Source organism: Manis javanica, chromosome 13 (genome assembly GCF_040802235.1).
Source record: "Manis javanica isolate MJ-LG chromosome 13, MJ_LKY, whole genome shotgun sequence".
NCBI lineage: Eukaryota > Metazoa > Chordata > Mammalia > Pholidota > Manidae > Manis > Manis javanica.
Window position 1 is genome coordinate 36,284,361 of NC_133168.1, and position 144,179 is coordinate 36,428,539.

General features: G+C 39.1%; 1 protein-coding gene and 1 long non-coding RNA gene across 5 annotated transcripts; one reads left to right on the forward strand and one right to left on the reverse strand.

Moving 5' to 3' along the window:
- Positions 1 to 25,068: 25,068 nt before the first annotated feature.
- Positions 25,069 to 66,370, reverse strand: LOC118972311 (uncharacterized). Its single transcript, XR_005061213.2, has 2 exons — positions 66,149 to 66,370; positions 25,069 to 27,050 (listed from the first exon to the last, which is right to left on the reverse strand). It is a non-coding gene; the product is annotated as an uncharacterized lncRNA (long non-coding RNA).
- Positions 66,371 to 67,970: 1,600 nt separating this feature from the next.
- On the forward strand, positions 67,971 to 115,176 carry LOC108394644 (amine sulfotransferase-like). 4 transcript variants are annotated; one of them, XM_073219436.1, is made up of 9 exons: positions 67,971 to 68,201; positions 74,214 to 74,426; positions 90,217 to 90,369; positions 102,773 to 102,856; positions 106,082 to 106,290; positions 109,427 to 109,553; positions 110,430 to 110,524; positions 112,291 to 112,477; positions 114,251 to 115,176. In XM_073219436.1, exons 3-9 carry the CDS (start codon positions 90,228 to 90,230, stop codon positions 114,370 to 114,372), a joined length of 966 nt encoding a protein of 321 aa, XP_073075537.1. In that variant the 5' UTR covers positions 67,971 to 68,201; positions 74,214 to 74,426; positions 90,217 to 90,227; the 3' UTR covers positions 114,373 to 115,176. The 4 variants fall into 4 exon arrangements, with proteins under 4 accessions (XP_073075537.1, XP_073075538.1, XP_073075536.1 ...); XM_073219437.1 differs by lacking the exon at positions 74,214 to 74,426 and having other exon boundaries at positions 67,971 to 68,230; XM_073219435.1 differs by lacking the exon at positions 74,214 to 74,426 and having other exon boundaries at positions 67,974 to 68,201.
- The last annotated feature ends 29,003 nt before the right edge of the window (positions 115,177 to 144,179 follow it).

The following is a 144,179-nucleotide window of genomic DNA, read 5'->3' on the forward strand; positions in this document are numbered from 1 at the left end:
TGAGGAATCTGCAAGAAGTCCAAAGACTGTTAGCTGCTGTTGAAAAACCTAAAGCGGTAGCAGTTATACATGTACCGGGCCACCAATCAAAGAAGACACCTGAGGCCATCGGCAACAGCCATGCAGATGCAGAAGCTAAAAGGGCAGCCCTCTCGGACTCTCTTGTGCTTGCAGCCCTCGAAATACCCATACCTGAACTGCCCGCACTGCCGCCCAAACCTGAGTATTCCCCTCAAGATCTTGAGTAGATTAGGAAACAAGTCCCGGGGGAAGTGTTTGGAGAGGGACATTGGGGTAGGGACCAGGAGGGTAGATTGATCTTGCCAGAAGCATTAGGACAGTACCTGCTTGCTAATCTGCATAAGTCCACCCATCTAGGTGGAAAAAAAACTGCTCAGCCTTTTCCAGTCTGCACAGTTGGTGTTTCCCCACCAGAATGAGGTGACTCGCCAGATCATGAAAGAATGCAGTAGCTGTGCAATGCTAAGACCAGCCCCAAGAAGGCTGCACCCAGCAGGTACCCGGGAAAGGGGGAGGGCTCCAGGGAGGAATTGGGAAATAGACTTCACCGAAATAAAACCAGGGAAGTATGGATACAGGTATTTGCTAGTTATGGTAGATACTTTCTCTGGGTGGGTGGAGGCCTTTCCAACCAAGCATGAGACTAGCCAGGTAGTAGCAAAAAGATTAATTGAAGAAATCATCCCCAGATATGGGGTCCCTGAAGCAGTAGGTTCCGATAACGGCCCGGCTTTCATTAGCAAAGTCCTGCAAGGACTAGCCCTAGCTTTGGGAGTAGATTGGAAGTTACATTGTGCTTATAACCCACAAAGCTCTGGGCAGGTAGAGAGAATGAATCGGACCTTGAAAGAGACCCTTTCTAAATTGGTATTGGAGACTGGTGGGGACTGGGTGACTCTCCTTCCCTTAGCCATCTTCCGCGCTCGGAACTCCCCCTATGTACATGGTTTAACTCCATTTGAGATAATGTATGGGGCCCCTCCACCTATAACTCGACGAATGCAACTTCCCGATGCAGAGGACCCGGCCCCTGACTATCTGAATGTGTTGCAAGTTCTTGCTAAAGTGCAGCAAGAAATCTGGCCCCTGATCAGAGCATATTATGAGGGCGGGAAAATTCCGAGCCCGGAACATGGCATAGTCCCAGGGGATATAGTATGGGTCAAAAGACATCAAGTGAAGACTCTCGAGCCCAGGTAGAAAGGACCTTATGTTGTATTGTTTACCACCCCCACTGCTCTCAAGGTTGATGGTATCGCTCCCTGAGTACACCACACCCACGTTCGGAAGGTCCTGCCTCATAAAGACCCAGGGGCCTGTAAGGAAAAGTGGAAGGTGCAGCAGCATCCTGCCAATCCCTTAAAACTACACCTAAGCCGAAGATGAAAGGAGCCACATCTCGTCGAGGCAATGGGACCGGCTCCTAGAAGTTGTCCATCCAGGAAGCCTATCGGCCAGAGGACCTTTTGGTACCTCATCAGTTCCGGGTGAGAGACCCTGTTTACGTGAGACGACACAGAATGGGGACCCCCGCCAGGCCCGGATTGGTGGGTAACTCAGACTAATAACCCCTTCAAGCTTCGCTTGTATAAAAAGAACCATGCTATTGGTGATTCTGATGCTCCTGCTACCTCCAACCCACCAGAACCCTAACCCCCATGTCCCCTATCAGCTCACCTGGGAAATAGAGAACTGGGAAACTCATGAAATATACAACCGCACTTCCCACATGACTCCCTTAGGCACGTGGTTCCCTAACCTGTACTTTAACCTAGATAGAGTAGCGGACTTAGAAAAGAGAGGCGGAAAAGGCAAGAGTCAGCATTCAGGCCTCCCTCTTCCCTGCGCCCTTCAGTTCTGTCCTGTTGGAATGAGAGGAGGAGACTGGCGAGAAAAGCAGCGCAGAGTCTCTGTGAGTCGAAATGGGTTTTATGCGTGCCCAGGGTTTCGAACAGGGCCAGCGAAGCAGCAGTGTGGAGGGGCTGAAGCCCGATACTGTGCACGCTGGAGTTGTGTTACCACCAATGACGGGGAGTGGAAGTGGCAAGTAACTCCCCAGCTCATCACTCTCTCATTTGTTAAACCGTGCACCCGAACTAGGTACAGCCCAGACTGTAATCTGCTCAAGCTCCAGTTCACAGAACAAGGAAAAAAAAAACACCCAATGGCAGACAGAGTTAACCTGGGGCCTATATCTTTATCAGACCCCTCCCTTTGGAACCCTTATCCGAGTCAAATTAAAAGTTGAGCCAATAGTCAAGAAAGCCTTAGGTCCCAACCCGGTCATAAATCCTCAGAAACCTTCAATCCAAGACAAGGGCCTGAGTAAAAAGGATGAAAAAATGCTGACCAGAACGTTTGCTCCAGAGCCCACGAGAGGACCGAGTCCATCGACCTCTGGGTTATGGGCCCAGCACACCCCCTCCGGGTTAGATAATCCCATGTGGGAAATGGTGCAGGCAGTTGTAGAGACTCTTAACCACACCACTTCCTCCCTCACCGATCCCTGTTGGCTATGCCACCCAGGTTCACCCCCCTTCTATGAGGCAATCGGGATAAATGGCTCCTACACTATCAACAACTCCCATCCCACTTACTGGGACAGGAGACCGTGGGGACTTACAATCGCTCAAGTCTCAGTCGTTGGTACGTGTGTAGGCACAGTCCCGACGACCCAGAGCCAGTTATGCTCCTCCTATAACAACACTACGTGGGAGCAAGGAAAGTGGATTATACCCTCCTCGGGCTGGTGGCTCTGCTCAAAGACAGGCCTCACTCTGGCCCTATCCACCTCTGTGTTCAATGCTAACAGTGAGTTTTGTGTGCTGATGGCCCTTCTACCTCTCCTAATGTATCATTCTCATGAATCTCTCCTTTCTTATTGGGAAGAAAAGCTGAGCCCCCACCGGAGCAAGAGGGAGGTTGTTACCGCCCTGACCATTGGAACCCTCTTCACCCTAGGGATGGCAGGGGCAAGCACAGGGGTTGCAGCCCTTGTAACTCGAGAAAAGGGGCTCACAGCCCTGAAGCTAGCAATCGACAGAGACCTAGAACAACTCCGACAGACAATATCAGACCTAGAGCAATCCCTCACCTCCTTGTCCGAGGTGGTCCTACAGAACTGAAGAGGCCTGGACCTCTTGTTCTTAAAGGAAGGTGGGTTATGCACCGCCTTAAGAGAAGAGTGCTGTTTCTATGTAGACAAAACAGGTGCAGTCAGAGATTCCTTGGTCAAACTGAAAAAAGATTTAGAGAAGAGGCGTAAAGAATATGAAAGTAGCGAAGGCTGGTTTGAGTCTTGGTTCAAATACAAGCCTTGGTTTGCTACCCTTCTCTCAGCCGTTGCGGGGCCGCTCGTCATCCTGCTGTTGCTGTTTACGATTGGCCCGTGCATAATTAACAAGCTTGTTAAGTTTGTGCAAGAAAGAATTGACACTGTCCAACTCTTAGTCCTTCGTCAAAGGTATCAGGACCCAGATGCCGCTGTGGAAGATTCCACAGTCTAATCAAGAAAAGGGGAGAAATGTAAAGGAGTGCAGAGAGCATTAAGAGTCAGGAAAAAGAACTAATAAAACTTAGCTAAACCTTAACAGCAGACCATTCCGGAATAGTAAGAGATTCAATGTCTAAACTTAGAGAGAGACCAGATCAAAGGAAGAGAGAGCGAGAGGCCAGCCAAGGGCTATTTGAATCCTAGTTTACTAAATCCCCATGGTTTACAACCCTGATATCCACCCTGGCAGGGCCCTTGCTTATTTTTATACTGCTTCTCACTTTAGGTCCCTGTATCTTAAACCGGCTAATAGCCTTTGTTAGGGAAAGAGTGAGTGCTGTTCAGGTGCTAATGCTGAGACCGCAGTATCATTCACTCACACAGCAGGAAGAAACAAACATTCCATGATTGGAATGGTCAAAGTAAAGTGGGGAAATGTAGAATCTAAGCATTAGTAAGATTAGTAAATTAGCATAAGCATAGCCATCTTAGAAACCTAGAAACCATTTTCTGAGAGTGTGACTCAGAAGAAAAAAAAAAAAAAGACAAAAAAACAAACCCTGGGCCTGGGTAAGGCCTTGAAAAACAAGTTAATCATGAGCACCGGGTGGTGGGCAGCTGTGACCCTTGGTCAGCTAACCTTGGTCAGTAAATCTTACATACCAAGCTTATCATGCAGAACCTCCCTAACCATTGAGGAGTAGTCTTACCCTGCCCTTGCTTAACCCCAGGATATATGTCTTGCAAGAATAATGTATAGTTATAGAAAATTGCTATGAGTTAAGTGCTCTGAAATTGCTATATAAACCCTTGGCTCTGAGTGCTCGGGGTCCTTGTTGAGACCCGCTGCATCGGGCTGACTTGGACCTCAGCTAGCTAGCTGAATAAAGACTTTGCTTGAATTTACATTTCTATGCCTGTGTAGTTTGTTCTCTGGGGAAGCCTCGGAAGCCTGGACCCTAACAATAATATATTATATACTTTTTTCCTTTCTATGTTCCTACCAACATTTGTTTGTTCTACTACCTCTCGTATATGTTTGCTTTCATTAGTGACATTTTCACCTTCATATTTCTCTTGCTTCTATTTAGGGTCTATTACATTTCCTCTTAATGAGGACCCATCAGAACTTGTTGTAAGGTTAAGTTAGTGCTAGCGAAGTCTTTTAAAATATGTTAATTTTTGAAGCTCTTTGTCTTCTATTCCATTCTGAACAAAAACCTTTCTGAATAGAGTGTCCATGGTTTTAGATTTTACTCTTTCAGCAATGCTGAATATATCAGGCCACTGCATTTTGACCTACAAAGTTGCTGCTAAAAAATAAACAGATAGACTTTTGGGGATTCATTTACAGATAACTGATTGGTCTTACTGCTTTTAACATTCTCTTTTTGTCTTTGACCTTGACATTTAATTACAATATGTCTGGATGTTGACCTCCTTGCCTTTATTTTTTTTGGAACTTGGACATCATTTTCCTTCCCTAGGTTAGGTAAGTTTTCAACTATTACTTCTTCAAATAAGTTTCCTACTCCCTTCTCTCTCTCTTCTCTTTCCAGGACTCCTATAAGGTGAGTGTTTGCAAGATTGATATTGTCCCAAAGCTCCTGTAACCCATCTTCATTTCTTTTCATTCTTTTCCTTCTGCTGTTCAACATGAATGCTTTCCATTATTCTGTGTTCCATGTCATGGATCGATTCTCCTGCATCCTCTAACTTGCTGATAATTTCTCCTAGTGTATTTTTCTTATCATGTATTTTATTCTTTATCTATGACTGGTCTATTTCATATTTTCTCCCTCTTTGTAGATGTTCTCACTGAATTCCTCCACTCTTCTCTCAAGTCTCATAAGCATCTCTATAATCATTAAATATGAACTATTTAGTGGACTGCTTAAATTTTTCATTTAGTTCTTTTTGTCATGTTCTTTTGTTTCAAGCATATTCCTCTGTTTCCTCATTCTGTTTGACTTTCTTTACTTGATTCTGTGAATTAGTACATATAACTACTTCTCCCAGTCTTGAAGGATTACCTTGTTAGGAAAGGTGCCAGGGTTTGATTGTGTGGGCCTGGTGATTTTGGCTGGCTGGAGGCATAGGGTGAATGAGCTGTGGGTGTCTAGGTGACACGGTTCTCAGGGCCTGGTTGGAGGTGGACACAATCAGAGGGGCCCAATCAGAGAAGTTCCTGAGTACCTACAGGGACTGGAATCTGTGGCACAGTCCCTGGTCTAAGCACAGACCCTAGAAATCCCCACCTCATGGCCAATGGCTCAGCACCCACATGGCTGCAGTGGCCTAGCATGCTCTCTAGAGTAGACAGGGTCTGGCTCCACACCTGAAGTGCACTCCCAGGGCCAGGACAAGGCCAGTAGGAAAGCCATGCCTCCAAAGACCTTCAACAAATCCAGGCCCATGGCATAGGAGCTGCTCAGGCCCATGGCAACCAGTGACTGGTTGTCCCATATCCATGGAAGTCCCATATCCGCAGTGACTGGTTTGGCTCCTGTGGTGCTGCAGTGGCCATGCTGCACTCTCCACAGTTACAATGCAGCTGTTTTGGTGACCTCAGTGCTATGGCCACCTAGATGCACTTTCAGACTAATGGGATCAGTTGTGCATGCATGCTGGGAAGCCACCTAGATCAAATCTGAAATTGGTATGTGTGCTCAAACCCTGCTCCCCATAACCCTCTTCATGTTGGGCAGAGGTACAAAACATGGCACTCACCCGACCTCTAATCTAGAGATGGTTACAGCTGTATCCCTTGTAAATGCTTAATTTTAAGAAACAGGTTTTTTCATTTACAGTTTGGATACACTTTAGAGTGTCACTTTTTTTCGATGTGGCATTGCAAGGAATCTGCTTCCAGGTCCCTCAGCGATATTCCTCCTCTGTGGGTCATTGCACTGGTGGTGGGATCCCTTGGTTACTGTGTCTCCATCACTTTTGCCATTTTTTGTGATCTTTCTATTTTTTGCTGTGCAGAAGGTGTTCACTCAGTCTTCAATATTTCCTCAAGATGAATTGCACTGTGTGAAGTTTTAGATCACTTTGAAAGTGGAACCAGGTGAGTTCAAACCTCCCTATGCCAATGATTTCCTAAAAATCTGAAATAGAGACTTGTTTTTACAGTTGTCAATGACAAGAAAATTAGACTCTGGACCTAGATTTAATACTGGCCACTCTACTAGGTCCTGCACAACTCCTACTAAGTCAAATCACATTAGCATTTATTTTCTTAGTAACAAAAATTTCCGCAGCAAAGGAATTTGAAATTTTCCTTGCATCAGATTTTCATTTAGAGATAGAAAAGATGTGACCAAGGACTCTAAGTGGGAATAGGTCTTAGAAATAGAGTCTGGCTTTGCCTAATGCAGAGCTTATCCAACAGGGGTTAGGGTAAATGTATTAGGAAGGGCTTCAGTTATGTTTCAAATTACAAAGTGTTTCCAGTACAAAGTCAGCAGATGCAATTATCTTATCAATGGAAATTATCAGTCATAAATTATCTTAGTACAATGGAAGAAATGTCTGTAGTACAGGAAGCAGTGAGAGTAGAAGCAGTAGTTAAAGTCAATAATCCAACTGAATATACAGGGAGTTTGAATGGGCTTGACAATATTTATCCTTTGTGGCCATTCTATTGAAAAGACAAACTGACTGGCTAGAGGGCAGAAGCCATGAGAAAGATGACACAAACTGTATCTGAAGAAACAACCTCAGCACCTCCCTTTGCAATAAAATGGTATGAAGATCTTACTGACATATGCACAACTGAGTGAGATGATGGCAGATACATGGTTATTGGTAACTTAATGGGTATTACTTCAGTGTCAAGCAAGTTACAGAATTTTGGGAACACCTAATCCTTCAAAGTAGATCTATTTACTACTTGCATACATATGACTCTTCTCTTACCTTCTCAGTTCTTCACATTACACCTATACCCAAATATGTTGTATAAGAGCCAACACAGTGACTTAAATGTCCTATTAGTAGTGACCTGAAGTGGAAGTAGCTCCTTTCGTTAGGCTGGTGAACTATGGACATAAGCGAGTCATGAGTGGTTCAGCAAACCAAAACATCTTTACTTTCTGGAGTTTTCCAAAGAAGAAACTTTGAATCATTCCCAGAAACCATAAGTGGATTTAACTTCAGTGGTATACCATCCATTATTTGTAATAAGCAGAAGAGGCCTTTGCACTCATCTGTTGGAAAATGTGTAAATCAGCATCAGCCTAATCCTTTTCTTGACTTAATTACTGATCTGGGGATTATTGCTAATTTTTGTTAATCATTGTCTTTCTGAAATATATAGTCACATCTGTATATTTCTCCATTTGCAGCAACACTCTTATCATCATTGCATTCATATTTAATGCTAGCTCTTCAGTTAACTTCTGAGCTGAGTAGTTTCATTCTTCTAGAGGGTGGGAAACCTTTCCCTTCTTCCTTTCTACATCTGTTAGCTGGTGTAATGATTACATGTACAGAAAAACAAGAGAAAAAAAATTTCATTGCCAACATACAGGAGCATTTCAAGGACATGATGCCGCAATGAGAGTCAGGCAGTTGAGACTTATGTACTGTCCTGAGGAGAGAGGAGTAGGGAGGAAGGCTTCAGTAGGGAGGAAGATGATCACGCTGTGATGAGAAGAGCAAATGGTTGGTGAACACATGTCTGCCCTTCCTTGCAGAAAAGTCTTACTGATATAAAACATATCTTTGTTAATAGCTCTTTTCCAGGTATAGGTCCCCTATTTTAAAAAGTAAGTGAAGAGCTAAAAGAAACTTTTTCTGAGTCTGCTGAATCTTAATTGCCTTCAGCTCCAAAAAATTCACATGCCAGCCTGGCACATTCTGGGGTGAATTGTTCTGCTCCTGCTCATTCCCACCTGGGAAACTTCCCAGTTTCCCAGAAGATGCCCAGTCCAGAAGTTGGGTTGGTACATTGTTCTATAACAGTGAACTAGACTCTTAATCATGACATTAGGTCACTTATGTTAAACTCATTAAAGGAGGCTATGATGCCGTTCAGCTGCCATAATCTGCCAATAGTATGGAGATAATCAGGTATATTTTGGGAGACCTATCTATGTATGTTAAAGAAAAATGATGGTTAATGTGTAGAGCAGTCCCAGTTTCTGAGTTATGAAGTCACCCAGGTGAGAATATTTCTAGATATTGTGCTTGAAGTATCTTCAGAATAGATGAGGGTAGGACGTGATAATCTGACTAGTTTTGCTGGTTTGCAACTTGAGTATCTCTGTCGATCTTTCTGAGTGGCTCTACAGGAACAGGCATAAGGATTGTACAATTATAAGTAGTTACGGTAATTTTACTCAAGTTTATGTCAAATTACTGAGGTGACTCATCCCTTTCACACTGTAGAGGACATTTCTGTTTTCATTGAGCTGGTCTGCGATCAAGCTGAAACCTGAGCCCAACATGTAAATGGCTCACATCTCTAGTTGTAATATGTGTGAGGGAAGTTCTTGTGCTCTGCATCAGTGAAATATATCACTGACTCGGTGCCTTTACATTTTTGGCAGAGCATGTAGAGAAAGAAGGCAGCCCCTAATCACATTCCCCAGATTTCAAGGTCCTTCTTCCAGAAGCCCCACCTTCTTCCAGGATCTCTCAAGGAAGGTGATTCTCATGGCAGGAAGCCCTTCTCAGAATTATAGTTCTGGACCCTTATAAGCATTGTCCTTGGAATCCTAATGGCCAGTTTGAACTCTGGCTCTGGTTCTGTCCTGCTAACCTCTCTTCCTTAGAGGCCGTCATCCTGGGGCTGTGGCCTTTTCTTACCTGCAGCCCCAGGGAAGAAGAACGAGCTTGACTCTGACTGACCACTGCTCTGGCAGTGAGAGGTCACACAGTCCCTGCACTTAATGCTCTTGGATTGGAGATGCAGAGGCCTCCCAAGGGATGCTGACCTTACCCTGTGGTTGACAGAGTCCCCAGGATTTCAAAGGGCATTAGCTCTGACAAATTTCAGTGTGAGGAAAGACAAATCCCCTTCTTCTCTTGTTGAGTTATGCATGAGGAGGCTGTTTGAGTGGTGCACTGAAGGAATCCATCACATACTCCATGCCTGAGTGTACTATGTTGAGGCCCATGCAGAAGAAACGAGGGTCTGGATTAGAACTCCCAAAAGGCATAAAGTAAGAGTGCACTGGTAAAGTCCCACTAAATCCAGAGCTCTGAAGTGACCCTTGATTAGTGGGAAAGCAAGAGGGAAGGTATAGAGCAAGCTGGTAAGGAGTGTCTAATTCTGGTAGGCCTGGCAGAGTGGGGTGATTAACCACTGTCCCCCGAGCTCTAAGTGTGAAGGGATGCCCTCACAGAGAGCAAGGCTGACCAGGTACTGGACACGTGTCTTTCTCTCTCTTCCACATGGGAGCATCCTCTTCAATTTTAAAGCCAGATACACCTCTGGCATGAATTCAGAAGAACTGGAGGCAATTTGATCCCCAGATAAAGAAATGCCTTATCTTCTGCAGACAAGATAGGCCTCAATGCAATCTTTCAAGCAGAGAAAAATGGCCCCAAAATGAGATCCTTAGTTACAACATCATTAGATATTAATAACTAGAAAATATTTGTATTAGTTTCTCTGTCGGTGAATGTGTTCTTATATGAATAGTATTGTTAACTGTAGTCATTATGTCTCTATCTATATGTTTGTATGTCTAAATGTGAAAATGAAAGATATTTTTCTACCTGATAAAAGCTAATAGATTAAAAGACAAGTGTTTGTAAAAATTAGGCATTCCAAAGCTTCCAAAAATTTTGATAGAAGATATTAAGCATTAATGCTAAAATTTAAGTTTAACTGAAACAGACATGTTCTTATGGTTATCAGCTGCCTAGGTTTACCTAACGTCATTCAAGTTTATATTACTTGTAAAATCTTTCAAAAAAATGCCTAAAAAGAAGTTTGACTTTGTCTAATGTTTAGTGACAGTTTTGTGAGTAATCTAGCATAGTTGTTAAGAATGAGTGAACTAAGTAAGTAAGCTTCTTAATAATAATTGTGTGTTACAGTATGTATACCTGCAAACAGCTTGAGAATCTTTTTGGTAACCTGAAACCTTAAACTTTTTCTAAGTTAAGTAATGTATCAAGTGAACAAATTAAGCCACTGAGAAATAAGATAAAATAATGAAACAGTTACTGAATCCAGTTTGGGCTCCCTCGTTGTGAAAAGGCTAAAAAGAGACTTAGGTTTATTAGTAGATGTATTTTGTGCATATTAAGGGAATGTGCTATAAAGCACATTTCTAGAAATTATGAAATGTGTGTCAATCTAAAGTATGCTAGTGTAAAAGTTTATAATAGCTTACTAACATTTCTAATAGTTTTATGTTCTAATTAAAGCTGCTTAAAATAATAAGGAAAACATGTCTGCATGCTAAAAAGATTTATGTTTTGATAAGAGAAGGTATAAGGAATGGAAATACATTTTATAGAGCGTAAAAGAAAGTAACTTTGTTCTAAAGTACAACTAGATTTTTAAAGAGGGACAACTCTAAATGTGAAAAGAAAGTTGTAGAAAGTTTGTGGAGGAATTTGATATAGTCATGCTATGTGAGATCAAAGCAAATGAGTCTTGATACCAAGTACACAGAAAAATCAGAATTTGTTTTCTGTTTGTTAAAAGGACAGTTTTCTTGAACTATAGTCTGCTCTGAATATTGAAAGATTTTGAAGATTTTTCTAATTGTTTTGTCAAAGTGATTCTCATGCTTACAGTCTCAATGAGTTTGAGTACTTAAGAAATTAAGATCTTAACATTGAAAGAACTAAAAGCTAATTTTGCTAACAACTATGTAACCTTCTATATTTGCTATTAAAATCTTTACTGTCACTTTAGTTATATAGATAAATGTTATTCACAGTGACCTATGATCCTATTTAGGAAATGCCTTAAAAACTTTCTTTTGACAACTTCCCAAAATCAAATTCAAAAAGGTACTTTTACCTCCAGTTGACTCTTGAGATTTTCCAAAAGGCCCCCAGAAGATGACAGAAAAATTTTCTCCTCACCGGGTTCAAATATTTGGCTAATTCAGTTTATTTATCTAATACATGGTAAGCACTGTCAAATGAATGATGGTAAAATTTAAATCAGTAAATGTAATATGTTATAGAAATACCCAACATCCTTATGTCAACTATCTTATAGTAAGCTCTCATCAGATCTTTAAACATTGCCATTTCTAAGTCTTGTCATTTATAGTTACTCTTTTACCACTGAACTAGTAAAAAAGTCTAGATTCAAGCAGAGCAAGAATTAGTCACATAACATTAAGTAAACTGAAGATTATTTTAATTTTTATGACTTTTTGTTTCAAATATTGCTAATAAAAGGTGTTTTAAACTTTTTCTCTTATGCTGACTTACAACAGTGTTTGATGATACATTTTACAGCAGTAATTGATGATACATATTAAAGCAGAATTGAAACATTTATCTTTCTCTCTGTATGGTCCCCCCAAGAATTTAAAAACTCTGAGTATTTCAATATATTTTTTTATTTTCTTGTCATTAGTCTACAATTACATGAAGAACATTATGTTTACTAGGCTCTCCCCTACCCCAAGTACCCCCCACAAACCCCATTACAGTCACTGTCCATCAGCATAGTAAGATGTAGAATCACTACTTGTCTTCTCTGTGTTGCAAAGCCCTCTCCTTTCCACCTACCCCCACATTATACATGCTAATCATAATAACCCCTTTCTTCTTCTGCAACCTTATCCCTCCCTACCCTCCCATTCTCCCCAGTGTCTTTCCCTTTGGTAACTGTTAGTCCAATCTTGGGTTCTGTGATTCTGCTGCTGTTTTGTTCCTTCAGTTTTTCTTTTGTTCTTATACTCCACAGATGAGTGAAATCATTTGGTATTTGTTTTTCTCTGCTTGGCTTATTTCACTGAGCATAATACCCTTTAGCTCCATCCATGTTGTTGCAAATGGTAGGATTTGTTTTTTTCTTATGGCTGAATAATATTCCATTGTGTATATGTACCACAACTTCTTTATACATTCATCTACTGATGGACACTTAGGTTGCTTCCATTTCTTGGCTATTGTAAATAGTGCTGCAATAAACTTAGTGGTGCATCTGTCTTTTTCAAACTGGAGTGCTGCATCCTTAGGGCAAATTCCTAGAAGTGGAATTCCTGGATCAAATGGTAAGTCTATTTTGAGCATTTTGAGGAACCTCCATATTGCTTTCCACAATGGTTGAACTAAGTTACATTCCCACCAGCAGTGTAGGAGGGTTCCCCTTTCTCCACAACCTCGCCAACATTTGTTGTTGTTTGTCTTTTGGATGGTTGCCATCCTTACTGGTGTGAGGTGATATCTCATTGTGGTTTTAATTTGCATTTCTCTGATAACTAGCAATGTGAAGCATCTTTTCATGTGTTTGTTGGCCATCTGAATTTCTTCTTTGAAGAACTGTCTCTTCAGCTCCTCTGCCCATTTTTTAATTGGATTATTTGCTTTTTGTTTGTTGAGGTGTGCGAGGTCTTTATATGTTTTGGATGTCAACCCTTTATCGGATCTGTCATTTACGAATATATTCTCCCATACTGTAGAGTACCTTTTTGTTCTATTGATGGTGTCCTTTGTTGTACAGAGCTTTTCAGCTTGATATAGTCCCACTTGTTCATTTTTGTTTTTGTTTTCCTTGCCCGGGGAGATATGTTCATGAAAAGTCACTCATGTTTATGTCCAAAAGAATTTTGCCTATGTTTTTTTCTAAGAGTTTTATGGTTTCATGACTTACATTCAGGTCTTTGATCCATTTTGAATTTACTTTTGTGTATGGGGTTAGACAGTGATCTAGTTTCATTCTCTTCCATGTAGCTGTCCAGTTCTGCCAGCAAAATCTGTTGAAGAGACTGTCATTTCCCCATTGTATATCCATGGCTCCTTTATCAAATATTAATTGATCATATATGTTTGGGTTAATGTCTGGAGTCTCTAATATGTTCCACTGGTCTGTGGTTTTGTTCTTGTGCCAGTACAAATTGTCTTGATTACTATGGCTTTGTAGTAGAGCTTGAAGTTGGGGAGTGAGATCCCCACCACTTTATTCTTCTTTCTCAGGATTTTTTTTAGCTATTCGGGGTCGTTGGTGTTTCCATATGAATTTTTGAACTATTTGTTCCAGTTCGTTGAAGAATGTTGTTGATAATTTGATAGGGATTGCATCAAATCTGTATATTGCTTTGAGCAGGATGGCCTTTTGACAATATTAATTCTTCCTAGCCAAGAGCATGGGATGAGTTTCCATTGGTTAGTGTCCTCTTTAATTTCTCTTAAGAGTATCATATAGTTTTCAGGGTATAGGTCTTTCACATTTTTGTTTAGGTTTATTCCTAGGTATTTTATTCTTTTTGATGCAATTGTGAATGGAATTGTTTTCCTGATTTCTCTTTCTATTGGCTCATTGTTAGTGTATAGGAAAGCCACAGATTTCTGTGTGTTAATTTTGTATCCTGCAAGTTAACTGTATTGCGATATCAGTTCTAGTAGTTTTGGAGTGGAGTCTTTTGGATTTTTTATGTACAGTATCATGTCATCTGCGAATAGTGACAGTTTAACTTCTTCTTTACCAATATGTATTCCTTGTATTTCTTTGTTTTGTCTAATTTCTGTGGCTAGGAGCACCAGTACTATGTTAAATAAGAGTGGGGATAGTGGGCATCTCTGTCTTGTTCCCGATCTCGGAGGAAAAGCTTTCAGCTTCTCGCTGTTCACTGTGATGTCGGCTGTGGGTTTATCATACACGGCCTTTATTATGTTGAGGTACTTGCCCTCTATATCCATTTTGCTGAGAGTTTTTATCATGAATGGATGTTGAATTTTGTCGAATGATTTTTCAGCATCTATGGAGTTGATCATGTGGTTTTTGTCTTTCTTTTTGTTGATGTGGTGGATGATGTTGATGGATTTTCAAATGTTGTACCATCCTTGCATCCCTGGGATGAATCCTACTTGGTCGTGGTGTATGATCCTTTTGATATATTTTTGAATTCAGTTTGCTAATATTTTATTCATTATTTTTTCATCTATGTTCATCAGGGATATTGGTCTGTGGTTTTCTTTTTTGGTGGGGTCTTTGCCTGGTTTTGGTATTAGGGTGATTTTGGCCTCATAGAATGAGTTTGGGAGTATTCCCTCCTCTTCTATTTTTTGGAAAACTTTAAGGAGAATGGGTATTATATCTTCTCTGTATGTCTCATAAAATTCTGAAGTAAATCCATTGGGTCCGGGTGTTTTTCTCTTGGGTAGTTTTTTGATTACCACTTCAATTTCTTTGCTGGTAATTGGTTCGTTAGATTTTGTGTTTCTTCCTTGGTCTGTTTTGGAAAGTTGTATTTTTCTAGGAAGTTGTGAATTTCTTCTAGGTTTTCCAGTCTCTTAGCATATAGGTTTTCATAGTATTCGCTAATAATTCTTTGTATTTCTGTGGGGTCCGTCGTGATGTTTCCTTTCCCATTTCTGATTCTGTTGATGTGTGTTGATTCTCTTTTTCTCTTAATAAGTCTGGCTAGAGGCTTATCTATTTTGTTTATTTTCTCAAAGAACCAGCTCTTGGTTTCATTGATTTTTTTCTATTGTTTTATTCTTCTCAATTTTGTTTATTTCTTCTCTGATCTTTATTATGTCCCTCCTTCTGCTGACTTTAGGCCTCATTTGTTCTTCTTTTTCCAATTTTGATAACTGTGACATTAGCCTACTGATTTGGGTTTGTTCTTCCTTCTTTAAATATGCCTGGATTGCTATGTACTTTCCTATTAAGACTTCTTTCACTGTGTTCCACAGAAGTTGGGGCTTTGTGTTATTGTTGTCATTTATTTCCATATATTGCTGGATCTCCATTTTAATTTGGTCATTGATCCATTGACTATTTAGAAGCGTGTTGTTAAGCCTCCATGTGTTAGTGTGACTTTTTGCTTTCTTTGTTCAATTTATTTCTAGTTTTATAACTTTGTCTTCTCAGAAGTTAGTTGGTAGGATTTCAATATTTTTGAAATTACTGAGGCTCTTTTTGTGGCCTATTATGTGGTCTATTCTGGAGAAAATTCCATGTGCACTTGAGAAGAATGTGTGTCCTGTTGCTTTTGGGTGTATAGTTCTATAGATGTCTATTAGGTCCATCTGTTCTAGTGCATTGTTCAGCGCCTCTGTGTCCTTACTTATTTTCTTTCTGGTGAATCTGTCCTTTGGAGTGTGTGGCATGTTGAAGTCTCCTAAAATGAATGCTTTGCAGTCTATTTCCTCCTTTAGTTCTGTTAGTATTTGTTTCATGTACGCTGGTGTTCTGTGTTGGGTGCATAGATATTTATAATGGTTATATCCTCTTGGACTGAGTTCTTTATCATTATGTAATGCCCTTTTTCTCTCATTACTTTCTTTGATTTGAACTCTATTTTGTCTGATTCTAGTACTGCAACTCCTGCTTTTTTCTCCCTATTGTTTGCATGAAATATCTTTTTCCATCCCTTGACTTTTAGTCTGTGCATGCCTTTGGGTTTGAGGTGAGTCTTTTGTAAGCAGCATGTAGATGGGTCTTTTTTTTATCCATTCAGTGACTCTACGTCTTTTGATTGATACATTCAGTCCATTTACATTTAGGGTGATTATCAATAGGTATGTACTTATTGCCATTTCAGGCTTTAGATTTATGGTTACCAAAGTTTCCATACTACTTTCCTTACTATCTAAGAGTCTAACTTAACTCACTTAGTATGCTGTTACAAAAACAATCTAAAGGTTCTTTTCTATTTCTCCTCCTTTTTCTTCCTCCTTCATTCTTTATTTATTAGGTATCAAATTCTGTACTTTTTGTCTATCCCTTGATTGACTTTGGGGATAGTCAATTTAATTTTGCATTTGTCCCACAATCAGCTCCACCCTCCCTACCATGATTTTACCACCACTGGTGACAGCTATCCATCCCTAGGAACACTTCCATCTATAGCAGTCCCTCCAAAATAGACTGCAGAGATGGTCTGTGGGAGGTAAACTCTCTTAGCTTTTGCTTATCTGGAAATTGTTTAATCCCTCCTTCAAATTTAAATGTTAATCTCGCTGTAAAGTAATCTTGGTTCCAGGCCCTTTTGCTTCATGGCATTTAATACATCATGCCACTCCTTTCTGGCCTGTAAGGTTTCTGCTGAGAAGTCTGATGTTAGGCTGATGGGCTTTCCTTTGTATGTGATCTTATTTCTGCCTCTGGCTGCTTTAACAGTCTGTCCTTATCCTTGATCTTTCCCGTTTTAATTACTATGTGTCTTGCTGTTGTCTTCCTTGGGTCCCTTGTGTTGGGGGATCTGTGTATCTCCATGGCCTGACAGACTATGTCCTTCCCCAGATTGGGGAAGTTTACAGCAACTACCTCCTCAAAGACACTTTCTATCCCTTTCTCTGTCTCTTCTTCTTCTGGTATCCCTATAATGCGAATATTGTTCCGCTTGGATTGGTCACACAGTTCTCTCAATATTCTTTCATTTTTAGAGATCCTTTTTTCTCTCTGTGCCTTTGCTTCTTTGTATTTCTCTTCTCTAGTTTCTATTTCATTTATTGTCTCCTCCACCATATCCAACCTTCTTTTAATTCCCTCCATCGTGTTCTTTAATGATTGGATCTCTGACTTGAATTCATTCCTGAGTTCTTGGATGTCTTTCCATATCTCCATTAGGACGTTGATGATTTTTATTTTGAAGTTTCTTTCAGGAAGAGTCATGAGGTCCATATCATTTAAATCTTTCTCAGGAGTTGTATTAACAATTTTACTCTGGACAAGGTTCCTTTGGCATTTTCATGTCTGAATATGGCACCCTCTAGTGTCCAGAAGCTTTATTCTGGAGCTGCTGAGCCCCTGAAGCAATGTCAGGGGTTGCAGGGGAGCGGTACTGGTGCCTGGGTGTAGGAAAGAGGTGTTCCCCACCTCCTGGCTGCTGTGCCTGTCTCCACTTCCTGAGCCAGTGGGCCAGTCAGACAGATATAAGTTTTTGTCCCAGAACAGCCAGATATGGTTCCCTGCTTTCCAAAAGCAGCTGGAGTCCCAGTCTCAAGAGAAAATCTGCCTATAGTAACTTTCCAACCCAGTAGTCATGTGAGTCTCATGAAAGCACCATGAAATGTAGGTTTGTGCTCCTAGAGAAGATCTCCAGAGCTAGGTATTCAGCAGTCCCATGCCTTCCACTCCCTCCCTGCTCCATTTTCTTTCTCCTGCCAGTGAGCTGGGGTAGGGTAGGGGCTCGGGTCCTGCAGAGCCACAGCTCTGGTACGTTAATCCATTCGCTGAAGTCTGCTCTTTTCTCCAGGCATGTGCAGTCTCATGCCCTCCTCTTTCCTGTTACTCTCTCAGGATTAGTTGCACCAATTAAATTTTCTAATTGTATCCAGTTTTAGGAGGAGCCTCTGTCTCTCCTCTCATGCCACCATCTTTAATGTATTTCTATATTTTTATGGCAGTATTTTTATTTGCATAGGTGCAGTAAGAATCTGTTCTCCTTGTGACAGTAGCAATTAAAATCACTTTGACTGAAATGTCATATTTGAAAGAAATATGCAGGAACTGAGATTGACATTATGGAGCCAACAAAGCCCCTTGGAAGAAGTGGCCCGGTACCTTGCTTACAGGGTTCCCAGCAGCTTTACCAGGTAAAGAAGGTCACTTCCTGGCAGATGCAGAAACCTCAGAATATCTGGGGAATCTCAAGAAGAGAGGAATTCACCCAAATCTACAGGTACTGCAGGCAAAACCTGATGGCAAGTCTGGTTTTGCTTTCCTGGTCTCGAGAGGCCTTTAAAAGATCAATTTGCAATTCGTTATGAAAAGTTACAGCAAAGCACATTTAAAATATCCTATGTGATTGTGGAAAAAAATTGCAATATTTCCAGAATCTCTCCTTGGAGTAGTGCATATGCATATCAATAGGTGTTTCCAGAGGGTGGACCACAGAGGTTTGTTGGAGCTCTCTTCTCCTGCAGCCTGGGAGAGAGAGAGAGAAAGACAGACAGACAGACAGACAGACAGGATGACTGCCTGTGAGAAATAAACAGGTTTCTTAATCTTTATTTCTTCCTTTGACTGATTTTGGTTTCAAAGGTATTTTGCTCCAGGATTTTTCCCCTGGAGCTACAGTGATTAGCTGCTCTTCTTGTTGCATTTATGTAAATAATCAAGTCCAGTTTTCTAATACTAAACTAAACTTCTTTTCCTAATACAGTTATCTCTAGTAAAAATGAGGGTGACTTTAGAGACAAAAGTATTGTTTCAATAATGTAGCCTTAGCTATATTAAATTCTAAAACTAGTCATGGGGACATAGTCTAGATCTAGAATTCTAGTTTGTTCAAGTATCTGTCTACGATTCTTCAAATGTATCCAATTTTCTCCCAACTCAATTGAGTATTCCTATTCCTAATCGTCATATTTAGCCATGCATTCTTAATCTCTTTGTCAAGTTTGTTCCTTCCAGGATAGAAAATCCAACTCCAGATGTTGCTACTTAACCTAATAACACAATTTGTTCTAACTCATCCAGATGCCATAAAACTGCAAATAGTGATGGAAATAAAACCCAGGATAGATGTGCCTATCTTCGAAGGGCCTCTTGACTGACCAGGGATGGAGACCTAATTGCACTCTCTAGTGTGCCCTTTCCAGCATGAAGGAGCTAGAGTGGTCATTGCCCCTTTTCCCTAGCAGCAGCTACGGTCTCCATCTGTAGAGGGGTAAATGATACTAGGTCCACAGGTTTAGACAGAGTAGGGTGAGGGTCTCTAGAAAATGCAAAGCAAGATAAATACACTCAGGGCAAGGTAACAATATGCAAAGAAACCCCCTACCAAAACTACATGTTAAACATTAAGAAAATTCACTCACATTAATTTTCTGGAGTCATTTTTCAGTGACATCAGTTAAAGCTCAAGAAGCCAGGAGTGACTGGGCCTGGAATGTTTGAATATGATGTAGGAAAGTATTTCAGCATAGCCCATGTTTTCATTGTGCTTATCATGTCACTGTAAGACTCATGTTAGCACGCTAAAGAGCCCAGACCTATATGCTGTTGTTCCTACTTCAGACCTCATCAAGTGATTTGCAACCTGGGCAATTAGTTTATCAAGCAAGCCCAGCCATAAACAACATAGCAAAAGCAAGAAGGATTCCATCTTAAAGATAAGATTGACTTTAAAACCCGGGAAGTTAAGAAATATGGTTCTTAACAAACTCTTTAGCAAGCAAATAAGAACTTAGCCCCGCTTGAGGGCAGGGCAGGCAGCCTTGATTGATATGCAGCCAGGCCAAGAAGTTGTTCTTCTGGGAAGTAATCAGCAGTAAATTTCTTATGTTAACTGCAGAATTACTGGCAAGACTGATGAGGAAAAAGACTTCATGTTGCGTAAAGGATGAACATTCTAGGACCACTTAACAAGCCCACATCCCTAGGCCTTTATTACATTCCTAAAACCTCTTAACCACCTAAAAATCCCCTGGACAATGCACATGTATGGACTTTCTTGTTCCCTTCTGGCTTCCATCAGGAGCTCTTGCATCTCAATTTATCTCTAAATAAAAGCATATCCTTGCTTTTCCAACAACAAAATTCTTTTTGTTACTTCGGCTGACTCTGAGAAACCCCACAGCATGCAGTGTAAATGTAAATGAGACCTGACATTCCTGTGTGCTTTCCTTGGAAGTCCTCCTAAATTAAACCCAGCTCAGCACTTTATGGATCAACAGCAGGGACTCTTATTTTTATGACCATCTTTCAAATCCATTTGGAGGCACACATAACTCAAAGTGGAGAGAGGCCTGTTGTGACTGGCAGCCAGCATTACAGGGGGTGCATGCATAGGTTCAGGTTAGTCTCTTATAGATCTCTGAGGGATGTGGAATGAACAGTTGGAATGGGTGGCCCAAAAGTTCCCCCTGAAACATCAGTCTACCTTTATGTCCATCAAGGGATTTAGAGAGAGACCTTGGAAAGGTGTGTCAGTTACCATATTATATGTTTCTTAGGAGAAAGGGAGGATGAGTTATATGTACAAATTTGTTTTTCCCTTTTCCTATGGTCTGAATGTTTGTGTCCCCCCGAAATTCATGTGTTGTAATCCTATCCATTCAAGTTGATGACATTGGGAAGCAGGATCTCTGGGAGATGGTTAGGTCATGAGGATAGAATGTCCATGAGTTGGCTTAGTTCTCTCAAAACAGAAGCTCTAGGGGACACTTATCTCTGTCAACCATGTGAGCACACATCAAGAAGGCCACAACTATGAACGGGGAAGAGAGCCCTGAATCTGCTGGAGCCATGCTCTTGGACTTCTAGTCTCAGAGCTGTGACAGAGAGATTTTTGTTATTTCTGAGGTCTGTAGTCTGTGCACTGTGATTGTACTATGATGTTTCTTTTGTAATTGCACTGTGATCAGACAAAACAAATATGTGTGTGTATAGGCCTCCCTCTCTATATATAAATAATTAAGCAAATAAATATATACCTATAAATACAAATGTCTATACACACTAAAGTCAGTACAGGACCTCTGCCCATTTTCTGCCTGGATGGTTGTATACTGTTGTTAGTGATTTCTTTATTTTGGATATTAACTCCTTATCAGATATATGAGTTACAAATATTTTCTTCCTATTACTAGACTGCCTTTACATTTTGTTGATGGGTTACTTTGCTGAACAGACCTTTTTTAACTTAAGGTATGTACTTTTAAAATTTTTGCTATTTTACATTTGCTTTCGGTCATATCGAAAAAATATTGCAATCCAAGCATCAAGGAGCTTACTTCCTATGCTTTCATCTGAGAAGTTTGTTTGGTTTCAGATCTTACATTCACACCTTTAATCCATTTTGTTTGTATTTCCCCGATTTGTGTAAGATAATTGTGCATTTTCATCTTTTTGCTTGTGGACATCCTTATTTCCATCATTATTCTTTCTCCTGTGTATATGCTCAGCTTTTTTCATAAATTAATTGATCATATATGCATGGGTTTATATCTAGGTTCTCCATTCTGTTCCAATTATCTATGTGTCTATTTTTCTGCCAATACTGTACTGTTTGGTTAGTATAACTTTATAACATAAGTTGAAATCAAGACATGTGATAACACACCCAGCTTCATTCTTTCTTAAGATTGCTTTGTTTATTCCATGAATTTTGTTGTTCCTAGTTATTTTGGATGGTGTTTTCTACTTCTGTGAAATACTCATTTGGAATTCTGATAAGAAAAGCACTGAATTTTATATTGCTTTAGGGTGTGTGATCACATTAACAATATTAATTCTTCCAGTATATGACATGGAATATCTCCAATTTATTTGTGTTACCTTCAATTTCTTTTGTCAATATTTTAACATTTTCTATACCAGTTTTTCATGATGTTGGTTAAACTTATTCCTCTCTGTTTTCTTCTTTCTGATACTTCCATGAGTGTGATTGTGTCTTTAATTTCTCTTTATTATACTTTGTTGTTAGTGCCTAGAAATGCAATTTTATTTGGTATATTTATTTTAAATCCTGCAACTATACTGATTTCATTGATTTAGTTCTAAAAGTTTAAATCATGTTTTAGGGCTTTGCTGCCTTATATAATAGCATATAACCTGAAAATAGAGATAGTTTAACTTGTTCCTCTCCACTTAGGATGACATTATTCCTTTTTTTAGCTAATTGCTCTATCTAGGATGTCCCAAAAGACAGATAAGAGTGAACACGCTTGTACTGTTCCTGATGTTAGAGGATAAGCATTCAGTTTACCACTGAGTATGATGTCGGCCATAGGTTTGTCATCTTTGGACTTCATTTTGTTGAGTTACACTTCTTCTATGCATGCTATACTTGGAGTTTTTCATGAATGGATGTTGAACTGCGTCAAATGCTATTTTCTTCATCTATTGAGCTTATAATATTTTAGATGATTCTTTGTTAATGTGGTGCATCACATTGATTGATTTGTGGATGTTGATCCCTTCTTGCAACACTCAAATGAATCCATTTCGACCATGAAGTATGGTGCTATCAATGTATTATTGAATTCAGTTTGCTAATTTCTCATTCGTAGCTTTTTCACAAATGTTCAACAAAAATAATGGCCTGTAATTTTCTTTTCTTGTGTGTGATTTTATTTTCATGTAATGCTGGCTTTGTAAAATGAATTTGGCAGTATTCCTCATCTTCTAATATTTGAAATAGTTTCAGAATGGCCGGCATTACTTCCTTAAGCATTTGTTAAATATTTTAAATATTTTAACAGAGAAACAATGGTTTTTTTGCTCTTAATGAAATATAAAGGTCATATTCCTATGTCAGGTTCTTTGTACTGAATGGTTCTTTTACTGTAATGCACTTCCCAACATATTTGCATAAAGTACATTTTTCCCACCTATCTCTCCTTATTTAAATATTGCATTCTTGGTGAAGCAATTCTGGATGGTAGTATTTAAATACTCAGCATCACTCAAAAAATTAGAATTCTATTTGCTGCTTTACTTTGTCTCCACAATATATTTATCACCTGGTAACATACCTCATATTTGCACATTTATGTCTTTTTATTCTTTGCAAGGCCACACTTAGGAAACCAGTATAGTATGTACACAAGAACAAATAGGTCACAGGGACAGAAAAGTCTGGAGTCACAAGTTCAGATTTATGAGAGACTCCATACAAATTTAAGCATGGCTCAACTATTAATGGAGAAAGGATGCATTCTTGATTCTTGGGAGAGCTGCCTCACTATATATTAGAAATACAACAGGATACCTATCACCATACACTAGAGAGAATTCTAGTTCTATTTAAGACACTAATATCAAGCATAAGCTACAAAGGAATTTCTGTTAGGAAAATCTAGAAGAAAAGTCACTGTGACCTTGCATGGGGAAGAGCTTCTCAGCCAAATGTCCAAAGCAGCAATCACAGGTGAAACATCTGATAAATTCAGTTACATCAAATTAGTTTTTGTAGATACTGCATAACAAAAAATCCCCTGACCAAAATTAATAGATTACAGAATGAGAGAAAATATTTGCTATATCTAAAATTTTCAGTGGGTAAATATCTAGAATATTTGACAATAAATCAGAAGTAGAAGGCAGCAGTGTGAGTGTAAAAAGAACCAAAGTAATGAACTTGAAAGTTTTAGAAGATAACCACTTCCCACCAAAATAAACAAAGGAATGTAAAGTTGGTAAAGAATGAATTGCTACTTTATGTCTATTAGATTGACAGTTTTAGGAATGGGAGTGATGCTGAATGCAGGCAAGGAGCGGGAAATAATGCTTATAGTTTGAAAATACAAGTCCAGAGCATACTCATTACATAGCAATACATCACAGGAAAAGACACAGGCCCTAGAAGCCCCAGGAACTGTCACCTATGGTGAGGGAAGGTGTATAATGGAAGCGGGAAGGAGAATAAGAGAAATAAACAGATAAGGCAGTGCTTGAGATTGGATGAGGTGTGGTGATACTACAGCATGAACTGCAGAAAATGTAATATAATTTAACATCTCAATACCAAAAATGGCAAAAATCAGAAAGTAGAAAGAGAACAACAAGCTGGGAAAAGGAACAGAAGCAGAGGAAGAAGGAGGAGGAGGAGGAGGAGAAGACATGCTGTCTATTTTGCCTGGGGGACAGTTTGTTGCAGTCCTCATTTTCTTGAATCTTTGGAGACCTGTAGCCCCATCAGGACATTATAATTATCCCCTCTGTCATCAGGAAGCTGTGAGACCTCTCAGGAGCAGTATCTGTTATCAGGGAAAGGAATATTTATATGAGAAACCTTTCAGAGCCCCAGAACATTGAGTTTTAGCGCCAGCTATATTAGGATGTAGGCACATGTGGTCATAGTCTTCACTCGGAAGCCTTTGGGAAGGAAGGTTAGCCCGGGAACTGATGAGGGGCCCGTATGTTTACTCACTCCAGAACTCACATTACTATCCTGAAAGGTGGGGTAAGTCTGTTTGGTTTGTTGAAATACCAGAAGCAGCCCTTCTTAGCGGGTGTGTTTTAAATCTCACTAGTCCCATATATGTAGCTTGTGAAGAAATGTAAGGAAAAAAAAAAACACAGGCAATCACACCCAACTATTTCTTCAGAAATGTCCACTTTAATTGGAATTACCTGAAAGAGTCATCCTAAGAGTTTCACGGATCCCACTGAAAACCAGGGTCCAACTTCAGGCAGCATCTTTCCCTTTCTGTGTATGTGAGTGTCACGTGTTCTCCTTTAGTTATTTGTAGTAAACACCATTTCCTTAAGTAGAGATCATGGCAAAGTGCGAAAACAGCGGGAAGGTGGGAAAGATTAAAAGTTACTTCTTTGGAGGGATTCTTTTTATCTGTGCTTAATTAGCTAATGATCAGGAAGTGGAAGTGAGGATGAAATATAGAGGTAGGCATGTAAAGATACCATATGAAAGAGAGAAAGCACAGAGAATGATTAAAGGAATGCATTTGTTGACAAACGCCCTGGCAGTTTTGAATGGACCATCATCTTAAAAGTGAAACAAAAGCAGTCTTTATTGTCTTTTACCTTTACTGAACCTTACATATCTTAAAGAATCCACGCAGACAACATTATCATTATCCCTAGTTGAATAACAATATACATGACTTAAACACTGATGCTATAGTTTGGAACATTTTGAGAACTTCTTCATGTTGAAAATAAAATTATTTCTTTTACAGGAACCTTCTGGACTCAGCAGTTGGTATGCCTGATTTATTCTGAAGAGCATTGCCACACAACTACAAATGTGAACACAGGTGATCCAGTCTCCTTCCTTGAAAACAACTTTTGAGAAATTCAATTTGACAGAAGACCATCTCTTCTCTTCTGTAGCCACATTCCACACTTCTTGGCTCCAAAGGGCTGAAGAAGGAAAAAGCCGAAGTAGGAAGCCGACTATGCCTGTTGAAAGACTGCTCTTTTCATTATTTCATTTCCTCATTACATTGATTCTATATGCATCCAGTTAGATAATGTGGTATTTTGCACACTGTAATATTCGATAACATTTGCATTCTTATTTATAATATTCAATTTTATATTCACCTGCCTTTTTTTGATTATGTATATGCCACAGATCATTTAAAAGCTAAAGCATATATATCCATTCATATATTTACATTTAAGTGTATATTATATAAAATGTATCATAATTATGTAATAGGTGTCTCTAATTTTAAATTCACTCTATCACTAAGTATATGCATAAACTTCTATCAATTCCTTCTTCCTTTCCCTCCTCACACCTTCCGTGCTTCCTTGGATACTTCCAACCTATTTCCCATTCTCCCTTAAAGCTCAACTTCATGAAAATCAAACAATCTTCAGAACAAGTCAGTCTTCTCTACAGAGTGATTCTCTCTCCCTCTTGACCATCCTTCCTGGTTCAGTCATCTTCATCCATTAAAATTTCAGCTTTTGGTTCCTTTCCTTACTCTCAACCTCAGCTTCTATCACCCATGGTGATGTTGATTTCAAGGTTCATCTGAACGATATTCAGACAGGCCCAGACCAGGAGAGGCCAGCAAACTAACAAATAATTATTGCACTCATTGCTCCCTGGTGTAATAAATATATATGTTTATTATCTATATTTCTGACCTGATTGTAAATCCCTTGAGAGAGGTAGAGGTTTGTGTTCAGGGCTGTGTTCACAGTGGTGAGAACAGTGGCCCACAGGTAGGGGACTTGAATGAAGAACTCACCAATAATTGCACTAATTATATCGTGACTTAGAGCACCTCCTTCAGACTACTGCTTCCTAGTTTACCTGTTCCTTTCTAGATTTCACACCCAGATTGGGTCAGCATCATTCAGGATAAACCCCCTACAGTCTCCTGCAGAAGTGGGTCTAAAATGGTGTATTTTAGCCCTATACTCCCTTCTTTCTAAAGCCACTAGCTCCATTTGTGTATGTTATGATCAGCTGGCAAGCCCTAACTCTTACAACACAATTGGAATGCATTCCTACCCTGCTCAGAGATCTGAGTGACTAGGATAAAACATAAATACCTCAGAGTTTATCTGGTCTTTAAATTTATGGCTAAAGTTATAAAATTCTACTACATTAAATAATTTGCTTTCTTGGATTGCATAATGAATACATGATACTGTCCTTCCTCTTTGGAACCCTCAACAACATTCTGTCCGGTGACTCCACCAGCCCCAGGTAATGACCTAAAAGTCAGAAAGTTACCCTCACTGGTGTCCCCTCAGTGACCTCCCTCCTTAAAAGAAAAATTGCAGTGTGTAGACTGTGTCCGCCCCTATTAGAGATCAACCCCTCCACTCATGGTCAGGGTCAGTTTTGATCGACCCCAGTGTGCCTCAAGTGTTGGTGATTTTGACTCCACAAGGCATTTGGAGCCATCTAGAGTTACTTTTGGCTTGGGCTGTGGTGGTGCTGCTGGTTTGGAGGCAGATGAGACCGGGATGCTGTTAGATATACTCCAGTGCCCAGAGCAGCCCCTGCAACAGAGAACGAATTGGTTTAAAATGTCACTAGTGCTCTTTGAAAACTTTGTTCTCTCCTCAGAGATTCGACTTGAGCAATAATTTCCTTTCTTCAATTCATCATCAATTTCTTCTTGTTTCCTGATCATTGTCATCGGCACTTAATCAAGTTGCCATGATGACATTGAGGTAATGAGTTAACCTAACTTGTTGATTAGGCCTTTTTGTTTCGTCAGAAAAATCAATCCCTGCATTATTTAGTGTTTTCTCTAATGGTTCAATGGGCATGTGAGACACTCTTTCCTTCCTCCTTCTGGCTTCTCCTTATATGTCTAACCTCTAAGTGCCGATCCTGGAAGTATCTGCCCTAGCCTTTTCCTCCTTTCATTCTGCACTTATTACCTTGGTCATATTATATAATTCCACAGCTTTAAATAAAATGTATATGATAACTTTCCACTTTAATTCTCGATGATGGGAACTGCTCAGCTTTCCTACACTGAGAAGTTGCATGATAGTCTACCCAAAGAGGCAGGACCTTTTACTCTGTGATACCACTGTCAGTTTGATGAAAGCAAACAGATATATGACAAGAAGTAACACCCAAACCACAGTTAGAGACATGAAGCATCATAGCAAGGAACTGAAAGTGACTGCTTTCCTTCACATATCGTCCTTTTTAGAAGTGCCCTTCATTTCCTTACAGAACTATCAGTCATCATTGATACTTGTTTGATATTATGAACCACTTTGTTGTTACCAGACAAGTGCCATGGCCGCAGGACACTCTTTCCTGGGCAGTGTGGATCACATAGGGATGAGAAGAGAATAGAAATATCAAGAATCCAAAATACTCATCTCCTGTTATGAAAAGTTGTCTCCAGGCACTGCAAAGGGAGGGGGCAGGGGGATATAAGCTTCTCTACCTAAACTGGATGTCCCCTAAGAGGAGGAACAACAGATATACATGTCAACTCTCAATAGAGATGCAAGTCCTGGTGTTAACTGAATAACTCTGAATGTTCTGTACACACAAAGAGTAGGGCCCTTTAACATGGGCTGGGGCAGATATTAGTGATACTTTGTATTCCTGTAAGACTAGTTTGCCTATTATTGTTAAGGAATTATTTATTTTAGTTGATTATCATAAACAATATTTTAAGTGAACCCTGTATTCCTTCCATGTAAAAAATACTTGACAGGAAACCTGTGTGAGCCAAGCCGTTGTGCTTCCTCTATCAGTGGGGACAATGTTAAGTGTACACTGCAGGATTACAGCAGCACCCTTTGAGTTCATTTGTGTATTGAAAGGTGTTAGTAGGGTATTTCAGTTTTCATAGAATTTTATAATTTTGCAAGCATTTTCACCTGCATTAGCGTCTTATTGCAGGGTAAAAGAATGATGTTGCTCTCACCTGGGAAGTTAAGAAGAGTTGTTTTGAGATGTGTCTGAAGAAAGATTGATAGCGTATGCCATGCAGGGATGGTGTGGCATTGAGGGAAAGAGAAATTTGAACACAAAGGTGATAGCTGAGCACACACAGCACATGGTTGGGGGGTTGTGGATGCTAACATTAGTGGGTCACATTGAACTGAAATGCCTTCAGGGGAAATTGTGATGGTATGAAATAATAATACCCTCCTTTTCCTGCAGTATATTTCTGTATACAGGAACTTGAAAGATTTTATGTGCTCATTTTTTCATTTTTCAAATGAGATGAATACACTGGAACCATGGGTCTCTTTTTAGAAGGAAATGTTAACTGAGTTTATAAACCTAGCAGTAAGTTCAGACCTGTGGGAAGTTTTTCATCTCAGTGAACTTCGAAGAGGGAAAGAAACTCATGAAATGGAGTAGAATGGGTTCTGTGGGCTCTTTATCAAGCTATGGATGGTGTTACCTTGGATGGCAACGTCCTGCTATTCATACAAATTCTACTCACTGCCACCGAAACACAGCATATTGTCACAATAACAAACTTACACTACAGGGAAATATTTACATTCAACCATGAAAGAAGTATAAACAGATCAGGAACTCAGAGGTCTCTGTTCCAGCTCAGCTGAGAAGGGGGCTCAGTGTAGATCACAGGAGGTTGGGGCTTTGGCAGAACATAGTGCATGCAGAAACTTCCAGAGGCTTCTAAGGGACAAAGTGCTGTTTTGCATTGTGTTCTGGGGAGTCAGTATGGCTGGCTGAGCAGGAGCAAGTCTGCTGAGATAGAGATGATGGTCTGGCACAGGAGAAGTATGCTTAGGATCTGCAGCTCTGTGCAGAACTTAGGTAACTACTCAGGGAGCCTACGTTGTCCACTAACTGGAGCAGCTCTGTGCATCTTTGGGGTCAGTGGGAGGAGTTGGTCAGAGAGGATTTGTTCCTATGACTCTTGGTTTATTTTTTCCTTCCTAATTCAACTTTAAAATGATTTCCTTTTAATATAAAATATATTTTTCTCCTAAATAACCAATGGAGCAATGACCAAATAAAAAAAGAGATCAAGCAATACATGGATACAAATGACAATAATAATTCATCACCACAAAATCTGTGGGACGCAGTAAAGGCCGAGCTAAGAGAGAAGTATATTGCAATACAGGCCTCCCTCAGGAAAGAAGAGCAATCCCGTATGAACAGTATAAACTCACAGTTAAAGAAACTAGAAAAAGAAGAACAAATGAGGCCCAAAGTAAGCAGAAGGAGGGACATAATAAAGATTAGACCATAAATAAATAAAATTGGGAAGAATAAAACAATGGAAAGAATAAATGAAAGAAGGAGCTGGTTCTTCAAGAAAATCAACAAAATAGATAAACCCCTAGCCAGACTTATCAAGAAAAAAGGAGAGTCTACACTCATAAACAGAATCAGAAATGAGAAAGGAAAAATCTCTGTGGACATCACAGAAATACAAAGAATTATGATAGAATACTATGAAAAATTACATGGTAAGAAACTGGATAACCTGGAAGAAATGGACCACTTTCTAGAAAAATACAACCTTCCAAGACTGACCCAGAAAGAAACAGAAAATCTATACAGACCAATTACCAGCAATGAAATTTAACTGGTAATAAAAGAACTACCTAAGAAGAAAACTGTGAACCAGATTGTTTCTATGATGTATTTTATCAAACATTTACTTAATAGCTAATAGCCATCCTTCTTAAAGTTTTCCAAAAAATAAAAGAGGAGGGAATATTTCCAAACTCATTCTATGAGGCCAGCATAACTCCAATACTAAAACTAGTAAAAGACAACACAAAGAATGAAAATTACAGACCAAAGTCCCTGATGAATGTACATGCAAAAATACTCAACAAAATATTAGCAAACTGAATTCAAAAATATGTAAAGAAAATTCATCCCCCATGATCAAGTAGGATTTATTCGAGGGATGCAAGGATGGTACAATATTAGTAAATCCATCAACATCATCCACCACACCACCAAAAAGAAGAATAAAATACACATGATCATTTTCTTAGGTGCCGAAAAAGCTTTCAACGAAATGCAACATCCATTCATGATAAAAATTATCAACAAATGGGTTTACAGGGAAAGAACCTCAACATAATAAAGGCCATATATGACATACCCATAGCTAACATCATACCTAACAGTGAGATGCTGAAAGCTTTTCCTTTAAGATGGGGAAGAAGACAAGGATACCCACTGTCTCCATTTCTATTCAACAAAGTCTGGAGCTCCTTGCCATGGCCATGAGATAACACAAACTAATAAAAAGAATCTAGATTGGCAAAGAAGTTAAGCTGTCACTGTTTGCAGATGACATGATATTTTACATAAAAAAAACTAAAGAATCCACTCCAAAACTATTAGATCTAATATCTGAATTCAGCAAAGTTGCAAGATACAAAATTAATACACAGAAATCTGTTGCATTGCTATACACCAATGATGAAAAATCAGAAAGAGAAATCAGGAAAACAATTACATTTGCAATCGCATAAAAAAGAATAAAATATCTAGGAATAAACCTAAGGAAGATGTGAGAGACCTTCACTCTGAAAATGACAGGACATTCATGAGAGAAATAAAAGAAGATACAAATAAATGGAAACACATCCCATACTCATGGACAGAGAAAATTAATATTGTCAGAATGGCCATCCTGCCTAAAGCAATCTACAGATTCAATGCAATTCCTATCAAAATACCAAAAGCATTCTACAATGAACTACTACAAATAGTTCTAAAATTCATATGGAACCACAAAAGACCCTGAATAGCCAAAGCAATCCTGAGAAGGAAGAATAAAGCTGGGGGATTACGCTCCCTGACTTCCAGCTCTACAACAAAGCCACAGTTATCAAAAAAGTTTGGTACTGGCACAAGAACAAACCCATAGGCCAATGGAAGAGACTATAGAGCCCAGATGCATACCCAAGCATATATGGTCAATTAATATGTGACAAAGGACCCATGGACACACAGTGGAGAAATGAGAGGCCCTTCAACAGCTGGTGTTGGCAAAACTGGACAGCTACACTCGAGTGAGTAAAACTGTATTATTGTCTAACTCCATACACAATCCATCTTAAACTTGAAATGGATCAAAGACCTGAATGTACATCATGAAACCATAAAACTCTTAGAAGACAACATAGGAAAAAATCTCCTGAATATAAAAATGAGTAACTTTTACTGAATACATCTTCCCAGGCTAGGGAAACAAAAGCAAAATGAACACTTCGGACTACATCAAGGTAAAAAGCTTCTGTAGAACAAAGGACACCATCAGCAGAACAAAAGGGCATCCTACAGTATGGGAGAATATATTTGTAAATGACATATTCAACAAGGGGTCAACATCCAAAATATATAAAGAACTCACACACCTGAACAACCAAAAAGCAAATAACCCAAATGAAAATTGGTAGAAGATATGATCAGATAATTCTCCAAAGAAGAAATTCAGATGGCCAACAGGCACATGAAAAGATGCTCCACATCACTAATTATCAGGCAAATACCACAATGAGATATCATCTTACACCAGTTAGGATGGCCAGCATGCAAAAGACTAAGAATACTGGAGAGGTTGCAGAGAAAGGAATCCCTCCTACAGTGCTGGTGGGAATGTAAGCTAGTTCAACCATTGTGAAAGCAATATGGAGGTTCCTCAAAAAACTAAAAATAGAAATACCATTTGACCCAGGAATTTCACTCTTAGGAATTTACCCAAAGAATACAAGTTATGAGATTCAAAAACATGTACACAACCCTATGTTTATTGCAGCACTATTTACAATAGCCAAGATACGGAAGCAACCTAAGTGTCCATCAGTACATGAATGGATAAAGAAGAGGTGGTACATATACACAATGGAATACTATTCAGCCATAAGAAAGAAAGAAATCCTACAGCAACATGGATGGAGCTGGAGGATTTTATGCTCAGTGAATAAACTAGGCGGAGAAGGACAAGTACCAAATGATTTTTCTCACTTGTGAAGTATAACAACAAAGCAAAACTGAAGGAACAAGTTATCAGCAGACTCACAGACTCCAAGAAGGAATTAGATGTTACCAAAGGGGAGGGGTGGGGAAGGGCAGGTGGATAGGGAGGGAGAAGGGGATTGAGGGGTATTAAGATTGGCACACATGGTGTGTGGGGAATCATGGTGAAGACAGTGTACCACAGAGAAAGCAAATAGTGACACTGTAGCATCTTTTTAAAATAATTTTTGAGGTATTATTGATATACACTCTTATGACAGTTTCACGTGAAAAAATAATGTGGTTACTACATTTAGCCCTATTATCAAGTCCCCCCCCATACCCCAGTGCAGTCACTGTCCATCAGTGTAGTAAGATGCCACAGATTCACTCTTTGCCTTCCCTGTGCTACACTGTTTATCCCATGATCCCCCACACCATGTGTACTAAACATAATACCCTTCAATTGCCTCCTTCTCCCTCCCTCCCCACCCTCCCTCCCACACCCCTCCCCTTTGATAATCACTAGTCCCTTCTTAGAGTCTCTGAATGTGCTGCTATTTTGTTCCTTCAATTTTGGTTCACTGTTATACTCCACAAATGAGGGAAATCATTTGGCACTTGTCTTTCTCCACCTGGCTTATTTCGCTGAGCATAAAATCCTCCAGCCCCATCCATGTTGTTGCAAATGGGAGGATTTGTTTCTTTCTTATGGCTGAATAGAAACATTGTGTTTCTTTCTTATGGCTGAATATACATTGTGTATATGTACCACCTCTTCTTTATGCATTAATCTTCTGATGGACACTTAAGTTGCTTCCATATCTTGGCTATTGTAAATAGTACTGTGATCAATATAGGGGTGTATATATCTCTTGAATCTGAGAACTTGCATTCTTTGTGTAAATTCCAAGGAGTGGGATTCCCAGGTCAAATGATATTTCTATTTATAGTTTTTGAGGAACCTCCATATTGCTTTCCACAATGATTGCACTAGCTTATACTCCCACCAGCAGTGTAGGAGGGTTCCCCTTTCTCCACATCCATGCCAACATTTATTGTCCTTAGTCTTTTCAATGCTGGATATATTTACTTGTGTAAGGTGATACCTCATTGTGGTATAAATTTGCATTTGCCTGATGATTAGTGATATGGAGCATTTTTTCATAAGCCTGTTGGCCATCTTAAATTTTTCATTGCAGTACTGTCTCTCCATGTACTCTGCCCATTTTTTTTTTTTGCTGTTATTAATTTTTTATTCTCTGGCAAAATCATTTGCATGAGAATGAAGCACCCCCTACCTCTTATTTTTTTTTTTTGAGAGGGCATCTCTCATATTTATTGATCAAATGGTTGTTAACGACAATAAAATTCAGTATAGGGGGTCAACGCTCAATGTACAATCATTAATCCATCTCAAGCCTAATTCTCGTCAGTCTCCAATCTTCTGAAGCATAACGAACAAGTTCTTACATGGTGAACGAATTCTTACATAGTGAATAAATTCTTACATGGTGAACAGTACAAGGGCATTCATCACAGAAACTTTCGATTTTGATCGTGCATTATGACCTATAAACAATCAGGTCAAATATGAATATTAGTTTGATTTTTGTACTTGATTTATATGTTGATCCCACATTTCTCCTATTATTATTATTATTTTTATTTTTAATAAAATGCTGAAGTGGTAGGTAGATGCAAGATAAAGGTAGAAAACATAGTTTAGTGCTGTAAGAAGGCAAATGTAGATGATCAGATGATCAGGTGTGTGCCTATGGACTAAGTATTAATCCAGGCTAGACAAGGGCAGCAAGACATCCACGGATGCAGAAGATTTCTCTCAAAGCAGGGGGGGTGAGGTTCTGAGCCTCACCTCTGTTGATCCCCAAATTCTCACCTGATAGCCCCCCTGCGACTGTGCCTGTCTTAGGTTGTTCCTCCCTTGAGGAATCTTACCCGTCTCTGGCTAACCAGTCATCTTCCGGGGCCATACAGGGAAATGTAAAGTTGGTAAGTGAGAGAGAAGCCATATTGTTTGCAAAGGTTAGCTTTTTACTTCTTTGCAGATTTATGCCCTGTGGCTTCTATGCCCAGCACTTGTCTCGAGGTATCTTTACCACCTGGAGGAATTATGATACTCGGTAAATTCGATATGAGGCACGAATTCTATTTAAGGGTTGTAATTAGGAAGGAAGAAGAAAAGCTATAGATGTAGCATATGAAGGAAACATGGGAGGATTGATTATTTCTTTGACATATCTTCTTGTAGAGTACCTTAAGTATGTATAGGTTTTAAACTACTAACTAATTTGCACACACATATTAACATAATAGGAATACGGTGACATAAACAAAGCAAATCTATAATTACCATCCATCTCCAGTGAAGCCAAGAAAACCATTTAGGCATCCTAGGCATTTGAGAAAATTTGTCTATGATATGATGGATATTGTCCAACTGTACTTGAACAGTCTGAGAGAAATCAGACAAATTAAAGCAGCCCATTTCTGGGATATGTTCACATCCCATATGTTCTTTTAACCATAGATAGTCTATAGTCATAAGATTTTGGAGTGCTACACCTTGCACCCCCCCAACTCCTGGTTGAGTTCCAACAGTACAGATCCGGTCAAATTCGTTGTCTCACTGTATGCACATGCCAGCCTAGACATCTCCCTCCTCATTCCTATGGCAAGTCCAGGAGATGGTGGGCTGGATGCAGCCACAACCGCAGCATCGTCCAAATCCCTGTGGAGGCTTTTTGATGATCATCCCCCAGCACAAGTCCTCCAGAGAGTGCTGATGCCGGAAGCTCCTTCTCATATCATATCTTAGTTCATTTTCTGGGTATCCAAGCTAGGCCTTGATCTTCTGCATAGAAACAAACAGACCCTTTGCCCACACTTTGACATGCCCTCTATACCACTGTGCAGAACTCATTGGAGGTCAGCACACAGTAACTGCTTTTTTTTTTTTTTACTAAGAGAAAGGAATATTATCAGAAAAGAGTAACTCCATAGCTGATCATCTGACACCCTTTAAGTGATCAACATTAAGGATATTTAAAGCATGCGTTGATCTTTGATTTACCAATAGTTTTATCCTATCAAGGAGTAATCCCCCTTTTCTTTCTTTCTTTCTTTCTTTTTTTTTTTTTAAATTTTTAATCTATACTTACATGAAGAATACTATGTTTACTATGCTCTCCCCTATATCAGGTCCCCCCTAACAACCACATTACGGTTACTGTCCATCAGCTTAGCAAAATGTTGTAGAGTCACTACTTGTCCTCTCTGTGTTGTGACTCTGCCCATTTTTTAATCATGTTATTTGCTGTTTGGGTGTTGAGGCATGTGAGTTTTTTTATGTATTTTGAATGTTGACCCCTTGTAAGATACATCATTTACAAATATATTCTCCCAAACTGTAGGATACCTTTTTGTTCTGTTGATGATGTGTCCTTTGCCATACAGAAAATTTTTAGTTTGATGTAGTTCCATGAGTTCATTTTTGCTTTTGTTTCCCTTGCTCAAACAGATACATTCATGAAAAATTTGCTCATGCTTATATTCAGGAAATTTTTGCCTATGTTGTCTTTTAAGTGTTTTATGGTTTCATGATGTACATTCAGGTCTTTGATCCATTTCAAGTTTACTTTTGTGTATGTGGTTGCACAATAATCCAGTTTCACTCTCTTGCATGTAGCTGTCCAGTTTTGTCAACACCAGCTGTTAAAGGGGCTGTCATTTCCCCATAGTATGTCCATGGCTCCATTATCATTTTTTTATCAACCCTACATGGTTGGGTTTATTTCAGGACTCTCTACTCTGTTTCATTGGTCTATATTTCTGTTCTTGTGCCAGTATCAAATTGTCTTGATTACTGTGGGTTTGTAGTAGAGCTTGAATTTGGGGAGCGTAATGCCCCCTCCTTTATTCTTCCTTCTCAGAATTGATTTGATTATGTGAGGTCTTTTGTGGTTCCTTATGAATTTTAGAATGATTTTTCTCTAGTTCATTGAATAATGCTGTTGGCATTTTGATAGGAATTGCATTGAATCTGTAGATTGCTTTAGGCAGGATGGTCATTTTGACAGCATTAATTCTCTCTATCCGTGAGCACAGGATGTGCTTCCATTTATTGGTATCTTCTTTAATTTCTCTCATGAGTGTCTTGTAGTTTTCAGAGTATAGCTCATTCACCTCTTTGGTTAGGTTTATTACTAGGTATTTTATTCTTTTTGATACAACTGTGAATGGAATTGTTTTCCTGATTTCTCTTTCTGTTAGTACATTGGTAGTGTATAGGAATGCCACAGATTTCTGCATATTAATTTGTATCCTGCAACTTTGCTGAATTCAGATATTAGATCTAGTAGTTTAGGGGTGCATTCTTTAGGGTTTCTTTCATACAATATCATGTCATCTGCATTCTTTAGGGTTTCTTTCATACAATATCATGTCATCTGCAAACAGGGACAGTTTAACTTCTTCCTTGCCAATCTGGATGCCTTTTATTTTTTTGTGCTGTGTGATTGCCGTGGCAAGGACCTCCAGTACTATGTTGAATAGAAGTGGGGAAAGTGGGCATCCTTGCCTTGATCCCAATCTTAAAGGAAAAGCTTTTAGCTTCTCACTGTTAAGTATGATATTGGCTGTGGGTTTGTCATATATGACCTTTATTATGTTGAGGTACTTGCCTCTATACCCATTTTTCTGATAGTTTTTATCATGAATAAATGTTGAACTTTGTCAAATGGTTTTTCAAAAGGGGAACCCTCCTACACTGCTGGTGGGAATTAAAATTGGTTCAACCATTGTGGAAAGCAGTATGGAGGTTCCTCAGAATGCTCAAAATAGAAATACCATTTGACCCAGGAATTCCACTTCTAAGAATTTACCCTAAGAATGCAGCACTCCAGTTTGTAAAAGACAGAAGCACCCCTATGTTTACCACTGCACTATTTACAATAGCCAAGATATGGAAGCAACTTAAATGTCCATCTGTAAATGAATGGATAAAGAAGATGTGGTGCATATACACAATGGGATATTACTCAGCTATAAGAAAAAAATAGATCCTACCATTTGCAACAACATGGACGGAGCTAGAGGGTATTATGCTCAGTGAAATAAGCCAGGCGGAGAAAGACAAGTACCAAATGATTTCACTCATATGTGGAGTATAAGAACAAAAGAAAACTGAAGGAACAAAACAGCAGCAGAAGCACAGAACCCAAGAAAGGACTAACAGTTACCAAAGGGAAAGGGACTGGGGAGGACAGGTGGGAAGGGAGGGATAAGGGCAGGTAAAAAGAAAGGGGGCATTATGATTAACATGTATAGTGTGTGGGGGAGCACGGGGATGGCTGTGCAACACAGAGAAAACAAGTAGTGATTTTACAGCATCTTACTATGTTAATGGACAGTGACTGTGAATGGGTATGTGGGGGGGACTTGGTGAAGGGGGGAGCCCAGTAAACATAATGTTCTTCATGTAATTGTAGATTAATGATACCAAAATAAAATTTTAAAAAAATGCTTTTTCAGCATCTATGGAGATGATCATGTGGTTTTTGTCCTTTTTGTTGATGTGGTGGATGATGTTGATAGATTTTCGAATGTTGTACCATCCTTGCATCACTGGAATAAATCCCACTTGATCATGATGGATGATATTTTTTATGTATTTTTAAATTCAGTTTGCTAATATTTTGTTGAGTATTTTTGCATCTATGTCCACCAGGGATATTGGTCTGTAATTTTATTTTTTTCTGGTATTTTTGCTTGGTTTTGGTGTTAGAGTGATGCTGGCATTATAGAATGAGTTTGGAAGTATTTCCTCTTCATCTACGCTATAGAAAACTTTAAGGAGATTGGGCATTAGGTCTTTACCAAATGTTTGATAAAATTCAGCAGTGAAGTCATCTGTTCCAGGGGGTTTTTCTTCGGTAGTTTCTTGATTACCAGTTTGATTTCATTGTTGGTAATTGGTCTGTTCAGATTTTCTCTTTCTTCCTTTGTCAGCCTTTGAAGGTTGTATTTTTCTAGAAAGTTGTCCACTTCTTCTAGGTTATCCAGTTTGTTAGCATACAATTTTTCATAGTATTCTCCAATAATTCTTTGTATTTCTGTGGTGTTCGTACTGATTTTTCCTTTCTCATTTCTGTATCTGTTTATGTGTGTAGACTCTCTTTTTTTCTTGAAAAGTCTGGCTAGGGATTTATCTGTTTTATTTATTTTCTCAAAGTACCAGCTCTTGTTTTCATTGATTCTTTCCATTGTTTTATTCTTCTCTATTTTATTTATTTCTACTGTAATGTTTATTATGTCCCTCCTTCAACTGACTTTGGGCCTCATTTGGTCTTCTTTTTCTAGTTTCATTAATTGTGAGTTTAGACTGCTTATATGGGATTGTTCTTTGTTCCTGAGGTAGGCCTGTACTGCAATATACTTTCCTTTTAGCATGGCCTTGGCTGTATCCCACAGATTTCGTGGTGTAGAATTGTTGTTGTCATTTTTCTCCATATATTGATTGATCTCTGTTTTTATTTGGTCATTGATCCATTGGTTTTATTAGGAGCATGTTGTGAAGCCTCCATGTGTCTGTGAAATTTTTCACTTTCTTTTCATAATTCATTCCTAGTTTCATACCTTTGTGGTCTGAGAAACTGGTTAGTACAATTTCAATCCTTTTGAATTTTCAGAGGCTCTTTTAGTTGCCTAGTATGTGATCTATTCTTGAAAATGTTCCATGTGCACTTGAGAAGAATGTGTATTCTGCTGCGTTTGGGTGTAGAGGTCTCTAGATGTCTTCTAGGTCCATCTGTTCTAATGAGTTGTTCAGTGCCTCTGTGTCCTTACTTATTTTCTGTCTGGTTGATCTGTCCTTCAGAGTGAATGGAGTGTTGAAGTCCCCTAGAATGAATGCATTGCATTCTATTTCCCCTTTTAGTCAGTATTATTTATTTCACATATGTAGGTGCTCCTGTTTTGGGAGCATAGATATATATATAATGGTTATATCTTCTTGTTGGATTGACCCCTTTATCATTATGTAATGTCCTTCTTTGTCTCTTATTTCTCTCTGTTTTGAAGTCTATTTTGTCTGATACAAGTACTGCAACTCCTGCTTTTTTCTATTAGTTGCATGAAATATCTTTTTCCACCCCTTTACTTTTAATCTGTGTATGTCTTTGGGTTTGAAGTGAGTCTCCTGTAGGCAGCATATAGATGGCCTTGTTTTTTTACCCATTCAGTGATGCTATGTCTTTTGATTGGTGCATTCAGTCCATTTACATTTAGGGTGATTATCAATAGGTATGTACGTATTGCCATCACAGACTTTAGATTAGTGGTTACCAAGATTCAACTTTAACTTCCTTACTATCTAAGAGTCTAACTTAACCCACTTAATATGTTATTACAAACACAATCTAAAATTCTGTTCTTTTTCTCCTCCGTTCTCTTCCTCCTCCACTCTTTATATATTAGGTATCATGTTCTGTACTATTTGTCTATCCCTTGATTGAGTCTGGGCATAGTTAATTCAATTTTGCATTTGTTTGGTAATTAGCTGTTCTACTTTCTTTACTATGATTTTATTACCTCTGATGACAGCTATATAACCTTAGGAACACTTTCACCTATAGCAGTCCCTCCACAATAAACTCTAGAGATGGTTTGTGGGTGGTAAATTCTCTCTCATCTTTCACTTATCTGAAAATTGTTTAATCCCTCCTTCAAATTTAAATGATAATCTTTCCATATAAAGTAATCTTGTTCCAGGCCCTCTGCTTCATTGCATTAAAAACATCATGCCACTCCCTTCTGGCATGTAAGGTTCCTGCTGAGAAGCCTGATGTTAGTCTGATGGGCTCTCCTTTCTATGTGATATTATTTCTCTCTCTGCCTGTTTTTAATAATCTGTCTTTATCCTTGATCTTTGCCATTTTATATGCCTTGGTGTTATCCTCCTTGGTTCCCTTGTGTTGGGAGATCTGTGCACCTCTATGGCCTGAGAGACTGTCTCCTTCCCCATATTGGCGAAGTTTTCAGCACCTACCTCCTCAAAGACACTTCACTTTCTATCCCTTTTTCTCTCTGTTCTTCTGTTATCCCTATAATGCGAATGTAGTTCCGTTTGGATTGGTCACACAGTTCTCTCAATATTCTTTCATTCTTAGAGATCCCTTTTTTCTCTCTGTGCCTCAGCTTCTTTGTATTCCTCTTCTATGGTTTCTATTTCATTTATTGTCTCCTCCACCATATCCAACCTGCTTTTAATACCCTCCATTGTGTTCTTCAATGATTGGATCTCTGACCTGAATTACTTCCTGAGTTCTTGGCTATCTTTCTCTTTCTGTACCTCCATCAGCCTGTTAATGATTTTTATTTTGAACTCCCTTTCAGGAACAGTCACGAGATCCATGTCATTTAAATATTTCTCAGGAGTGTATTAATAATTTTACTCTGGACCAGGTTCCTTTGGCATTTCAGATTTCTATATGGCACCCTCAAGTGCCCAGAAGCTCTACTCTCTGGAGGTGCTCAGCCCCTGAAGCAATGTCAGGGGATGCAGGGGAGTGCTATTGGTCCTTGGGGGTAGGAAAGAGTCCTGCTTCCCAGCTGCTATGCCTACTTCCACAACCTGAACCAGTGGGCTGAGTACACAGGTATAAGCTTTTGTCCCAGAGCAGCTGGATATGGATCCCTGCTTTCTGCAAGCAGGCTGAATCCCAGTCTCCCCAGGAACTCCACCTGTCCCAGATTTCCAACTCCGTAATCATGAGAGTATGATGAAAGCACCATGAAATATAAGTTTGTGCTTCCAGAGAAGATCTCTGGAGATAGATATTCAGCAGTCCCAGGTATCCACTCCCTCCCTGCTCAATTTCTCTTCCTCCCACCTGTGAGCTGGGGTGGGGGAGGGGCTTTGGTCCCACTGGGCCACTGCTTGGGTATGTTACCCTGTTTCATGAGGTCTGCTTTTTTCTCCAGGTGTATGCAGTCTGGTGCAGTCCACCTTTCTCAGGGTTAGTTGTATTAATTATATTTTCATATTATATGCAGTTTTAGGAGGAAGCCTCTGTCTCACCTCTCACGCCACCATTTTAATCCTCCTATGTGGCATCTTACTACACAGATGGGCAGTGACTGCAATAGGGTATGTGGGGGGACTTGATAGTATTGGTGAATGTAGTAGTCAGATTGTTTTTCATGTTTTACCTCTGTAGGAATGTGTATCAATAATACTTTAATAAAAAAAGGAAACAGCAATAAGTAAATAAATGAAATAAAATAAAATATATTTGAGAGAATAAAATAATCTTTAATACATATAATAGTTTTCTGGTGGCAGCAGGATGATTCTCCTATTAATCATGTGACAGGGAACAATCTGGACTCTAACAATAGAGTCCCTTTTCCTTCTTTTGTTACTAAGCATTCCTGCACCTCATAAAAAAGCTATAGCTTATTTCACAACCTGTTCAATATATTTGCCTAAATTATTCTCTATCTTCCCACAGTATATGGAAGTCTTTGGTTTGACCATATCAAAGGTTGGTATCAGCACAAAAGTCACTTCAACATCCAGTTCATAGTATTAAAGAAGATGATAAATGTGACAAGAAATTTTACTTCTTATGGTTTAACCCAAGTGGTAATCCAGCCTGGCCTAATGAATTCATGATTCATGTCTAGAATTTTCAAATGACAATATGGAATTAGAGATCCGAGAGGCAGTGTTATAGGAGACTTTTTGCTGTGTCATCTCCTTAGTCTTATCATGAGGTTTTTACTTACAGTTATGGACTTAAATTTCCTTTCAAAAAATAATATGTGTTTGAGGGATTGGTGGTTTTATGAGGACCTGCATATGCTTGATTATTTTGAATCAAAATTTTTCTCTCTCCGTCGTGCTTTATTCATTCTATTTTCTGCAGTATTCATCTTTTTATCATTCTGGATTTAGTTTATCAGACTGAGATGCATTTTTGTTGAAATTTAGACTTGTGTGCCTTATGTTGAATAAACCTGTTACAATAATTTAAAATAAAATGTCTGTGCTCTATAGAATGAATGTGGCTTCCAATAATAGTCATTTATAACTGGTTTGAAGCATAAGGACTTCTGTTTTTTTGTGGATTAATTCCAGAGGCAGGCTATCCTTAGGCTGGGTATGGCAGCTAAAGTATGTCATGAATATTTCAAAAATTTTCTTTTCTCTCTTATGATCTTTGGTGTAATATTGTTGCTCACTCTCATGATTGCAAGGTGGTGCCATGGCTCCAAACACATGTCCTTCTGGGAATAAACATCTAGAGTGAAACTAGAAGAATAGGGACTAAAGGATTTTTTTCCTTGCTCTGTTCCCAGCTTTACCCTAGGAGGAAAGTCAATCTCAGAAAATTCTATTTGACTTTTTCTGTCTGCTTCAATGTCAAAAGTGCATCATGCCACCACTCAAGGCAAAATCTTGTAAGGGAGAATGGGAGTGCCATGAGGACCTCACCTCAAGCAGGACCATTCCTGGAATGGAGCTGGTGCTACAGCCAGGACACCACCAGGGATCTTCTAGCAAGTAAGAAGAGGAAGAGCAGGTATGCAGGCAACAACTAATGGCTGCCACCAGCTGAATACTCATCACAAGCTATGGTTTAAGTCTGCCCCTCAGTGATGATAGAAGCCTAGACTCTCCTGTGGAGTCTATATTAGCTACCAGGAAAATTTCAAGTATCTGGCTGGCTTTTCAACCCTCCTTACAATAGGGCTTCCTCCAGTGTCTCTAGCCAGTTTTGATCTTCTCATCGCAGGCCTGTTCCCAGCTACCTGCAGGGAAATGAACATCTAGCACATCTCTGACCTGACATCTCACAGGTCCCATGCAACTTCAATATTACATATACTATTCCTTTAGTCTAGGTTATACATCTTCTGCTTTGTCTTCATGAAAAGGCTATTTCCATTTAAGACCTTGAACAAATTTCTCTTTTTCCTTGAAACTTTCTCTGAAATCTGTTTCGCACTTACTCTGTCTTCATCTGTCAGACTGTGTCTGATATGTTGTAGCTATTCTCACAAAATTTGCCTTTCGAACACAGATTAAGTGAAATGTGAGCACTTCAGAAATAAATAAAAGTGAGGAGTAAAACTCAAGATGGAGGAAGATTAATTTACCAAGAAGGAATAATGAAATCCCTCTCATTGTGTAATGCTTAATTAATAACAGGCTAAGCCGCAAATTTTTTGTTCCATGATGTTATTTAGTTCTGTCATTTGTATACATTTTCTGTCTAATATTTGCATAATGTATCAGTCTCTGATTTACTTCAGCATCTCAGAAGTACTATCTCAAAACTCTGCCAATTTTGGGGGAAGGAGCTGAGGGAGGAGGACATGAACGTTGTGAGGCAAGCTGCATTTGAGAATATGAAGTCTGACCCACTTGCTAATTTTGAAAATGCACTAAAAACATGAGCACTCTAAAAGAACTCATGGGTGTTTTCTTCACAAAGGTGAGGTTCAGGAATGTCTGGTTTGATCTGAAGTGCAAACAGACCAACATGCTCTGTACTTCTTGACAGAGTTTCCCAAAATGGAGCTCTCCTGTCCCCTTTCCTTCTACTGATATTTGATATTCCATGATTTCACCTCCATACTCTTCCTGTGAATACATTATTTGTTCCCTGAAGTTATCAGAGTAATAATCTACAATCCCAAGGTGTTTACATGGCCACTAGACATCTACCAATGCCTAGCATAGTGCCTTCCACAAACTGGGGGTGCATTGAGTGTTAGACCCTTTCCCTACATGAACATGGCTACAGTTCTGATGTTTAGTTAATGATGAATCTTTAAGCCATCACTGGCTGCTTTTGTATTTCCACAGATTTTTCTGAGTATCAGCATTCATCAGAGTGAATATCAACACACGTTTGTTATCAGGAGTGATTATTACATGTCTTATATCAATCTAGAATCTTGTATTATCCAAATTTATGGGAATATCTTTATTGTCTGTCCTATTGTTGAGAGAGATTTTAGATTGAATGGAATCATTATACAACTGATACATTTGAACCTACTAAATCATTTTCATTTCATGCAGTCATTCCAAATTATGCTTTATGAACTTTTAACTGAGGATGACTTTGTTTTCTTGACTTTTGGTATCCCTTCATCTCTTAGGTGTATCTTTCTCCTTCCCTTAAAAAGTTGAAGTGGTGGTAACAGGGACCCGACCTGAAGAGTGGGTGTGCCCTTTCCCTGTAGCCCAGCACAGACTGTTGTGTTCTAGATGCTAAGGTTATTGTCATCTGTCATTATTGCTGTACTTGCATTTGGACTTTCTTTGAGAAAAGAAAACTATCTGTGCACCCATGTCATTAATGAAACTAAAGAAGAGTGACTAAACTGGTAAATAAGGAAAATCAGAGCAAGGAAAAATTGTTTTGTTGTAGTGATGTATATACCCACATATTTACTATGCAGATTCACATGCACTTCTGTCACTGTAGTTACCTCCTCGAATGTCATTTGCATTGATATGACCAATCCTGCAGGAAGATTTCTTTGAGCTTTAGGTTGTTTGATATTTTTGTTTTCTTTTAATTCAATGTATTTTAAAATGAGTGTTTCTTCTCTTTCCTCTCCTTCTGCAATTTGTCGTCACAATTCAGTTTGTCTGTAAATTGAGCTTGAGGCTGCATCATATCTACATTGAGTAAACGTAGAGTAATTTCAGCCTTGCCTTTATAAAGTTTTTCCTTTTAGCAATATTTTCACATCTCTCATAAAATCTATGTCCTCATCAGAAAATACGGGATTTTTATAAGACTTCTGTAAAATACAATAAGCAGTGCTGGTGTGGAATTAAAGAGGGATTAAATTGCAGTGATTTCCTTTTTCATCCAAGTGGCTGAAAGCTTAGAAAGTGGAGTAATTGTACCAAGGTATAGAATAATTAAAATGATAGTTTGTTTACCAGATTTGTAGAAAGTGAGAGAGTGAAGACAGGGCCAAGTATCACATCATGGAATATTCCAATGCCAGGATAATTTCTACATTGTGGAAGTAGAAAGTAAATAATATAACCAATTTTCCCCTTCTCATAAGATAGGTCATCTGAAGATATTGTGGTATTTAGAGGCATCAACAAATTGTTACATGCCAGAAGGGGCAGAGCCAAGATGGCAGTGTGAGTAGGACAGTGGGAATCCCCTCCCAAAAAGATATATATTTTTGAAAATACAACAAATACAACTATCCCTACAAGAGAGACCCGAAGACACAGGACAACAGCCAGAATACATCCACACTTGCAAGAACCCAGCACCTGGTGAAAGGGGTAAGATACAAGACACAGAACAGGGGGACACGAGATCCCTCAACACGGCTTCCAGAGGGAGGAGAAGAGTCGGAGCAGAGAGGGAGAGGGAGCCCAGGATTGGTAAACACCCAGCCTCAGCCGTCCGCACAAGAGCACAGACACACAATGCATGCATGGGGTGCTGGAAACTAGGGAAGCAGGACAGTAAGACCTGTGAGCGGGTCCCACAGTCGGCGCTCCTGGGACAAAGAAAAGTGAGTGCTTTTTGAAAGTCTTAAAGGGACAGGGACCCCACAGCTGAATGGAAGCATTCCGGGTCACAGTCCAGCAGCTGCAAATTCCAGGGAACTCTGGGTGCACTAACCCCCTGGGCAACAGCTCTGAGACCCCTCATGGAGGTAAACAGCCAAAGAGACCCCCGCACATTACCCCTCTGGTGCCCTGCCATAGCAGAGCAGTGGTCTGAGGCTGACTACGCCCACAGCAAGGGAGCTTCCTCCATATCTGTCGGGCAAGATACAGAGACCCAGTCTACACCCAATTGCCCAACGAAAGCCACAAGGGGTCGCAGTTGTCCCATTAAAGAAAGGCCAGGAGCAATTTGAAAAAGTCTAGGCTCTTCCAGCTGACAGATGTGTCAATAGCATACCACTGCACCTATCAACATGAAAAAGCAAAAAAATTTGATCCAGACAAGACTAACCCAGACAGCTTTGACATCTGCTACATCTTCCCCTGAGAAGGAACCTGAGAATATAGATTTAACCAGTCTTCCTGAAAAAGAATTCAAAACAAAAGTCATAACCATACTGATGGACTAACAGAGAAATATGTAAGAACTAAGGAGGGAGAATACAGAAATAAAACAATCTCTGGAAGGACATCAAGCAGAATGGATGAGATGCAAGAGACCATTAATGGACTAGAAAAAAGAGAACAGGAATGCAGAAAAGCTGTTGCAGATAGAGATAAAAGGATCTCCAGGAATGAAAGAATTTTAAGAGAATGGTGTGACCAATCCAAAAGGAACAATATCTGCATTATAGGGGTACCATAAGAAGAAGAGAGAGAAAAAGGGATAGAAAATGTCCTTGAAGAAATAATTGCTGTAAAGTTCCCCAAACTAGGGGAGAAAATGGCCTCTCAGATCACAGAGGTACACAGAACTCCAATGACAAGGGATCCAAGGAGGGCAACACCAAGACACATAATAATTAAAATGGCAAAGATCAAAGACAAGGACAAAGTATTAAAGGCTGCAAGAGAGAAAAAAAAAGGTTACCTACAAATGAAAACCCATCAGGCTATCATCAGACTTCTCAACAGAAATCCTACAGGCCAGAAGAGAATGGCATGATATACTTAATGCAATGAAACAGAAGGGCCTTGAACCAAGAATACTCTATCCAGTATGATTATCATTTTAATATGAAGGAGGGATTAAACAATTCCCAAAAAAAGCAAAAGTTGAGGGAATTTGCCTCCCACAAACCACCTCTACAGGGCATCTTACAGGGAATGCTGGAGATGGGAGCACTACTAAAAAGAGCACAGAAGAAAACACCCAACATATGAAAAAGGGAGGAGGACGAAAAAGAAGGGAGAGAAATAATCAACAGACCATGTTTATAATAGCTCAACAAGCGAGTTAAGTTAGACAGTAAGATACAAAAGAACCTAACCTTGAACCCTTGGTAACCACAAACTTAAAGCCTACAATGGCAATAAGTACATACCATTCAATGATCAACCTAAATGTAAATGGACTGAATGCACTAATCAAAAAGCACAGAGTAACAGAATGGATAAAAAAGCAAGACCCATCCATATGCTGCTTACAAGATACTCACCTCAAACCCAAAGACACACACAGACTTAAGGTCAAGGGGTGGGAAAAGATACTTCATGCAGACAACAAAGAGAAAAAAAGCAGGTTGCAATACGAGTATGAGACAAAACAGACTTCAGAAGGCGGAGCCAAGATGGCGGCGTGAGTAGAGCAGTGGAAATCTCCTCCCAAAAACACATAGAGCTATGAAAATATAACAAAGAAAAATCTTCCTAAAATAGAGACCACAGGACACAGGACAACATCCAGACCACATCCACACCTGCAAGAATCCAGTGCCTTGTGAAGGGGGTAAGATACAAGCCCCAGCCCGGCGGGACCCGAGCGCCCCTCCCCCCGGCTCCTGGCGGGTGGAGAGAAACCGGAGCGGTTTTTTTTCTTCTTTTTTTTGGCGAGCGCTTTTTGGAAGCCTTAGAGGGACGGGCCCCCGTTGCTGGGGAGGCAGGGTGGCGGGACCGGTGAGGAGGTGCCTGGGAACGGCGCCGGAGGACAAAGAATATCCCGCGTTTCTCCCTGCGGGACCGGTGGGCGGGTGCCTGAGACCAGTGCCTGAGGACGGAGGAGGTCGCGCGTTTTTCCCCTTTTTTTTTTTTTTTTTTCTCTTTTTGGCGAGCGCTTTTTGGAAGCCTTGAAGGGACGGGGACCCCAGTGCTAGGGAGGCACAGTGGCGGGACTGGTGAGCGGGTGGCTGGGACCGGCGCCTGAGGACAAAGAATATCCCCCGTTTTTCCCTGCGGGACCGGTGGGCGGGTGCCTGAGACCGGCACTTGAGGACAGAGGAAATCGCGCGTTTTTCCCCCTTTTTTTTTTTCTCTTTTCTGCGAGTGCTTTTTGGAAGCCTAAAAGGGACAGGGACCCCGGTGCTAGGGAGGCAGGGCGGCGGGACTAGTGAGCGGGTGCCTGGGACCGGCACCTGAGGACAAAGAATATCCCGCATTTTTCCCTGTGGGACCAGTGGGTGGGTGCCTGAGACCAGCACCTGAGGACGGAAGAAATCGCGCGTTTTTCCCCTTTTTTTTCTCTCTTTCTGCCGAGTGCTTTTTGGAAGCCTTGAAGGGACAGGGACCCCAGTGCTAGGGAGGCAGGGCGGCGGGACTGGTGAGCGGGTGCGTGGGACCAGTGCCTGAGGACAAAGAATATTCAGCGTTCCTTCCCTGCGGGACCGGTGGGTGGGTGCTTTTTGGAAGCCTTGAAAGGACAGGGACCCTGGTGCTAGGGAGACAGGGCAGCAGGACCAGTGAGCGGGTGCCTGGGACCGGCACCTGAGGAGAAAAAAAAAAAAAAAATCGCTTGTTTTTTCCTTTTTTTTCCTTTTTTTTTTCTCTTTCTTTCTGTTCCCTCTCTCATTGTTGCTGCTGTTGTTTTGGTTTGGAGAGTGCTTTTTGGAAATCTTAAAGGGGCAGGACAGGTCACTTAGACCAGAAGCAGGGAATCTGGGGATCTCTGGGCACTCTAACCCCCTGGGCAGCAGGGAGCACAGAGGCCCCTTACGGAGATAAATAGTCTCCTGGCTGCTTCCCCTCCAACGGGGCTCCACCATTTTGGAGGAACAGCCCCAGCCAGGCCAAGCCCACAGCAACAGCGGAGATAAACCCCAAAGCAACTGGGCAGGAAGCAGAAGCCCTGTCTGTGCACAGCTGCCCAGCACAAGCCACTAGAGGTCGCTATTCTCCCAGGAAAAGGCTACAAACCAACAAGAAGGGAAGCTCTTCCAGCGGTCACTTGTACCAGCTCTGCAAACTATCTCTATCACCATGAAAAGGCAAAACTACAGGCAGACAAAGATCACAGAGACAACACCTGAGAAGGAGACAGACCTAACTAGTCCTCCTGAAAAAGAATTCAAAATAAAAATCATGAACATGCTGACAGAGATGCAGAAAAAAATGCAAGAGCAATGGGATGAGATGCAGAGAAAAATGCAAGAGCAGTGGGATGAGATGCAGAGAAAAATGCAAGAGCAGTGGGATGAAGTCCGGAAGGAGATCACAGATGTCAGGAAAGAGATCACAGAAGTGAAACAATCCCTGGAAGGATTTATAAGCAGAATGGATAAGATGCAAGAGGCCATTGAAGGAATAGAAGCCAGAGAACAGGAACGTATAGAAGCTGACATAGAGAGAGATAAAAGGATCTCCAGGAATGAAACAACACTAAGAGAAATATGTGACCAATACAAAAGGAAAAACATTCGTATTATAGGGATACCAGAAGAGGAAGAAAGAGGAAAAGGGATAGAAAGTGTCTTTGAAGAAATAATTGCTGAAAACTTCCCCAAACTGGGGGAGGAAATAATCGAACAGACCATGGAATTATACAGAACCCCCAACAGAAAGGATCCAAGGAGGACAACACCAAGACACATAATAATTAAAATGGCAAGGATCAAGGACAAGGAAAGAGTTTTAAAGGCAGCTAGAGAGAAAAAGGTCACCTATAAAGGAAAACCAATCAGGCTAACATCAGACTTCTCAACAGAAACCCTACAGGCCAGAAGAGAATGGCATGATATACTTAATGCAATGAAACAGAAGGGCCTTGAACCAAGGATACTGTATCCAGCACGACTATCATTTAAATATGATGGTGGGATCAAACAATTCCCAGACAAGCAAAAGCTGAGGGAATTTGCTTCCCACAAACCACCTCTACAGGGCATCCTACAGGGACTGCTCTAGATGGGAGCACCCCTAAAAAGAGCACAGAACAAAACACACAACATATGAAGAATGGAGGAGGAGGAATAAGAAGAGAGAGAAGAAAAGACTCTCCAGACAGTGTATATAACAGCTCAATAAGCGAGCTAAGTTAGGCAGTAAGATACTAAAGAAGCTAACCTTGAACCTTTGGTAACCACGAATCTAAAGCCTGCAATGGCAATAAGTACATATCTTTCAATAGTCACCCTAAATGTAAATGGACTTAATGCACCAATCAAAAGACATAGAGTAATAGAATGGATAAAAAAGCAAGACCCATCTATATGCTGCTTACAAGAAACTCACCTTAAACCCAAAGATAAGCATAGACTAAAAGTCAAGGGATGGAAAAACATATTTCAGGCAAACAACAGTGAGAAGAAAGCAGGGGTTGCAGTACTAATATCAGACAAAATAGACTTCAAAACAAAGAAAGTAACAAGAGATAAAGAAGGCCACTACATAATGATAAAGGGCTTAGTCCAACAAGAGGATATAACCATTCTAAATATATATGCACCCAATACAGGAGCACCAGCATATGTGAAGCAAATACTAACAGAACTAAAGAGGGAAATAGACTGCAATGCATTCATTGTAGGAGACTTCAACACACCACTCACCCCAAAGGATAGATCCACCGGGCAGAAAATAAGTAAAGACACACAGGCACTGAACAACACACTAGAACAGATGGACCTAATAGACATCTATAGAACTTTACATCCAAAAGCAACAGGATATACATTCTTCTCAAGTGCACATGGAACATTCTCCAGAATAGACCACATACTAGCTCACAAAAAGAGCCTCAGTAAATTCCACAATATTGAAATTCTACCAACCAATTTTTCAGACCACAAAGGTATGAAAGTAGAAATAAATTCTACAAAGAAAACAAAAAGGCTCACAAACACATGGAGGCTTAACAACATGCTACTAAATAATCAATGGATCAATGAACAAATCAAAATAGAGATCAAGGAATATATAGAAACAAATGACAACAACAACACTAAGCCCCAACTTCTGTGGGATGCAGCGAAAGCAGTCTTAAGAGGAAAGTATATAGCAATCCAGGCACACTTGAAGAAGGAAGAACAATCCCAAATGAATAGTCTAACATCACAATTATTAAAACTGGAAAAAGAAGAACAAATGAGGCCTAAAGTCAGCAGAAGGAGGGACATAATAAAGATCAGAGAAGAAATAAACAAAATTGAGAAGAATAAAACAATAGCAAAAATCAACGAAACCAAGAGCTGGTTCTTTGAGAAAATAAACAAAATAGATAAGCCTCTAGCCCAACTTATTAAGAGAAAAAGAGAGTCAACACAAATCAACATAATCAGAAATGAGAATGGAAAAATCACGACAGACTCCACAGAAATACAAAGAATTATTAAAGACTACTATGAAAACCTATATGCCAACAAGCTGGAAAACCTAGAAGAAATGGACAACTTCCTAGAAAAATACAACCTCCCAAGACTGACCAAGGAAGAAACACAAAAGTTAAACAAACCAATTACAAGCAAAGAAATTGAAACAGTAATCAAAAAACTACCCAAGAACAAAACCCCGGGGCCGGACGGATTTACCTCGGAATTTTATCAGACACACAGAGAAGACATAATACCCATTCTCCTTAAAGTGTTCCACAAAATGGAAGAAGAGGGAATACTCCCAAACTCATTCTATGAAGCCAACATCACCCTAATACCAAAACCAGGAAAAGACCCCACCAAAAAAGAAAATTACAGACCAATATCCCTGATGAATGTAGATGCAAAAATACTCAATAAAATATTAGCAAACAGAATTCAACAGTATATCAAAAGGATCATACACCATGACCAAGTGGGGTTCATCCCAGGGATGCAAGGATGGTACAACATTCGAAGGTCCATCAACATCATCCACCACATCAACAAAAAGAAAGACAAAAACCACATGATCATCTCCATAGATGCTGAAAAAGCATTTGACAAAATTCAACATCCATTCATGATAAAAACTCTCAGCAAGATGGGAATAGAGGGCAAGTACCTCAACATAATAAAGGCCATATATGATAAACCCACAGCCAGCATTATACTGAACAGCGAGAAGCTGAAAGCATTTCCACTGAGATCGGGAACCAGACAGGGATGCCCACTCTCCCCACTGTTATTTAACATAGTACTGGAGGTCCTAGCCACGGCAATCAGACAAAACAAAGAAATACAAGGAATCCAGATTGGTAAAGAAGAAGTTAAACTGTCACTATTTGCAGATGATATGATACTGTACATAAAAAACCCTAAAGACTCCACTCCAAAACTACTAGAACTGATATCGGAATACAGCAAAGTTGCAGGATACAAAATCAACACACAGAAATCTGTAGCTTTCCTATACACTAACAACGAATCAATGGAAAGAGAAATCAGGAAAACAATTCCATTCACCATTGCATCAAAAAGAATAAAATACCTAGGAATAAACCTAACCAAAGAAGTGAAAGACTTATACTCTGAAAACTACAAGTCACTCTTAAGAGAAATTAAAGGGGACACTAATAAATGGAAACTCATCCCATGCTCATGGCTAGGAAGAATTAATATCGTCAAAATGGCCATCCTGCCGAAAGCAATATACAAATTTGATGCAATCCCTCTCAAATTACCAGCAACATTCTTCAATGAATTAGAACAAATAATTCAAAAATTCATATGGAAACACCAAAGACCCCGAATAGCCAAAGCAATCCTGAGAAAGAGGAATAAAGTAGGGGGGATCTCACTCCCCAACTTCAAGCTCTACTACAAAGCCATAGTAATCAGGACAATTTGGTACTGGCACAAGGGCAGAGCCGCAGACCAGTGGAACAGATTAGAGACCCCAGAAATTAACCCAAGCATATATGGTCAATTAATATTTGATAGAGGAGCCATGGACGTGCAATGGCGAAATGACAGTCTCTTCAACAGAAGGTGCTGGCAAGACTGGACGGCTGCATGTAGGAGAATGAAACTGGACCATTGTCTAACCCCGTATACAAAGGTAAACTCAAAATGGATCAAAGACCTGAATGTAAGTCACGAAACCATTAAACTCTTGGAAAAAAACATAGGCAAAAACCTCTTAGACATAAACATGAGTGATCTCTTCTTGAACATATCTCCCCGGGCAAGGAAAGCAACAGCAAAAATGAGCAAGTGGGACTACATTAAGCTGAAAAGCTTCTGTACAGCGAAAGACACCATCAATAGAACAAAAAGGAACCCTACAGTGTGGGAGAATATATTTGAAAATGACAGATCTGATGAAGGCTTGACGTCCAGAATATATAAAGAGCTCACATGCCTCAACAAACAAAAAACAAATAACCCAATTAAAAAATGGGCAGAGGAACTGAACAGACAGTTCTCCAAAAAAGAAATACAGATGGCCAAGAGACACATGAAAAGATGCTCCACATCGCTAATTATCAGAGAAATGCAAATTAAAACTACAATGAGGTATCACCTCACACCAGTAAGGATAGCTGCCATCCAAAAGACAAACAACAACAAATGTTGGCGAGGCTGTGGAGAAAGGGGAACCCTCCTACACTGCTGGTGGGAATGTAAATTAGTTCAACCATTGTGGAAAGCAGTATGGAGGTGCATCAAAATGCTCAAAACAGACCTACCATTTGACCCAGGAATTCCACTCCTAGGAATTTACCCTAAGAACGCAGCAATCAAGTTTGAGAAAGACAGATGCACGCCTATGTTTATCGCAGCACTATTTACAATAGCCAAGAATTGGAAGCAACCTAAATGTCCATTGGTAGATGAATGGATAAAGAAGATGTGGTACATATACACAATGGAATACTACTCAGCCATAAGAAGTGGAAAAATCCAACCATTTGCAGCAACATGGATGGAGCTGGAGAGTATTATGCTCAGTGAAATAAGCCAAGCGGAGAAAGAGAAATACCAAATGATTTCACTCATCTGAGGAGTATAGGAACAAAGGAAAAACTGAAGGAACAAAACAGCAGCAGAATTACAGAACCCAAAAATGGACTAACAGGTACCAAAGGGAAAGGAACTGGGGAGGATGGGTGGCCAGGGAGGGATAAGGGGGGGGAGGAAGAAGGGGGGTATTAAGATTAGCATGCATGGGGGGAGGGAGAAAGGGGAGGGTGGGCTGCACAACACAGAGAGGACAAGTAGTGACTCTACCACATTTTGCTAAGCTGTTGGACAGTAACCGTAATGTGGTTGTTAGGGGGGGACCTAATATAGCGGAGAGCATAGTAAACATAGTATTCTTCAGGTAAGTGTAGATTAAAAATTAAAAAAAAAAAAAGAAAGAAAGAAAGAAAAGGGGGATTACTCCTTAACAGGATAAAACTATTGGTAAATCAAAGATCAACGCATGCTTTAAATATCCTTAATGTTGATCACTTAAAGGGTGTCAGATGATCAGCTATGGAGGTACTCTTTTCTGATAATATTCCTTTCTCTTAATTAAAAAAAAAAAAAAAAAAAAAAAAAGCAGTCCCTGTGTGCTGACCTCCAATGAGTTCTGCACAGTGGTATAGAGGGCATGTCAAAGTGTGGGCAAAGGGTCTGTTTGTTTCTATGCAGAAGATCAAGGCCTAGCTTGGATACCCAGAAAATGAACTAAGATATGATATGAGGAGGAGCTTCCGGCATCAGCACTCTCTGGAGGACTTGTGCCGGGGGATGATCATCAAAAAGCCTCCACAGGGATCCGGACGATGCTGCGGTTGTGGCTGCATCCAGCCCACCGTCTCCTGGACTTGCCATAAGAAGGAGGAGGGAGATGTCTAGGCTGGCATGTGCATACAGTGAGACAACGAATTTGACTGGATCTGTACTGTTGGAACTCAACCAGGAGTTGGGAGGGGTGCAAGTTGTAGCACCCCAAAATCTCATGACTATAGACTATCTATGGTTAAAAGAACATATGGGATGTGAACAGATCCCAGAAATGGGCTGCTTTAATTTGTCTGATGGTTCAAGTACAGTTGGAAAATATCCATCATATCATAGATAAATTTTCACAAATGCCTAGGGTGCCTAAATGGTTTTCTTGGCTTCACTGGAGATGGCTGGTAATTATAGATTTGCTTTGTTTATGTCACCGTATTCCTATTATGTTAATATGTGTGTGCAAATTAGTTAGTAGTTTAAAACCTATACATACTTAAGGTACTATACAAGAAGATATGTCAAAGAAATAATCAATCCTCCCAAGTTTCCTTCATATGCTACATCTATAGCTTTTCTTCTTCCTTCCTAATTACAAACCTTAAATAGAATTCGTGCCTCATATCGAATTTACCGAGTATCATAATTCCTCCAGGTGGTAAAGATACCTCGAGACAAGTGCTGGGCATAGAAGCCACAGGGCATAAATCTGCAAAGAAGTAAAAAGCTAACCTTTGCAAACAATATGGCTTCTCTCTCACTTACCAACTTTACATTTCCCTGTATGGCCCCGGAAGATGACTGGTTAGCCAGAGACGGGTAAGATTCCTCAAGGGAGGAACAACCTAAGACAGGCACAGTCGCAGGGGGGCTATCAGGTGAGAATTTGGGGATCGGCAGAGGTGAGGCTCAGAACCTCACCCCCCCTGCTTTGAGAGAAATCTTCTGCATCCGTGGATGTCTTGCTGCCCTTGTCTGGCCTGGATTGATACTTAGTCCATAGGCACACACCTGATCATCTGATCATCTACATTTGCCTTCTTACAGCACTAAACTATGTTTTCTACCTTTGTCTTGCATCTGCCTACCACTTCAGCATTTTATTAAAAATAAAAATAATAATAATAATAGGAGAAATGTGGGATCAACATATAAATCAAGTACAAAAATCAAATGAATATTCATATTTGACCTGATGGTTTATAGGTCATATTGCATGATCAAAACCGAAAGTTTCTGTGATGAATGCCCTTGTACTGTTCACCATGTAAGAATTTATTCACTCTGTAAGAATTTGTTCACCATGTAAGAACTTGTTCGTTATGCTTCAGAAGATTGGAGACTGACGAGAATTGGGCTTGGGATGGATTAATGATTGTACATTGAGCATTGACCCCCCTATACTGAATTTTATTGTTGTTAACAACCATTTGATCAATAAATATGAGAGATGCCCTCTCAAAAAAAAAAAAAAAAAAAAAAAAGAGCCAAAAAAAAAAAAAAACAGACTTCAAAATAAAGAAGGTAACAAGAGATAAAGAAGGGCATTATATAATGATAAAGGGCTCAGTCCAACAAGAGGATATAATCATTATAAATATATATTCACTCAATAAGGGAGCACCAACATATGTGAAACAAATAGTAACAGAATTAAAGGAAAAAATAGAATGCAATGCATTCATTTTGGTAGACTTCAAAACACCACTCACTCCAAAGGACAGATCCACCAGACAGAAAATAAGTAAGGACACAGAGGCACTGAACAACACACTAGAACAGATGGACCTAATAGACATCTACAGAACTCTACATCCAAAAGCAGCAGGATACACATTCTTCTCAAGTTCACATGGAACATTCTCCAGAATATACCACATAATAGGCCACAAAAAGAGCCTCAGTAAATTCTAAAAGATTGAAACCCTACCAACCAACTTTTCAGACCACAAAGGCATAAAACTAGAAATAAATTGTACAAAGAAAGCAAAAAGGCTCACAAACACATGAAGACTTATCAACACACTCCTAAATAATCAATGAATCAATGACCAAATTAAAATGTAGATCCAGCAATATATGGAAACCAATGACAACAACACAAATCCCCAACTACTGTGGGATACAACAAAAGCAGTCTCAAGAGGAAAGTATGTAGCAATCCAGGCCTATTTAAAGAAGCAAGAACGATCCCAAATGAATGGTCTAACATCATAATTATCGAAATTGGAAAAAGAAGAACAAACAAGGCCTAAGGTCAGCAGAAAGAGGGACGTAATAAAGATCAGAGAAGAAATAAATAAAATTGAGAAGAATAAACAATAGCAAAAATCAAAGAAACCAAGAGCTGGTTCATTGAGAAAATAAACAAAATAGATAAGCCTCTAGCCAGAACTATGAAGAGGAAAAGAGAGTCAACACACACCAACAGAATCAGAAACGAGACAGGAAAAATCACGACGGACCCAACAGAAATACAAAGAATTATTAGAGAGTACTATGAAAACCTATATGCTAACAAGCTGGGAAATCTAGGAGAAATGGACAACTTCCTAGAAAAATACAAACTTCCAAGACTGACCCAGAAAGAAACAGAAAATCTAAACAGACCAATTACCAGCAACAAAACTGAAGCGGTAATGAAAAAACTACCCAAGAAGAAAACCCCCGGGCCAGATGGATTTACCTGGGAATTTTATCAGACGTACAGAGAAGACATAATACCTATTCTCCTTAAACTTTTCCAAAAAATAGAAGAGGAGGGAATACTCCCAAACTCATTCTATGAAGCCAACATCACCCTAATACCAAAACCAGGTAAAGACCTCACCAAAAAAGAAAACTACAGACCAATATCCCTGATGAACGTAGATGCAAAAATACTCAAGAAAATATTAGCAAACCGAATTCAAAAATACATCAAAAGGATCATACACCATGACCAAGTGGGATTCATCCCAGGGATGCAAGGATGGTACAACATTCGAAAATCCATCAACAACATCCACCAAATAAAAAAAAAATAAGACAAAAACCACATGATCATCTCCATAGATGCTGAAAAAGCAATCGATAAAACTCAACATCCATTCATGATAAAAACTCAACAAAATGAGTATATAGGGAAAGTACCTCAACATAATAAAGGCCATATATGATAAAACCACAGCCGACATCACACTGAACAGCGAGAGGATGAAAGCTTTTCCTCTGTGATCAGGAACAAGACAGGGATGCCCACTATCCCCACTGTTATTCAACATAGTACTGGAGGTCTTAGCCATGGCAATTAGACAAAACAAAGAAATACAAGGAATCCAGATTGGTGAAGAAGTTAAACTGTCACTATTTGCAGATGACATGATATTGTACATAAAAAAAACCTAAAGACTCCACTCCGAAACTACTAGAGTTAATATTGGAATTCAGCAAAGTTGCAGGATGCAAAATTAACACACAGAAATCTGTGGCTTTCCTATACACTAACAATAAACTAATAGAAAGGGAAATCAGGAAGACAATTTCATTCACAATAGTTTCAAAAAGAATAAAATACCTAGGAATAAAACTAACCAAGGAAGTGAAGGACCTATAAAATGAAAATTATAAGACACTCTTAAGAGAAATTAAAGAGGTCACTAACAAATGGAAACTCATCCCATGCTCCTGGCTAGGAAGAATTAATATCGTGAAAATGGCCATCATTCCCAAAACAATATACAGATATGATGCAATCCCTATTAAACTACCAACAGCATTCTTCAATGAACTGGAACAAGTAGTTCAAAAATTCATATGGTAACACCAAAAACCCCAAATAGCTAAAGCAATCCTGAGAAGGGAGAACAAGGTAGGGGGGATCTCACTCCCCAACTTCAAGCTCTATTACAAAGCCACAGTAATCAAGACAATTTGGTAATGGCACAAGAACAGAGCCACAGACCAATGGAACAGAATAGAGACTCCAAACATGAACCCAAACATATCTGGTCAACTAATATTCGATAAAGGGGACATGGACATACAATGGGGAAATGACAGTCTCTTCAACAGATGGTGCTGGTAAAACTGGACAGCTACATGTAAGAGAATGAAACTGGATCACTGTCTAACCCCATACACAAAAGTAAATTTGAAATGGATCAAAGACTTGAATGTATGTCATGAAACCATAAAACTCTTAGAAAAAAGCAAAGGCAAAAATCTCTTAGACATAAACATGAGTGACATCTTCTTGAGCATATCTCCCCGAGCAAGGGATACAAAAGCAAAAATGAACAAATGAGACTATATCAAGCTGAAAAGCTTCTGTACAGCAAAGGACACCATCAATAGAACAAAAAGGTATCCGACCATATGGGAAAATATATTCATTACTGACAGATCCGATAAAGGGTTGACATCCAAAATATATAAAGAACACACACACATCAACAAACAAAAAGCAAATAATCCAATTAAAAAATGGGCAGAGGAGCTGAATAGACAGTTCTCTAAAGAAGAAATTCAGATGGCCAACAGACACATGAAAATTGCTCCACATCGCTTGTCATCAGAGAAATGCAAATAAAAAACACAATGATATATCATCTCACACCAGTAAGGGTGGCTACCATCCAAAAGACAAACAACAACAAATGTTGGTGAGGTCGTGGAGAAAGGGGAACCCTCCTACACTGCTGGTGGGAATGTAAATTAGTTCAACTGTTGTGGAAAGCAGTATGGAGGTTCCTCAGAATGCTCAAAATAGAAATACCATTTAACCCAGGAATTCCATTTCTAGGAATTTACCCTAAGAATGCAGCACTCCAGTGTGAAAAAGACAAATGCAACGCTATGTTTATCACTGCACTATTTACAATAGCCAAGATATGGAAGCAACCTAAATGTCCATCAGTAGATGAATGGATAAAGAAGATGTGGTACATATACACAATGGAATATTACTCAGCTATAAGAAAAAAACAGATCCTACCATTCGCAACAACATGGATGGAGCTAGAGGGTATTATGCTCAGTGAAATAAGCCAGGTGGAGAAAGACAAGTACCAAATGATTTCACTCAGATGTGTATTATAAGAACAAAAGAAAACTGAAGGAACAAAACAGCAGCAGAAGCACCAAACCCAAGAATGAACTAACAGTTACCAAAGGGAAAGGGACTGTGGAGGACGGGTTGGAAGGGAGGGATAAGGCAGGAAAAAAGAAAGGGGGCACTACGATTAACATGTATAGTGTGGGGTGGGGGCACGGGGAGGGCTGTGCAACACAGAGAAGACAAGTAGTGATTTACAGCTTCTTACTATGTTGATGGACAGTGACTGTGAACTGGTATGTTGGGGAGACTTGGTGAAGGGGGGAGCCTAGTAAACATAATATCCTTCATGTAATTGTAGATTAATGATACCAAAATAAAATTAATAAAAAAATTGTTACATGCCAACAGAAGACACATGCAAGAAGAAATGCATACGTTTCTAGAAACACACAACTTAAGGATAGGAATCAGAGGAAGACATCTGAACTTGCTAAAAGGAAGTAAAAGTTTGAGTCAGTAATTGAAAACATCCCAGAGAAAACTCAGGATCAAAGTACATCACAGTCCTGGGAGAATGCCTTCTGCGCACTGAAAGAGAAAAAGAATACATACGTGTGGAGACAGAGTACTGGTGGGATCGCCACCCCCAGGATGGCCATGGGGTGGGAAAGATGTTGCTGAGGTACCAGAGTACAGATTCTCATGCCCTGAGATACAGAAATAAAAGCCACCAGTTGGAGTATTTCACCCAGAGTGCCAAAAGGCAGAGTTAGCAGTTGGAATGCTTTGAGACTGAAGGTGCTAGTAAGCTCAGCTCTTGGAATTGTCTGCACACACTGCTAGCACTGAAAGAGCAGGGTAAGTGTTGTTGTCTGTATTTCCCTTGAACACCACTAGCACAAACAGGATCAGGGAGTGTATGTTGTTAATAAGTCCCCTGTCCTGCATGATTTACTGCACATTGATTAAGAGGGAGCTCTATCATTTGAGTTATACTTGCACATTGCTAGTGCAGATAGAAAAAATGTGGGCACCATTATTAAGTTCCCCATGCACATTGATAGTGCAGATTGGGGCAGGGGCTGGGTGAGCACAGAGCTCCAGTTATAAGGGAGGCAGCATCCTAGCACTCTGCCAGCCACAAATATGTCTCTCAAATAAACATCAATTCTACCAAGGTAGTACTAGTGTGACACATGCAGATTCACCCTGCTCATTCCTTACCTTCTAGGCTGTCCCATTTACATAGCCCCAGCACAGTGTCATGTGGAAGATACTGGACTGCACCCATCAACCCTCAGCCACCCCATTACTGTGACTTTATCTGGGAACCAAGCTGGAATACCTGAGGACGGTACCCTTCTGAAGCCAATTCCCCACAAGAGTGAGCCCAATGATATGCCCATCATGGAGCTCCCCAGACTCTAACTCTTTGACACCAGCTATCCCACCAACATGACTATGGATAGCAAACACAAAAGAGACCCTCATCCCATGTCCTCAGAGTCCTGGTATTGAGACATGCCTGTCTCATGGTTCCCTGGCCTCCAAGCAACCAAAGCCACTAGGCATGTATAGTCTACCAGGGGACCTTCCTACACCAGGTCAATCCTTCAATACAGGGAGTGGGAACCCTTTTGAGTTATCCATAGAATCAAGCACTGAATAAAATGGAAATGAGGTTACAGAGGACTGTGCTCAAATGATAGAACTAAATAATCATCAGAAAAAATCCTAAATGAATCAGTTAATGTAATCTACCTGATGAAGAGCTCAAAGCAATCTTGATAAGGGTGACCAACAGACATGAGATAGGAATGCGTGAGCTCAGGGAGATATTCAACAAAGAGACTGAAATCCTTAAAAGAAACAATCAAAGATGAAGAATACAATAAATGTAATAAAATATATACTAGAGAGGATCAGTGACAGACTAGGGGATGCAGAAGAACAGATCAGCAACTGGGATGACAGAGTAATGAAAAGCACTCAAGCAGAACAGCAGATGGACAAAAGAATAAGAAGAAAGCAGAATAGGTTAAGGAAGCTCTAGACGACATCAAATATCCTAATATTCGCAGTATAGGTATCCTAAATGAGAAGAGATAGACAGTGGTGGAAGACATTTCTCAGGAAATAATAGCTGAAATACTCTATAAGCCAGGCAAAGAAAGGTCACGAGGGTCCAGAATGTACAGAGAGCCTCCTGTAAGATGCTCCAAGGGGGCCACCCCACAGCACATCATAATTAACATATCAAAGATCACAGACAGAAAATTAAAAGCAGCAAGAGAAAACCAATGAGTTACCTACAGGGGAAACACCATAAACTTAGTGGCTGATTTTTCAGCAGAAACCCTACTGGTCGGGTGGGAGTGGCATAATATATTCAAAGTGCTGGAAGAGAAAGGACTATATATAAAGAATACTCTACCCAGCAGAGTTACCATCCAGATGAAGGAGAGAAAGAGTCTCTCAGAGAAACACCAGTTAAGCATTCATGACCACGAAGCCAGCCTTACAAGAAATGTGAAAGGAACATCTTTATGGGGAAAATATAAGGCCATAAGGAGAGGGGAAAAAGTTATGAAAACAAGAAATTTCACTGGTCATAAGAAACAGAAAGCAAAAGTAGATCATCACTTAAAAGCTAGTATGCAGGTTAAAAGACAAAAGTAGCAAAATCAACTACTTCTAAAAAGTGGTTCAGAGAAACCTTATATAAAAGATATTTTAAAAAATCATACACATGAAGGGGGGAGCCTAGTAAACATAATGTCCTTCAAGTGATTGTAGATTAATGATACCAAAATAAAATTAAAAAAAAATCATACCCATTTAATGTGGAGGTGGGGGAGTTAAAAATAGAGTGCTGTTATCAGGTTTTCAGTCTTAAACTACTGTCAACATAACGTAGACTGCTATATGTGTAAGACCTTATATTTAAACCCCTGGTAACCCAAAACCAAAATCCTATGTGATACACAAAAAGTAAAGAGAAAGGATTAAATACACAAACTAATCAAGTCAGCAGACACAAGGGAAGAGAGCAAAGGAAGACAAGTCCAGAGAAAAATGACAAAACCAACCAGAAAATGTTTAACAAAATTCCAATAATATTCTTCCTACCGATAATTATTTTAAATGTAAATGGACTCAATGCTCCAATCCAAAGACTAGGGCTACTGGGTGGGTAAAAAATAAAGACTCATCTATGCAGTGCCTAGAAGAGAGTCACTTCACACATAAAGATACAGACTGAGGGATGGAAAGAGGTGCTCCATGTGCACAGAAAGAAAAGAGGGCTGGGGAAGTGGTAGCTCTATCGGAAAACATAGGTGTTAAAATAAACGGTGTAAAAAGAGACTAAGACTTTAGATTATGATTAAGGGGAAAAAATGAGAAGATATGACAGAGGAGCACCTACATACACAGAACAAATATTCGCAGACATGAAGGGAGAAACTCACAGTAATATAACAATAATAAACTGAGTTTCATGCTATACTTACACCAATCGATAGATTATCCAGAGAATTAATGAGGAAACAAACAGTGGCATTGAATGATACATTACACCAAATGGATCAAATAGATATATACAGAATGCTACATACAGAAAAGCAAAATATTCATTCTTTTCCAGCACACAGGAAATGTCCTTTAGGAAAGATCACACATTAGGTTATGAAACAAGTTTTAATATATTTAGGAAGATTCAAGTGTAACCAACCATCTTTAGATGAAATAATATGAAACCAGAAATTAATTACAAGAACAAAAATGGAAAACACATGAACAATTGGAGGCTAAACAGCATCCTCTAGGACAAACAATGAGTCCCTAAAGAAATTACAGAGGAAAATAAAAAATAATTGGAGTATCATGAATAGAGAAACAACGTCATTCAAAATCTTTGGGAGCAACAAAAGCAGTTCTGAAGGGAAGTTTGTAAATTTACAAGCCTATGTCAAGTAACAGAAAAACCTCAGATTAAAAACATAGCTTTACACATAAGAGAATTTGAGAAAGAAGGACAAAGAAAACCATCCTGATTACAACTGCATTAAAAAAAAGTAGCTAGGAATAAATACAACCAAGGAGGCAAAAGTCCTGCCCTTTGAGAACTGTAAAAGTTTAATGAAAGAAACTGAAGACAGCATAAATAAATGGAAAGCTATTCCATGCTTATGTATAGGAAGAATTATTACTGTTAAAATGGACACATTGCCTGAAGTAATACAGTTCCAAAGCTAGCCATCCCTATAAAAATGACAGTGGCATTTTTCAAAGAACTAGAGCAAATAACCTTAAACTTTGCATGCAACCACACACACACAAACACACACACGCAAAACCTGACGTGTCTAAGTAACCTTTAAGAAGACAAAGCTGTGTCATCACTCTCCTTGATTTCAAACTGTGCTACAAAGCTACAGTAATCCAAACATTAACATAATGGCACAGCAAGATAAACAGACCAATAGAGCAAAATAGAGAGCAAACAGACCCATGCCTATAAGTTCAATTAATCTATGACAAAGGAGGCAAGAATATACAGTCAGGAAAAGACAGCCTCCTCAAAAAGTGGAGTTTGGAAAATTAGACAGCTACATGAAAAAAATGACACTGCATCACTGCCTTATACCATACAAAGAATAAACTCAAAATGGGTTAAATACCTAAATTTGAGACCTGAAACCTAGAAGAAAACTTAGGTAATAAACTCTTGAACATCAGAATTAGTAATGTTATCCTGGATAGAACTCCACAAACAAGGGAAGCAAAAGCAAAAAGAAATAAGGGAACCTACAGCAAACTATAAAGCTTTTCCACAGTAAAGGAAGGCATCGACAAAACAAAAAGGCAACCTACCATGTGGGAGAGTACCTCTGCAAAGGATATATCTCATCAGAGGCTAATATACAAAACATATAAGTAACTCATACAAACCAATATAGAAAAGATAACAAATTGATTAAAAAATGGGCAGAGCTCCAGAATAGAAATTTTTTAAAGAAGACCAGCAGACGTTCAACAGACACACGAAAAGATGGTCAGTATCGCCAATTACCAAGAAAATGAAAATCAAAACCTCAATGATAAGCACAGAGATATACACCATGTGCAAGTATGATTTATCCCTGGAATGGAAGGATGGTTCAACATATGCAAATTAATAAACATCATATTTCACATCAAATGAATGGAAAATAATTTTCACATGATCATCTTAATAGATGCAGTAAAACACAACATCAAATCATTTCATGATGAAAACCCTTAACAGATTGGGTATAGAAGAAACATATCTCGACTTAATAAAAGCTAAATATGACAAACTGTCAGTTAACATCAAATCAAAGGGGAAAGGCTGACTTTTTTCTGGAACATCCATAGCAAAACAAGAATGCCCAGTCTCCCACTCTTATTTGGTATAGGGTCAGATGTCTCTATAAAGCAGTTAGGGATTTCAAAATAATAAGAGACATACAAGTCAGAAAAGAAGAATCAGAGTTGTTATTTGCAAATGATATGACTTTATATACAGTGAATCGCAGAGAGCCTAGTAAAAATTGTGGGACCTAATCAACAATCTCAGTATGGTTAGGGGATAAAGAATAATATGGAGAAATTAGTTGCATTTACTAACACTACTTGATGAAGCATCAAAAGAAGAAATAAAGAAAACTTTTCTCAACAATAGCATTAAAAGCTTTAAAATAATTAGGAATAAATTTGGCTAAGAAAGTGAAGGACTTTTACAATGAAAATGACAAGACTTTGCTGAAAGTAACCAAGGTCACAAACAAATCAAAAGATAGCCCATGATCCTGAGTCAAGAAAATTAATATTGTTAAAATATTCATACTATACCCAAAGGCACCTTCAGTTTCAACATAATTCCCATCAAAATATCAAAGGCATTCTCTATAGAAATAGAAAACACAATCCTAAAATTTCTGTTTCAGTATTTTGTAATAGGTCCAAGTAAGGATCTATTCATGTGTAACCTACTTGCTTGCAGAGCTCCATGGATATGTAGATGGATCTTCATCAAATCTGGGAAATTTTTGGCCATCGGGTTTCCAAATTCTTTCCTATCTTGTTTTCTCCTGTCCCTCTTATGCACACGTCGGTAAGTTTAATGTTTCCCTGTATCTCCAAGGCTCTGTACATTTCCCATAATTGGTTTGTCCTTATGCTGCCACGTGGGATAATCTCTATGGACACAGACTCATGTTCCCTGAGTTTTCTTCTCCCAGATCAAAATGGCTGCAGAGGCGTTTTAGTGACTCATCAAATAGAACATATTTTCCATAACTACTTTGTTTGCTAAGTCCAGCAGCGGGTCCTCTAAGATAGTTTCTGTTAATTGGTCTTTTGCTTGATTCTGTGCCACAAATTCTAGTTTCTTGGCCTTTCTCATGTATTTTTGAAAACTGGACATGTTTAGGTAAGGTTATAGTAGCTCAGGAATCTGATCTCTGCCTGCATGTGGTTATTTTGTCTATTTTTTAATTTTTTTTAAAGCTTGTTTTGGTAATATGAAATCTTCTTCCTGAGGAATATGCAGACTTGTTCAAGAGTCCCCTAAAGTTTCATTTAAAAATGTTGTTTTCCATATTGACATCTGGGCAAGAATACATTAGTCATTGGTTAATAATAAGTCAGAGGTTTTACTCAAAACCTTCAGGGACTAAGATTTCCATCTCTGCACTCTTACACAACATTTGGCAAATATTTAAAAATTTCAATAACTGTAAGTCTAGTTTATTTTCTGCAAGTTATTCATTTACTAAGTAAGTCAAAAGTTTTTTTCCAAGCTATTAACAACCATTACTTTTTTTAATGGAATTAGTTTTTAACTCTTAAATTACCAAGAGAAATATGGAGTATGAATAATTAAAAGGGTGAGTTTGTGTCACATGAAAGACTTATTTTCTTAGTTAAAATTCCTCAAATAAAAGGGATTGAAGCCTTCCTTTGTTTTGATTGTTTATTTAATGAGATATGGTGATAGGAAAAATGTATCCATGAATTCGAAAGGGACTAAGAGTTGTTTCAAGTAGGAATTGCAAGCTGGCTTTGCCTGGAGCTGTGCTCCTGAATAGAAGGAGGGGAAGTGTGCCAAGAATGACTTGAGTTGTTTCTAAATAAGATAGTGTGTCCAGTGTAAAGTCAGCAGATGCAGAAGAGTCATGAATTATCTTACTATATTGGAAGAAGTACCTGACATTGAATAGGCACAAACAATAGAAGAAAAGCTACAGATAAAGTCAATAACCCGGGTGAATATAGAAGGAATTTAATAGGCCTTACAATATTTACCTTTCTGGCCATCCATTTTGCAGACAAACTGACTGGGTAGAGTGTGTGACCCATGAACACAAACAGTATCAGAAGAATTAGCCCAGGACCTCTCTGTATGTGTGTGATGAAGAGATATGAACATCTTACTAATACCTGCCCAGTGAGAGGGATGATGGCAGATAAAAGGTGACTATTAGTTAAGTATTACACTTTTTTGAAAATTGCAGAAATTGAGCAAGGGCCTAATCTTTCAAAGTGTCTCATTTAAAAACCTCCATGTATGGCTTTTTTCTCTTAATGTTTCAGTTTTTCCATTATATCAATTCTCAACTGGTCATAGAAATAATACAAATATTTAACTGTCCCAATAGGTGTGACTTTGAAGCAGAAGAACCTTGATCCATTGTGCTGGTAACTGATAGACATAAGAGGGTTATGAATGGGACAGCAGATAAGAACATCCTTCCTTTCTGGATATTCCCAATTAGTGACATTGAACTCTGCCCAGTAGCCCTGGGTAGCTTTGATTTGGTTGAATCATTTACCATCCACTATTTGTGGTAAATGGAACAGGCATTTCACCCATGTGTTGGAAAACGGATAAGTCCGCATGTGCTTAATCCCACTCTTGAGAGAATTATTGATTCCAGGAACATTTATAATTGGTTGTTCATTCAATCTCTGTGGAATATTGAGACTTGATCTTTTCCACCTGGAGTCACAGAATTATTCTTCTTACATGCGTTTATATCAGATGGTAAGTAATTATTTAAACTACATCCTCAGGTGAGTAGTTTCATTCTTGTATAGGGACAGAAAACTATTCCTTTCTTTCCTTTTACAGTCTGTGGCCACTTCTATAATTAAGTTCATAGAAGTAAGATAAACAAGAGAAAAGCAATCTTAAATAACTATAAAGAGGAGCACTTCAAAGGCACAAATCCTTAAAGACCCTCAGGCAATATACTGAGGCTGATACAACACCTGAGCTTAGTAAGGGGCTTTGGGCTCTGGGGCTTCAATAGGGAGGATGATCATTTACCTGAGATGGAAAGATGAAATGTTTGGAGAACATGTTTCTCCTGTCATGCACATAAGTCTTTTGGATATAAAAAGAACCTTTGGCAATAGCTCTTTTACTGGTACAGGTCTTCTATCAACCTTCATTTATGCAATAAGCAAGAGGAAAAAGCTTCTCCTGAGTCTGGTAGGTCTTAATTGCCTTCAGCTCAAAATAATTTACATCCTGGGGTGATGTCCTGTGTTCCTGATCAGTCCCACCTAGGCAACTTCCCCAAGAAGTTTTCTGGTCCCAAATTTGGGTTGTTACATTGCTCTATCTCATGGAGCTAGTCTCAGCCCTGACAATACATCAGTTCAGTTAAACTCATTAAAGGAGGCGATGGTGTAGGTCAGCTCCCAAAATTTGGCTTATACTTTGTAAGCCATTGGGTATTTAATCAGAGATGCAAAAGAAAAGCAACGGATAATGAGAGGAGCAGTCTTTTATATTCTTTCTTATTTTGGTATCATTAATCTACAATTACAGAAAGAACATTAGGTTTACTAGGTTCCCCCCTTCAACAAGTCCCCCACACAAACCCCTTCACAGTCAATGTCCATCTGCATAGTAAGATGCTGAAAAATCACTACTTGTCTTCTCTGTGTTGCACAGCCCTCCCCATGCCACCCACGCACTACACATGCTAATCGTAATGCTAATCTCTTTCTCTTTCCCCACCTTTATCCCTCCCTTCCCACCCATCTTCCCCAGTCCCTTTACCTTTGGTAACTATTAGTCCATTCTTGGGTTCTGTGATTCTGCTGCTGTTTTGTTCTTTCAGTTTTCCATTGTTCTTATGCTCCACATATGAGTGAAATCATTTGGTACTTCTCCTTCTTCGCCTGGCTTATTTCACTGAGCATAATACCCTCTAGCTCCATCCATATTGTTGTGAATAGTAGGATCTGTTTTTTTCTTATGGCTGCATAATATTTCATTGTGTATATGTACCACATCTTCTTTATCCATTCATCTACTGATGGACATTTAGGTTGCTTCCATATCTTTGCTATTGTAAACAGTGCAGCGATAAACATAGGGGTGCATCTGTCTTTTTCAAACTGGAGTGCTGCATTCTTAGGGTAAATTCCTACAAGTGGAATTCCTGGGTCAAATGGTATTTCTATTTTGAGAATTCTGAGGAATCTTCATACTGCTTTCCACATGGTTGAACTAGTTTACATTCCCACCAGCAGTGTAGGAGGGTTCCCCTTTCTCCACAACCTCGACAACATTTGTTGTTGTCCTTTGGATGGTAGACATTCTTACTGGTGTGAGATGATATCTCATTGTGGTTTTAATTTGCATTTTCCTGATGACAAGCAATGTGGAGCATCTTTTCATGTGTCTGTTGCCATCTGAATTTCTTCTTTAGAGAACTGTCTATTCAGCTCCTCTGCCCATTTTCTAATTGGATTATTTGCTTTTTGTTTGTTGAGATGTGTGAGCTCTTTATATATTTTGGATGTCAATCCTTTATCGGATCTGTCATTTATGAATATGTTCTCCCATACTGTAGGATACCTTTTTGTTCTATTGATGGTGTCCTTTGCTGTACAGAAGCTTTTTAGCTTGATACAGTCCCACGTGTACATTTTTGCCTTTGTTTCCCTAGCCCAGGGAGATATGTTCATGAAGAAGTCACTCACGTTTATGTCCATGAGATTTTTGCCTATGTTTTTTTCAAAGAGTTTTATGGTATCATGACTTACATTGAGGTCTTTCATCCAGTTGGAATTTACTTTTGTGTATGGGGTTAGACATTGATCCAGTTTCATTCTCTTACATGTAGCTGTCCAGTTTTGCCAGCACCATCTGTTGAAGAGACTTTCATTTCGCCATTGTATGTCCATGGCTCCTTTATCATATATTAATTGGTCATATATGTTTGGGTTAATGTCTGGAGTTTCTATTCTGTTCCACTGGTGAGTGGCTCTGTTCTTGTGCCCATACCAAATTGTCTTGATTACTGTGGCTTTGTAGTAGAGCTTGAAGTTAGGGAACGAGATTCCCCCCGCTTTATTCTTCCTTCTCAGGATTGCTTTGGCTATTTGGGGTCTTTGATGGTTCCATATGAATCTTTGAACTATTTGTTCCAGTTCATTGAAGAATGCTGTTGGTAGTTTGATAGGGATTGCATCATATCTGTATATTGTTTTGGGCAGGATGGCCATTTTGATTATATTAATTCTTCCTAGCCAGGAACATGGGATGAGTTTCCATTTGTTAGTGACCTCTTTAATTTCTCTTTAAAGTTTCTTGTAGTTTTCAGGGTATAGGTCTTTCACTTCCTTGGTTAGGTTTATTCCTAGGTATTTTATTCTTTTGGATGCTATTGTGAAAGGAATTCTTTTCCCGATTTCTCTTTCTATTAGTTCATTGTGTATAGGAAAGCCACAGATTTCTGTGTGTTAATTTTGTATCCTGAAACTTTGCTGAATTCTGATATTAGTTTTAATAGTTTTGCAGTGGAGTCTTTAGGGATTTTTATGTACAATGTCATGTCATCTGCAAATAGTGACAGTTTGACTTCTTCTTTACCAATCTGGATTCCTTGTATTTCTTTGTTTTCTGATTGCCGTGGCTAGGACCTCCAGTACATCATTGAATAACAGTGGGAGAGTGGGCATCCCTGTCCTGGTCCCGATCTCAGAGGAAAAGCTTTCAGCCTCTCGCTGTTTAGTATGATGTTAGCTGTAGGTTGATCATATATGGCCTTTATTATGTTGAGGTACTTGCCCTCTGTATCCATTTTGTTGAGAGTTTTTATAATGAATGGATGTTGAATTTTGTCGAATGCTTTTTCAGCATCTATGCAGATGATCATGTGGTTTTTGTCTTTCTTTTTGTTGATGTGGTGGATGATGCTGATGGATTTTCGAATGTAGTATCATCCTTGCATCCCTGGGATGAATCCCACTTGGTCATGGTTTATAATCATCTTGATATATTTTTGAATTCGGTTTGCTAATATTTTGTTGAGTATTTTTGCATCTAAATTCATCAGGGATATTTGTCTGTAGTTTTCTTTTTTGGTGGGGTCTTTGCCTGTTTTTGATATTAGGGTGATGTTGGCTTCATAGAATGAGTTTGGGAGTATTCCCTCCTATTCTCTTCTATTTTTTGGAAAACTTTAAGGAGAATGGGTGTTATGTCTTCTCTGTATGTCTGATAAAATTCCCAGATAAATCCATCTGGCCTGGGGGTTTTCTTATTGGGTAGTTTTTTGATTACCGATTCAATTTCATTACTGGTAATAGGTCTGTTAAAATTTTCTGTTTCTTTCTGGGTCATTCATGGAAGGTTGTATTATTCTAGGAAGTTGTCCATTTCTCCTAGGTTTTCCACCTTGTTAGCATATACGTTTTCATTGTACTCTCTAATAATTCTTTGTATTTCTGTGGGGTCCGTTGTGTTTTTTACTTTCTCGTTTCTGATTCTGTTGATTTGTGTTGACTCTATTTTTCTCTTAAGAAGTCTGGCTAGAGGCTTTTCTATTTTGTTTATTTTCTCAAAGAATCAGCTCTTGGTTTAATTGTTTTTTTCTGTTGTTTTATTCTTCTCAATTTTATTTATTTCTTCTCTGATCTTTATTATGTCCCTCCATCTGCTGACCTTAGGCCTCATTTGTTCTTCTTTTTCCAATTTCAATAATTGTGACATTAGACTATTCATTTGGGATTGTTCTTCCTTCTTTAAATATGCCTGGATTGCTATATACTTTCCTCTTAAGACTCTTTTTGCTGCATCCCACAGAAGTTGGGGCTTTGTGTTGTTGTTGTCATTTGTTTCCATATATTACTGGATACCCATTTTAATTTGGTCATTGATCCATTGATTATTTAAGAGCATGTTTTTAAGCCTCCATGTTTTTGCGAGCCTTTTGGCTTTCTTTGTAAAATTTATTTCTAGTTTTGTACCTTTGTGGTCTGTAAAGTTGGCTGGTAGGATTTCAATCTTTTGGAATTTACTGAGGTTCTTTTTGTGGCCTAGTATGTGGTCTATTCCTGAGAATGTTCCATGTGCACTTGAGAAGAATGTGTATCCTGCTGCTTTTGGATGTAGAGTTCTATAGATGTCTATTAGGTCCATCTGTTCTAGCGTGTTGTTCAGTGCCTCTGTGTCCTTCTTTTCTGTCTGGTGAATCTGTCCTTTGGAGTGAGTGGTGTGTTAAAGTCTCCAAAAATGAATGCATTGCATTGCATTTCCTCCTTTTAATCTGTTAGTATTTGTTTCACATATATTGGTTCACCTGTATTGGGTGCATATACGTTTATAATGTTTATGTCCTCTTGTTGGACTGAGCCCTTTATCACTATGTAATGTCCTTCTTTATCTCTTGTTACTTTCTTTATTTTGAAGTCTATTTTGTCTGATACTAGTATTGCAACACCTGCTTTTTTCTCTCTGTTGTTTTCATGAAGTATCTTTCTCCATCCCTTGACTTTTAATCTGTGCATGTCTTTGGGTTTGAGGTAAGTCTCTTGTAAGCAACATATACGCTTTGTCTTTTGATTGGTGCATTCAGTCCCTTTCCATTTAGGGTGGTTATTGAAAGATATGTACTTATTGCCATTGCAGGCTTTAGATTTGTGGCTACCAAACGTTCAAGGTTAGCTTGTATACTCCCTTACTGTCTGACGTCACTCACTTATTGAGCTGTTATAAACACAGTCTGATGATTATTTCTTTCCCTTCTTTTCCTCCTCCTCCATTGTTCATATGTTAGGTGTTTTGTTCTGTGCTCTTTTTAGGAGTGCTCCCATCTAGAGCAGTCCCTCTAAGATACCCTCTAGAGTTGGTTTGTGGGAGGCAAATTCCCTCACCTTTTGCTTGTGTGGGAATTGTTTAATCCCTCCATATTTAAATTATAATCATGCTGGATACAGTATCCTTGGTTCAATGCCCTTCTGTTTCATTGCATTAAATATATCATGCCATTCTCTTCTGGCATGTAAGGTTTCTGTTGAGAAGTCTGATGATAGCCTGATGGGTATTCCTTTGTAGGTGACCTTTTTGCCCTCTCTGGCTGCCTTTAATACTCTATCCTTGTCCTTGATCTTTGCCATTTTAATTATTATGTGTCTTGGTGTTGTCCTCTTTGGATCCAGTCTCTCGGGAGTTCTGTGTGCCTCTTTAGTCTGAGCAACTATTTCCTCACCCATTTTGGGAAAGTTCTCATCAATTATTTCTTCAAAGACACTTTCTATCCCTTTTTCTCTCTCTTCTTCCTCTGGCACCCCTATAATGTGGATATTGTTCCCTTTGGATTGGTCACACAGTTCTCTTAATATTGTTTCATTCCTGGAGATCCTTTTATCTCTCTCTGCATCAGCTTCTATGCGTTCCTGTTCTCTGGTTTCTATTCCATCGATGGCCTCTTGCATCTTATCCAGTCTGCTTATAAATCCTTCCAGAGTTTGTTTCACTTCTGTAATCACTTCTGTTTTTGATATTAGGGTGATGTTGGCTTCATAGAATGAGTTTGGGAGTATTCCCTCCTATTCTCTTCTATTTTTTGGAAAACTTTAAGGAGAATGGGTGTTATGTCTTCTCTGTATGTCTGATAAAATTCCCAGATAAATCCATCTGGCCTGGGGGTTTGGATATCTGTAATCTCCCTCCGGACTTCATCCCTGAGTTCTTGCATATTTCTGTGCAGCTCTGTCAGCATGTTTATGATTTTTATTTTGAATTCTTTTTCAGGGAGACTGGTTAGGTCTGCCTCTGCAGATCCTTTCCCTGGTGTAACTATCTTGGACTGGACCAGATTTTTTTGCCTTTTCATGGTGATAGCAGTGGCTGTAGGCAGTTTGCGGGTGTGTCACCTGGGAGAAGAAAGTCCTTTCCTGCTTGCTGGATGCCTTGCCCTTCTCCATTGCCTGTAATGGCTACCTGCACTCCTGGAGCAGCCACCGGGTTAGTCCCCTAAACTGCTGTAGGTGGGGTGTCCGTTAGAGCAGTGTGGAGCCCTGTGGGGAGTGGAAGGCATGCCAGGTATGCTCCTCCGTGCTAGCGGCTACCCTTCTTGGCAGCTGTGTGTCAGCAGTGGCCTTTGGGTCTGGTTCGGGTGGGTGTGCATTGGGCTGGGATTCCGTTCGGCTGCTGGGAGCGTGCCTGCTCCCTCTGGCTCTGCCTCAGGTGCGTGTGGGGCTCTTCCACACCTGGGATGTTCGGTTGCATAGCTGCAGGCTAGCACAAGCCTCCCCTGCAGCTCACAGATCTGCTCTCGGTTCCTTCCAGCACTGTCGTCTCTGGCACATGCTGCCACTCTCCCACTACTGGGCCTGTGTGTCAGGGTCCACGCCAGTTGGAGGAATGACTGGCAGGCTACTTAGTGCCGTGAGGGGCTTCAGAACTGCACTGCCTCTATGTAGGGCGCCTAAGTTTCCCTGGTATTCCCAGCTGCCAGGACAACTTCATCCAGCTATGGGGTCCCTGTCTCTTTAAGACTTGCAGAAAGCCCTCGCTTTTCTTTTGTTTCAGGGGCACCGATTGCAGGGACCTGCCCACAGGTTTTGCTTTTCTGTTTCTCTAATATCCAGCACCCCGTGTACCTTGTGTCTGCATTCCGGGTGCGAATTTCTAGAACTGGTTGTTTAGCAGTCCTGATCTTTCACTCCCTCCCCGTTCTGACTCCTTTCTTCCTGTCAGGTTTTGGGGTGGGAGAGCGTTCAGGTCCTGCCTGGCTGAGGCTTGTATCTTACCCCCTTCATGTGATACTAAGTTCTCGCAGCTGTAGGTGTATCCTGGCTGTTGTACTGCATCCACTGGTGTCTCTTTTAGGAATAGTTTTATTTATTGTATTTTCATAAATATATATGTTTTGGGGAGGAGATTTCCACTGAACTACTCATGTCACCATCTTCCCATGATCCTCGAGAGAGGAGCAGTCTTTAATCACATTTTTTCAGGTAAAGGCAGAAGGTTGAGAAGATATTTACACATCTGACTTGAAACATATTGAGATGTAATGATAGCAGCCAGTGGTAATATGATAAATATTTCTGGTTTGAAGATTGAATGTCTCTGCAGATATTTCTGAGAGGCTACATAATAACAGGCATGGTCCACAGATGAGCTGCTGTTGTAATTTATCTGATATTCAAACCATGTTTTCCAGTTTAACATGCATGTCTTCTGAAAAAGGGAAGTTTTGTTCCCAATGATTCCACATAAGTATGTTTGGAGATAATTGGAGGCATTAGTTTGGAGAGTTATAGCCAATACTTGAGGAAAGTAGAAGAATTTCAAGTGCAGTTCAATTTACAGGTCAAAAAGAAAACCTCAAAGACAATGGGCAGGTCTTAAATCTAGTATCCATAAGGCAGTGGCATACATTACTGTGGAAATATAGATTTTTTTCCTAGTTACCTCATTTCTAACAGAGATAATCACAGTAAGACCAATTTGTTTACAATATACATATAGTTTCCTCCTTGATGTGATTATTAACATAACTGCAGTGGAAATAGATTGACTATAGACTTCTTGACAGTTGGCTTTTTGAGAATATGCCAAATGCAGTCTGAGTTTGACTAAAAAATGTCTTGAGGATAGGAACAAAGCCCAGGGCTTTCCATCAGACTTAGCATGCAATACTTCAAAATTTGAGTTAATCCCTCTCTTATGGAGATCCCCACATATGCTGAAGTTCCTGGGCCTGCCAGGAAGTGACCTTTCTCATTCAGCAGAAATGGCTGCTGGGAGTCCTATAAACAAGGTAGTAGGCCAATTTTTCCATGGGGTTGTATTGGGTCCATAAACTCACCCTTAGTTCCATAGATATGTCTGGTCATGTGTGAGTCTATGTGTATCTTTCTCAAATATGCCATTCAAGCCAAAGCCTTGGTCATATCACCGTGTTTTCAATTGTGTCCTGTTAGAAAGGGAACAGCATCTTATTGAACTTCTGCGAATGAATACATTACTAAAAAAACCCTCAATGTTCATTGAAAGTTTATAAATTCTAGGGGGAACAGGTAGGGTGATGGAGTAAATGTTTCAACCTATTCCATATGGTACCCATTACCAAAATGTTGCTCTCTTAACAGGAAAGTGAAAAGGTTTCCTTAAATATGGAAAAACAACCATTGAAGAGCATGTAATGTTTCAAATCAAAAGCCACAGAAATTATAATAATCCTCATTCTATGCAGTCCCATGCAATTATTTATCATTGATCTTCATCTTTTGTTAGCAATTTTTTTGAAGCAAGTTTTATGAAGCTATCATTTTCTCTTTTAGAGTGCTTTAAATTCTTATCCAGTTCAGTGGCATGATTGGAAAAATATCAGAAACCCATGGTTGTTAGAATCCTTTGCATTAACCTCATTTAAGACAAGTCCCTTTTGAATGCATTGGAGCAAAAGAATAATTCTTTTCTTTGCGGTGTTGTCTGTTGGTCCATTCTTGGGAATCTCATAGCTGTAGGCCATTGAGTCTTCCTACTCTGTCCCATGCGATTATCCATATACTGATCTCTTTTTCAAAAAGAAAAAAAAGCAAAAGACTTTAAAATGGGCCTATTTAAAGACCTTATGAGAATTTAGTATAATGCACATGAAGAAGTTTGACATTTTGTACTAATACAATTAACATAGTTTTAGTTTCACTTATTTAAAAACATGTCCAAAGTAATTTAATATATAAAATAAGCTTGCATATTTTCTCATCTCTCTTTTTATAAGGAGAGAAAACAAATCTTTTGAGATGTTCCAGTGATGCTCTGCAAAATCCTTAAATTACCAGAAGGTTAACAAGACTTCATTTATAATTTAGTTTTTTGGGAATTCAGTAAAAAATATCAAAGGGTTTTAAAACACTTAGTAAACTAGGATCATAGGTCACTTTGATACAATACTTGGTCACTATTTAACCAAAGTGACAATAATATATTTAAAAAGCCAATAAATAAGATTCATAGCTGTGAGTAAAATTCACTCTTTTAATTTTAAGCCTCAGTTTTCTAAGTTAATCAAAGGAATGGTAATGACAACATAAAGTTCAGGAAATTATTTTGCTAAGACCTAAAATCTTTCCTTTGTGGAAGATAGGTTAAAAGATAAGGAAAAATGGCTCACAGTCTATGAAGAGCAGTGTAATTGTCTAGGAAAAATTTGTCCTTTTAGGTGATGAAAGAAAATTAAATTTTAGTTTCACACAGGCACAGCATGATATTAAAGTTTATCTTTCAATCCCTTATAATAACAATTATATATTAACCACTTTGACAGTACAAAGTAAAAGTTTTCTCTACTATTCCCAATTTTTTAAATTCATTTAGCTGTCCTTTGTTTTACTTTGTCCCATTCAGAAATAATCGGCTGTAATATAGGAAAATATTAATTTCATTTTTCTTAAAAGAAAAACAGTTACATACCACATAAATTTTCTTGGCCAAAAACACACCTTCTTTGTATATTCTTCCACATGGATGTTTTCCTTACTAATTCTAGTGGTCAGAATTCCATACACTAGTTCTGTAACCCCTAGAAATGGTTACTTCAGTTGAAAACCAAGAAGAAAGTAATGGTGAACCCTCCATTCCACCAGAAACGTGTAGATTGGCAAATTTATTAATATATTTTGTAACGTCTAGAAGCATATCCTTTCTCAGAGTACAATTGTGGTTAATGTGGTACAAAGCATGTTTTACTGACATAAGCTAAAAGTGAATAAACATATCTCCAATAACTACTGTTTATTTTTTTTACTTAGGAATTATCTAGAGATTCAATGAATTTTAATCATTTAACTTAGTAAAACTCTGAGAATATAAGTTACCAAAGAGATTTGGGAAACAAATACACATATCATAAAATCTAGTAATTGTTGAACAGAGTACATAGAAATCTTTAGCATATTCACTTTTGTTTACTTAATTCTTTCAATTAATAAGCATGTTTAGATTAGTCATGAAAATTTCATGAGCCATTTAAGCAGTCAGCCATTTTCTTTCGTTATTTTTCCTGCTGACAAAGTGTGCACCAGAGATAACAGGATACTGGATATTTAGCAAAACTAGGTGGAATGAAAGTGTATACATACTGCTGGTAAATCTAAGGCATGCCTGTTTTAATTAAACCAACAAATTTCAACTTCAGTTTAATTACTGAAAATTATACTAGTTACCGTGAACATGAAAAATATTTGGGTGAGTTCCTCTTGTATTTCTTAGTGTTAGAGGTATCTGAGTGTTTAATGAGCCCTCGTTTTTCTTTAGACACTTAAATAGATTTTTTAAATAATGAATTTGGTAATGCCACCCAGAGGAGGAGAAAAATATTATACATGTAGTAAGGAAAGGCATGATTCACCATAACAGTAGTATTATACTAAGTTTTACTATAAGTAGAATATAAGACAGGGGAATTAATATTATGTAGATCAAAGAGAGAGATATAAGGTGTAGCTGTTTGCTCTCTATTCTGCACCACCTCTGATGACCCTAAATTTTCTATATCTTTGTAAAATATTTTATCTCCACAGTAAGAAGACCCATTCAAGAGGTATCTTTTTTGTCTTAGTTTCTTTCTTTAGTCCCTATTAGTACAGGAAGACAGGAAAACACAAATGATTCCCATCATTACATTGTGCACACATTGCTTCACAGGCCCCCTGCAGCCCCAACAATTTCTTCATCACATCTACTCCTAACTGGACTCAAGTGTTGTGCCAAAAAGCAATATATTTTGCTGCCACAAATGTGTTTGATCTGTTTCTTTGTCCCATGTTTTAAGGTGTATTGTCATTCACTCTTCCATTTCCCCAAGTATTTGTCATTGCTATACCTCTTTCCTTTAGATATAAATGTTCTTGCTCCATGGCTACCTGTGTTAAATGTAAATTCATTTATTTTCATTCATTACATGGTACTGTTGAAAGCAAATATTAGATACTGAAAGCTATTTTAAACATCTGGTGGAGTCATGTGAAGACTGTGATTTATCATGATTCTAATTATAGGTGTATATCTGTTGTAAAATAGATCTCAACATTGGATACAGTGCAGTTTTACGTATGTCAATCTCCCAGTGTTCCTTCTAATTCCCATGTACAATCAGGTAGAAACAGTAGGGCATATGCATTCCTCCAAAGCCTGCTCTATACATTTCCCTCCACCAAGGAGCACATAAGCCATTTGATCTATGCGATCCAAGTGACATCCAGAGAATGATCATCTTTCTCCCAGGAGCATCTTATACAACAGAGGTACCCAAAATATAAGGTACATTAATGCATTATTTTAAAGTAATTATCAGTGTTACACAATTTATGAAGGTTTCACATGAGCAACATTGTGGTTTCAGCATTTACTTATATTATCAAGTCCCCCCTCATTGCAGTCAATGTGTATCAGCATAGTAAGATGCTGTAGAGTCATCATCTCAGTTGTGCACTATCTTGCCTGTAACCTAGCCATATTGTGAGTTCCAATTATAATGCTCCTTAATCTCCTTCTCCCTCCCTTCCCACACACTCAATCAAACTCCTGCATTTTGGTAACTGCTAGTCCTTCTTGGATTCTGTGAGTCTGCTGCTGTTTTGTTCCTTCAGTTTTACATTCTTTGTTATACTCCACAAATGAGTAAAATCATTTAGTACTTATCTTTCTTTGCCTGGATTATTTCACTGAGCATAATATGCTCTAGCTCCATCCATGTTGTTGCAAATGGTAGGATTTCTTTTCTTCTTATGATTATGGCTGAATAATATTGTATCATGTATATGTACTGCAACTTCTTTGTACATTTATCTATGATGGACACTTAGATTGCTTCCATATCTTGGCTACTATAAATGGTGCTGTTGGTAGACATAGGGATGCTTATATCTTTTTGAATCAGGGATCTTGTTCTATTCAGCTAAATTCCTAGGAATGGAATTACTGGTTTAAATGCTATCTCTATTTATATTTTTTGAGGAATCTCCATATTGCTTTCCACAATGTTGAACTAATATACATTTCCACCAACAGTGTAAGAGGGTTCCCTTTCAACACATCCTAGCCAGCACTTGTTGTTTCTTCTCTTTTGGTTGTTGACCATCCTAACAGGTTTGAGGTGATATCTCATTGTGGCTTTAATTTGCATTTCCCTGGTAATTAGCAATATGGAGCACGTTTTCATGTGTCTGCTGGCTACCCATATTTCTTCTTTGGAGAAGTGTCTGTTCACATCCTCTCCCCATTTTTTAATTGGATTGCTTGTTTTTTGGGTATTGAGTCATCTGAGCTCTTTATATATTTTGAATGTTAACCCCTTACTGGATAAGTCATTTATGAATATATTCTCCCATACTGTAGAATACCTTTTTGTTCTACTCATGGTGTCCTTTGCTGTACAGAAGCTTTTTAGTTTAATGTAGTCCAATTTGTTCATTTGTCCTTTTGTTTTCAGGAAAAAGTTGCCTATGTTTATATTCAAGAAATTTCGCCTGTTTTCTTTTAAGAGTTTTATGGTTTCATGACTTACATTAAGTTTTTGATCCATTTCAAGTTTACTTTTGTGTAAGGAGTTAGACAATAATCCAATTTCATTTTCTTACATGTAGCTGTCCAGTTGTGCCAAAACCAGTTGTTGAAGAGTCTGTAAGTTCCCAACTGTGTATCCACAGCTCCTTTATTATATATTAATTGGCCAGATATGTGTGGGTTTATATCGGGGCTTTCTATTCTATTCCATTGATTTTTGGACTGTTCTTGTGCCAATATCAAATTGTATTGATTACTGTGGCTTTGTAATAAATCATGAAGCTGGGGAACATAATGCCCCCAGCTTTGTTCTTCTTTCTGAAGATTGCTTTGGCTATTCAGTGTTTTTGTGGTTCAAGATGAATTTTGAAGCTATTTCTTCTAGTTCAATGAAGAATGGTGTTGGTATTTTGATAGGGCTTGCATTGAATCTGTAGACTGCTTTAGGCAAGATGGCCATTTTGACAATATTCTTCCTATCCCTAATGTCAGGATGTATTTCCATTTATTGGTGTCTTCTTTAATTTCTCTCATGACTTTCTTGGGGTTTCCATGGTATAGGTCTCTCACCTTCTCAGTTAGGCTTATTCCTATGTATTTTATTCATTTTGATGCAATCATAAATGGAGTTTTTTTCCTAATTTCTCTTTCTGCTAGTTCATTGTTAGTAGTTAGGAATGCAACAGTTTCTGGGTATTGAATTTGTATCCTTCAAATTTGATGAATTCAGTTATCAGTTCTAGTAGATTTGGAAAGATTCTTTAGAGTTTTTTATGTACAATATCATGTGACCTTCAAACAGCAACAGTTTTACTTACTGCTTACAAATCCTGATGCATTTCATTTCTTGTGTTGCTGATTGCCATGGCTAGGACCTCAAGTATATGTTGAATAAGAGTGGTAAGAGTGGGCATTCTTGTCTTATTCTTGACTTAGAGAAAAGTTGTCAGGTTTTCACTGTTATGTATAATGTTGGTTGTGGGTTTGTCATATATGGCCTTAATTGTATTGAGGTACATAACCTACATACCAATTTTGTGGAGAATTTTTATCATGTATGGATGCTGAATCTTGTCAAATGTTTTGTCAGCATCTATTTAGATGATCATGTGACTTTTAACCATTTTGTTGATTTGTTGTATGATGTTGAATGATTTTTGAATATCATACCATCCTTTCATCCCTGAAATAAATCCTGCTTGATCGTGATGTATGATCTTTTTGATGTATTTTTGAGATCAGTTTGCTAGTAATTTATTGAGTGTTTTTGAATCTATGTTCATCAGGGATATTGGTCTGTAATTATATTTTTTTGTGGTGTGTTTATCTGTAGTTGTTATTAGAGTAGTGCTGGCCTTACAGAATGAGTTTGGAAGTATTCCATCTTCTACTTTCTGGAAAACTTTAAGGAAGATGGGTATTAGGTCATCTCTCCATCGCTGATAAAATTCAGTGGTGAATCTACCTGGTCCAGTGGTTTTTTCCTTAGGTAGTGTTTTGATTACCAGTTCAATTTCAATGCTGGTAAGTGTTGTGTTCAGAATTTCTGTTTCTTCCCCAGTCCATCTTGGAAGGTTGTGTTTCTCTAGAAAATTAACCATTTCTTCCAAGTTATCCAATTAGTTAGCATATAATTTTTCATAATATTCTCTAATAATTCATTATATTTCCATGGTGTCAACAGTGATTTTTCCTTTCTCATCTCTGATTGTATCTATGTGCACACACTCTCTTGTTCTCTTGATAAGTCTGGGTAAGGGTTTTTCTATTTTGTTTATTTTATTGAAGATCCAGCTCCTGATTTCATTGATTCTTTCTTTCTATTGTTTTATCTTTATCAATTTTATTGTTTCTTCTCTGATCTTTGCTATGTCCTACCTTCTACTCACTTTGGGTCTCATTTGTTCTTTCTGCACTTTCATTAATTGTGAGTTTATACTGTTCATTTGGGATTGTTCTTTTTTCCTGAGGTAAACCTGTATTGCTTCATCCTTTCCCCTCAGAAATGCCTTTGCTATATCCCACAGGTTTTGTGGTGTTGAGTGGTTTTCATTTGTCTCCATTTATTGCTTGGTCTCTTTTTCTATTTGGTCATTGACCTGTTCATTATTAAGGAGAACGTTGTTAAGCCTCCATGTGTTTGTGGGCTTTCTTTTTCTTTGCATAATTTATTTCTAGTGTCTTACCTTTATGGTTTCAGAAGCTTATTGACACAATTTTCATCTTTTTGAATTTAATGAGGCTCTTTTTATGTCCTAATATGTGATCTTTTTTGGAAAACATTCCATGTAAACTTGAGAGCAATGTGTATTCTGCTGCATTGGGTGCAAAAGATGTCTTTTAGTTCCATCTGTTGTAATACATTTCAGTTCCTCTGTCTCCTTAATTATTTTCTTCTGGCTGGTCTACCTTTTGGAGTGAGTGGTGTTTTGAAGTCTCCTAAAATGAATGATTGCATTGTCTTTCTCCCTTTAATTATGTTAGTATTCATTTCATATGTTTAGGTACTTCTTTTTTGGGTGTATGGATATTTATAATGGTTATATCCTTTTGCTGGATTACCCCTCTGCCATTACATAATGTCATTCTTTGTCTCATATTACTTCCTTCTTTTGAAATCTATTTTGTCTGATACAAGTACTGCTACTCCAGCTTTTTTCTCCCTATTATTTACATGAAATATAATTTTCTGTCCCCTCACTTTTATTCTGTGTATGTTTTGGAGTTTTAAGGGATTCTCCTGTAGAGGGCATGTAGATATCTTTTGTTTCCTTAATCTCTTCTGTAAATATGTCTTTTTATTGATGCATTCAGTCCAATCATTTTTAGACTTAGTGTGATTATTGATAGATATACTATTGCCATTGCAGGCATTAGATTTGTGGTTACCAAAGATTCAAGGACAGCTTCCTTACTATCTAACAGTCTGTCTTTACTCATTATTAGGCTATTTCAAACACAATCTAAAGCTTTTTTGTTCCCATTCTTCTTCCTCCTCCACTCTTTATATAATAGATATCATACTTTGTACTCTTTATGTATCCCTTGATGACTTTGTGAGTAATTGATTTCATTTTGCATTTGCTTAGTACTTAATGAGTCTACTTCCTTTACTGTGGTTTTATTATCTCTGGGACAGCTACTTAGCCTTAGGAGCACTTAAATCTATAGCAATCCTTTAAAAATACATAGTAGAGATGACTTGTGGGAAATAAATACCATCAACTTGGCTTATCTGCAAATTGTTTAATCCTTGCTTCATATTTAAATGATAATATTGCCAGGTAGAGGATTCTTGGTTGGAGGTTTTTTTCTTCCTTCATTACATTAAATATATCATGCCTCTCCCTTCTGGCTTGTAAGGTTTGTGCTGAGAAGTCTACTGATAACCTGATGGGTTTTCCTTTATAAGTGATCTTTTTTCTCTTTCTGGTTGCTTTTATTTCCCACTCCTTGTTCTTGATCTTTGCAATTTTAATAAATATATGTCTTGGTGTTGTCTTCCTAGGGTACCTTGTATTGTGGTATTGCGAGATGTCTGCACTTCCATGACCTGAGAGACTATTTCATTCCCCAGATTCATGACATTTTCAGCAATTAATTCCTCAGAGAGACTTTCTAACTCTTTTTCTTTTTCTTTTTGTTCTGGTAGCCTTATAATGTGAATATCATTCTATTTGGAATGGTCACACAGTTCTCTTATTTTTCTTTCATTCCTAGATACCAATTTTTCTCTCTGTGCCTCAGCTTCCTTGTTTTCCTGTTCTCTAATTTGTATTTCACTTATTGTCTCCTCTACCTCATCTAATCCACTTTTAAATCCCTCCATTGTATGTTTCATTTCAGATACTGTATTTTTCAAAGTTTCTCTCTTTCTTGAAGTCCTCCCTGAGATCTTGAAAATTTTTCTGTAGCTTGGTGAGTCTTTTTATGATGTTTATTTTGAAATATTTATCAAAAACATTGGTGATTACCATTTCACCTTGTCCTCTTATGGTGTCTTTCCCTGTATTTTTGTTTTGATTACTTTTTTGACATTTTGTTTTTTTAGTCATTACTATGGAATAATGATTTTGTGTAGATGGCACCCTCTAGTGCCCAGTAGCTCTTTGCTCTGCAGGTGACAAGCACATGGAACAATGACAGAGGTAGCAGGCAAGTGGAACCAGCAAAAGCTGGGAGGACAAAGTTCTTCCCTGCATTCCCAGCTGTAGTGCCTGCCTCCCTGCCAAGTGCAGTGGGGAAGCACACAGGGGGAATTTCTGTGTTACACCACTGTACATGATGTCCATAAGGTCCCACTCTAGCTGGCCTGGCACAATGGTGGCGGAGCATCTGTCTAGTACAGGTGGCTGCCAGAAGGAGTATGAGTCAGGCTGCATACCACAGTGAGGGGCTTTGGGACTGCTTTTTCTGCCAGGGGGATGGAGGGTCTGTTGCTCTGGAGAGTACACATCCTGCTGGGCTGAGTTGGCCAGGATGATTTTCTCCACCTGTTTTTTGTCCTGAACAGCCAGCTCTGTATAATATGTGAACCTTAAATACACCTCTCATTATTGGGTAGTCTTTAAAATTTCCAGTGTTTCTTTTTTCACAGTGGAGCTAGTTGTGCATCCTGTTCTCCACATGTGGTTGTAACTGAAGTTCTCTGATTATTTCACCTTTCTTTGCTTTCCAACTCTACTAATCTCCAGAGCATCATGTAATATGGGTTTGTGCTCCCAGAGCACATCTTCAGGTCTATGTGTTTAGCAGTCCTGGACTTCTATTCTGTTCCCACTACGTTTCTCTTCCTCCCACCTTGGGCTGGGGGTGAGGGAGGACTTGGGTCCTTCCAAATTGCTGCTTTGCTCTTTTACCCTTTCCTATGATGTCTTCTGTTTTCCTTGGATGTACACAGTCTGTTATGCAGTCTTTGTGTATTTCTTTGAAGATCAGTTGTATTTGCTGTATTTTCATTTTATATGTGGTTTTGGGAATAGGGTTCCTGCTCATTTCTCATGCTACTATCTTTCAATCATGTTAAGACTTTTGAAACAATAACAAGGTACAAACATTCACTCTACACATTCCTGTACCTATACATAAGTATCTGTAGCTCTGGGCCAGAAGGGTGTCCCAACTCTGGGCAAATTCACTCTGGATGAAGTGTGACCGAAAAATAACAACAGAATATTGGGTGTAAAAAGGGGCTTTTATCAAGCTTTATTACCACAGCAGTCGTATTTCCATCAGTTGTATTTGCTGTATTTCCATTTTATATGTGGTTTTGGGAATAGGGTTTCTGCCTCACTTCTCATGCTACTATCTTTCAATCATGTTAACACTTTTAACTCAAGTGTTAGAAACATGTCTGCATCTGGCTTTCTGTCTCTGCTACAGTATCTGCTGTTTTAATCTGTTCCCTCACCTCTAAATCTGCTTTGCTATGCTCTGGCCTTAGCACCTCGTGAACCTCTTTTCATAGCAACATGGATAATAATGGCTTATCTCCTCTGGGTATACAAGCACACACCTGTGCAGTAGGCTTAGTATTCCATCAGTATATGTACACACTGGGAGAGCAGCATGGGATCAGGTGAGGATCCTAGGCAGGGAACTTCCATCTTTCCTGCACTCTACTCCTCCATGTTCTCACATTACAATCCATGTGCCCTTAATCTTCCACGATTGTTCCGGTATCACTTCAATTGTTGCCACATCTCCAGTAAGATGTTATTTGACTTCCCAACCAATTTTTCCGTTTCACCCCTGCTTTTATTGAATCATCCCACATCAGGGTCTTTGTGACCTCCACGGGGGACTTTAAACACTTCTCAGCAGACTGCTCTCCCTTTCCACACCTGCATCACCTTAGACTTCCCCAAATCTGCCACAATATGGGTAACCTCATTTATGAGTTGCCCTAACTGAGGGACAATAATGGCTACTAGGGGCCCAAAGAGACAATGGGGAACAGTTTTCAACACCATATCACTCACCCCATGGTATGGTTTTCTGGCTTATATATAGGGCATTTTTCATAACCAACTCCAATTAAAGCCCTTTGGACCTCTTGATATACCTGCCATTTAGTGGAGAAAGATGGCATCTCACCCTGACTGGGCCATATAGTGCAAAGTACGGCCATGAGCCAATCAAGGGAGTTCTTGCTTGGTATCTGGTATGCACCTTGTTATTGCTTCCTCAAGGCAGCAAGAGATGTCAGGGAAATGAGCACTCCCATTTCTAACATGGACAGAATAATCCCATCCTTGTCAACATCTCAGAGGTACAGGAACCAGGCTGACATGGACTCTGAGGTTTTCTGCCTAATAGCCCAAATCCACCAGCTCTCCCTGCATCTAGGGGTAAAGCATGGAGTGCTCCATGATCTGGCAAGGGACCTTCACCAATTTTGGAGGAACCTGTCATGCTGTGTCTTTATTTTCTTTACTATTAATGAGCATTATTTCAATAGAGGAGGGGTTGGTGCCTCTGGCAACATCTCTACTTCCCCATTCACCCTCAGTGTATCACCTACCACTTCCAGAGCTGACACAACCTCTTGTAACCCCACAGCGCACCTCCATCTCAGTCAAGAATACATCCTTTACATTCTCCACAGTTACAAACAAATCTTTTACCTCCTCCACCACACCTCACAGCATGAATTCTCATGCTGCCTCTTTGCTTGCTTCTTGCAGGAGTACATCCTTCTCCTGTAAGGCCTTTCTTAGACTGTGTGAAATAGCCAAATTCAGTTCCTGCCAACACATGGACATCCTGTTTATTTAAGGATTGCCCAATATCATAGGGGGCCTCCAACACTCCCTTAGGCATTGCCTCTACCTCCCCTCAGACCTGGGGAGGGGCTCACTCCTTAGGAGGAGAGCCACCTTAGGCCATATGTCCACTGGGGCATAGCTGATGTCTCCCCATTCATAGGGGCAGTGTGCTGAAGTTTCATTCTCATGCAATCTGGATTTTACATTTTGTAGTTTAAAGCAAATCTTAAGGACTGTACAAAAATGTAGTTGGTAGCCAGAGAGGGTGCCCCACCCCTGGCAAGTTCACTGTGGCTTCAGTGAGTCTGAAAAATGACAATAGAGTTTAGGAGTATAAGGGGGATTATACTAAAGTTTATTCTCATGGAGGTAGGTTTAAGGGTAGAATCACATCTGCATTGGGCTGTCTGCCTCCACTCCAGCCTCAGTCTTCCCTCCAGACTCTGCCCTTGCTTCCAGCCTCCACTCTGCTCTTAGCACTAAGCAGAGTCTTTTTATACCAATGCAGGCAATAATTGCTTATCACCAATGTGTTTGCAAGCATGTCCCTGTGTAGCAGGCTGAATATAATATCATTGCACAAAAACAGTTGCTGAGTATTTATAATCACATGAGGGTTCTGGCCATGGAACTTACATTTTCTTTACTCTCACATAACTTTTAATCTGGCTGCTAGAAGTTAGTGTGTATTTTCTATATTCTTTTAAGTAATTCTCTTTACTCCTTCATCTAAACTGAGGAACTATGCATATTTATTTTAAGTGCATTCTAAACTTGTCCTCCCTATTGTTCCTAACAATGGAAAATTGATTACATGTTTACTGATCAGATTTACATGTGGAAGTCACATAATTTCTGTTAAGGATTTTAGGAATTTGTGGCAGAACACATCAATTGCTTACATTCCTTTTAAAAGCATCATGATGATTCATGCTTCTCATGCAATGTTTCTTTTTCTAATTGACTGTAATCATTCTGTGCCTGCTGATGTTCCAAATGTCCCTTGGGTCACTACAGTCCTCATTTTGACCTTTGACACATTAGTGTTATACCCATAGCCCTGAAATTTTGCTTAATAATAGGTGAAGTTGTTACAGATACATCATTATTATTTTCACCCAGAGACACAGAATCAGCTACTCCTCAAGGAGCACTGCTTCTTTATAATGGAAGTTAGTATTTGAAACCAAATAAGGGCCTCAAGGTACCAATTAGGCTGTCTGTCTTGAACCCTGGAGAACAGCCCCAAGGAGACTACTTAGAGAAGACTATTGATGTAATAAATCTCTGTCTTTCCTCCTCCACTGTCCCATTCATGGCCTTCATTCCAGTCCTGGCTTTGAATTTGTGTTATTCATCCAGATAATTTATACATTTCTTAAATTTCAGTTTTGAACAGAAACTAACAAATATAGATTTACTTGTTACAGAGTGACTGTAAAATATTTTACAAATTCCTTTACCTTTTTTTTGGAGGGATACATGCTCCAAGATTCCTGGAATTGCTATCAAAATATAAAGTTCTGGTGGTCCTCTTTGCTAGCTATAAGTGCGATATATTTGGGAAAAATGAAAAAAAAGGGAATCTGGAGAATCTTCTGGAAGAATCCCCAAATCAACTAACCTCAGAATTCTTAGTATCAAGAGACTTTTTAAATAAGCCTACTGACAAGTGATAACAAAAGGCAAATGTACACATGTATGATGACTCACAAAGCTTGGTCCATATTCTACATGAGACCAGTGTTTGAATGTTTTCCTTTACACTTTTATTTTGTGTCATAGTTGAAATTGTCATTATTCACAACTCAATTTGATTGCTCATTTGAAATTTCTCATGTTTCCTTGTGAACTCTCATGTCTGTTACTTCATAATACTTACCCAATTGCTCTAAACAAATTGAAGGTTAAGTAATAATATCAAATTTAAATATATGGTTACAAAATGTAATATAAGCAAAAAAATCCTAACCAAAAGTTGAGGATGAAGTCGTTATTAAGACCTCATCAACCCTAAGGCGTTTTGGTTCTGTTAAAGGGATAAAAAGGCCTAGCTATGGACTGTCAGTCTAGAGAAACAAAGAATTGATTCTGAAGTCTGTTTAAGTCTTCAGAAGTGTATTCATTTTTACTGTGTTAAGATATATTAGAATTCTGATTTAAGCATTACCTTTGTAACTATCACAATAATAACTTTCAAGCTTTTTCCCTATAGCTACATGAAAGGAAGACAAACATGTAAAATGAAGACCCAACCCATGGCCAGCAGGCTCCTGGGCATTTGGGCAAAGCCCACACAAACAGAATTTGATACCATAACTTCCAGAGCCAGCATGTTATCGGAGTCTGTGGGAAAAAAAAGAAATTAATTTGCATTCATAATTATGGATGAGAGGCAAGGGTATGTAAGAGAAGAAGATCTCAAATTGTGCTGGACTTCTCTCAAATAATATATCTGTCTTTTGCAGGCAATTGAATTATGGAGGACATAGGAAAATTTTTATTCACATTTAAAGGATATAATTTTACATGTTCTGGAATTGATATAGACTTTTTAGAAAATTTGGATAATTTTGAAATCAGAGATGATGATGTCTTCATAGTCACATACCCAAAATCTGGTAAGTTCTCCATTCTGATAGCTAATCTAATAACTGAATGGCTTTTCATTAATATGTGAACTTAGTTTCTCAGTAGTATTAGGTATGATTATATACTATAAATCTGTTGGTTATTGAAAGATAAGACAATTTAATGTCTCATTAAATCAGGTGTTTACAATACAGCTTAATTTATTTCTGACTTTGGTTGGTGAAAGGAACACAATGAGGAAGAAATTGCATTGAAGAAAATGACAAAAATGTAGCGATGGAATGTCTAGTAAGAGAGGCAGGAATATTTATCCTCAGGCAGGGAGATGGGACCGAAGATGCAAGCTATATTTAATAACCTCTGAGAAAGGAAATTTAACTTATATTAATTATAAAAAATGTAGAATATATCCCACAAAAACTCAACAGTTCAATATTTGTGGGACACCACAAAAGCAGTTCTAAGAGGTAAGTTCAAAACTATACAGGCCTACCTTTAGAAAAAAGAACAATCCAAAATAAGCAGTCTAAACTCACAATTAAAGAAACTAGAAAAAGAAGAACAAATGAACCCTAAAGTTAGTAGAAGGAAGGACATAATAAAAATCAGAGCGGAAATAAAAAATATAGGAAAGAATAAACAATAGAGAGAATACATGAAACCAAGAGCTGTTTTTTTGTGTGAAAATACACAAAATAGGTAAATCCCTAGCCATATTTAGAAGTAGAGAATACACACTTAGAGTCATTAATGAAGAGGGAGTAGTCACAATAGATACCACAGAAATCCAAATTATATGAAAAATTATATTTCAAAAAGTTGGACATCCTAGTAGAAATGAACAATATTGTAGAAAGTACAACCTTCCAAAGCTGGCCCAGAAATAAACAAAATCTGAGCAGACCAATTACCAACAATTAAACTCAATTAGTAATTGGAACTCCCAATAAGCAAAAGTACAGTATCAGATGGCTTCACAGTTGAATTCTACCAAACATTGAAACAAGAGCTATTACCCATCTTTCTTAAGGTGTTCCAAAAAGTAGAGGAGGAAGGAATACTCCCAAGCTCATCCTGTGAGGCCATCATTGCTCTAATATGACAACCATATGTAGACACTAAAAGAAAAAAAAAAAACTTGGACTAATATTCCTGATGAGCATTGATATAAATATGCTCAACAAAATAATAGCAAACCAAATTTAAAAATACACCAAAAGGGTCATCTATCAGGACCAAGTTGTTTTTATTCCAGAGATGCAAGGATGGTATAATATTCATAAATCAATCAAAGTCACATAACACTTTAACAAAAAGAAGGCTAAGAAACCACATGATCATCACAATAGACTCTGAAAAAGCATTTGACATTATTCAATATCCATTCAAGATAAAATGTCTCAACAAAGCAGGAATAAAGGGTTCAACCTTAACAAAATAAAAGCCATATATGACAAACACACAGCTAACATCATACTGAATGGCATAAAGCTGAAAGCTTTTCCTCTAAGTTTGGGAACATGACAAGGATGTCCACTCTCCTCACACTTATTCAGCGTAGTACTGGAGCTCCTAGTCATGGCATTCAGACAACACAGAGATAAACGCATTCAAATTGGTAAGGAAGAAAAGTTAGACTGTCATTATTTGCAGATGACCTGGTATTATACATAGAATATCTATTCAAAGAACTATTAGAACTAATTACTGGATTCAGAAATATTGCAGGATACAAAATTAAAATACAGAAATCAGTTCATTCCTATATGCTAGCAATGAGCTAGCAGGAAGGGAAATCAGGGAAGCAATTGTACTTACAATTGCATGAAAATGAATGAAATAATTAGGAATAAACATAACCACAGGGGCGAAAGACATACACTGAAAACTAGAAGACACTCATGGGAGAAATTAAAAAAGAAACAAATAAATGGATATCTATCCTATGCTCATGGTTAGGAAGATTTATAGTGTCAAAATGGCCCTACTACCCAAAGCAATTTATAGATTCATTGCAATCCCTATCAAAGTACTAAGCAGTATTTTTCAAGAAACTGAAACAAATAGCTCTCAAATACACATGCTTTCACAAAAGATCTTGACTAGCCAAAACAACCCTGAGAAAGAGAATAAATCTGAAGGCATTACAATCCCTGATGTCAAGCTATAATGAAACGTTACAGTAATAAGAATAGCATGTTACTAGTGCAAGAAGAGACCCATAGATAAATGGTATACCCAAGAGAGTCCATATGTAGTCCGACAAATACATGGCCACTTAGGACATGATAAAGGATCCATGAATATACAATGGGGAGAAGATAACCTCTTCAGTAATGTGTTGTAAGAACGACAGCTGTATGCAAGAGAATGAAACTGGATTATTAACTTCATACACAAAATTAAACTTGAAATGGATCAAAGAGCAGAATGTTAAGACATGAAACCACAACACTCTTAGAAGAAAACCTAGCACGAATCTCTGAACGTAACTATGAGCAATATTTTCCTGGATACATCTTCCCTTGAAGAAGGGAAATAAAATTAAAAATGAACACATGGTTCTACATCAAACTAAAAAGTTTTCATACATCAAAGGACACCATCTACAGAACAAAAGGGCAACCTGCATTATGGGAGAATATATTTGTAAGTGATTCATCCATTTAGGAGTTAACGTCCAAAATATATAAAGAGCTCATATGCCTTAACACCAATGAAAAAATAACAAAAATAACCTGATTTGAAATGGGCAGAGGACTTGAACAGGCTCCAAACAAGAAATACAGATGGCCAACAGGCTCATGAAAAGATGCTCCACATAACTCAAAACCACAATGCTGAGATATCACCTCAGACCAGTTAGAATAGCCACAACCCCAAAATATGACCAAGGTTGGTATGGATGTGGAGGTATGAGAACCCTCCACACTGCTGGTTGGAATGTAAATTGATAAAACTGCTTTAGAAAGCACTGTGGAGGTACTTCAGAAAACTAAAAATAAAAATATCATATGACCCAGTAATTTCACTTACAGGAATTTACAGGAAGGAAAAAAAATCCCTGATTTTATGATATATGTACCCTTGTGTTTATTGCCACATTATTTACAATAGCCAAGATATGGAATCAATCTAAGCATCCATCAATAGGCAAATGGCTAAAGAAGATGTGGTACATATACAGAATGGAGTATTTTTCAGACAGGAAACGACAAGAAATTCTGCCATTTGAAACAATATGGTTGGATCTAGAGGTCCTTATGCTCAGTGAAATAAGCCAGGTGGAGAAAGACAAATACCATATGATTTCACTGAATTTTGGAATATAAAAGTACAGTGAAACAAACTGAGCAAAACAGCCATAGACTCATAGACACTGAGAAGTGACCGGTGGTTACCACGGAGGAGCAGTTGGGGTAGGTGGATGGGGAGGCTGAGGGGAATAAAGCAGTATGAAAACTCTCAGTCATAATAAGTTTGTCATGGGGATAGTAGTACAGCACGGAGAATATAGTCAGTGATTCTGTAGCATCTTTCTATGTTGATAGAAAGTAACTGCAATAGAAGTGAGGATTTAATAATATGGGTAACTGTTGAAACACTGTGTTGAATATTTGCAAACAACATGAGATTGTATATCAGCGATACATCAATAGAAAAAATTTCAAACAAGTGAAAAGACAATCCAACAGAATAGGAGAAAATATTTGCAAATCATATATGGTGTATATAAATGATATATGTGATGAGGAACTGTAATGAGATACCACTTCACACTCACTAGGAGTGTGATAACCAAAAATACAGCAGCAAATGTTGGCAAGGACATGGAGAAATTAGAATTCTCATATATTTCTGATAGGATTGTAAAATGGTACAGCTACACTACACTGGAAATTGGTTTAGCAGATCCTCAAATATTAATACATAGAGATACCATATTACTCATAAATTCTATTTCTCCATACCCCAAAGAAAGGACACATAATGCGTACACCACAAATCACACATGGATATTCATGTCAGCATTATTCATGAGAGCAAAAATGTGGACACAAGACCAATGTCCATTAACTGAAGAAATGATAAGCAAAGTGGTATAGTTGTAAAATAGAATATTCTTTGGTCATGAAAAGGAGTGAAGTCCTGAGAAATGTTACAACATGGATGAACTTTGAACATAGTGTGTAATGTGAAAGAAGCCAGACACAATAGTTCATGTATTTTATGATTCCATTTTTAGGAAAAGTCCAGATAGGTGAATTAATAGAGATACATTGTAAATAATGGTGTCTTGGGGCTGATGGTTCGATGAGGAATGTTAATTTACTGCCAATGACTATGGAAATATTTGCAAATCAGTTGGTGGGTTGCAAAATATTCTAAAATTCAATCATGCTGATGACTGTATAACCTTGTGAATACATTTTTAAAAACTCGTGGGTTGTACAGACTAATAATGGTAAATTGTAACCTATGTGAATGAAACTGTTTTAAAAAAGAAAGAATATACCCTAAAGATTTTAAATGTTTCTTTGGGTCATTTAAATGGCTTTTACCATTAAAGTAAAGTCCTAAGTAGTAATTTGCATAGGGAAGAACTTAAAGGGCTTTACTCCCATGGTTGTGCCACAGGGCATGCCCCATTAATCCACTAACCATCTTCCCTCTGCCAGATTTTTCCCTTTGATGACCCAATATGACTGATTTCTAATTTTATTTCTACTTCTTATACAGAGTTTTCCTCTCAGGTAGCCCAGATTTATATTTTGGAATGTTTTCAGAGGACACATTCTTACTGCCCCTTCCATTCCTATTCATTCAGTCAATTGCATAGCTCGCAACACTAAGCCCATTTCCAATGCAAGGTTTTCTCATGGCATCAAATGGGCTGATCAAATGGTGACCCTTTTGCTGTCCAAATATGGTGTATATAAATGATAGAAAACAATCAGCATTTGGAAGATCAGAAATATTTTAAGTAATGCTTTAGTACAAGTTAAAACATAAATTCTTAATAAGAAAGTGGCCTGCTCTTTGAAAGCAATATTAGAAAATAGAGGGGTTCACAAAAGGAGAAAGGATCTGAGTATTTTAAACATATTTTTACTACTTTAGCTGACTGCAATGAACCATTCAGTGTGCAGTGCATGTCTATGGGAGCCCAAATGGTTGTATGTGCTCCAGTTAGACGTCCTCCTAATTGAAGCCAAGTCAGCACTTTATGGGTCAGTAGCAGGGACTCATTTTAATGATCACCTTTCAATTCCATTTGCAGGCACATGTCCCTCCAATCAACTAAATGTTGTGAGAGTTCTTTTGTGACTGGCCATCAATATTATACAGGGTAGATATGTAGATTCAGGTTAGTGTCTTATGGGTCTCTGAGTAGCATGGGATGAAGAGTTAAACTGTGGTGGCCCAGAAGTTCCCCCTGAAACCTCAGGTTACCTTACTGGCTATCAGGGGATTTAGACTGAGACACTGGAAAGGAGGGAGTTCCAGTTACCATATCATTTGTTTCTTAGTAGAAAGGGATGATGAGTTATATGTACACATATTTATTTCTTTTGCCTATGGTCTGAATGTTTGTGTCCCCCCAGAATTTATATATTGTAATCCTATCCCTTAAAGGTGATGGGTATAGGGAGTAGTACCTTTGGGAGATGGTTAGGTCATGAAGATAGAATGTCTATGTATTTGATTAGTTCTCTCAAAAGAGAAGTTCTAGAGACCCTTATCTCTACCCACCATGTGAGCACACATCAAGAAGGCCACAACTATGAACTGGGAAGAGAGCCTTGAATCTGCTGGAGCCATGCTCTTGGACTTCTAGTCTCCAAAACTGTGACAGACAGATTTCTGTTACTTATAGACTACCTAGTGTGTGCATTGTGATCGCACTGTGGAGCTGTTATTGCACTGTGATCAGACAAAAACATATATTTCTATGTATATATGTATCTATACATAAAAATACTTAAACAAATAGGTGTTCACCTATAATTTCAAATGCATATGCACACCGAAGTCAGTAGAGCTTCTACTGATTTTTTATCTGGATGGGTGTATTTTGTTGCTACGGAGTTCTTTGTTTATTTTGGATATGAACCCTTATCAGATAGATGATTTGCAAGTAATTTCTCCCAATCAGCAATTTTCCTTGCATTTTGTTGATGGGATCCTTTGCTGAACATAAGCTTTTAAGTTTGATGTATATAGTTTCTTATTTTTTCATTTGTTGCATTTATTTTTTACTTCTTATCCAAAATATTATTGCAAGCAAAATATCAAAGAGCTTTCTGCCTATGTTTTCTTCTAAGAGTTTTGTAGTTTCAGGTCTTATATTCACATCTTGAATTCATTTTGGTTGGATTTCTCTGCATGGTGTGAGATAGTAGTGCAGTTTCATTCTTTTGCATATGGATGTACATAGGTTTTCCCAGCATCACTCAATGAAGAGACTATTTTTTTCCTTTGTATTACCTTGGCTCCTTTGTCATATATTAATTGACCATATATGCATAGGTTTATTCCTGGACTCTCCGTTCTATTCCATTGAGCTGTGTGTCTGTTTTCATGCCAATACTGTACTGTTTGATTAGTATAACTTTGTAATATAAATTGATATGAAGATGTATGATAGCACCATCTCTAGGTTGCTTTGCTAATTCTGTGACTTTTTGGGTCCCTATGAACTATTTGATGGTGCTTTTTCTGTGAAAAATACCATTTGAATTTTGGTAGGAAATTCAATGAATTTGTATACTGCTTTGGGGAGTACGGACAATTTAACAATATTAATCTTCCAATGTATGACCTGGAATTATGTGTGTTCCCATCAGTTTCTTTTTTCTATGTCTTCTCATTTTCACTACCTTTTTTTCACCCACCTTGGCTTAATTTATTCCTCTTTGGTCATTCTTTTTGATGCTGCCATGAGTGTGATTGTGTCTTTAATTTCTCTTTCTGATACCTTGTTATTAGGGCCTAGAAATGCAATTTATTTAGATAAATTTATTTCCAATCCTTTAACTTCACTGATTTCATTGAAATTCTAATTTTTCATTGAAATTTTTAGGTATTTGCTTCCTATTTATAATAGCATGTAATCTGCAAATAGACACAGTTTATCTTCTTCCATTCTACTCTCGATGACTGTTACTTCTTTTTTTTTTCTAATTGTTATGGCTAGGATTTCCCAAAAGACTGATAAGAGTTTGCCCAATTGTGCTCATCCTGCTGTTAGAGGATAAGTTATGAGTTCACCATTGAGGATGATGTCAACCGTGGGATTTTGGTCTTATTTTGTGGTTAAATACAATTTCATTAGTATTTTATCACAAATGGATGTTGCATTTTGTCAAATAATTTTTCTTCATGTAATGAGCTGATAATATGGATTTTTCTATTTATTAAAGTTATCATTAATAAACGATTGTATGATGGTTTTTCATGAGTAACACAGTGGCTACTACATCTGCCCTTATTATTAAATCCCCCCCCACACACACACACCATTGCCGTCACTGTCAATCAGCGTAGAAAGATGCTATAGAGTCACTACTTGTCTTCTCTGTGTAATACTGCCTTCCCCGTGCAGTCCCCCTATATTATGTGTGCTAATCATAATACCTCTTAATGCCCTTCTGCCTCCCTTCCCACCTGCCTTCTCCACCCTCTTTCCCTTTGGTAACTGCTAGTCCCTCCTTGGAGTCTCTGGGTCTGCTGCCATTTTGTTCCTTCAGTTTTTGCTTTGTTGTTACACTCCACAGATGAGTTTAATCATTTGGTACTTGTCTTTCTCTGCCTGGATTATTTCACTGAGCATAATACCCTCTAGCTCCATCCATGTTGTTGCAAAGGGTAGGATTTGTTTTCTTACGGCTGATTAATAGTTCATTGTGTATATGTACCACATCTTCTTTATCCATTCATCTACTGATGGACAGTTAGTTTGCTTCCATATCTTAGCTGTTATAAATAGTACTGCAACAAACATAGGGGTGCATATGTCTTTTTAAATCTATGATCTTGTTTTCCTCAGGTAAATTCCTAGGAGTGGAATTCCTGGATCAAATGGTATTTCTATTTTCGGTTTTTTGAGGAACCTCCACATTGCTTTCTACAATTTTTGAACTAATTTACATTCCCACCAACAGTGTAGAGGGCTTTGCTTCCTCAGCATCCTCTCCAGGGTTTGTTGATTCTTTTCTTATTGGATGTTGGTCATCATAACTGGAGTGAGGTGATATATCATTATGGTTTTAATTTGCATTAAAGTTTGCATATTATCAAAATGGTCATTCTGCCTAAAGCAATCTACAGATTCAATGCAATCCCTACCAATATTTTGATTGTCAAATCATCAAAATTTCCCTGATTAGTGACATGGTGCATCATTTCATGTGCTTGTTGGCCAACTGAGTTTATTCTTTGGAGAAGTGTCTCTTCGATCCTCTGCCCTTTTATTAATGGGATTGTTTGCTTTTTGGCTCTTGAGGCATGTGAGTTCTTTATATATTTTCAATGTTAAACTCTTATCAGATATATCTTTTACAAATATATTCTCCCAGAGTATAGCATGCCATTTTGTTCAACTGATGATGTCCTTGGCTGTACAGAAGCTTTTTAGTTTGATGTAGTCCCATTTGTTCAGTTTTGCTATTGTTTCCCATACTCAAGGGAAGGAAAAAGTTCTGCAAAAAGTTGCTCATGTTTATATTCAAGAGATTTTTGCCCATATTTTCTTCTAAGAGTTTTACATTTTCATGAATTACATTTAAGTCTTTGATCCATTTTGAGTTTACTTTTGTGTATGGGGTTAGACAGTTATACAGTTTCTGTATCTTACATGTAGCTGTATAGGTTTGCCTGTTAACAGCCACTGTTGAACAGGCTATTTCCTCATTTTACATACATAGCCCCTTTACTGTATATTAATTGACCATATATAAGTTTGTGCTTATACCAGGGCTCTCTATTCTGTTGCATTGAACTGTGGGTCTGTTCTTGTGCTATTTCCAAATTGTTTTTGATTACTGTGGCTTTGTAACAGAGCTTGCAGATGGGGAGCATAATCCCCCAGCATGAATCTTCCTTCTGAGGATTGATTTGGCTATTTGGAGTCTTATGTGCTTTCACATGAATTTTAGAACTATTTGTTCTAGTTCATTGAAGATGCTGTTGGTATTTTGATAGGGATTACTTTGAATCTGTATATTGCTTTAGGCAGAATGGCCATTTTGACAATATTAATTCTTCCTATCCATGAGCATGAGATGTATCTCCGTTTATTGGTGTCTTCTTAATTTCCTTGATGATTATATTGTAGTTTTCAGAGTATAGGTCTTTCACATCCTTGCTTAGGTTTATTCCTGGTATTTTATTCTTTTTGATGCAATTATAAATGGAATTGTTTTCCTGGTTCTTCCTTCTGCAGTTCATTGTTAGTATGTAGGAATGCAACAGATTTCTCTGTGTTAATTTGTATCCTGCAAATTTACTGAATTCAACTATTAGTTCTAATAATTTTCTTGTGTATACTTAGGGTTTTTTATGTACAATATTATGTTATCTACAAACAGTGACAATTTAACTTCTTCCTTACCAATCTGGAAGCCTTTTATTTCTTTGTGTTTTTTCAATGCTCTGGCTTGGACCTCCTGGACTACATTGAATAAAAGTGGTGAGAGTGGGCATCCTTGTCTTGTTCCCTACCTTAAAGGGAAACCTTTCAGCTTTTTGCTTTTACATATGATGTTGGCTGTATGTTTGTCATATATGGCCTTTATTATGCTCAGGTAATTGCTGTCAATGACCATTTTGTTGAGAATCTTTATCATGAATGGGTGTTGAATTTTGTCAAATGCTTTTTTGGCATCTATGGAGATGAACATGTGGTTTTTGTCCTTTTTATTTATGTGATGGATGATGTTGATGGATTTTCAAATAATGTACCATCCTTGCATCCCTGGAATAAATCCTACTTGATCATGATGGATGATTTTTTAATGTATTTTTGAATGCAGTTTGCTTCTCTTTTGTTGAGTATTTTTAAATTTATGTTCATCAGGGATATTGGTCTGCAATTTTCTCTTTTTTTTTGGTGTCATTGCCTGGTTTTGATATTAGAGTGATGATGGCCTCATAGACTGTAAGGATTCACTCCTCTTCTCCATTTTGGAAAACTTTAAGTAAGGAGAATGGGTATTAGGTCTTCACTAAGTGTTTGATAAAATTCTGTGGTGAAGCCATCTGATCCAGGCATTTTGTTCTTAAGTAGTTTTTTGATTACCAATTCAATTTTTTTGTTCTTCTTTCTTTAGATAGACCTGTTTTGCTATATACTTTTCACTTAAAACTGCTTTCACTGCATCCCACAGAAGTTGGGGAATTGGGCTGTTGTTTTCATTTGTCTCCATATATTGCTTCATCTCTGTTTTTATTAGGTCTTTGATCCATTGATTATTTAGGAGCACATTGTTAAGCCTCCAAATGTTTGTAGACTTTTATGTTTTCTTTGCACAATTTACATCTAGTTTCATATCTTTGTGGTCTGAGAAGTTGGTGGTGCAATTTCAATGTTTTTGAATTTACTGAGGCTCTTTTTGTGGCCTAGCATGTGATCTATTCTAGAAAATGTTCCATGTGCACTTGAGAAAAATGTTTATCCTGATGCTTTTGGATGGAGTGTTCTGTCAATGTCTGTTAGATCTATCTCTTCTGTGTGTTTTTCAATGCCTCTGTCTCCTTATTTAGTTTCTCAGTGCTTAATCTTTCCTTATAGTGAATGGTGTGTGGAAATCTAAAATGAATGCATTGCATTCTATTTCTCCCTTTAATTCTGTTAGTAGCTGTTGCACATATTTGGGTGCTCTTATGTTTTTTGTGTAGATATTAATAATGTTTACATCCTCTTGTTGGACTTACCCTTTTATCATTATATACCTTTTTTGGTCTCTTGTTAGCTTCTTTGTTTTGATGTCTATTTTATCTGATACAAGTACTGCAACTCCTGCTTTTTTCTCCCTATTGTTTGCATAAAGTATCTTTTCCCATCCCTTCTCTTTTATTCTGTGTTTGTCTTTGGATTTGAAGTGAGTCTCTTATAGGCAGCATATATGTGGGGCTTGCTTTTATATCCTTCTGTAACTTTATGTCTTTTGATTGGTGCTTTCAGTCCTTTTACATTTAGGGTGATTATCAATATATATGTACTTATTGCCATTGTACTCTTGAGATATGTGGTGCACAAAGGTTCAAGGACAGCTTCTTTGCTATCTAACAGTCTAACTTAAGTCACTTATTACACAATTACAAACACAATCTATTGATTCTTTTTTTTCTCCCTTTCTTTTTCCTTCTCCACTTTTCATATGTTAGGAGTCATATTCTGTAATCTTTGTGTATCCCTTGATTAACTTTGTGGATAGTTTATTTAATTTTGTATTTGCTTAGTTATTAATGAGTTTTATTCCTTTACTGTGGTTTTATTTTCTCTGGTAACAGCTATTGAGCTTCCAGAGTACTTACATCTAAAACATGCCCTTTAAAATACAGTGTAGAGATGATTTGTGGAAGTAAATTTCCTCAACTTTTGCTGATCTGGAAATTGTTTAATCCCTGCTTCAAATTTATATGTTAATCTGCTAAGTAAACTATTTTTTGGTTCAAGGCCCTTCTCTTTATTGCATTAAATATGTCATGCCACTCACTTCTGTAAGGTTTCTGCTGAGAAGTCTGATGATAGCCTGATGGGTTTTCCTTTGTATGTGATTTTGCTCTCTAAGTCTGCTTTTAATACTCTGTCCTTGTCCTTGGTATTTGCCATTTTAATTATTATAATATAATTTTAATTATTATATTATATTGACTTCCTTGGGTTCCTTGTGTTGAGAGATATGTTCATTTCCTTGGCTTGAGAGACTATTTTGTTCCCCAAATTGGGGATGTTTTCAGCAATTACTTCTTCAAAGACAGTTTCCATCCCTTCTTCTCTCTTTTTCTTCTTCTGGTACTCCTAAAATATGAATATTGTTCATTTGAATTGTTCACAGAGTTGCCTTATTATTCTTTTATTCCTAGATATTCTTTTTTCTCTCTCTGCCTTAGCTTCTTTGAATTTCTGTTCCCTAATTTCTATTCCCTTTACCATTTCCTCTACCTCTTCAAGTCTGCTTTTCAACCACTCCTTGTATGTTTCATTTCAGATACTGTATTTTTCAAAGTTTCTCTTCCTTGAATTCATCCTGAGACCCTGAAATTTTTCTGTAGTTCCATTAGCATGTTTATAATATTTGTTCTGAAATCTTTATCAGGAAGATTAATTATTTCATTTTCACTGAGCTTTCTTGTGTTTGATGGATTTTTGATACAACAAGGTTCTTCTGTGTTTCCATAATCCTACTGAATATTGTGGAATAACAGCTTTGTGTAGGTGTCACCCTCTAGGGACCAGAAGCTCTACTATCCAGAGACACCCAGCACCTGCAGTGATGGCAGTTGTTATAGGTGAGCAGTGCCCATATCTTCCAGAAAGAAACCTTTTTCCTGCTCCCAGCTTTAATGCCTGCCTCTACTGCCACGGCCAGTGAGCAAAGCATGCAGCAAAGAGCCTTTGTGATATGCCCCTTTAGCTGCCATAGACGGGGCTGCAAATTGGCTGGCCTGGAATGATGGTGGAGACAGCAGGGTAGCAAGCAGGTTCCAGCTGGGAGGAAAGACTGGCAGGCTACATATTGCAGTAGGGGCCCTTGGGTCTGTATTGCCAGCTGGGGGGATGGAGTACCTGAATCCTCCAAAAGTTTCAACCTGCTGGACTGTGTGCACCAGAATGATTTTGTCCACTTGTCCTTTTTCCTGAGCAGCAAGCTCTGTGTAATCCTTGCCCCTTTAGGAGCTGTCTCACTGTTGAGAAGTCTTTCAAAGCACCCACCTTTCTTTTGTCCCAGAATAACCAGTTGTGGGTACCAGTTCTCCACATGTGGCTGGAATCTCATTCTCTCCAAGTATTCCACCTGTCTTTGCTTTCCAACCACTATAATCACCAGAGCATCATGCAATATGGGTTCATGCTCCCAGAATAGATCTCCAGGGCTTGGTATTTAGCATTCCTGGGCTTCTGTTTTTATTCCTTTTGCTAGTGAGCTGGGTTGGGGGTAGGGCTTGAGTCCCACTAGATCGCAGCTTTGCTACTTTACACTTTTCCATGAGATATCCTGTTTTCTCCAGATGTAGGCCATCTGTTGCAGTCTTCCTCCTGGTCACTTTTTTTAGGATTAGTTGTATTTGCTGTATTTTCATATTATGTGTGGTTTTGGGAGGAGAATTCTGACTCATTTATCATACCACCATCTTTTTCCCCAATAATATGGTTTTAAACCTTCATTTTGTTAATGTGGTGTTTCACATTGATTGGTTTGTAGATGTTGATGCATTCCTGCATCACTCAAACAAATGCCAATTGATTATGATGCATGATGCTTTCAATGTATCATTGAATTCAGTTTGGTAATTTCTTATTGAGTACATTGCACCAATGTTCATCAGGAATAATGGTCTATAGTTTTCTTTTCTTGTATGTGATTTTGTGTGTGATTTTGTTTTCATGTAATGCTGGCTTTCTAAAATGAGTTTGACAATGTTCTCTCATCTAACATTTGAAAGTGTTTTAGAATACCTAATATTAATAACTTAAATATTTGTTAAAAACATTTCAAATACTTTAGCAGAGAAACATTGGTTTTTTTGCTCTTATTCAACATAACAGGCACATTCCTGTCTGAGGCTCTTTGCACTGAATGCACTGATTCTTCTTCCTGTGTTGCACTTCCCAAGATATTTGCAAAGATTACACCTTTTCCCACCTATGGGCCCCTGTTTAGACATTTCATTCTCAGTGAAGGCATTCTTGATGGTCATATTTAAATAGTCAGCCTCACTCAAAACACTTAGAGTCCTCGTGCTTATTTATTTTCTTTCCATAATATATTTATCACCTTTTAATATACCACACATTAGCACATTTAAGTTTTTTATTCTTTACTAGGCCACACTTAGGAAACCAGTATAGTATTTACAGAAGAACAAATAGGTGACAGGGACAGGAATAACTGGAGACACAAGTCCCCATGTATGACAGACTCCATGTAAATTTAACCATGGCTCAACTACTAATGGAAAAAGGACGGGTTCTTACTGTTGGGAGAGCTGCCTCACTTTATGGAGGAAATGCAGCTGGATATCAATCACTCCAGCCAAGTGTGAATTCTAGCTGTATTTAGACATTAATATTAAGGGTAAGTTATAAAGCTGTTTTGCTTAGGGAAGTGTAATTATTTCTGTTATAATAATCATTGTTCCCTAGGGGTGGGGAAGAACCTCACAGCCAAATGTCCATTGCAGAAATTACCAGTAGGACATTTGATAAGGCAGTGTCTGAGATGAAGTGCGATGACAACATGGCATTAACTGCAGAAAATGTAATATAATTTAATACCTCAATATACTTAAAAGGGCAGAAAGGGAAAAAGATAGAAAGAGAAGGACAGGCTGGGAAAGGTAGAGGGAGAGGAGTAGCTCAAGAGGGAGCAGGAGGACGAGGGGAGGGAGAAGTGCAGGCCATTTTGCCTGGGGGACACCTTGCTGCAGTCCTCATATTCCTGAGTTTCTGGAGCCCTGAGCCCATAGGTCATGACTGTTATCCTGTCTGTCATCCTGAGCCCATGAGACCACCTCAGCAGCAGTATCTGTTAACTGGAAAATGAACATTTATTTAAGAAAACTTTTCAGAGCTCCCTAACATTGAGTTTTCATCAAGTTTTAGCTCCTGCTGTGTTAATATGTAGGCACAAGTGGTCACAGTGTTCCCTTAGTGATTTTGGAATCCTTTGGAAGGAAGGCGAGCATGGGAACTGAAGAGGGGCCAGTACGTTTACTCATTTCAGAACCCACATTATATCCTAACAGGGACATAGGACGTTTTGGTGGGGTAATTCTGTTTGAAAACACTGGCTTTGAAATACCAGAAGCAGATCTTCTTAGGGGGGGTGTTTTAAATCTCACTAGTGTCATATATGCAGGTTGTGAATAAATATAAGGAAATTAACACAGGCAATCACACCCACATATTTGGTCATGAATATCCACTTTAATTGTAGTTAACTGAAAAAGTCATAAGAATTTCACACATCCCACTGAAAGCCAGGGTCCAAGTTCAGCCCATACCTTTTCCTTTCTGTCTGTTTTTGGTGTCACAGTTTCTACTTTAGGTATTTGTAGTAAACACAATTTCCTTAAGTAAAGATTGTGAGCAAAGTGAGAAAACAGGGAGAAGGTGGGAAAGATTAAAAGTTACTTCTTTGGAGGGATTCTTTTTATGTGTGCTTAGTTAGCTAATGATCAGGGAGTGGAAGTGAGGACAAAATATAGAGGTAGTCATATAGGTAATGTAAAGACACCATATGAAGAAGAGAAAGCACAGAGAATGATTCAAGGAATGCATTTGTGTGACAAATGCCCTGAAAGTTTTGAATGAACCACCATCTTAAAAGTGAAACAAAAGCAATCTTTATTGTCTTTTACCTTTACTGAACCTTACATATGTAAAAGAATCCATGCACACATTTTCATTATCCCTGGTTGAATAACAATGTACATGACTTAAAACACTGATGCTATAGTTTTGAACGTTTTGAGAACTTCTTCAAGTTGAAAATAAAATTATTTCTTTTACAGGAACCATCTGGGGTCAGCAGTTACTATGCTTAATTTATTTTGAAGAGCATCGCAAAAGATTGGCAAATGTGGAGACAATTGCTCGAGTGCCCTTTCTTGAATACAGTCTTGCAGGAAGACATTTTGACAAAATGCCATCTCCTCGACTGTTCTGTAGTCACATTCCATACTACTTGGCTCCCAGAGGGCTGAAGAATAGAAAAGCCAAAGTAGGAAAGAGACTATGCCTGCTGAATTATTACTCTTTTTATTATTTCATTTCTAATTACACTGATACTACATTGTATCTCACTGTTAGCTCATGTGCTATTTTACATACTGTAATTTTCAATAGCATTTGCATTCTCATTTATAATATTTAATTTTATTTTCACTTTGTCATTTTTCATCATATAATAATACAGATCATTTAAAAGTAAAGTATATATATACTTTTTTATATTAAAAAATATATTATAAATAGCATATATAATACATATGCAATATGTCTCTAATTTTAAATTAACTCTATCACTAAGTATACACATAAACTACTAGGGATTTCCTTCCCCTTTCCCTCTACAGCCTCCCTGCTTTCCTGGATACTCCAGCTCATTTCCTATTCTTTATCAAAGCTCATCTTTCCATGAAAACCAAAGCATCTTCAGAACCTGTCGGTGTTCTCTTCAGGATGATTCTCTGTCCCTCTCGTCCATCCTCCCTGGATCAATCAGCTCCATGTACTGAAAATTTCAGCTCTTTGTTAGTTGCGTTACTCTCAATTTTAGCTCCCATCACTCATGGGATAATTTTGAAGTTCATGTGAATGGCCTTCCAGCAGGCCAAGACAAGGAGAGGCCAGCCAGGCACCAAGGCCCAAAGTCCAAGGAGGGCCTCACTTTCAGAGTGGAGCAAATGCACAATGTTCCTCCTTCAAATTTGCCCACCTGGCCCTACCCTGGCCTCCTTCTATCCCCAGTCCTGCCAACCTCAGTGTGAAATTCCCAACACCAGTGATCTTTCCTCTACCAATCTCAGCTCCCCTTCTAGCCCTCTTATAACCCACCAAATACTTATGGCCCTCATTGCTTTCTTATTTCACATGTGTATATATTAATTTGTTATCTACTTTTCGGACCTTAGTGTAAAGCCATGAGAAGTTAGAGGCTGTAGAGTTCACAATGCTGAAAACAGTGGCCCTCAAGTAGTGGACTTGAATGAAGGACTCACCCGTAATTGCACTAATTAAATCATGACTTCAAGCCCCTTGTTCAGAATGCTGCCTCCTAGTCTACCTGTTCCTTGCTGGCATTCCCATCCCAGCCTGTGTCAGCATCATTCAGGATCCATCCCCTCCAGTCTTCTGGCGAAGAGAGCCCTACTTCCTCACTGTATTTTAGCACTCTGCTCCCTTCTTTCTAAAGCCACTTGCTCCTTTTGTCTCTGCTATAATCAGCTGGGAAAACGTGTTACAACACAATTAAAATGCATTCCAACCTTGCTTAGAGACCTGAGTTAATAGCATAAAACATAAATACTTCAAATTTGTACCTGGTCTTCAATCTGATGGCTGAATTTCTCAAATTCTACTACTTTAAATATTTCACATTCTTGGTTTACAAAGTGAATATGTGACACTTTCTTTCCTCTTTGGAAACCTCACCAGCATTCTTCTCTGTGCTTAACCAGCCCCAGGTAATGACCTCCCATTCAGAAAGTTCACCCCCACTGTGTCTCCTCAGCACCTTCCCTCCTTGAAAGAAAAAGTGCCCTGTGTAGGCAGTGTCTCCTCCATTAGAGATCAGCCTCTCTGTTTATGGTCAGAGTCTGTTTTTGTCATTCCCAGTATGCCCCTAATGAGCATGATTTTGCATCCACTGAATATTTGGATCTGTCTGGTGGCTTTTTTGGCTGGGGTTGTAGTGGTACTGCGGGTTTGGTGTGAAATGAGCCCACGGATGCTATTCAATATGTTACAATACACAGGGCATACCCACATCAGACAATTAATTGTACCAAATGTCAGTAGGGCCATTTTGGGAGCCTTGCTCCATCCTCAAAGATTTGGCACAAGCAATAATTTCCTTTTTTTCAATTCTTCATCAATTTCTTCTTCTTTCCTGATCATTCACTTTGGCACATAAGGTGTCTCGTTACCACTTTCTGAAAGAGATGGAACTCCTCTTTATCCATACTAATTTTTAGCTGCTGTTTTTCTGTTCTTTGACCTAATCTTAGTCCATTTGACTTCTGCCTCCAACTTTCGTTTATGCCTCAAAGTCAATATCACATATTGATTATATTTTTTAAGCCAAAGAATCAATTTTATGTCATCTTATTTGGCATATTCGTGGCATCAGACTTAGTTGATCTTTTTCTACTTCTATATATCTTTTCTCTTCCTACCATAATATGTCAGTGCAGAAAAATATGGTAAATCTTTAACCATTTGAAAACATTGAGATAATGAGTCACTGCAGGTCACACTTTCCTGGGCAGTGTGGGTCACTTAGGGATGAGAGGAGCACAGAAATACCAAGAATCTATCAGCTCATCTCCTCTCATGAGTGGTTGTCACCGGGCACTGCACTGGGAGGGCGCAGGTGGATGAAACCTTCTCTTTACCTGAACTGGATGTTTGCCAAGAGGAGAAAGAACAGATATATGAGTGAATCCTCAATAGAGATGCAAGGCCTGGGGTTACCTGAGTGAGCCTGAATGTTCTATACACACACAGAATAAGGATCTTAAACATGACATGAGCTGTGCAGATATTAATGATATTTTGTATTCCTGTAAGATTAGCTTGCTTTTTGTTAAGGAATTATTTCTTCTAACTGTTTATCATAAACAATGTTTTACAGGAACCCTCTATTCCTTCCATTTAAAAAAAATACTTGACAAGTAACCTGTGTGAGCCCAGCAGCTGCGTTTTCCTCTAACAGCTAGGAAGAGGTTAAGTGTACATTGAAGAATAAAAAAACACAACTTGAAATTTATTTGTGTATTGAAATGTGTTAGTGAGGTGTTCTAGTTCTCATAGAATTTTATAGTTTCTGAGGCATTGTCATCTGCATTAACTGCTTATTGAAGGGGAAAAGAATGTGTTGTGTTCTCAACCTGGGAAATTAAGAAGAGTTAAATCTTGATATGGGTCTTGAAGAGTGACTGACAGTCTAGGCCAAGCAGGGAGGGAGAGGCATTGAGGGAATGAGAAACAGGAATACAAAGGTGACAGCTGAGCGTGTACACCATGGTTGGGAGGTTGTCAATACTAACATTAGTGGGTCCCATCCAACTGAAGGGCCTTCAGGGGAAATGATGATGGAATGAAAGCTACACAATGATTCCCTCTTTTTCCTGCAGATTATTTATTTATACAGGAACCCTAAAGACGTTATGTGCTCATTTTTTCATTTTTCAAACATGATGAGAATATTGAAACCATCCACCAATATGGAGGAATTCATGGAACTCTTTTTAGAAGGAAAAGGTAACTGAGCTTATAAACTAGCAGTAAGTTCAGACTTGTGGGAAGGTTTTAAGGTTAGTGAATTTTGCAGAAGGAAAGAAGCACATGAAATGGAGTAGAATGGGATCTGTAGACAATTTGTCAAGCCATTTGTGGGGTTATCTTGGATAAAAATTCTACTCACTGTCACACAAACTCAGTATATTGTCAAGATCAAAAAGCCATACCAGATGTAAATATTTATGCTTGATCATAATAGGAGTGTGAACAGATCATGAACTCAGAGCTTTCTGCTCCAGCTCAGCTGAGAAGAAGGCTCAGTTTAGATTACAGTAGCATTGGGGTTTTGGCCGAACTTGTGCATGTGGTAACTGCCAGAGGCTTCTTTGGGACAAAGTTCTGTTCTGCAATGTGTTCTGAGGAGTCACTGTGGCTGGTTGAGCAGGAGAGAGGCCTGCTGTGGTAGAGATGATGGTCTGGCACAGGAGAAGCAAGCTTAGGCTGTGCACCACTGTGCAGAGCTGAAGGGAGTCCTTAGGGTGCCTACATATTATACTGAGGGGAGCAGCTCTATGTCTTTGGGTCAGTGGGAGGAGTGGGTCAGAAAGGATTTGTTCCTATGAATGTTGTTGTATTTTTCCTTCCAAATCCAACTTTAAAATGCTTTTCTTTTTATATAAAATGTCTTTTAAAAATTCTCCTTTAATGCATGTTATAGATTTCTGGTGACAGCTGGATGATTCTCCTATTAATCATGTGGCTGGGGACAAACTGAACTCTATCAACAGAGTTCCTTTTCCTCCTGTTGTTACTAAACTTTCCTGCACCTCAGAAGAAAACTATAGCTTTTTTGTCTGTTCAATATATTTATCTAATTCCTTCTCTGTCTTCCCAAAGTGTATGGAAGCCTTTGGTTTGACCATATCAGAGGTTGGTATGAGCACAAAAGTCACTTCAACATTCAGTTCATAATGTACGAGGACATGATAAAGGTGAGAAGAGATTATAGTTCTATTTTAACCTAAGCTGTAACTGAGCCTGGCCTAGTGAACTGATGATTTCATATCTAGAATTCTCAAGGGCAATATTGAGTTAGAGATCCAAGAGGTAGTGTTACAGAGACTTTTCCCTGTGTCATCTCCATATTCCATTTACCAGGTTTTCACTTCCAGTTATGGACTTAAATTTCTTTTCATAAAAACAATGTGTGTGAGAGTGATTTCTGGGCATAAGCATCCCTTCATATACTTGATTATTTTTAACCAGTATATTTCTTTCTCAGTCATGCTTTATACGTTCTATTTTCTGAATTGTTCATCTTTTTAACATTCTGGTATTATTTTATTACACTCGGACACATTTGGTGTGAAATTTAATCTTGTATGCCAATGTTGAGTAGTCTTGATAGGAGAATTGGAAATACAATGTCTGTGTTTCATTAAGAAGAATGCAGCTCCTAATAACAGTCAATTACAGGTGGTTTGAAGTATAAGGAAATCTGTGGTTTGTTGACTGAAATTGAGAGTCAGGCTATCCTGAGGATGGGTATAGCCCCTAAAGGATGTCATGACTGTTCCAAGAATTTTCTATTATCTTTTCTTTATCATATTGTCTTTGGCATTGATCCTCCTCTCATAGTCCCAAGATGGTTGTCATGGATCAAATCTCATGTCTTATGAGGACAGCATAGACAGCACCCAGAGTGGGAGCAGAAGGAACAGGAATATGAAAGAATTTTTCCCTTGCTCTGTTGCCAACTTTACCCCTGGAGAAAAATCAATCTCAGAAGCTTCTGTTTGACTTAGTCTTTGTGTTTCAATGCCAAAAGTGCATCAGTCACCAGTCTAGACTAATCTTTGTAAAGAAGAGCAGTAGTGCCATGAAGATCTGCTCAAACCAGACCATACCTGCAACTGCTGCCAGGACAGCACCAAGGGTCTTTTATCAAGAAAGGAGAGGATGAGGAGATACACAGGCAAAGACTAATGGCTGCCACCTCCTGAATGTTCATGGACAGCTTCAGTCAAAATCTCCCCCTAGGTCATGATAGAAGCCTAGATTCTCTGGTTGAGTCTCTATCAGCTACCAAGAGAGATTCAAGTACATGGCTGCTTTTGCAACCCTCCTCACAATAGGACTTCCTCCAGTGCCTCCAGCCACTTGTGATTTTCCATCCAAGGCCTGTTCCCAGCTACTTGCAGGGAAACTGAATGTCTAACTTTTCTGTGAACTGACATCTCACACATTCCATGCAACCACAGTATTGTATATACTGACCCTTTAGTATATATGTTTCCTACGTTGCCTCCCTAGGAAAACCTGTTTCCATTTATGACCTAGAACATATTTCTCTTGCTCCTTGAATCTTTCACTGATATTGGTTGCACACTCACTCTCTCCCCGTGTGTTGGTATTCTCAGTGCCAGCTCTGATTCCATTGCTATCCCTGTATTTACCTGCAGCATCACCTGGGGCCCTGTCTGATATATAGCAGCTACTCTCATGAGATTTACCTGTTGAACACAGATAAAATGAAATGTGTTACCTAGAAATAAACCATAATTAGGGTAAAGCACTTGACAAAGGAGTTTAATTTACCAAGAAAGAATAATGAAGTCCCTTCTCACTGTGTAATTTCTAATTTATAACCAGCCTAAGCAACTACATTTTTCATTCCATGATGTTATTTAATTTTGGCACTTCTGTAATGCTTCTTTGTTATGATTTGCCTAATATATTGGTCTCTATTATACCTCAGGATCTGAGAAGTTCTATTTTAAAAGTCTGTAAATTTCTGGGGAAAGAATTGAATAAGGAAGACATGGATGCTGTTGTGAGTCAAGCCATGTTTGAAAACATGAAGTCTGACCCACGTGCAAATTATCAAAATGTACTAAACAGGCGACCTGAAATTAGAAGAACAGATGGCCATTTCCTTCGCAAAGGTGAAGTTCAGCATCAAACTTTTATGTTTTGTCATGCAAATCATCCAAAGTGCAGCTTCTGGACTTCTTGCCAAGAGTTTCACAAAATGGAGCACTCCTTGTCCCCTTCTCTCCTCCACACAGTTGATTTTTCTGGTTTTTACTCCATGCTCTCAATGAGACTATATTTTTTGGTCCCTGAAGTTTACCTGAGGTGTAACCTACAATCACAAGGTCTTTACATGTCCCCTATAAGTCTACCAGTGCCTAGCACAGTGCCTGCAACAAAATGGATATTCATTCATTTTTACTCTTTTCCTTCATTAACATGGCCACAGTTGTGATAATAAGTGAATGACGGATCTGTTGGCTCTCACTGGCTGCTTTTACATCTCCACACGTTTTTCCGAGCATCTTTCAGGTGTGAATTAACAGCACACAGTTGCTATTCTTTGTTATGAAGAGTGACTGTTATGTATCTTATATCAAATCAGGATCTCACATTATAACAAAGTAGGGGAGTATCTCTTTTACCTGGCCTTATGGTGAGTGATATTTTAGATTGAATTAAATCATTATACAACTGATAAGAGTTGAACATATTGAATTATTTTCATTCCATACAATCTTTCCAAATTATAGCTTATGATATTTTACCTGATGTTGAGTTTATTGTGTAATACAGAATTATAGATACAGATTTTTCCTTAGTTTTATGCCTCTATGTCAAGTAGCACTAAATGCTGTCTTGGTTTAAAAAAAATTTTTTTTTGTAACCCTTCATGTCTTAGGTATCTTCCCCATTCTCTTAAACAAACTGAAGCAGTGGTAACAGGGAGCCGACCTGAAGAGTAGGTGCTCTCTTTCCCTGTAGCCCAGCACAGACTGTTGTGTTCTGGATGCCAAGACCATTGTCATCTGTCATTACTGCTGTACTTGCATTTGGATTTTCTTTAAAAAGAAAACTTTCTGTGCACCTACATCTTTAACAAACCTGAACAAGAGAGACTGAATTGGCAAATAAGGAAAACCTGTGTGAGCAGAATATCTTTGTAGAAGTGAAGCATATTCCCATGTATTTCTATAAAGATAGATGCACACACACTTTGCTCATTGAAGTTAGCTTCTTGGATGTCATTTGCTTTGTTATGACCACAGCTGCATTAAGATTTGTTTGAGTTTTTAGTTTATTTCATGTTTTTATTTTCATTCATTTCAGTGTATTTTAGAAGTCAGTGTGTCTTCTCTTGCCTCTCTTTATCTCAGCTTCTATTTGTCATCACACTTCTGAATGTCTGTAAATTGAGTACCAGGCTGTGTCATACCTAAATTGAGTTAATATGGACTAATTTCAGCCCTGCCTTTATAAACTCTATGACCTTTGCTATATTTTCACATCTCTCAGAACATCTATGTCCTCATCAGGAAATATTAATTCAGTGATATTTGATATGGGATTTTTATAAGACTTCTGTAAAATACAGTAAGCAGTGCTAGTGTAGAATTAAAGAGTGATTAAATTGCAGTGATTTCCTTTTTTATGCAGGTGGCTAGCAGCTTAGAAAGTGGAGTAATTGTATCAAATTATAATACAATTAAAATGACCAAGTTTGTTTAGCAGTTTTCCATAAAGTGAGAGAGTGAAGACAGGGCCATGGGGAGGAGGAACTGGGAAGTTAGAAGGGAGAGAAAAATAAAAGTGGGAAAAATCATGTTTCCCCCAGTGCTAAGGTCCCACACCAGCACCCCCAGCCCAGAAACTTCACTGATGCAATTGTTTTGTATCTCCCCCAGGTACCATTGGAGACTGGAAAAATCACATGACTGTTGCCCAGAATGAAAGGTTTGACAAGATTTTCCAAAGGGAGATGAAGGATTTACCCTTGAAGTTCATCTGGGATATAAATGAAGAATAGAATCCTAAGCTCAGTTGAAATATATTAAGAATGCAGATTCAGAAAGAAACATTTAAGATACACTCTAATCTTTGACTATTCTTGGATCACAACTGAAAACCTTAATGATTAATACATACTACATAGTAATTCTACATGCTTTAGATATTTGGCCCGTTTTCTAATTCCTGGGTTCATCAATTTCTGATGACTAGAGGTTTCTTCTTATTGTGTTAGTATATAATTGTACTAAATATAGTAAAATATACTAAAATATGTTAATAATAAAATAATTTATACTAAATTCTGCTAAAACAAGAGGAAAATTTTATTTTACTTTTGAGTTATTCCTCAGCACTTGAGTAAAAGAAGAATTCATAACATGTGATCAATTTACTATCATAAAGGAAGGTTTGACTATTGTAAAATACTGCTTATTGTCTTTTTTCATGTTAAAGAGTTTAATATTTACATAACCATGTGAGTGAAACCTTCATTTTAACTCTTTTAGGTTTTATGTTTAACTTAGGAAGGTTGCCACCACAAATATGTTCATATAGTCATATATTATATATTAAATTGATCTAGATAATATACTCATGTTGTAAAAAGTTATTTTTTCCAACAGACAAAAAAGTGACTCAAATTGTTTATTGAATAGTCCATCATTTTCTTACTGATTATAATGGACATTATCATGTTCTAAATAATTGTATGCTCATGAGTTGAATTGTGTAAAATGTCGTATTTTTCTCCTAATATAGTTTTCTCTTTCAACATTATGGCCTGGAATTTCTAAAATAAAATCATAAACTTTACAAAGAATCTTCTGGTACTATGCTAAATATTACTTTACACTCAAAGGTAAGTTAAAAATGAATCCTTATCAATAAACTATTCCCATTCAGAAATTACTTCACCCTCACCACTTATTTGTGATTTTTTTCAGATCATTTGATAAAGAAACATTTTACTTTTAAAAAGTTCACTCATTTCTTGTTTCACTTATTCCTAAATGTATACACATATGAATATATGAACATATACTCTCTCTATATATATAATATTTGTACTCACTGATAGTAGGAAATTTAATCAGTTACATTTTCTTACTGATTATTGCTACTCATGGATTTTTGTCTGCTCATTCATCATTGGGGTTTCTGGATCTAAATCCGGCTGAATGGGAGGCAGTGCAGTTGGTCTGAGGTCGGCAGTGTGGAGGCTGCCATCACCACCCTCCAGCTTCTGCAGACCGATGGGAAGATCTTGGCTGCTTGGTGCCCAATTAGGGTGGCTGGCTGCCTCACTGTTTTTATTTCCATATGCACAAAGATCTGCTCATGTTTCCTAAGGATTACAAATAATTTCTTTCATCATTGATGTCTTGAAAAAGGAGAAAAAGGGCCCTGATTCTTGCAATGGGAGAGGATTTCTCAATCCCCATGACTCCTCCTGGTACAGCAGTCCCTCCTTCCTGAACTCATAACTTCCCAGGAGTATAAGGAGGAAGTGACCATTGTATGGAGAGAAACATTTGTTTTCCCTCCTTTCTACTTATTACATAATGATTATATGATACTTTCCTCCTTAGAATCCTCAACAACATTCTGCTCTGTGCCCCCACCGGCCACAGTGAGTGACCTCCAGTTCAGATTGTTACTCCCACTGGTGTCCCCTCAGCATCTTCCCTCCTTAAAAGAAAAGGTGAAATGTATAGATGGTGTCTACTACCACTAGAGATCATCTTCTCTAATTGTGGTCAGAGTCTGTTTTTTGTCGACACCAGTGTGCCTCAAATGAGGGTGATTTTGTCTCAATTTTATATTTGCAAGTGTATGAAGGCATTTTTGCCTGGGGTTGTGCTGGTACTGCTGGTTTGGTGTGAGAAGAGGCCCCAGATGCTATTAAATATGCTACATTTCACATGGCAGAGTCCGCACAGAGCACTAATTGTTCCAAAATATCAGAAGGGCCCCTCTAGTAACTTTGTTCTATCCTTAAGCGTGAGCATTAATTTTCTTTTTTCAATTCATCATCAATTTCCTGTTTCCTGATCATTCTCTTTGGCACATAATCAAGTTGTCATGTTACACATTCTGAAAGAGACTGAACTCTTCTTTCTCCATATCAATTTTTAGCTGCTGCGTTTCTTTTCTTTGAGCTAAACTTACTCAATTTGGTTTCTGCCTCCAACTTTTACTGATGCCTCAAAGTAAATATCACATATTTCTTATAGTTTATAAACCAAGGAATTAATTTTGTATCATCTTATTGGCCTATCCTGGACATCTAACATAGTTGATTTTTTTCTCCTTCTTTACATGTTTTCTTTTCTTACCACTGTCACTTTGACATAAGCCAACAAATGTAAGACACGAAGTAATTCCCAAAACATAGTTAGAAACAGGAAGAATCATAGTAAGGGACTTAAAGTGACTTCTTTCCTTTATGTATCACCCTTTGGAGGAGTACTATTAGTTTTTTCACAGAAATATCAATCATCATTGATATTTGTTTGATATTAACCATTTTCTTGACATCAGGCAAGTGCCATGTCTGTAGGACCCTTTCCTGGGCAGTGTGGGTCACTGAGGAACAAGAGGAGCACAGAAATACAGAGAATCTCTCAACCCCTGTCTCAGCATGAAGGGCTGTCTACAGGCACTGCACAGGGAGGGGGCAGGGGGATGAAACCTTCTCTTCACCTAAACTAGATGCTCCCCAAAATGAGAAACAACAGATTTACATTCTCAATAGAGATACAAGTTGGAGGCAGAAACCAAATTGAGTAAGCTTAGCTCAAAGGACACTAGTGTTTACCAAATGACCCTGAATGTTCTGTACACACTCAGAATAAGTGAGTTAAATATGGGCTGGGGCAGATATTAATGATATTTTGTATTCCTGTAAGATTAGCTTGTTTACTTGGGAAGTTTTTCAGCTTAGTGAATTTGGCAGAGGGAAAGAGCCTCGTGAAATAGAGTAGAATGGATTCAGTGGACCATTTATCAAGTCCTTGGAGGGGTAATCTTGCATGACCGTGTCATGCTATTCATATAAATTCTACTCACTGTCACCCAAACTCTGGATATCATCAGGATAATAAAGTCATATTTCAAGGGGATATTTACATTTTACCATGAAAGGAGTGTGAACCAATTAGCATTTCAGGAGTATACAGGTTTTTGTTCTAGCTCAGTTGAGAAGAGGGCTCACTTTAGATCCCAGTAAGTTTGGAGCTTTGGCAGTACATAGTGCATATGGCAACTTCCAGAGGCTTCTATGGGACAAAGTACTGTTCCTCATTGTGCTCTGAGAAGTCAGTGTGGCTGGTTGAGCAGGAACAAGGCCTGCTGACATAAAGATGATGGTCTGGCACAGGAGAAGTAAGCTTAGCTTCTGCACCCCTGTGCAGAGCTGAAGGGACTAATCAGGAGCCTACATGGTCCACTGAGGGTAGCAGCTCTATGTGTCTTTGAGGTCAGTAAGAGGATTTGTTCAGAGAGGATTTGTTTGAATGACTGTTCTTTGTTTTTTGTCTTTCCTAATCCCACTTTAAAATGTTTTTCTGGTGTGGGGGGGATGATGGCAGCATGAAAATTGAGGCAGGAATCTCTTCCCCAAACCACATATAATATGAAAATACAGCAAATACAACTAATCCTAAGAGTGACCAGAAATAAGACTGTAACACCTGGCCTTCATCTGGGGAAAGTGGAATCTCATGGGAAAGGATAAAGCAGCAAAGCTATGATCCTGAGGGAGCCAAGCCCTCTGCTCATCCCATCTCACTGGTGGGAGGAATAGAAACAGATCAGGGAGGGAGTAGAAGCCCAGGACTGCTAAATACCCAGCCCTGGAGATCTGCTCCAGGACATGACCTGACATTGCATGCTGCTCTGGAGATTAGAGGGGGTGGAAAACAAAGATGGGTAGAATACTCAGAGAGAATGAGAATCCAGGCACTGTGGAGCACAGATACCCATAACCGGCCACTCTGGTACAAAAGAAATGTGGGGGATTTGAAAGACTTCCCAACAGTGAGAGGGCTGCTAAAGGGACAGCTGATACACAGAGTTTGCTGCTCAGGAGAATGAACAGGTAGACAAATCATCCTGGCACACTCAGCACAACAGTTTGGGTACTTTCTGGACCTTCAGAAAGGTAAGCCTGATAGGGGAATTTAAATTCTATATGCTTGGCTGGCAACAGAGCCCCAAGGACCTCCACCATGATATGCAGCCTGGCAGTCCTTCCTTCCAGGTGGCACCTACTCACTAACCTCCTGCCCCTGTCATTCTGCAAGGCCAGGTGGAAGGCAGCCCAAAGGGAAAGGTGGGGGGGGGCAGGTGTGAAGGGAAGGAGAAGGGGATTAAGGTAGTCCTATGATTAGCACACAAAATGTAGCAGGGGCACAGGGAAGGCTTTATAGCCCAGAACAGACAAGTAGTGACTCTATAGCATCTTATTATGCTGATGGACAGTGACTGTAATAGGGTATGTGGGGGATACTTGATAATACAGGGGAATCTAGGAACCACAAAGTTGCTCATGTGAAACCTTCATAGCATAACATATCAATGATAACTAAAGGGTGTCAGATGATCGGCTATGGAGGTACACTTTTCTGATAATATTCATTTCTCTTAATAAAAAAATAATAAATAAAAAATAAATTTAAAAAAAGCAGTTCCTGTGTGGTGACCTCTAATGAGTTCTACACAATGGTATAAAGGGCATATCAAAGTGTGGGCAAAGGGTCTGTTTGTTTTTATACAGAAGATCAAAGCCTAATTTGGCTACCCAGAAAATGAACTAAGATACGATATGAAGAAGAAATTCCAACATCAGCACTCTCTGGAAGACTCATACCAGAAGATGATCATCAAAAAACCTCCACAAAGATCCAGGCGATGCTGCAGTTGTAGCTGCATCCATCCCACCATTTCCTGGACTTGCCATTGGAATGAAGAAGGAGATATCTAAGCTGGCCTGTGCATACAGTAAAACAACAAATTTGACTGGATCTATACTGTTGGAACTCAACCAAGAATTAAGAGAAGTGCAAGTTGTAGCGCTCCAAAATCTTACTACTACAGACTATCTACAGTTAAAAGAACATATGGGATGTGAACAGTTCCCAGAAATGGGTTGCTTTAATTTGTCTGATTTCTCTCAGACTGCTCAAGTACAGTTGGACAATATCCATCATATCATAGACAAATTTTCACAAATGTCTAGGGTGACTAACTGGTTTTCTTGGCTTCACTGGAGATGGCTGGTAATTATAGATCTGCTTTGTTTATGTAATTGTATTCCTATTATGTTAATATGTGTGCGCAATTTAGTTAGTAGTTTAAAGCCTATACATGCTTAAGTTACTCTACAAGAAGATATGTCAAAGAAATAATCAATCCTCCCATGTTTTCTTCCATCTGCTACCTCTATAGCTTTTCTTCTTCCTTCCTAATTACAACCCTTAAATAGAATTCATGCCTCATATCGAATTTACCGAGTATCAGAATTCCTCCAAGTGGTAAAGATACCTCAAGACAAATGCTGGACATAGAAACCACAGGGCATAAATCTGCAAAGAAGTAAAAAGCTAACCTTTTCATACAATATGGCTTCTCTCTCACTTACCAACTTTACATCTCCCTGTATGGCCCCGGAAGATGACTGGTTAGCCCGAGATGGGTAATCCTCAAGGGAGGAACAACCTAAAACAGGCACAGTCGCAGGGGGGCCATCAGGTGAGAAATTGGGGATCAACAGTGGTGAAGCTTAGAACCTCACCCCCCCTGTTTTGAGAGAAATCTTCTGCATCTGTGGATGTTTTATTGCCCTTGTCTAGCTCAGATTAACACATAGTCTACAGGCACACACCTGATCATCTACAATTGCTCTCTTACAACACTAAACTATGTTTTCTACCTTTATCTTGCATCTACCTAGCACTTCAGCATTTTATTAAAAAAAAATAATAATAATAATAATAATAATAAAGGGAGAAATGTGGGATCCACATATAAATCAAGTATAAAAATCAAACGAATATTCATATTTGACCTGATCTAAACCAAAAGTTTCTGTGATGACTGCCCTTTTACTGTTCACCATGTAAGAACTTATTCACTATGTAAGAATTCATTCACCATGTACGAACTTGTTCATTATGCTTCAGAAGATTGGAGACTGATGAGAATTAGGCTTGAGATGGATTAATGATTGTGCATTGAGCATTGACTCCCCTATACAGAATTTTATTGTTGTTAACAACCATTTGATCAATAAATATGAGAGATGCCCTCTCAAAAAAAAAAAGAATAAAATAAATAAAATAAAAAAGAGGACCTATTTAAAAAGATAAAAAATAAAATAAGATAAAATGCTTTTCTCTTTATATAAAACATGTTTGTAAGAAAAAAAAAATTCTCCTTTAATGCATGTAATAGTTTTCTGGAAGCAGCAGGATGATTCTCCTGTTAATCATGAACAAATGGGAAAAACTGTACTCCAAGAACAGAGTCCCTTTTCCTTTTCTGTTATAAAACATTCCTGCACCTGATAAGAAGGCTATAGCTTATTTCTCAACCTGTTTAATATGTTTGCCTAAATCATTCTCTATATTCCCACAGTAACTGGAAGCCTTTGGTTTGACCATATCAGAGTTTAGTATGAGCACAAAAGTTACTTGAACATTCAGTTCATAATGTATGAGGACATGATAACAGTGAGAAGAGATTATATTTCTGATTTAACCCAACTGACAACTCAACCTGGCCTAATGAATTGATGATTCATGTCTAGAATTCTCAAATGACAATATGGAATTAGAGATCCAAGAGGCACTGTTACAGGAGACTTTTTTTCTATTTTATCTCCATATTCTATTTAGCAGGTTTTAATTTACAGTTATGGGCATAGATTTCCTATAGAAAAATGATATGTGTGGGAGGGATTTCTAGGTATATGCAGGTCTTCACATGCTTGATTATTTTGAACCAGAATATTGCTCTCTCAGTCATGCTTTATCCATTCTATTTTCTGCATTATTCATCCTATTAATGTTCTGAATTTAGTTTATCACATTTGGATGCATTTGTTGTGAAATTTAATCTTGTATGCCTTATTTTTGGTAAGCTTGATAGGGGAATTTAAAATAAAATGTCTGTGTTTCATTAGGAAGAATGCAGTTCCTAATAGCAGTCATTGTAAGTCATTTATAAGTGTTTTGAAGCATATATCTGTTGTTTGTTTACTGAAATTGAGAGGCAGGCTCTCCTGAGGCTGCATATGGCAGCTACAGGATGTCAAGAATGTTCCAAGATTTTTCTCTTTTCTTTTTTATCATATTTGCTGTGGCATTAATCCTCCCCTTATAGTTGCAAGGTGCTTGTTGTGGCACCAATCTCGTGTCCTGTGGGGATAGGATAGACAACACCCCAAGTGGAAATAGAAAGAACAGGAACATAAAGGAATTTTCCATTGCTCTGTTCCCAGCTTTACCCCAGGAGGAAAATCAATCTCAGAAGGTTCAATTTTACTTTTCCTTTCTTTTTCAATGCCAGAAGTACATCAGTCTCCAGTCTAGAGTATCTAGGTAAAGGAGAGTTGTACTGTCATAAGGATGTCAGCTCAAACAGGACCATTCCTGGAACTGCTGCCAGAACACCACTGGAATCTTTTAGCAAGAAAGAAGAGGATGAGCAGAAACACAGGCAAAGAATAATGACTGCAACCAGCTGAATGTTCATGGCCAGCTTTGCTCAAAATCTACCCCTAGGTTATAATAGAAGCCTAGACTCTCTGGTTGAGTATCTATCAGCTAACAAGAGAGATTGAAGTATCTGGCTTTGCAACCCTCCTCACAGTACAAGTTCTTTCAGTGTGTGTAGCCACTTCTGACCTTCACATCCCAGGCCTGTTCTCAGCCACCTGCAGGGAAACAGAACACCTAACATATCTGTAATCTGACATCTTACACATTCCATGCAACCACAATATTACAATATTACATATACTGTCCCTTTAGACCTTTAGCTTATACAGCTCCTGCTTTGTCTCCCTAGAAAAACCTGCTTCCATTTAAGACCTAGAACAAATTTCTTTTATTCCTTGAAACTTTCTGTGAAAACTGTTTCACACTTATTCTCTCTGCGTATATCGTTATATTCAATTCTCTGCCCTGATTCCATTGCAATCCCTCTATTCACTTTGAAAGGGAAAGAGTGATAGATTAAAGAAAAAAGAGGGTATGTGCAAACTCCACAGTCCAAGCAGATTTATTGTTGAACATAAGAGGGACACCTCTATTCTGGCCAGCAGAACAAATAAAAGGGTCTCTAACAGGCCTAGAGGCTTTTTATGGCTAGGGATTTGGGCTGGCTCTTTGAGGGAAGGGGTCAGGTGAAAGGCAGGCTTGTGGCTTGCTGACATGTTCTGGAGAATGCCGTGTAGCCTAGGTAAGATGACAACTAGGTCTCTCTGAGATGGTGTGTGGGCTTATTCAAAAGGCAGTGTTCAGGTCAAGATTCTATCATTCCTGTCTCTAAAGATGGATCACTGTTTTTACTTGGCTACTTCCTGCTGAGAGGGGGCAATGAAGGGGGATTTCTGATATTTTGAAGTAGGAAGGCCGTTGGGAGATATTCTTGAATAGTTGCCTGAGAGATGGCTGCCATTTGATCCTGTAAAAATCTTTGAAATAGGTTACTTAAGCAGGGAAGGAAAAGAAGGAGGAGGGCGATAAAGGTGAATGGGGCTAGGAGAAGGTGAGGGTTGTAGAAGCTGTGAGTGTATGACTTGGACTCGGGTCAGAGAGAGAAGGGTTAGAGCCATTGGCTGAGAAGGTCACAGAGGTTGTGTGAGGAGTATACTTATAGAGGCTGATGGAGTGCACTATTTTGGGCTTCAGGGATAAGGAGTGCAGGTGATCTTAGGACCTGTAAGCAGAGAGGCCAGCCTTTTATCACAAGGTTGAGTTGTTTGAACAAATAGGCAACAAGCTGGAGGGACTTCCCAGCTGATTGTGCAAGTAGTCCTATGCTTGTCCCTTTTCACTGGTTAAGAAAATAAAGGTTTACTAGGGTTAGGTGGAGTCAAAGCAGGTGCCTGGGGGAGTGTTTGCTTAAGGGCCCAGATCTGGCACCCTTTTGGGGGATCCCAATAGGAGGCCTCGTAAAGGGGTTTTGCAGTGAGTGAGAAATTTTGGATCCAGAGTCTAAAATAGCTAAGAAACCCTAATAAGGAAAGATCTTGCTTTGTGGTGGGTAAAGGGAGATAATAATAGCTTGTGTTCAGAAGGTGAGTATGCAGCAAGTGTAAGGTTAAGTCCAAGGTAAGGGAATTTTTGCTGTACCAGTTGAGCTTTGTGTCTGAGACACAGTATCCCTTTTTCCCCAGGCTATAGAATCATTTACTGAGGGGCTGCAAAGCAATAGGTCATTGACATACTGGAGTAGGCAGCTAGGAGCAATGTTGAGAGATTAGAGGTCCTTTTGTAGTGCTTGGCCAAAGAAGTGGGGACATATCAGTTAAGACTGCCTGCCTTGATTTAAGATAGGCTCTTGGCCTATTGTTTGATTACCTGAGAATATGTTAGGAATCAACTTTCTGCTTTTTAAAATGGAATCTTAGCCTTAAGATGGAGTCCCTCCTGTTCTTCATAGGCAGGAAAAGTTAATCCTGATGTCTCTGCCCCACCTCATTCACCCCTCAAGGCATGCAGACCCCTGAAATCTTTCAAGGAAAGTGGGTGTCTGTCACTCTTCTGTAACTGCTTCCTGCTGAGTAGGGGAGGTGTCCCTACCTGTGGGTACAGCAGTTCCTTGCCGTCTGTCAGGGAGAGGAGGGCTCATGGAGCAGTAGTAGCTGAGGCGGACATGGACAAGGGCACATGAAAGGAGATTGCGGGGTTGCTGATGTGCATCTTCATCAGCATTATGGTGGATTGAAATCCTCATCTGGGCAACATCTGGAGTTGGATTCTTTTGTTCTGGAGGAAACAAACTTGACAAGGAGATTAAGAATGAATGGTTGAATATGAAGACTAGGAACAGTAAAACTTTAATTGAAATAATGGGAGAAAACTGAAACATTTGGAGTCATATCCAGATATTTTGAGGTAACTAGAATCTAGGATCTAGTCTATTTTACAATGAACAGTGTAAGAATCTAACAGTGATAAGGCTCCGCTATTGAAACACAATTCTTCTAATATCACACATTAATGTAAAATAACTTTAGCTTTAATACAGTTGGCCTGATTATTTACATAAGTGCAGCAAGAACAGCCATTGATGGCACAGGCTCTTTAAATGTGCTTTCCTGGAATTTTTTATAAGGAATTTCAGATTGAGTTTTTAAAGGTCCCTCATACCAGAAAGCCAAGCCAGACTTGCCATCAGGTTTTGCCTGCAGTAACTGTACATATGGATAAATTTCTCTGTTCTTGAGGTCCCCAATGTATGTTGAGATTCCTGCACCTGCCAGGAAGTGACCTTCCTTACTCACCTGGTAAGGCTGCTGGGAACACTGTAAGCAAGGTACGAGGCCAGTTGTTCCAAGGGGCTTTGTTGGCTCCATAAAGTCAGTCTTAGTTCCTTAAAGCTGTCTTTATGTGTCTAAAATGAGACATTCTAGTCAAAGCCTTGGTAATATAACCAGTGTTTTCAATTGGTCCAGTCACAAGGAGAGCAGATTCTTATTGAACTTATGCAAATAAAAATATTGCCATAAAATATGAAAAAGTCACTGAAAGTTTTTAAATTCTAGAGGGATCAGGTAGAGAGAGAAAGATAAATATTTCAATTCTGCTTTAAAGGTATAATTTACTGAACAGTTGTAAACTAGCTTAAGGGAAAAAGGTTGAAACAGACACTTCTTTTTCTGTTTAAGAGATTAGCAACATTTGAAACAAAATTAAAATCATCTTCCTTAGTTTATTTAAAGTATAAGTAATTTTTGCTCTGCTTAAATCTAGTTATTTACTAGTTCAGGAGTAAAACAGTAACTATAAGTGACAAAATACTTAGAAATGACAGTGGTTAAAGATTTGATGAGAGATTTAAGACAATTGATATAAGGATGTTTGGGTATTTCTGTAACATACCAAGTTAGCTTTCCACTCTTTTAATATTAAGATCTTATTTTCTTAAGTACTTAGACAACTCATTGAGACCTTAAGCATGAGAAATAATTTTGATACAATTAAAAAAACCTTTCATAATTTTTTAATATTAAGAGCAGGCTTGTAGTTCAAGAAAACTTTGTCCTTTTAGCAAACAGAAAACAAAATTATAATTTTGTTGTGTATTTCATATCAAGACTCATTTGCTTTAATCTCATATATCATGACCATATCAAATTTTTCTGCAAACTTTCTACAACTTTCTTTTTACATTCAGAGTTCTCCTTGTTTAATAAACAGCTACACTTTAGAACAGTTACCTTCTTCTTTTACCCTCAATAAAATGAATTTCCATTCCTTACACCTTCTCTTATCAAAATGCACATCTTTTCTATCATGCAGAGATGTTTCCTTTATTACTTCATAGTGAACTCTGAGAAGTAAGCTATTGTAGACTGTTACACTAGCCTTCTTAAGATTGGCAAATCAGTAATTAATGTTTCATTATTTTATCTCACTTGGGAGTGACAATTCGTAAATTTGACTTACTGCTTAACAGCAAAACTTTAAGGTTTCTGTTTACTACAAAGATTCTTAAGATGTTTTTAGGTATACGTACTATAACATACAATTATTATTAAGAAGTTTACTTACTACACTTATTTAGTTCACTCATTCCTAACAACCATGCTAGATTACTCACAAAACCTTCACCAAACATTAGACGAAGTCTAGCCTCTCTTTAAGCATTTTTTTTGTAAGATTTAACAGATAACATCAACTTAAATGACTTTAGGTAAACTTAGGCAGGTAATATCTGTAAGGACCAGTCTGCTTTAGTTCAAGGTAAATTAATATTAATGATGAGTATTTTTTATCAGAATTTCTGTTAGTTTTGGAATGTCCAAATTTTTTTCAAGCACTTGTCTTTAACTCAATTAATTTTTAGCAGTACCATCCAGGAGTAGAAAAATATCTTACACTTATGCATTTAGACATACAAATGTACAGATTGAGACATAATGACCACAGTTATTCTAGGCTGTAACCTAACTCCCAATTGTAGCAGTTTGGTAGGACCCAGCTTGCAAATGAAGGTTTAACTCACATTTCTCTCCAGCCCTATTTGGCTGCAAATGGAGTGTAACCCACATTTCTTAGGTTTTAGGGTCTCCAGCCTGATGATTATTAAGGCAAATTCACAGGACACAATACAAGTTTAGATTTAAGGCACTTAGAAAGTGCAGGCAACCTCAGAGAGGGAGGTGTGCTGAAAGGTTGGGGTTCTGCTTTTGAGGATTTTTCAGGAGCATGACAAAGGGCTAGGGATGTAAATTTGTTAAGAGGTCTCTCTCATCTTTAACGATATATTGAGTTTTTTATTAATCCTCTGGGTAATTCTGCAAAATTTACATAAGAAATTTAGTGCTCTGATCCCCTCCCAGGAGAGCAGCTTCCCTCTGGGAGCATATCAATCAACACCACCTGCCCTGCCTCCATGTGGTGGAGGATATCTCTTCCCAGATGGTGGTGGGTCTGTGGGGGATTACTAGAAAGGAGAGAAAGTAATATGGTAAAGGAGGGGTTTGAGCTGGTGTTTCTATTAACCCTCTCATTACAACAGTGAAGATAGAGGGAGCAAAGGTCATGAATATTCAATAAGCACAGAGAGGCTGGCTCCCATGTCAACCAGGAAAGAAACCTGACTACCTTGCCACCACCATTGTTACCTGTGGATCCGCTGGTGTCCTCATGGAGGTGGCCTTGGGATCTGGGCCGCTTCAATCCATCACTGAAGACAAGGCCATGAGTGCTGCCAGGTCCTCTTTAGATGTGTCTGGTTGCCTGGAGGGGAGAGAACACAAGGGAGGGGTTGACCCCTAGAGGGCAATTCACTCTCCAGTGACCCCTCTGTTCCCTGTTTGGACATGGCTTTGTTGGAGGCCTGGGATTAGAGCAAGCTTTTGCCCAGCAGCCCTGAGTGCCACAGTGAAAACAGTTGCTAGGTGGGTGTGGGGTAATATCTTTTGCAGGCTTGTCAGTGTGGGGTTGATCTAGGGAAGCCAGAATCTGATATTTGGCTTTAGCCTGTTTTTCTTTCTTAGTTTTTTGTTCCTTATCCCAGTTGTTGAAAACTTTAAAGGCAAGGTCTACAATCTCTTTTTGGGGTGTTTGGGCTCCATTTTCTAATTTTTGGAGCTTTTTATTAATATCTGGGTTACACTGGGAAATGAAGTGGAGGTGTAGGAGGATAAGGCCCTCAGGGGAGTTAGGGCTGTGTTTGTGTATTTGATCATGGCCTCAGAAAGGCGGTTCTTAAAGAGGGCTGGATTTTCATCTGCCCCCTGGGTAATTTCCCTGAGGCGCTCGTAGTTGAATTTATCAGGGTTTTCTGAGAAAAACCCATCTTTCGTTCTGTATGCTCCAGATCATTAATTGAAAAGGAGACATGAACCCCAAAGGGCCTTTCAGTGCCTGCTGCCAAGAAGCATTCGGTGGAGGTATTGGGTAGGAAGTGAGAGTGCGAGAGCATGTTTAAGGCTGGGGTAGGGGGTTTGGAGAGGGGGTTGGGTTAGAAGAGGTACACATGCTGGTGAATATCTGAGAGGAGGATAAGGAGGGATGTTTAGAGGAAAAGAGGCAGAAGCACAGGGGTAAAGGAAGAGGGTAAAGGGTGTTCAGGGGAGGCCAACAATAGGGAAGGGATTTGGATTTTGCTGAAGCTCTTGGGGAGGAGAAAGACGATAAGATGGAGGGTAACAGAGGAGAGAAGTGGGTAAAGGCATGATGTGGTCAGGGTATGGGTAGGGGATTTTTGTTCTGTAAGGAGAACTTTAGAGGGTTATTGTTTGGCTCTCACCTGAGTTCTTAGAGTCAGCAAAAGGCACAGAGTATGCAAAAAGCATAAGGGAGTATTTTGGCCTGGCAAGCCTCCCAGATATCTGGGAGCCTTGTCCGGGGATAAGGAAGTTAAGGTACCTGGGAAGACCGCCAAACTAGTTAGGAAAGTTGCCTGGGCTGGGCAGACAGCTGTAAAAAAAAAAAAAAAGAAGAGAAAAAAAAAACTCTGCTGTGCTGAGAAAGCGGTTTTGGCCCAAGGCTGTGTTTCTCCTGAGACTACTGGAGAGGTGGGCTCTCAGCGGGAGGTCAGTTTAGAGGAGAACAAAGGGGAGGCTGCTTCAGGAGAGGGAAGGCTTGGATTTAGGGAACCTCTGACCATTTGCCTGTCCTCTGAAGAAAGTTATTAAGATCTCTGGGGATTTGGAATTTGAAATTACCCTCAGCTGGCCAGGGTGACCCATTGCTGAGTTTATATTGAGGCCACATGGAAACAGAATAGAGGCCCAATATTTTTTTGGTTTGATGTCTCCTTTTAATCACAATTGGGAAAGATTATGTGTGAGTGTGTCCCAAACTTTTTGAGGGAGAATTGCCCATTGTGGAAGGGTGAGAAAGGATGGCCAGGGTTTGGGAAACACGCTGCCAGGACATCTCCCTGTGACCAGTTTCAAAACTGGATGCTCCTGGGGCTGGATTGTCCTGCACACTGAGAGGAGGGTCCCCGCAGTCAGAGTGCAGGAGGTCCCCTTGTGGTGTTCTCAACTGAAGGACAGAGAGGAAGGGGAAAGATAAAGGAAAGGGGACTGGGACCAATGTCCTATCGCCGCCAAGAGAAAGCTGATGAGAGGCCAAAATCTTACCCTCCTGGGAATTGGGATGGATTAATAGCTAGTGGTGGATGTGTAGACTGAGGTCTGGCAAGGTAGTCCCTGGACTGGAGTTCTCAAGCGGGGTGTTGTGTGAGGGAGGGAAGGGAAATGGGGTGAGACACAGGAGGCTCTCAGGACCTAGGCTTTAGCACAGGATGAGCTGCTTCCTAGGCTGCAAAAGAGCCCCTGCTCTCGATTTCCCATTCCTGGATTTCAGTACTACATGGAAGAGAAAAAGATGATAGATTAAAAAAAAGGGGGGATATACAAACTCAACAGTCCAAGCAGGTTTATTGGGGAACCTGAGAGGGACCTGTCTGTCCTGGCCAGCAGAACAAAGGAAGGGAATCTCTAACAGGTCAAGAGGCTTTTTATAGCCAGGGTTTCTGGTGGGCTCTCTGAGGAGAAGGGTCAGGGGAAAGGTGGGTCAGTGGCTTGCTGATGTGTCCTGGAGAATGCCTGTAGTCTAGATAAGATGACACCTAAGTCTCTCTGAGATGGCGGGCTAATTCAAAAGGTCATACTCAGGTCTGGATTCTCTCACACTTCCCCTGTTACATGGGACTGTGTCTGAAATATAGTACCTACTGTCACCAAGTTTGCATGTTGAATGCAGATGAAATGAAATGTTAGCATGTGGGTAAAATTGTAACATTTCCAGAATATCTAGCCTGGTTTTAGTGCATTTGCATATTCTCAGGGGTGGAGAGAAGTTCACCTTCATATCAGTGGATAATTACCTGCGCAACCAAGGGTGTGTCTGAACCTGAAAGTTTAAAGGGAGTGACTGGCTTGCTTGCTGGCTTGCTTCTTCTGGAGCAGAGGAGAAAGATGAACCTGGACTGCAGTTTGTAAGCAATAAACTGGTTTTAAACTTTATTTCTCCCTTTGACCGATTTCAGTTTTTAGAAGTATTTTGCCCCAGGTTTTCCTCTCCTTGGACTTACATCTGGCAGCAGCTGGCAGGGTGCCTCTGAACCCAAAATCTGTCATAATGGGTGCAACATTTGGGAGGGCTGCTCCTGTGGATGGTTGGGAGGCCCCAGTGGATGTAGCAGCAAAGGGTACCACTTCACCTATTATTACCCTCCAGCTATGGAGCTTCCAACTTGGGAACCCCTAGTGGGGAATTGGTCTAGGGAAAAGTATCTCCTAGAAGGGTGAAGCCTTCCCCAAAACTGGGGAAGGGTGGAAACACTAGAAGCTGCATAATTAGCCCTCAGTGAGTTGGAAGACTTCTTGGAGACCTTAGGGGGCCATGTAGCAGCTAGCGTTGTAAGGCTCTTTTCATCCAGATAGTGGAAAATGTTATACAGGAAAAAGAAGGATTATGGAGGGACTTAGACAGAAGAGACACACTTCAGCATTGCTTGGAGGAGCTGGGCAATAACCTATTGGATGCTGTTAAAGGAGAGAGACAGTTAATGAAAAGGCAGGTCATGCTCTTAGAGGATTCCTTAGCAGCAGCAAGAGGGGAGACGGCAGTGAAAGCCACATAGCAGAAGGCCATGGGGGAGGGTGAGGAAAGAGTAGTGCCTTCAGCCCTGGAAAAGGTGGAGGAGGAGCCATTGGTGGAGGAACCCAAGGGAGAAGAGGAGGAGGCAAGGCCACTGGCAGATCTGCTACCCAGGCCACAGACAGAGGTACAATTTTCTACTCTTTTAAAGGCCCACCCAGCTTTAATTAAGAAAATAAAAATGAAGCAACTGCAGGCTACTCAGGGGGAGAAGCAGCCCCCTCCCCAGGTTGTGGAGCACTCCATGCTCTGCCCCTTTACCCAGAATGAGCTGGTGGACATGAGCATCCAGTATAGGCAGAGGCCATTGGAATCTCTGCCTACATGGCTTTTACATCTCTGGGATATGGGGGTGGAAAATATTGTTATATTGGTTACTGAGATGAGTAGAATGGCTTCCCTGATGACTCACCCTTCCCTCCGGCAGCATTTGCAAAATGCCCATCATGCCTCAGGGAATCAGACACTCCTGGAATGGCTGACAGCTGCCATGAGGACAGTTTTGCCTAATCAGGGTGATTTACCATATTTTCCCAGTAGTTGGAAAATGTATGCAGAAATCCAACAGGTACTGTGGGAATTTTGTATGAGAAACATCATCTATAATATGGATCCCCAGGGCCCTGATGAGGAGGTGTTCATTATAGGAATGAGAAACATGGTGCTGCATACAGCTCCCACATCTCTCTTTGGGTCTCTAATGACTACTCTTGCCCCCCACCTAGGGCAACCCATCAGGGAGGCTACTTGTACTTTAGCAGATCTGGGGGAGGTTGAAACAATAAGGGCCTGGAGGAAAGTACAGGTCATGACTGAAAAGAGAAGTTCAAAAGGTCTGTGAAGGTCTTGTGGACCCAGATGTGGGTTGATTTGATAAAGAAAGGAGTAGTGAAAGAAAAGCTCAATGGGCAGCCCAATAGAATATTGTTGAAAATGTGGTACCAATTAAAGCCAGAGCAGCAGTTCCAGCCACTGAGGTCCTAGACATGGAAACCAGAGTCAAGGCCTCATGCCAGGGCTGTGTCCCTGCAAAACTTCATGGGAGACAGTACTCAGGATTCACTGGAGCCCTCACCCCCAAAGGAAGATGATTAAGCATCTCTGTTCAGCGGAGGGGGGTTTCAAAGTCCCCACCTTGGGGGACATGGTGGGGACCAGAGGCCACATGTAGAATTAGCAATTCATTGGTCCCCTGTGCATGTACAACATGTCCTGGCACTGATAGACACAGTAGCTGAGTGTTCTTTGATTCATGGAAACCCTGAGGGATTTTCTGGGACCCCTGCTCTTATATATGGCTATAGGGGTAAGGCAATTAGAGTGAAGAAAACCCAAATCTCATTGGAGATAGGGCGTTCATCCCCAAAGGAGTATATCATGTACATTTCTCCCATCCCTGAATATGTTTTGGTGGTGAGCTCAGAGTGAGGGTACATCTGGTAAAGGAAGTTCTGAGGGGACATGCTAAGCACCCACCTGTAGCTCTGCCTGTATCTTGGCGGGTGACAAATATTAAGCAGTATAAATTGCCTGAGTGGCACAAGGAAATTGGAGAGACTCCACAGGAGTTGGACAGGGTGGGCATCATAAAGCCCACTTGTATTCCTTTTAATTCCCCAGTGCGGTCAGTGAGAAAGCCAGATGGCTCCTGGCATATGACTGTAGACTACAGGTAATTAAATAAAGTCACACTCCCTTTGCATGTTGATGTCCCCTCTATTGCAGATATTCTGGACACCCTCAGCCATGAACTAAGAATGTATCATTATGTAGGAGATCTTGCTAATGCTTTCTTATCTATTGACATAGCACAGAAAAGCCAGGAACAGTTTTCCTTCACATGGGAAGGCTGGCTGTGGACATTCACTGTCCTTCCATAGGGATATCTCCACAGTCCCACCATCTTTCATGGACTTGAAGCCCAGGACTTGGCCACATGGAGGAAACTGCAAACAGTGCAGTTGTATCACTATATTGATGACATTATGCTCACATTTGATTCTCTTTCATATTTAGAAGGGGCAGTTCCTAGACTGTTGCAACATCTATAGGAAAAAGGATGGGTTGTGCACAGTGCCAAGGTTCAGGGACCTGGTTTGTCTGTGACATTCTTGGGGGTTGTCTGGTCAGGTAAAACTAAAGTCCCTGAAGCAGTTATAGACAAGGTCCAGGCTTTTCCCACCCCTACCACTGTGGCAGTGTTACAAGAGATTTTGGATCTTTTGGGCTACTGGAGAGTGTTTATCCCACGCTTGGCACGCATTCTGAAGCCCTTATACCTGTTGGTATGAAAGGGCGTCAGGTGGGGCTGGGATGAGACATGTGCAGATGCTTTAACAGCTGCCTAGAGGGCAATCAAGGCCAAATAGGCCTTGAATATAATGGACTCATCAAGGACCTGTGAACTAGCTGTTGCTGTAACCAAAGACGGTCATGGATGGGGCCTTTGACAGCAACTTGAAAGGACATGCCAATCTATTGGATTCTGGTCACAAGTATGGAAAGGAGCAGAGGTCCAGTACACCTTGATAGAAAAGCAACTGGCTGCTGTGTACCATGCCTTGCTGGCTATAGATCCCACTACTGGAACAGTTCCAACCAAGGTAATAACCAGCTATCCCATCATGGGGTGGGTATGAAACTGCACCCAAAGGCCATGGAGTGGCATGGCACAGACACCTACCCTGGCCAAATGGGGTGCATATTTACAGCAGTGCAGTGCTCTCTCTACTATCCCCTTAAGTGGAGAACACCAACGCTTATTGGGGCCAGTCACCTTTACCAGTGGAAAGCAGGAAGAACTTGCTTTCCAGACCTTGGTAGCCAAGACTCCTTGCTAGGAGGGAAACGCCCATATACCTGAAGATGCTTGGTACACAGATGGCTCCAGTCATGAGCGGCCCCTGAAGTAGAGGTCTGTGATTTTCCATCCTAAGACTGAGACAATTTGGATGGAGATTGGAGAGGGGAAGAGCAGCCAATGGGTTGAGTTGCAGGCCGTATGGCTCATGATCACCCAGGAGCACTCCCGCATAGTTGTCTGCACTGACATCTGGGCCATCTATCAGGGCTTGACCCTGTGGCACTGACATGGTACCATGCCAAGTGGTTGGTTGGTCACTGTGATGCTGGGGTTCTTGTTTTCAGAGTTGAAGAATGAACTTAGCAAACAGTCAAGGTAGGAGAGCTAGGGAGACTTTTGTTGAGAGATACAGTGAGAGGACAGACAGAGCTACTGGTGTGAGCCAGGAGGGGACAAGAGAGCCCGTGGTGGTGTGTTGCCTAGGGGTTCTATAGGCAGTTGAGGATATTTGGGAACGTGAGAAAAAGCTTAGGGGTGTGGACTTGTTAAATGGTCCCTGAATATTAAAAATTAACTTAACAAGGAATTTCCTGCCTTGATTTCTCTCTGGGATATCGGCATCTTGGTGTGGGAATATATAAAAAGGCTGCCTGCTCAGCCCCCAAGGTGGGCTGAGGTATTGTCTGTTTGCTAAAAAGTTAAGAATCTTACTTATTAAACTTCCTGGGTGTTAAAATGCAATCTTATCTTTAAGGTGGAATCCTTCCTGCCTTTTACTATGTCTACAGCTGGGTCTGCATGCTAAATTACTTGCCCAGTTTGCAAAATCACCTCATCAGATCTGTAGGAGGAAAGATAGCACATAGGCCTAGGCCTTTTAGCACGCAAAAGTGAATCTTACACATGATTACAAATGATTAGCATAATAAAAACATGTGCTACTCTTCTTTATCTGGGGAATATTAACTGATCTCACTGAAGAATGACCGTAGAGCTTAATGTTTAACACAGAGTTTTGGTAGGGGGTTTCCTTGCATGTAGTTACATGGCTCTGACTGCAAATATCCTGCCTTGCCTTTTCCAGAGGCCCTCACCCTATTCTTTCTAAGACCATGGTCCCTGTCGCAACTGGCCCCTTTGGGGGAAAAAGTTATGGCAAGGCCTATGGGCCTCTGGTCAGGCTAAGACTGTTACTGTATATTATGAGACTGGCTATTTGCCTTTGGCATCCCCAGGGCACTGGCTAGAATGAAAGCCTGCCTCTGAGGTGGCCCAATGGCTACACCAGCATTTGATTCATGTGGGGCAAAAGACAATGTGAGCTGTAGTCTGTGGGTGGGGCTTGCCATGGACCTTTGAAGAAGTCAGTGTAAGATAAATTCTAACCAAATAAGCAGGTGATGAGAGCCCACAAAGGGCCAGGCAGTTTATTTGAGTGCAATTCCCAGGTGATGTTCCTCCGTCTGAAACACAGGCCAGGGGAGTCACACCCAGACAGGGAGGTGGGGGCTTACAAGGGACTAGGAGGTGGATGAGTGGGAAAGCTATCCTAGGGGGCGTGAAGAGGTATGATTGGCTAAAAGTGACATAATAGACAACTAGAAACTTTTTTCCTTCCAAAAAGGAGGAGGCTGACATCCGGGCCTTAGTTGGCACATCAGAAGGATGGAATTCAGGAGGACCTGTCTCCTTTCCATATAAGGCATGGACCTTGGGGTCTGGTCTGTTCTCCTTTTATGGTATCTCTCTGTTCTGTTTGTATGTCCTTGTTTTTCCTTCCTCCAGCCTAACATTCCAGCCTTTTGGTCATAATGGGCAATGACTCAATCTGGCTAATTCCAGGTGACAAGGGGTGTCATGGGGGTTTGAGGCTGGTATTAGACTGAAGGAGGGTGTTTAGTGAGAAGAGGTGCATAACGGTGAAGTAACATCTGATTGGTGGTGACCCAGGTCATCTGGGTTAGCCACTGTTGGAGGAACCTGAGGACACAAGGGGCAACTAAGGATAAACCACAAACTGTTATTAAGGGGTTCAGTAGGGGCATTAGCCAGGCTATTATGGGGGACTGGAATTCTGGATCGAGTTTACATCTCAATGACTAGTATTAGGATTTAGTGTAGATAAGACTGCATTATTGAAATGATACTTTTCTCTAAAATCACCTGCATTTTTATTAGAAGTAGCCAGATTAAGAAAATAATTAACACTTGGCTTGATTATTTGCATAAGTGCAGCAAGAAGAGCAATTGATTACATAGTCTTTTTAAAATGTGCTTTGCTCGAACTTTTTGTGAGGAATTTTAGATTGAACTTTTAAAGGCCTCTTGAGGCCAGACAGCCAAGCCAGGCTTGCCATCAGGTTTTGCCTGCAGTACCTGCAGATTTAGGTGATTTTTTTTCTCCTTGAGGCCTCCAAGACATCTTGGGGTTCCTGCACCTGCCAAGCAGTGACCTTCTTTACTCACCTGGTAAGGCTGCTGAGAACTCTGCAAGCAAGGTACTAGGCCAGTTCTTCTAAGGGGCTTTGTTGGCTTTGTAAAGTCAATCTTAGTTCCTTATAGCTGTCTGTTCATATCTGAGTTTACACACGTGTCTTTCAGGTATGACATTCCAGTCAAAGCCTTGGCAATATACCAGTGTTTTAAATTGGTCTTCTTACAAGGAAAGTATATTCTTATTGAACTTGTGCAAATAAAAATACTGCCATGAAATATAAAAATAGTCACTGAGAGTTTTTAAATTCTGGAGGGATCAGAGAGAGAAAGATAGTTTCAATTCTGCTTATAAAGGCAGTCATTTACTAAACTGTTGTCAGCTTAAGAGAAAAAGCTTAAAACACCTTATCAGCAACATTTGAAACAAAAGCTATGAAATCATCTTCCTTAGTTTACTTAATCTTATGTAAACAATACCTGTTCTGCTGAAATCTAGTTCTTTACTAGTTAGGAGTAATTAAACAGTGACTATAATGAGGAAAGACTTACAAATGACAATAGTTAAAGATCTGATGAAAGCTTAGTATAAGACAGTTGACATAAGGAAATTTGGATATTTAGGTAGAAAACATTTAGTAATAAAGTTTAGCATCATTCTCTTTGACAGTGCTTTCCAAGTAATTAAGCAGGTAAATATATATCAGATAAATAAGCCAAATTAGCTAAATATTTTCTCCAATGAGAAAAAGTTCTTCTGACATGTTTTAGGGGCCTTCTGGAAAATATTAAAGTTAACTAGAGGTGAAAGTACCTTTTTGAATTTGATTTTGGGAAGTTGTCAGAAGAAAGTTTCTTTGGCACTTGCTTAAATAGGATTATAGGTTGCCATGAAGCAATACTTATCTATTTAACTGGAATGACAATAAAATACTTCAAAGGCAAAGAAAGAATGCTATACAGTTGTTAGCAAAGTTTAGCTTTTAGTTCTTTTAATATTAAGATTCATTTTCATAAATACTCTGACAAATCACTGAGACTTTAAGCATGAGAAACTGCTTTGATTAAACAATTAGATAACTCATTGCAATCTTTCAATATTAAGAACAGACTAACAGTTAAGAAAACTTTGTCTTTTTTAACTGAAAATAAGATTCTAATTTTGCTGTGTACTTGATTCTGAGACTCATTTGCTTTAATTTTATATAGCATGACCATATTAAATTCTTCTACAAACTTTCTACAACCTTGTTTTTTATTTAGATTTCTCCCTCTAAATAAAAAGCTGTACTTTAGAACAATTACATTCTTTTATCAAATGACACATTCTTTAGCATGCAGAAATGTTTTCCTTATTACTTTAAGTAGTTTTAATTAGAACTTAAAACCATTAGGTACTTTAATTTTTAGTGAACACTGAGAAGTAGGCTATTATAAACTGTTACACTAGCATTCTTTGGATTGACAAATTTATGAACAAATTTTATAATTTCTGTAACCATGAGCTTTACAGCACAATCTCTCACTAAGCACAAAGTATACCTTCTTAACTTAGCAAAACTTTAAGGTTTTAGGTTACTACAAAGATTCTCAGGCTGTAGGTAGGTATACACACTGTAACACACAATTATTATGGTGTTCACTTGCCACACTTATTTAGTTCGCTTATTCATAACAACTATGCTAGATTACTCACAAGACTTTTACTGAATATTAGACAAAGCCAAGCCTTTAAACATTTTATTCTTAAAGTATTTAGCAGACAACATCAACTTAAATGGCCTTAAATAAACTTAGGCAGCTGATAACTAAAAAGACATGCCCACCTCAGCCAAACTTAAATTAGCATTAATGCTTAACATTTCTTATCAGATTTTCTGGAAGTTTTAAAATGCCCAATTTTCATAAGTACTTGTTTTTCAATCAATTTTTATTAATATTATCCTGAGGTAGGAAAATATTTTTCATCTACACACCTACACACACAAACATACAAACTGAGACACAATGACTACAGTCAGCAACACTTCTCACACAAAAACATATACACAGACAGACAAACTGATATAAAGACTTGAGTCACTGATATCCAATTGCCTTCCCTCTCTTCAGCTTCCTGCCTGTGGCTTCTGGAACCAGAGGGTGGGAGGACCGTGTTCTGGTGGGGGAAGAGGGCGGTGAAGGCAGAATGAGAGGGGGGGGTGCAGCCACCGGAAAAGGAGAGCAGGACAACGGCATGGTTGAGAATGTAGGACTTTAAGATGGCAGCGACACGTGTGAAGACAAAGGACTTAAAGATGATGGAGGAGAGAGGGGAAGGGGATTGTGAGCTGAGGGAGGTGGGCTACTGAGGTGTTCTGGCAGATCTGAAAAGGAAGAAGGACTGGGCAGAGTAAGAGGCTGACAATCTTTAACTGGAGATCGGGCCAGGAGAACCTGAGTCATTGAACACTTAACATAAAGGTCTGGGCGGGAGTGCAAAGTCCAAAAAGCCTGCACATATGGGATTTCACTCCACTCTCCACTCCATCAAGTCGGTGAGGAGGTCAAAATTGAAAGTTCCCTCAGGGGGCCAGCGAGATTGATTGTCCAAGGGATACTGAGGCCCAGCCTCAGAGCAAAGAAAGACTAGCTTCCATTTGCGAACTTCCTGGGACAAACATAGAGTAGCCAAATTAGAAATGAGACACTGCAGCTGGGTCTGAGCCTCTGCTTTTGAGGGCTGGTTCCCCAGTCTGCACCACTTCCCAACTAATCCCGCTGAGAGGAGTGCCCAGTGTCCCAAGTGTGCCAAGTTAGGGGAGATGTCCTGAGAGCCTGGGTGAGGGATGTCTCCCCTACCACAGTGCCAGGGGTGGGCCAGATGCCCACAGAGGATGGGCTGGATGCCCAGGGACCAGATGCCCCACCTGGATATAGCTACAATTTCTAATGGACCAGGTGAAATGGAGTTAGGAAGGGAAACAGACTGGGGGAAACTGAGGGACTCACTGGAAAATAGTTCATGCAGTGGAGAGCAGGCTGAGGTCCCAGGTCAGGGAAGGAGGGGGCAGGGCCACTGGTGGCCGGTTGGGGCCCTGTGCTCATGCTCCTTCCTGGGTTTTGGCACCAAATATAAGATAAATTCTAACTGAAATAAGCAGGTGACGAGAGGCAACAAAGGGCCAGGCACTTTATTTGAGTGCAATTCCCAGGTGATGTTCCTCCGTCTGAAACACAGGCTGTGGAAGTCACACCCGTCAGGGAGGTAGGGGCTTATAAGGGGTTAGGAGGGGGAGGAGTGGGCAAGCTATGCTAGGGGGTGTGGAGAGGTATGATTGGCTAAAGGTGACATAACAGACAACTAGAAACTTTTTTCCTTCCAAGAGGGAGGAGGCTGACATCCGGGTTTTAGTTGGCACATCAGAAGGATGGAATTCAGGGAGAGCTGTCTCCTTTCCATGTAAGGCATGGACCTTGGGGTCTGGTCTGTTCTCCTTTTATGGTATCTCTCTGTTCTGTTTGTATGTCCTTGTTTTCCCTTCCTCCAGCCTAACAGTCATCAGAGCTCTGAAGGAGTGCCTTGTGTACTCTCAGAGGGACTTACACAGAGTCCCACAGCAACATGGGACAATAGTAAGGGGGCCAATACCCCTTGTCAGGTGGTGAACAGAACATATTGGGCCTCTGCCCATATCAGAAGGATATTGGTATGCCATGACATGTGTAGACATGGCTACTGGACTCTTGGTTGCTTTTCCTGCATTTGTGCATATCAGCAAACCACCAAGAGAGGCCTGGAATCTCTTTGTAGCCTCTGACCAGCTGCAGGTGATTGAAAGTGATTAAAGCATCCACTCTAATGGGCATGCATTACAACAATAGTTGCAGCAATTAGGAATAAAGTGGAAATTTCATGAACCATATAATCCTACTGGGGCAGGCATGATAGAGATGTACAACAGTTTGTTGAAATCTGGCCTGAAGTTGGACACCAATAGCCTACAGGGTTGGTCAGTTCTCCTATGGGCAGTGCTGTGGCCTTTGAATGAGAAGCCACTTAAAGGAACTTTAGCCCTGTAGATATGCCTACATATCTTGCTGCCTCTTCTATACAATTGTACATCTAAACCAAAAAAAAAGCTACTGAAGCCAGGATATGGCCAGCAGAGGAACATCCTGCTGTCAGACCCTACTGCCTTAAGCCCCAGAGATACTGTAGAATGGACCTGGCTCTGGACATTTTGACACATGGAGCAGTGATGTCTGGCCCTTCTGGCATCTTGGGGGAAAGGCCTACAAGCTGGCCTCATGTGTATTCCTGGAGTAACAGCTGAATGGCCCCCAAAGGTCACAGTAGTGTACCCAGGAGGTAAGAGCATCTTGTGGGGAAGTTTTGTTTTATCTTTATGGCCAGTGCATGTACCTCCTGTGACTCTATATATTGATCCATCTGTAATTTCACAGGGAGGGGGTTGAAAGTCTGGTATATTAGACTAGGATGAGATCCATTCCTGCCACTGTTTTGTCACAAAACCACTCTCTTGCATGTGTCCTACGTGATGGGCAAGATATGTATCTTATTGCCCTTAAGGTTATTTTCTCCTTCAGTCCTTGTGGCCTGAATGTGACCCCTGGCTGCAGCTGCCACATGGTGATTGCTCTGAACCTTCAGCTACTGCCTCTGGAATGGAAGAGCTATGGACTTAATGTGCATAAGACATTGAACCTCACTGAATCCTCCAGCTTGAGGATTGTCATGATTTTATGCTGTTGCTATTGTTTTCATTAGTCTGGTCACAGTGCTCCAGTTTTCTCACTTAGGGACCATTGCTGAAGAAGGGGAATGAGTAGATTGTAAGGTGGTATTTTTGGATGGGTAAATTGTAACATTTCCATAATATCTCGCCTGGATTTAATGCATTTGCATATCCTCAAGGGTGGAGAGAAGTTCATCTCCATGTCAACGGGTACTTACCTACACAACCAAGGATGTGTCTGAACCTGAGAGTTTAAAAGGAGGGGCTGGGTTGCTTGCTGGCTTGCTTCCTCCAGAGCAAAGGAGAAAGACAGCCCTGGACTGCAGATTGCAAGCAATAAATGAGTTTTAAACTTTATTTCTCCCTTTGATTGATTATGGTTTTTAGAGGTATTTTGCCCCAGGATTTCCTTTCCCCGGACTTACGGAGCACTTCAGAAATAAACAAACGTGAGGAGAAAAACTCCATATAGAGGAAGATTAATTCACCAGGAAGGAAAAATGAAATCCCTTCTCACTCTCTAACCCCAAATTTATAACCAGCCTCGGCAGCTACATTTTTTGTTCCATGACGTTTTATAGTTGTGACATTTATATACATCTTATTTGTTATGATTTGCATGATGTATCAGCCTCTGATTTATCACAGGGTCTCAGGAGTACTACATTGAAAGTGCAAATTTCTGGAGAAGGATCTTCTGAATGAGGAGGACATGGATTTTGTTGTACGGCAAGCTATGTTTGAGAACATGAAGTCTGTCCTACTCACAAATTTTGGATATGCACTAAATGAATAAGTGGAATCTAAAAGAAGCATGGCTGTTTCCTTTGCAAAGGTGAAGATCAACTATGTTTGTTTTGGTCTGAGGTGTAAATGAACCAATGTACTCTGGACTTCTTGCCAGTTTCCCAAAATGCAGCTCTCCTGTGCTCTTTCCTTCTCCAGATGGTTGATTTTGCATGATTTCTACTTCATGCTCTTCATGAAAATACATTATTTGGTTCCTGAAGGAATCAAAGGAGTAACCTACAATCCCAAGGTGCTTACATGGCCCCTAGACATCTACCAATGCCTAGCATAGTTCCTGCCACAAACTGTATGCTCATTTAGTGTAAGAACCTTTCCCTTCATGAACATGGCCCCGGTTATGATGTTTAGTTAATGATGGATCTTTTAACCATCACTGGCTGCTTTTGTATTTCTACAGATTTTTCTGAGTATCAGCATTCATCAGAGTGAATATCAGCACAAGTTCATTATCAGGAGTGATTATTACATGTCTTCTATCAATCCAGAATCTCATATTAAACAAATTCATCTAAATACCTCATTTATCTGTCCTAATTATAAGATTTTATATTGAATGAAATCATTACACAAAGCATTTGAACATATTAAATTATTTTAATTTTATACAATCATTCCAAATTATATTTTATGATCTTTTAATTGAGGATAAGTAGCTTGTGTAATACATAATTATAGATATAGATTTCATTCTTAATTATAGTATTCGGTGCCTCTCTATCAAGTAGCAATAAATACTGACTCTGTTTGCTTGAAGTTTTTTTGTATCCCTTCATCTCTTAAATGTATCTCTTAAAAAATCTCTTAAAATATTAAGAAGTTATCTTCTTGAATGCCATTTGCATTGGTATGACCACTCCTGCACTGTTTTTCTCTAAGGTTTCAGTTTTTTTAAGAATTTTATTTTTATTCCATTAAGTGTATTTTTAGAATCAGTGTTTCTTCTCTTGTCTCATCTTCTCTCAGCAGCTATTTGTCATCACAATTCTGTATGTAAGTTCACTTTGAGCCTACATCATACCCAAATTGGGCAAAGATGGCATAATTCTAGCCTGCCTATATAAACTCTATGACCTTCAGCTATATTTTAATATCTCTCAGGGCATCCATGTCCTTACCAGTAAATACTAATTCAGTGATATTTCACATGTTATTTTTATAAGACTTTGTAAAATACAATAACCACCATAGCATGGAAGAAAAGTAATTTATTTGCAGTGATTTTCTTTTTTTCCAGGTGGCTGACAGCTTAGAAGGTGGACTAATGATGTCAAGTTATAGTATTATTACAATGATACGTTTTTTATACAGTTTGCCATTAAGTTAGATAGTGAAGTTAGGGCCTTTGGGGAGAGGAACTGAAAACATAAGAGGGGAGAGAAAAATAACAGTGGGAAAAATCATGTTTCCCCCCATGCTAAGGTCCCACACCAGCACTCCCAGCCCAGACACTTCACTGATGCAATTAGTTTGTATCTCGTCCCAGGTACCATTGGAGAATGGAAAAATCACATGACTATTGAACATAATGAAAAGTTTGACAAGATTGTCCAAAGGGAGATGAACTGAAAATCTTTAATACTCTCCCCTAAACATTTTGTACCATATTAAGGATTAACGTGGTTTTGTCTGAACAACAGGAAGGCCAATTTATCCAAAAACATGAGTTTCAGCATTAACATCCTGAGGATTCTCCCTGAATCTATGTTGCTAAGATCTCTGAAAGGTACCCAGCAGTGCTTCCAGCCTGACTGTCAGGATGAGCATGAAGTCCATTCTCCATGAGATCTGTCATGAGTTTCTTAGCGAGACAAGCTTTACCCGGAGAGAATCTTATAGGAAACCAAACATCATCTGGGTTTTATAAGATCCAGAGAATTTTCCAGTGTTAGGATAATTTGACAGGTTGACAGCAGTAAGAAAATAGATCGGCTGAGGATATTGTACTAATTGTCCACATTGTTATTTCTCTCACATTTGTGTTCTGCATAATTGCTGCTCAAATTTTATTGAGTTCATTAATTGTTGTTAGGTTTGTTGCAGTGTACATTCTCTCTCAGCAATTCCTTTTTCTCATCATGTGATTCTAATTCCCCTTAAGATTTCCTTTCTTTGACTGAGAAGGATAAAGAATATGGTGGCATGAGGAATGAGGCAGAAATTTCTTCCCAAAACCACATACAATATGAAAATACAGCAAATACAACTAGTCTTAAAAGAGTGACCAGAAATGAGATTGTACCAGCCAGTGTACATCTGGGAAAATAGAAGATCTCATGGAAAAGGGTGAAGTAATAAAGCCATGACCCAGCAGGAATCAAGCACTCCCCACACCCCATCTCACTGGTAGGAGAAAGAGAATCAGAGCTGGGAGGGAATTCAAACCCAGGACTGCTAAATACCCAGTCCTTGAACACAAACCCACATTATATAGCGCTCTGGAGATTAGAGGGGTTGAAAACCAAAGTCAGAGATGGAGATTCCAGCCATTGTGGTGAGCAGGTTCCCACAGCCAGCTGCTCTAGAACAAAAAAAGGAAGGCACTTTTAAAGACTTCCCAACAGGGATAGGGCTGCTAAAGGGACAAGGATTCAGGAGAAGGAACAGGTGGACAAAATTGTCCTGGCACACTCATCCCGGCAAGTTCGGATCTTACAGGAGCTTTACCACTCCATCTCCCTGGCTG

Coding starts and splice junctions, on each gene's coding strand:
- LOC108394644 (XM_073219437.1), top strand. CDS start 90,228: ATGGAGGACATAGGAAAATTTTTATTCACATTTAAAGGATATAATTTT. Junction 106,291..109,426: donor TGAAGAATAGAAAAGCCAAA/GTAGGAAAGAGA, acceptor TTTTTCCTGCAG/ATTATTTATTTATACAGGAA. Junction 112,478..114,250: donor TGGCCATTTCCTTCGCAAAG/GTGAAGTTCAGC, acceptor TATCTCCCCCAG/GTACCATTGGAGACTGGAAA.